General features: G+C 42.4%; 3 protein-coding genes and 1 pseudogene across 11 annotated transcripts; 1 reads left to right on the forward strand and 3 right to left on the reverse strand.

The window, feature by feature from the left end:
* Positions 1-18,583: 18,583 nt before the first annotated feature.
* On the reverse strand, positions 18,584-33,003 carry LOC141582471 (uncharacterized). The gene is made up of 3 exons (XM_074390504.1): positions 32,698-33,003; positions 25,740-26,500; positions 18,584-25,316 (listed from the first exon to the last, which is right to left on the reverse strand). The coding sequence occupies exons 1-2, from the start codon at positions 33,001-33,003 to the stop codon at positions 25,967-25,969; spliced, it is 840 nt and encodes a 279-aa protein (XP_074246605.1). The 3' UTR covers positions 18,584-25,316; positions 25,740-25,966.
* ZNF484 (zinc finger protein 484) lies at positions 32,769-61,495 on the forward strand. Of its 9 annotated transcripts, none has more exons than XM_074395510.1 (8): positions 32,769-32,936; positions 36,052-36,096; positions 38,747-38,835; positions 39,964-40,017; positions 40,854-41,022; positions 50,271-50,397; positions 50,686-50,778; positions 55,187-61,495. In XM_074395510.1, exons 6-8 carry the CDS (start codon positions 50,364-50,366, stop codon positions 57,514-57,516), a joined length of 2,457 nt encoding a protein of 818 aa, XP_074251611.1. In that variant the 5' UTR covers positions 32,769-32,936; positions 36,052-36,096; positions 38,747-38,835; positions 39,964-40,017; positions 40,854-41,022; positions 50,271-50,363; the 3' UTR covers positions 57,517-61,495. The 9 variants fall into 9 exon arrangements, with proteins under 9 accessions (XP_074251611.1, XP_074251612.1, XP_074251609.1 ...); XM_074395511.1 differs by having other exon boundaries at positions 39,967-40,017; XM_074395508.1 differs by lacking the exons at positions 38,747-38,835; positions 40,854-41,022 and having other exon boundaries at positions 50,686-50,739.
* A 14,399-nt stretch (positions 61,496-75,894) lies between these two features.
* Positions 75,895-76,669, reverse strand: LOC104653422 (putative monooxygenase p33MONOX pseudogene; annotated as a pseudogene).
* Positions 76,670-93,720: 17,051 nt separating this feature from the next.
* On the reverse strand, positions 93,721-102,399 carry LOC101045127 (NUT family member 2G-like). Its single transcript, XM_039475096.2, has 7 exons — positions 102,384-102,399; positions 99,248-99,944; positions 97,147-97,275; positions 96,082-96,221; positions 95,300-95,589; positions 94,771-94,887; positions 93,721-94,527 (listed from the first exon to the last, which is right to left on the reverse strand). The coding sequence occupies exons 1-7, from the start codon at positions 102,397-102,399 to the stop codon at positions 93,745-93,747; spliced, it is 2,172 nt and encodes a 723-aa protein (XP_039331030.2). The 3' UTR covers positions 93,721-93,744.
* Between the last annotated feature and the right edge of the window lie 10,675 nt (positions 102,400-113,074).

Below are 113,074 nucleotides of genomic sequence, written 5' to 3' on the forward strand. Positions count from 1 at the left end.
CTGCCTCAGTTTCCCATGTAGCTGGGACTACTGGTGCATGCCACTGTGCCTGTCACATTTTTTAAATCGTAAACTGATTCCAAATCATAAATAAATCTGAAGGCAAGGCAGAGGACTTACTATGGTGCTATCTTGACAACATCAAAGTAACTAATGCCCAAAAGTTTCTTCAAAAATCACAACTGCTTCCATCTTAGACCCAATTTTTCTACCAAATAAAGTCTGTTGTACTCTATAATGAAAAATAGAGCTCAGTGATGCTTAAATGATGCTATGTAGTCTAACAGCTTTGATGAGTCAGTTTCCAAGATATACAATTATATTCAAAGAGTACTGTCTAGTCCCGTTGATACTACAATCAAATTCTTCCTTCGCTGCAGACAACACCTTGTACTTGAGCAGAAGCTGAGTCATGTTCCCCACCATACGCCTCTAACAACAGATACGCAAAAGCCTTAGAGCTAAATGTCTGAGTGGTTCTGTTTTCCAATAGATCAGTAGTTCCTGAAATTAGTATTTGCCTTCCAGGGTAAAATATTTTTTCTAAAATGTTCCAAATATTCTTACATCTCTTAAAGTCATTGTCATAAATAGCAATGATGCTTTGATAATCCTGAAAACAAACTACTTCCAAACTGCAACAACAGAAGGAAAATGGTAGGATATACAGAAAATCCTTTGAGAAATCCAGATAGGACTGATAATAGATATAAAACCAGTAGCCTGTGGCTTTTCAAGAAGAGAAGCATGTTTGTTCCCAGTTAAAGCTAGGAATCTCAACAGATATCATTTACTTTCAAGTGACCATAATCGTTGCATTCCTTATAATGTCAAATGAAATATTCTTTGTTTTCTATGTTTACCAACCCCTTTACTATTTGAGCAGAACAATCCATGATACATGGAGAAGGCACAGTCACAAGCAATCCCTCTGCGTATCTCTCACATCTCCCTCCGTGGTGACACACATGGCCATAGCTGTGCAGTGTCCAGCATACCCTGGCTCCATTCTTGGAGTCACTGTGGCTCTTTCTTTGAGACCCAGGATCATCCCTTTCAACCACAGAGAATGAATGCATCCCAGAAAGCCTCAGTTTGGTGGCCGTTCCACCTACAAGGGAAGCAGTACAAATACAAACACATTCCTTTGTGTTTTATTCAAGATTTCATCATCCTGTCAAACTGAAGCCTTATGGAGAATAGCAGAAATTGTGATCATTCAAAAGGTCTTAGGTACAAATATAACTTTGGAAATGTATGTTTAATGAAATGTTAAGTAATGGAAAATTACTTCATTTACTTACTTAGCATACATATTCATATATTTTACTTGATATATGATAATTGTACATATTTATGGGGTACAGTGAAATATTTCAGTAGATATAGTCAAAGTGTAATGATCAAGCCAGGGTAATTAGCATGTCCATCACCTCAAATCTTTATCATTTCTTTGTGTTGGTAACATGCAAAATCCTCTCTCCCAAGAAAAAAAAAATACAGTAAACTGTTGTTTACTGTGGTTACCCTGCAGTGCTCTAGAACACTAGAACTTATTCCACCTATCTAGCGGTACTTTTGAGGAAGATGATACTGACCACGTTTGCGAAACATTATCCTAATACGAATGATAATTATAGGTGGGGTTTTATGCTAACATAGCTCAAAGAACTCCATAAATGAATGCCCACAATTGTAAGTGAGAAAACAAGATTATTCAGTTTGGTCTGTGTGTGTGTCTGTTCCTATTGTCAAGCAGGGAGTTGGTTTTCGTTCTTTTTTTAAGAGGCCCAAACTCATGCTACTGTAAGAATTAACTGCAAGTTAATTACTGCAAGTTGAAGTTATTTGTAAGACTATGGTATGTACATACATACACACAATTCTGAATTCACTGTGTAATATTAGTACTCAAAATCACATATATTCTACGGGAGACAAGCTGTGTGAAAATTCATGAGTTATCTCAGTCTGTAATTGGACAGTACAATTATTTACTTTAAAACAGATTAGAAATGATCGACAGAAAGCTGTTTTTTAAACTAAATAACAGCATAGTAAAAAGAAACGTGGAGTGCAAAGTAATTAAGCAAAATATAGGTTTTCCTTTGGGAAAAAAGTCAAGACACACAAAGCAACTGAAGAGATGTCTTTCATTTCCTAGAGTGATACACATATTTAGTATTTTGGTAGTTAATTTTTGTTCAACACTTATATTGAGGTTTTATTGGCATATAACGAGCACAGATACTTAATGTGCAGGACCGGTAAAATGTTTACATATGTATACAACCATGAAACTGTCATCATAATTAAGGAATATATCCATCCGCAAAGTATTCTTTTATACATATAAAATATATATAGCCAATATACCCCCACAAAGTATTCTCTTGCCTCTTCACAATCCCCTCCCCCATAACCTCCCTGCTTTTCTCAAATCCCACAGATCTGATCTCTCTCATGATTAGTTTCTATTTTCCAGAATGTCATATAAATGGAACCATATAGTATTTACTTTTCTTTGTCTGGCTTCTTTCTTGCAGCACAATTATTTTGCAATTTATTAATGTGTGATGTGTATCAATAGTTAATTCCTTTTTATTGTTCTCATTGTGTGAATATAGCTCAATTTCGGTGTTCATTCATTTGAATATGGCCATTTGAATTATGTCCAGTTTTGATCTCTTGCAAATAAGGTACTGTGAACATTTATGCACAGATGGTCATATGAAAATATCTTTTCATTTCTCTTGGGTAAATACCAAGATAAGAATAGCTATGTCATATGGTAAGTATATGTTTAACATTTAAGAAACTGCCAAATTGTTTTGCAGAATGTTTGTCTTTATGCCAAATTGCTATGGTTAATTTCATTATGGTAAACTAAACTTGAATTCCCGGTACAAGCCAATTTTCTGAAACTTTGTTAAGATTTTTCATGCATCTGTGTTCATGAAGAACTGTATTTTCATTTTCCTAAAATGTCTGTCTGAATGTGGTGTCAGAATAATGCTGGACTTAGAGAATGAGTTCAAAAGTATTCTCTCGTCTTCAATTTTCTGAATGAGTTTATGTTTATTTGTTATTATTTCTCCCTTAAATGTTTGTTAGAAACCTCCAGTGAAGCCATCTGGTCCTGGAGTTTTTTTGTGGGAAGATTTTCAACTATAAATTCAGTCTAATTAATAGACTATTCATGTCATCTATTTCTTCTTGAGTCAGTGTTAGTAGTTTATATCTTTCAAGGAATTTGCCTTTTCTTCTAAGCTGTCAAACGCACTGGCATACAGCTTTTCATTGTAATCTCTTATAATTCCTTTTAATATATGTAAGATACATAGTGAGGTCACCTCTTTCATTATTGATATTGGTAAATTTTGTCTTCCTCCTGCCCCCACTCATTGATGGCAGCAGCTGCTGCCATCACGCGGGCTGCAGCAGGAAGACATTATGGGCCTGCATATTCCATGGAGCCGGTGGGAGTCCCATCCCTTCCGAGTTGAGGTTTGAGTTCCCTGGTGCCACTGCAGAGCCAGGCCTCCTGCTCTATCAAGCAGACTGTAGCCCAGCCCAAACTGCAGCTGTAGATCGGAGATTCCCTGTACTCTTGGAGGGGGCCAGGAGCAGACAGGATCTGCCCTCCCAGGTGCAGCTGCATCCACCCAACCTGCTTGCCGCAGACCTGGGCCTCCCGCTCCATGGAGCAGGCAGGAGACCGGGACAAGCAGGAGCCCCGCCCCTTCTGAGTTGGCTAGGTGGGAGCTCCCTGGGTGCAACTGCGGCGACCCTCCCAGGCGCAGGACTGCACCCACCACCCCCTGCTGGCTCTGGGATGTCTGTTCTCACTGCCTGGCCTCTTTCCTCTTCTGCCACCTGCTTCAATCTCCCAATGGGGTTGGGGCCTAGCCCTGGGGCCTTGAACGGCAGGAGGCGGGAGAGTCCTGGGCAGAAGCGGGTGGGTTCCCAGTAAGGCCCCACCTTCTGGCCAGGGAGGGCCTAAAGGCTGGGAGCCAGGCTGCCAATCCTGTGGACCGAACTGGGATTCTGTCTCCTCTGGGCCGCCCATGGCTGCCCATGGACTAATTGGCTGGGAGTTCCTCCTATTTGAGGTCCATAAAAGCCCTGGACTCTGCCAGAGAGGACAGAGGACAGAGAGACGACAGAAAGACCAGCTGCAGAGGAACTACCCTCTCTGCTGAGAGCTTCAGAGACCTGCAGAGACCACCAGATGACCATCTTGTGGAGAGGAGCCACCCTCTTCAGGGCCTCCCCTCTGCTGAAAGCTGAACACTCCACAGGACGACCTGCCTACAGAGAGGAGCTACTCACTGTGGGTCTCCTCTGAGCTGTTCTATCACTAAATAAAACTCCTCTTCATCCTCTTCACCCTTCACTTGTCTGCATACCTCATTCTTCCCAGATGCAAAACAAGAACTTGGGCAAAGATGCCACTGGCCACAGAAGTTTGTGGCCAAGAAAATAGACATGCCATAGATCCTGTAATATCATGATTGGCTGTCTCCACACCTACATCATACAATTCAATTGTATAATGTTGTACAAACCACTGCAAAGCAACACTTACTGATGAAGTGCTGGCTGGTGAGCCGTAAGCGGACATGCCATCAGTGACGGCAGGTTGTAGCTTATTCACTTGAAGTGATACTTCTTTTACATTCCTCTCTGCCCTCACATGGTGCTAATAATTGTCATAAAAAGGAGTACATGACTGCATCAGGACCTCAAAAGGCCTATTCCCCATCTCAAAGAAAAATGTCACTTTCCTCGCGCTGGAAATTGTAAATATCAGAGTTGCTCACGTTCATTTATAGTGAAGAGAAGTTAGTAGTGAATTTATACAAGCCTAACACTATGAAATGCAAATACTTGTTAAATACTATGGAAGGAGCTAATGGCAGTGATCCAGAAAACATACTCTTTTCAGTTGAGATAGAAGAACAAAATAAATCTCTATTCCTATTGCAGAGAAAAAAATAAGAAAGAGGTTTGCTCAGAACAACATAACTAAACTGTTCGTGGTTTAATATATAAAAATATAGTTATTTAAAGGTGGTTCAAAGTTTCATATCTAATCTTACAGTTCCCAGATATGAATTTTGACAGTAACAAATTAAAAATAAAGCAATATTTCTAGTCAATTCAATCAAATAATTTTGTAATTTAGCAGAAAATAAATTGGAGCAGTTTGGTTTAAAGCCTTGACTACACATCTTATAGTTTCCTTACATTAATTAAGAGAAGCATGCAATTTTCACAGAATATCACATGCATATTATCCGTTTTAATTTTTCGTAAAAATGGGTTAGTTGCCATTACCGAACTTTAGACTTTAGTGAAGAAATCAAACAGATAAAGTAAGTATGAAAGCAACTTGCAAATTAGCTGAAGGGTTTATTGCTAACTGCTGAGTACCCACGCTTTATCCAGAAAGGATGATTTACTATTTCTATAAACTGATATTGAGCTATCCAAAATGGAAATTAAAAATACAATCCCATTACGATAGCAACAAAAAATACAAAATACTTAGGTGTAAATTTAACCAAGGAAAAAGGGCTGTATACTAAAAACTGTAACACACTGATGAAGGAAATGGAAGGAAACATAAACAAATGGAAAGATATCTTATATCCATGAAGTAGAACAATTAATAGTTTGGTTTAAAATTTATTTTTAATTTTTATTAAACATAATAATTGTACATATTTATGGAGTACCAGTGCTATTTTGATACAAGCATAAATGTGTAATGATCAGATCTGAGTTACTGGGATATTCATCACCTCAAACATTGTTTCCTTGTGTTGAGAACATCGTGAAATATAAATTAAATTACTGTTAACTATAGTTCCCCTATTGCGCTACCAAATACTAGATCTTATTCCTTCTATCTAACTGTATTTTTCTATCCATTAATCAACCCCTTTTCATGCCCTCCTCCCACTACCCAGCCCAGTCTTTGGTAACCACCGTTCTATTCACTACCTCCCTTTTAGCCCTCACATATGAGTAAGAATATTAGATATTTTTCTTTCTGTATCTGGCTGACTTCACTTAACATAATGACTTCCAATTTGATCTATGTTGCTGCACATGACGGGATTTCATTCTTTCTTCTGGCTGAATAATATTCCATTGTGTGTGTGTATATATATATATATATATATATATACCACGTTTCCTTTACCCATTCATTCATTGATGGATACTTATGTTGATTCCATATTTTGGCTATTGTGAATAGTGCTGCTACAATAAACACGGGAATGTAGTTACCTATTTGATACATTGAGTTCCTATCTTTTGGCTATATACCAACTAGTGGGATTGCTGGCTCATATGGTAGTTCTAATTTTAGTTTTATTGACATATCTCCATACTGTTTTCCATAGTAGCTGTACTAATTTACATTCCTACCAACAGCGTATGAGCATTTCCCTCTCTCCACATTCTCCCTAGCATTCATTATTTTCTGTTGTTTTGATAGCAGCCACTTTAACTGGAGTGCAAGGGTAACTCACTGTGATTTTGATTTGCACTTCTGTGATCATCAGTCATGTTCAGCATTTTTTTCATATACATGTTAGCCATTTGATTTTCTTTTGAAAAATATGTCTATTCAAATATTTTGCCCATTTGGAAATCATATTATTTTGTTTTTTGCTATTGAGTTGTTTGAGTATCATGGTGTATTCTAATTATTAATCCCTTATCAGATGAATACTTTGCAAATATTTTCTTTCCATTCTGTAGCTTGTCTCTTGATGTTCTTAATTTTCTCCTTTCCTATACGGAAGCTCTTTCACTCGATGTAATTCCATTTGTCAATTTTTGCTTTGGTTTCCTGTGCTTTTGAGGTCTTACTCAGTAAATCTTTGCTCAGACCAATGTCATGAAGTATTTTACTAAAGTTTTCTTCTAGTAGCTTCATAGTTTTGAGGCTTACATTTAAGTCTGTAATCCATTTTGAGTTAATTTTTGTACATGGTGAGAGGTCGGGGTCAAGTTCCACTCTTCTGCATATGGTTACTCAGCTTTCCCAACACCATTTATTAAACATACTGTTCTTTCTCCAATGTATGTTCCTAGGGCCTTCGATGAAAATCAGTTGGCTATAAATATATGGATTTATGGATTTGTATAAATACATACAAAGTAAATATATACATATATATGATTTTTATATGTATGATATTTACTTTCACCACTTTTCAATGGAAGTGGTGAAAGTAAGTATCCTTGTTTTGTTCTAGATCTTAGTGGAAAGATCTTAGTGGAAAGTGGGTATCTTTGTCTTGTCCTATCTTCGAGAAAAGGCTTTCAACATTTCCTTATTCAGTATGATGTTAACTGTGGGCTTATCATATATGAACATTAATGTTTTAAGGTATGTTCCTTCTATACCTAATTTGTTGAGAGGGGTTTTTTTTTTAATTGCAAAGAGATGTTGAATTTTATCAAACACTACTTCTGTGTCTATTGAGATAATCACATGGTTTTATCCTTTATTCTCTTGATGACATGTTGGTTTTATCCTTTATTCTCTTGATGACATGTATCACATTTATTGATATTTGTAGGCTGAAGCATCCTTGAATCCCTGGGGAAAATCTTTCTTCTATCCTGTTGGATTTTGTTTTCTTGGTTCTTTTTATGAATTTTAATCTATGCTCATCAAAAATATTGACCCATAGTTTTCTTTTGTCACGCCCTTGTCTGGTTTTGGTATCAGGGTAATGCTGGCCTTAGAAAAGATTTGGAAGCATTTCTCCCCTTTGATTTTTCACAATAGTTTGAGAATAATTGGCATTAGCTTATCTTTAAAAGTTAGGTAGAATTCATCTATGAAGCCATATGGGTCCTGGACTTTTCTTCATTGGGAGACTTTTACTACTGCTTCAATGACATTATTCATTATTGTTCTGTTCAGGTTTTCTGTTTCTTCATGGTTCAATCTTGGTAGGCTATATGTGTCCAAGAATATACCTATTTTATAAGTTTTCAATTTGTTGATATAAGTTGTTCATAACAGTCTGTAATTATCTTTTGTATTCTGTTGTATCAGCTGTAATGTCTCTTTTTTATCTCTGATTTTATTCTATTCAGATTTTTCTTTTTTCTTAGTCTACCTAAAGACTTGTTGATTTTGTCTATCTTTTCAAAACAATATTTTCATTTGGCTGACCTTTCATATTTTTAGTCTCAACTTTATTTTTGTTCTGATCTTTAGTATTTCTTCTTTCTGTAATTTGGGGTTTGATTTGTTCTTGCTTTTCTAGCTTCATGAGGTGCATCATTAGGTTATTTGAAATCTTTATATCTTTTTATATAGGCATTTATTGCTATAAACTACCCCCTTTAGTACTGCTTTTGCTGTATAATATAGGTTTTGGTATGTTGTTTCCTCATTTTTATTTGTTTTTAAGAGATTTTTAAATTTTTAATTTCTCTGTTTACCCACTGGTTGCTCAGGAGCATGTTGCATCTGTGCATTTTCCAAAATTCCTCGTTATCAATTTCTGGTTTTATTCCATTGTGGTCAAAAAAGATATTTGACATGGTTTTAATTTTTTTAAATGTGTTGAGACTTGTTTTGTGGCCTAACGTATGGTCTATGCTGAAGAATGTTCCATGTGCTCAGGAGAAGAACATATATACATTCTCCAGCTGCTGAATGAAATGTTCTGTAAAAGTCCAGTTTATATGCTCTAGAGTATAGTTTAAGTCCAATGATCTATTGCTGATTTTCAGTTGGGATGATCTATCCAGTACTGAAAGTAAGGTGTTGAAGTCTCCTATTATTATAATGCAGTCTGTCTCTCCCTTTAGATCAAGTATTTACTCTGGTGTTGGGTGGGTATATATTCATAATTGCTATACCCTGTTGCTTAATTGATCCTTTTATCATTATATAGTAACTTTCTTTGTCTCTTTTTAGGATTTCTGATGTAAAGTTTATTTTATCTGATAAAACTACAACTACTACTGCTCTCTTTTGCTTTCCATTTGCATGGAATATCTTCATGTGTCCCTACAGGTGAGGTGAGTCTTTTGTAGGCAGCATATAGCTGGATCTTAAAAAAAAAAAAAAAAAAAAAACACCTCATTTAGTCACTAGGTATCTTTTAACTGGAGAACTTAATCTATTTACATTCTAGGTTATTATTGACACCTATAGAGTTACTTAGAACTTAATAGAACTTTATCTATTTACATTCTAGGTTATTATTGACACCTATGGAGTTATTTAGAAGTGGGTTTCTGAATATCCAAGCATTTGGAGATTGCCTGGGTGTCATTCTATTACTGATTTGTATAATAGTTAGGGTCCAGTGTTTTCAGAGACCAGATATGGTATTTTTTATATACTTTGAAATGTGTTGAGATGGGCTTTATGGCCCAGAATTTGGCCTGTCTTGGTGAATGTTCCATGTGAATGTGAAAAGAATATGTATTCTGCTGTTGTTAGACTAAGTAGACTATAGATGTAAATTACATCCAGTTGTTTGATGATGTTGTTTAGTTCAACTGTATTTTACTGATTTCCTATCTGTTGGATCTGTCCACTTCTGATAGAGGGTGTTGACGTTTACAACTATGATTGTGAATTCTTTTATTTATCCCTGCAGTTCTATCAGTTTTTTGCCTAACGTTTTTTACCACTCTTGTTAGGCACATACACATTAAGAATTGTTATATTTTCTCAGAGAATTCACTTTTTGTCATCATGTAATGCCTATATTAGTCCAGAATTGTTATCTTTCTCTCTGAAGTCTACTCTGCCTGAAAACTAATACAGCTTTATTTTAATTATTGTTGGCATTGTGTATATTTTTCCATTTCCTACTTCAAATCTATATGTCTGCATTTATAGTGAGTTTCTTGTAGATAGTTTATAGTTGGGTCTTTCTTGTGGGGGAGCCACTCAGATGAACTCAGTCTTTAATTGATATATGTAGACCATTGATATTAAAGGGTGGTTACAGATGTAGTTGGATTGATATTTATCATGTCTGTTTTATTCTCTATTTGTTTTTCTGTTTTTTCTTCCTATTTTTGCCTTCCACTCTTTTTCTGCCTTTTGTGGTTTTCACGGTACATTTTATATGATTCCATTTTCTCTCCCATTTAAGATTGTAAATTCTTCCTTTCTTTTTACTTTTAAAAAATCTTTCTCTTGGTTGCCCTAGATTTTGCAATGTACATTTACCATTAATACAAGTCTACTTTCAAGTAATACTATATTGCTTTAGGAGCAGTGCAAGTATTTATAAAAACAAAATATTTCTAACTCCTCCCTCCTACAGTTTATATCATTGCTATCATTCATTTCACTTACTGATAAATTATAATCATCTAATAATTATAGCTATTATTTTGAACAAATTATTATCTGCTATGCCAATTAAAAATAAGAAAATGCAGTTTTTCTTTTACATTTATTCTTTCTTAATGTTCTTCCTTTCTTTATGTAGATCCAAATTTCTTAGTTTTCTCTGAAGAAATTCTTTTAACATTTTTCAACATTTCTTGCAACAAATTGCCTCAATTTTTGTTTTCTACAGAAGTCTCAGCTGGACATGGTGGCTCATGCCTGTAATCCCGGCATTTTGGGTGGCCAAGGCAGTGGACCACTTGAGGTCAAGAGTTCAAGACCAGCCTGGTCAACGTGGTGAAACCGTGTCTCCACTAAAAATATAAAAATTAGCCGGGCATGGTGACATGGTCCTGTAATGCCAGCTACTTGTGAGGCTGAGACAGGAGAGTCACTTGAACCTGGGAGGCAGAGGTTACAGTGAGCCAAGATGGTGCAATTGCACTCTGCAGTCCAGCCTGGGTGACAAAAATGTAAGTCTATTTCTCCTTTACTTTTGAAGACTATTTTGTTTAAGTCATTTATGGTATCTCACTATGATTCTAATCTGCATTCTCATGAATTCGCTATTTTCATTTCCTATTTCATCAGGGACATCTTTCCACGTCAATACTTATAGGTCTACCTCACTGAAGAAATAAAAATAAACTGAAACATAAATTGATGGTACTGTATAGATGTACCAGAATTTTTAAACCTGGCTCTTCTTAATGACTATGTTTTCTTTATTTTTTGTTATTGCAAGCAATGATGAAATCACTATTCTTATCATCACACATGTATTTGCACCAATGTTCCCCACACCCATTTGTTGTTATCCAACTCTGTCCTGGTGCATGCAGAGGTAAATTTTCTTTAAACCTTATGTGGTCAAGTTGATCAATCATTTCCTCGATGTGTTCTGAGCTGTCTTTGTTGTATACACGCCTTCTCATCTTTATTTTTATTTTCAGAGACAGCGGTCCCCTTATGTTGCCCAGGCTGGTCTCAAACTCCTAGCCTCAAGCGATCCTCTCGCTTCAACCTCCCAAGTCGCTAGGATTACAGGCGTGAACCGCCGTGACGGGCTCTGCTGGACGCTTTCAAGATCGTCTCTGTTCCGAAGTTTTAGAATGAAAGTGTTTTCTACGTATCTTTCATGGTTGCGGTTTTTCAGTCCACGCTTCAGCCCGCAGTATTTTCGAAGTCCGCTTGCGCCGCTCCGAAGGCCCCGCCAGGCAGGGCGCCCCGTCGGCAGCCGCGCGGCCCCGTTTTCCGTCCTTGGCTGGCGCCCGACCGGGAGTCGCGTGGGGCGTGTCTGGCCCCTTCCGAAAAACGCGACCCGACGAGGACCGGGACGGGGTCGACCCGCCGCCCCGCGGGGAGCCCTCGCCAGCCCGCGGGGCCCTGATCCGTCCTGCGGCCGTTCGCGCCGGTTGTCTGGCTCCCCCTGGCGGCCGCTGTTACGCACTACGCTTGTCCTCTGGAGCCCTTGCTGGGGCGGAAGCGCCCGCGGTGCAGCGGCCGGAGTTCCGGGACGTCCGCGGCGTTCGCAGGACTGTTCCGTCCGCCGGCGAAGCGTTCGCTCCCCGTCTGCTCGTCGGAGCGTGGCCCGCAGATGACGCTCGGAGGCGGCTCCGGCCGCGCTCCCGGCCCTGCGTGCTCTGTGGGTGGCGCTCCGCGCGGGTCGACCGGCCAGCCCAGAGCCAGCCCTTCCACCACGAGGCCGCTCGGGGCCGCGGCGCGTCGACGTGAAAGGGGGTTTGGAGGCCCCGCGCGTGCGGCCCGACACCGGTGCCTCCATTGGGCCTCATTTTCCCCAGGTTCTGCCTCGGAGGTGGGGCCCTGACCTGCGGCTGTGCCCGGAAGACCGCGGAGGGCGCCGCCAGCCTGGTCCAGGTCCCCGTCCCCGGACTTGCCTTTTCCGAGGCCCGCGCGGGAGGTGACGGCGGACGGGGGGCGGACGGGAGGCCCCGGGGAGGGCGTCTCCGACTCTCCCGTCCCGCTCGGCTTCACGGATTCGGGGCGGGAACCAACTCGCGCGCTCAGAAGAATGTGCCTTTTTCGTGTTACCGCTTTAAACCATTTTTATTTCAAAATGGAAAAACAAAATTTAAAAAGGTTTCGTTTAACTACTTTAAGTTACATCGTTTTTACTGAGGTTTAATTCACATACCTAAAACGCGTCCCTTCCAAAGTGTGCCATTTCGTGATTTGCAGCCTGTTCGAAAAGTTGTGCAACCAGCACCAATCTGTGATGCCAGAGCATTTTCATCACCCCGAAAAGAGGGTCTCTCACCCCTTGCGCAGGCGTTTCCCGTTCTGCCCTCCCTCCAGCCCCAGCGTGGACCGGTCAGCTTGCTTTCTGTCCGTGGATGTTTCAAGTAAGTGGAATTGAACCGCGCGCGGCTGCTGACCTCTGGCTTCTCACGCTTTGGCTCGTCCGCGGTTCGGCGTGCAGCAGCGCTTCACTGCGTGACTCAAGAATTTTACATTCATCGCCATTGTTATAGTTTAAATATAAAATACATATGCTATATAGATATTTATGATATAAAGCCAAGTCGTTTTTAAATGTGCAAAATACAAATAACATAAAAATTTGCTATTATAAGCCAGTAAAGCCTCGGGTACAGTGGCGTTAAGTTCTGCCTTCCTGCCCGGCCCCACCCACCCAGAGCCAACAGCCACCCAGAGGGCACCAGCCCAGTGCTGCTGAGCCTCCTCAGAGTCCGCCGGCCCTCCGCTCCCACCGGGTCCCTACTCAAGCCCCCTCCCCACCCAGGCAAAGGAGGAGCACTCCTGAGGCAGAGAGGCTCCACTGCAGAGAACAGGGCCTCCAGGGGAGGGTGGGTGTGCATGGGACAGGCCAGGACAAGAAGGCAGTGCCTGACATGGCGGTCACCCGAGGGGCCCCAGGACATGCTGGTCTATTGGGTGTGTTCAGATAAGATTCCTGCCCGTCCCCTGTGCAGGAGGTTAGACGGGCACCCAGGCCCTCTTTCTGCAGGGCCTCCAGACTTGCTGAGTGGGCCTCTCTCTCTTTGTGGGAGCTGATCGACCTTTGCAGAACTGGGGGCATATGTAGTCTGTAGGAGGGATCCAGGTACAAGGGATGACTGTCCCCTTGGCTTGACTCTGTCTGATAAAGGGAATGTTCTTCCCTCAGGAAAGCAGGACTACACTGGCCTAAGATGGTGCCTGCAGCCTAGAGCTTGGGTGGCTGTGGCAGCCAAATGAATCCCTGGGGTTCCCGGTATTTAGGAAGAGGCTAAAAACATAAGGAACCTATCCATGGAGTCAGGGTCCTACTTGACACAGACTGGCCTTGGGCCCGTGTGGGACCGTGAGACTGAAGGGCTGGGGTACCACTGTCTGCCTGTGGTGCAGGGGGGACCAGAGATGGGCATGGGCCAGTGGATTTAAGAGTTTGAGGTGGTGAGCAGGGAGGGAGGGGAAGTAGAAGGCGTGTGGAGGGAGCAGTGCTTAGTGCAATGGTGACAAAAGGAGAGGAAGACTTTCCCAGAAGGATCCCATCTGGGTGCTAACCAGGCACAATCCCGCTCAGCTTCTGAGATCAGAAGCAGAGTCGCTTAGGGTAGTATGACTGTTGAAGTTGGTTGCCAAGGCCAGGTACCCCCATAGCTGAGCTGCACTGCCTGGCCAGGCTGGCTCCATGTGCCAGTGCTTCATAGCTCTGAGACCCTGGCCACCCAGGCCATTCACAAGCTGTTCCTGCCAGATCTGCCAGTACTCAGTCAGCCTGGGCCATCAGGCTGCACCTTCTGAGTTCCCGAGAGACGGTGAGTGCTCAGGGTGTGTGCGTATGTCCCCTTCCATGTCTACACCCTCCTCCCTCTCCCGTCTTCCTGTCCTTCCTCTCCCTCCCTCCCTGTCCCTCATCTACTCCCTCCCCTCCTTTCCCTTCTCTTCAGCTCCCCTCCCCTATTACTTCCTCTTCTCACTATCTGCTCCTGTCCCTCCCCTTTCTGCCCCACCTCATCCTGCCATCACTCCATCCTCACTAGGTCCTCAGTGAGGTGTCAAAGCCCAAACTCACTGGGAAGTAGCCAGAAGAAAGCCAAGTCCCCAGTCATCTAATGCTCACCTTGACCTTCTCATCCTTCTCCTTCCTCCTGCATTGCTCCTTCCAGGCATTCTTTAATCACAGCTGTGTTGGAGGCTGCCATTCCAGCCTCAGCACTAACAGGGTTCAACCACAGCTGCAGCTACCCAACTCAGGCAGTTCACCTAGCACTGTGTTGGAGGCTGGGATTCCAGACCCCGCACTAATAGGGTACAGCCACAGCTGCAGCCTCTCGCAGTGACCTGGAGCCTGGCACAGCTACCCAACACAGGAAGTTCACCTGGTACACCCCAGGAGGTGGCCACTGTAAGATTCACTTCGGATTAGGAACTGAGTCTCCAAAGGCACAAATGACTTCCCCAACATCAGGCAGAAGGATTAGAATTTAGGTGTGCCAGCCTCTAAAGCTGTCTTCCAGAGAACAGACCATCAACCAAGTAGACAGGTTATTTCTAGGTAACACAATGAAGTGAAGGTAACTACAAAGAAGGATGAGTGATCATGACAGTGACAGGATATGGCTGGGCTCTCCCTGCCTCCGTTGTCTCCTCTCATCCTCCTGCCCCCAGGCCCAGTCACTCAACATGCTCCTGGACCTTGACATGCTGGGCTTTCATACTGCCCCATCTTGGCTCAGACACCACAGAAGGATCACTACCCTTCCAGTGACAATTGAGTTCTTCATGACCGAAGCACAGTCATGAAATCCATTACTAACCCTGAGACTCTCTGGCAAGAGGTGACAGGTCAGCTAAGTGGAAGAACAGTAGCAAATTATAATGGGAGGCTTCCATCACAGAAGGACGGTGAACACAGACACAAGCTGAGTGACCTCCACACCTGTATTCAATCCCCCAAAATAACGTGAGGAAGAAGACATCTGCAACTCAGTGAAATGACAACTAAATCCTTAAAAAGGGATTTTTCTCCTCCATATCTCATTAGTCAAAATCCTCATGGGTACTTTATCCAGATAGGAATGTAAAATAGTATTTCCTGTACATCTAATTAGCAACAATTCAGGACCATTACAAGAGTCCAGGTGGCGAGGATACAGTGAGACTGGCACTCCTTTGATGCTTCTCTTGAAAAATGTACATGGTGCCATTTTTTGCAGGATCATTTGCCAAGATGTATTAAGAACCTGTAAAATGTTTATAGCCTTTAACCTACAAATCATACCTCTGGGAATTTTTAGGAATACAATAATCGGAGATGCTGACAAAGATTTATGTACAGAATGCTCATTGCAGCATTATTCATAATGGCTGAAAATTGGAAGCAACTTCAATGGCCAATCAAAAGGAAAAAAGTAAAGAAAATCAGGGTGGACTCTACAATAAAAATCATACTGCTTTCCAAATCATGTGTTAGAAACGCCCAAGCCTGTAATCCCAGCACTTTGGGAGGCCGAGGTGGGTGGATCATGAGGTCAAGAGATCGAGACCATCCTGGTCAACATGGTGAAACCCCGTCTCTACTAAAAATACTAAAAATTAGCTGGGCATGGTGGCACTTGCCTGTAATCCCAGCTACTCAGGAGGCTGAGGCAGGAGAATTGCTTGAAGCCAGGAGGCGGAGGTGGCGGTGAGCCGAGATCACGCCATTGCACTCCAGCCTGGGTAAAAAGAGTGAAACTCCGTCTCAAAAAAAGAAAGCATTTCGATGCTTCTGGGGAAATAAGGGAGCTTCCTAATGAGGCATACTAAACTTAATAGATCTCAAAGGCGACTTCTTGTTTTTACACTCAAATGTGACTCTGCCTCAGCTTCTCTCATGAAAAGCACTGAGATGGGAAGAGTCCCCATCTTCTCCCAGTTCCTCAAGTCAAAAATCTAAAATTTGTTCTTGATTCTTCCCTTTCTCTCACAGCCACTGCCATAATCAGTCCTGCGGGGGCTGCTTTCAAATGAATGTCTCTGGGCCATCCCCTTCCCTGTCTACACCCTCCTCCCTTCCCCGCACCCCTTCCTCTCCCTGCTCCTGTCCCTCCCCTTGGGGGAGTGAGTTAATTTCTGAATATTTGGGGATTTTGAAAGGATCTTTCTGTTACTGGTTTTTAATTTTATTCCATTGTGGTCAGAGAACATACTTTGTAGTTGAATATTTTTGAATTTATAGATACTGTTTAATGGACTATAATGTGGTCTACCTTTATAAATGTTCCAGGCACAGCTGAGAAAAATGCGTACTTTGCTTTTATAAGGTGGAGTATTTTATGAATATAAATCAGGTCAAGTCCACCACATTCTTGCTGATTTTCTGCCTATTTATTCTATGAACTGTTGAGAGGGTATTAAAATCTCTGATGGTTCTGCATTTGTCTATTTGTACTTGTCATTTTATTGCTTTTGTTCATGCAGTTTGGAACTTCGTTATTAGGTACAAAAGCACGTAGGTTCGTTATGTCCTCTTCATTAACTAACTACATTATCAGTATCAAATAATCTCTTTAATCCCTGGTAATAACTTTTGCTCTGCAGTCTATTTTGGCATTCAAATAACTACCTCAGTTTTCTTTTGACTAGTCTTGGCATGGTATATCTTTTTCCGTTCTTTTACTTCTAACCTATTCGCATCTTTATATTTAAAGTACATTTCTTGGCCAGGCATGGTGGCTCATGCCTGTAATCCCAGCACCTTGGGAGGCCAAAGCAGGTGGATCACCTGAGGTCAGGAGTTTGAGACCAGACTGGCCAGCATGATGAAACTCTCTCTCTAATAAAAATACAAAAAGTAGCTGGGCATGATGGGAAGAGCCTAATCCTAGCTACTCCTGGGAGAATCATTTAAACCTGGGAGGCAGAGGTTTCAGTGAGCTGAGATTGCGCCATTGCACTCCAGTCTGTGCAACAAGAATGAAACTCTGTCTCCAAAAATAAATAAATAAAGTACATTTCCTGTAAGCAAAATATAACTGACTCTTTAAAAAAAAAAAATCCAATCTGACAGCCTGTCTTCTAAATCAGACAATTTAAATTTAAGGTAATTCCTGAGATGGTTGAGTCTCTTATCCTGCTATTTGCTATTCATCCCATCTGTCCTTTATTCTATTTACCTCTTTTTCTGGCTTCTTTTGGATTTAGCCAGTATATTTTTACGATTCTGTTTGATCTCTCTTGTTAGTTTAATAGCTATAATTTTTTGGTTTGTTATCTTGGTAGTGGCTTTAGGGTTTACAGTGTAGGTCTTTAACTCATCACAGTCTGCCTTCAAATGACAGTAGATCACTCCATATACAGTTTAAGAATCTGAGAAGAGTAAACTTCTCCCCTTTTAATCTTTGAGCTATTATTGTCATACATTTTATTTTTACATATATTATAAACTACAAATTACTTTTTAAACAATTATCTTTTGCAGAAGTTTAAATAATAGTAAATGATGTATCCATATTGTTACTATTTCTGATATAGATACACGACCGTTACTATTTCTGGTGCAGATCATTTCTTTGTATGGATTCAGATTTCCATCTGGTATTATTATGGGATCCTTGGGGTGTTACTTCAACAGCCAGGAACCTCTGTGGCCAGTGACGCCTTTGCCCAAGTTTTGCTCTGGACGGCTGGTCTCATTCCACCCATTTGGCCCTTCAGGCTGCGCTCAGTTCTCACTACCAGCCTGGATCACACATCTGCCAAGGGTGAGCCAGGCACGGAGCAGCAAGGGATGTGTGAGCAAGCGTGGGGTCCAACCACTGCACACAGCCCGGCATGCCAGCTGGGGGGTGTGGGGGGGGAGGGGCAGGCAGCGGGGCAGACAGCTTCAGGCACTGGCATGGGCGCCAGCTCCTTGCAAGGCTAAAGCTAGACCAGACATACCATAAGCAGCTTCCACGGCTGACACCAGGGAACATGGTGGCGCCCAGAACCTTGGAGATGCCAGGAACCCACAGAGCCCTAAAGAGGACGTCACAGCCCTGGCTCAGGGGGTTTCTAGGTCTGGGCTCCCTGAAGAACCACAGCTCTTCTCTCCTCTCGTTGCCTGCAATGTGACAAAACAAGGGGCATGTTTCAGCACTCTTTGCCTTCCAGTTCTTTCAGCGCCACCATTCAGCGGGTGTCCAGTTTTTGTCCTGTGTCCAAGGAGAATGATACATGCAGACAAGTGGAAGGTGAAGAAGATGACGAGGACCTTTATTGAGTGATAGAACAGCTCGAGGAGACCCACAGTGGGCAGCTCCTCCCATAGCCATGGTGTCTTGATGAATATTGAGCTCTCAGCAGAGAGGGTAGCTCCTCTCTGAAGACTGATGGCCCATCCCCCAGGCTTCAGCCCCTCCCCAGCTTGCAGGTGGGGCTTCAGTGGGAATCTGCCCCCTTCCACCCAAGAGCCTGTCTTACTCGAGTCATTGTTCTTCACCGCGCCTAGACTGCTCATGCAAAGGAGCACCCGAAGGCCAGTGCCAGGCTGACCTCAGGGTCTGGCCTCCTTCCCATGCTTGTCAGCCTGCAAAATCCGAAGCGGGTGAAGGAGCTGGCCTGCCAGCACTGCCCCGAGCATGCGCACATGTGGCTGGGATGCGACAGTGCTGAGAAAGAGACAGTGCCCCTGGTTGCGATCAGTGATGGGAGCAGGTGCTGTCAGTGGGGAGAAGCCAGACAGCGGAAGCAGGCACTTCCTAGCCTGCAGGGACCGGCAGGGGGCCTTCCTGGGCCCCCAAGAGTGCAGAAATGCCTGGGTCCACAGCTGCAGTTTGGGTGGCTTGCAGCTGCACCTAGGAGGGCGGGGCTCCTGCCTACTCCTGGCTCCCAAAAGCACAGGGGTGCCCTGGTCGCAGCCACCGCTTGGGTGGCTGCAGTTGCGCCGGGGGAGCTCCTGCCCCACCAACTTTCTGGCTCCGTAAAGCACGCAGCCCCGGCCACGCCTCTCGTCCGCATTTCCCCTTCAGTGGCAGCCGGCAAGGTGCGGTGGCAGGTGATCTCAGCCAACCTCCGCACAAACAAGCCCAGTGCTCCCGGGGCCGGCCCCACTGAGTCCTGCCTGGCTGCACCATCAGCTCTCGGGCTCCTGGGACGCGGCAGGGAGGGAGGTGGAAGCCGCGGTGCAGGTTCCGGGCCTGGGAGGGTCCTGCTCAGCCGTCCGGGGGTGGGGGGCGTGCAGTCAGCCGGCACAGGGATGCGGGGCACAGTGGACCCATCGCCGCCACCACTGCTGCTCCTACCACCACCACTGCAGCTGGCATCGTAACAGTGGCCGCTCCAGATGGCCCACCACTGCCATCAGTATCATTTTCCTTATGACTGAAGGACACCCTTTAACTTTTCTTATAGTGCAGGTCTGCAGGTAATAAAGTCCTTCAGCTTTTTCAAGTCCGAAAACTTCTTTATTTCTTCATCTATTTTTCTCTTTTGGTGACTGTTAAACCAACCTATCGAACTTTCAATTATGATACTTTTCATTTCTACTTGGTACTTTTCCCAATCTATTTGGTCATTTTCATACTCATCTTCTTTAAACTCCTTTGTTTCTTTAAGTATAAAACACACCTTGTATTGTCTTTGGAAACTTGACTGTCTTAAGATTTTTTCAGGCCTGCTTCTTCTGTCCATTGTTTCTGCTGGCTCTTGCCAATTTTATATTTGTGATTTTTTTTTTTTTTTTACTGTGAACTTACATTCCTTGAGACTATCTCAAGGTTCCTCCAAAGACGATCTGTTTTGCATCTGTCAGTCACCTAGAGGTCACCAAAAAGCTGATATTGCTTTAAATTTGAAGCTTGAGACATTTTAGACCACCCAGGTTATGTGAACTAACCAGTTAAAGGGCTGGTTATATATCCACTACATTCTTGCTGATTTTCTGCCTATTAATTATATGAACTATTGAGAGGCATATTAAAATCCCTGATGGCTGCATATTTGTCTATCTCTACTTATCGTTTTATTATGATAAAACGATCATTTGAGGTCAGGAGTTCAAGACCAGCCAGGCCAACATGGTGAAATCCCATCTTTACCAAAAATACATGTGGCTGATTTACAAAATAAAATACATACATATACATATATATATAATCATCTCAGGGAGATGTTTTCTTTGTGGGTACAGAATCTTCCTCACTGCTCCTAGGGAAGCAGGGGTCAAGGACAGCATAAAGGAGGAGGCAGACAGGTTTATTCATAGTTCACCCTTACACTGTCTGTCCTTCCGGATCTCACTTTATCATGTCTCCTCTTAGCCCTCCCGCTTGGGCAGGCCCTCAGCTTTGTCTGCTATTCTGCTGCCCCTTTCCCACCTCAAGCTGGGGGTGGGGGGAGTTTAATTTGACATTTGGCAAATATCTTAAGGGTGAAAAGTGGCATCAGTGTCTTAGCTACTTCTTTGGGTTTTGCTTCCATTTTAAAATTCTTTTGGCTTTTCAGAACTCTTATTCTGTAGCTCATTGACACATTTTTAAAAGATTCTTGACACGTATTCCAGAAGCTTTGGTTGTTTTCAGATGGTCCTTATTAGCTCACTGTTGGAAATAAAATTATTTCAACTTGTTCTTTAGCAATGTACAGGCTCCATAGATCTCCCCCTGATTCAGAGGCAGTAGGGTAAGAACACCACTTAGGAATCAGGCTGGCCTGAGATCAAGTCTCAGATCCACCAGTAGTGTGACTTCGGTAGCTTATTCATACCCAGTGCCTCGGTTTCTTCAGAGGGTTGGTGAGATGGTTTGGCTCTGAGTCCCCAGCCAAATGTCATGTTGAATTGTAATTCCCAGGGTTGGAAGATGAGCTGGTGGAAAATTACTGCATCACAGAGGTGGACTTCCCCCTTTCTGTTCTATTGATAGAGTTCTCATGAGATCTGGTTGTTTAAAACTGTGTATCAACTTCCCCTACCCTCCTCCTGGCCATGTGAGGATACCTTTGCTTCCCCTTCACCTTCCACTATGATTGTAAGTTTCTTGAGGCCTTCCCACCCATGCTTCCTGTACAGCTTGTGGAACCATGAGCCAATTAAACCTTTTTTTCTTTATAAATTACCCAGTCTCAGGTAGTTATTTATAGCAATGTGAGAACAAACTAATACAGAAAATTGGTACCAGAGAAGTGAGGCATTGCTATAAAGATACCTGAAAGTGTGGAAGTGACTTTGGAACTGGGTAACAGACAGAAGTTGGAACAGCTACTGTTTTCCATCCTGGCCATCTAGATTCCTACCAACAGTGCACAAGGCTCCAAACATGAGTTTTGTGGGGACATATTTCAAAACACGGCATTCACCAAAAGCTCAAGCAGCAAAACAAAACAAAAAAAAAATAGATCAACTGGATTTCATTAAAATTAAAAACTTTTGTTTCAAAGTTGATATGGTTTGGCAGTGTCTCCACCCAAGTCTCATCTTGAATTTAACTCCCACAATTCTCATGCGTTGTGGGAGGAACCCAGTGGGAGGTGACTGAATTATGGGGGCTGGTCTTTCTTGTGCTATTCTCATGATAGTGAATGAGTTTCATAAGATCTGACAGTTTTAAAAATGAGAGTTTCCCCACACAAGTTCTGTCTTTGCTTGCTGCCATCCACGTAAGATGTGACTTGCTCCTCCTTGCCTTTCATCTTCCACCATAATTGTGAGGCCTCCCCAGCTACATGGAACCGTAACAATAAACATCCTTCTTTTGTGACTTGCCCAGTCTCAGGTATGTCTTTATCAGCAGCATGAAAACAGACTATACAAAGGTTACATAAGAATATAAGGATAACAACAGAATGGGAGAAAAATTTACAAGTCATATATGTGATAAGGAACAAATGTTCCAGACTATATAAACCACTAATAAGTCAATAAAAAGACAACCCAGTTTAAAAATGGGCAAACGATGAATAGACATTTCTTCAAAAAGATGAAAAATGGCCAATAAGCATATAAAAAGATGCTCAGTAACATTCATTACTAGGGAAATGCAAATCAAAACACAAGGAGATACCACCTCACCCCACTGAGATAACTAAACTCCAAAGACAAACAATAAGAAGTGTCAGCAAGAATGGGAAACTGGACGAGCACCTTCACCCAGTGCTGAGGGAATGTAAAATGTTATGTGTGTTTTGGAAGGCACGTTGGTAGTTTCTCAAAAAGTTAAAACAGAGTTATCACATGATCCAGTAATTCCCCTCAAAGGCACATACTTCGACATGAAGCCACACAAAAACATACACATGAATGTTCACAGCAGCATTATTCATCATAGACAAAGTAGAAACAAGACCACCAAAACCAGCCCTGCCTTGGACCCTGACAAAATTACATGGAAGCCTACAAAGCTGAGCCACATTTCCATGGGAGACACTTTGGCCATTCCAGGTGATGATGAACTATACCAATTGTTAGTGGCTGAGAAGAACCTCAGGAATGTGCCAGCATCTTTTGACTTTTATTTTGGGGGGGCTGCATCTACTATTACAACATGCAATATAGGTAACACTGGCATGGCTGGTTTGATTTGATTATCTCATGCAAATAAGTCATATGATAATGCTGATATTGATGATCAAATGAATTGGGAGACAGACTTAAAGCCTCCTCAGGATGTAATACCAGTGGAAAATGACAGTCTTTAGAAGAACTAGATTTAGTTAACCATCAGCTAATTTCCAGCTAAATCATTCTGCACAAGTCATATAAGGTACGAATAGCAGTAAATCAAGGTGGAGGATGATCTTGGGGACTCCTGAAATACACTGGAAACGACCCAGATATCCTCCAATGGATAAACGAATAGAGAAAGTGTAGTACACATACATATGTACATAAAAATGGAAGATTATTTAGTTATAAACAAGCATGAAGTACTGATACAGGCTACACAATGAATAAACCTCAAAAACATCATGCTAAGTGAAAGAAGCCAGTCACAAAAGGCCAGATATTGGATGACATATTTACATAAAATGTCCAGAATAGGCAAATACAGAGACAGAAAGATTAGTGTTGTCAGGGGTTGAGGGAAGGAGGAAATGATGAGTGATTAAGTGAATTCATCCATGTTAACACCTTAAACTTTGGGCAACTGGCCAGTCACACAAACAGTGTGGTCTCATTCATGGGTTACATGAAAAGACAAAGAGAAAACCCTGGGTAGAAATACCACCATGTATGCTATGAAAATATGAAACCTTAGTAAATAGACCATGTAACTTAATGAGCAGATTCATATTATAAGGATGCCAATTCTTCTCCCATATAATGCATACATGTAATCCAAATGACATTGTTATCTAGACAAGAAAAAATTGATTCTAAAATTTATATGAAATAATAAAGATGTGAGAATTGCAAGGAAAATTTTTAAATGGAAAGTTATTACGGGAGAAAGGAGTGAGGAGACCTTGCTCTATGTGGCATTAATCAAAGACAGCTACCATCAATTCTTTCCCTTCCTCAACACACATTGCTTGTCAAGAGTTGAAGAATAACTCCCCTCCCATTGAATCTGGCTGCCTTGCAATTTGTTTGATCAATAGAATATGATATAAATTCCATTCTGGGAATTCTAGGATTCAATTTTTTAAAAAAATGAAAGAAAGAAACTAAGCTTCTACGTGGGTCTCTTGGAAGTCTTGCTCCTGGGAAGCTCTTCCTTGAACTTAGTCACTATTCTCCAGGCAACAGCCAGCATCAACCGCCAGCCATGTAAGTGAGTTTCAGATGACTGTGGCCCCAGCTAACATTTGACAGCAGCACATGTGAGTGGCCCCATGCAGAACCACCTAGAACCATGGAGAGCAGTGACCCCACAGAACATGAGATGTGACAGTAAGTTAAGTTTAGGGGTTGTTAATTATGCAAAAATAAGTAAACAGAGTACTCCACCAGGTATTAAAGATTATTACAAAGACTCTGTAATTAAAACAATACAGCAGACAAGGGTAGACTACAAGATCAATGAGACAGAATAGTTACACACCCAATGCCCCCTGGTGACCACAGGGATTTGTCATAGATCTCATCACTTAGAAACCCTCCAGCGGTTTCTCTGGTCACCTTCCAGTCACCGTCTACACCTTGGCTCCTTTTAGCACTCCTCCCTAGCTTATCACTACATGAAATTGCTTTATCTCTTTGTATTGTCTGTCACCTGCCACCATAATGTAAATTCCTAGACCTCCACAGCATCCAAAGCTCTAGAACAGTTCTTAGAACACAGCAGTTCTTAACAAATATTTTCAAAAAGAAAAAGAAGATACTTCAATACCTCAGTTTACTAATGAAGTGGAGCTACCATATGGCTGCCTGAACAAATACAGCTTTACATTCACTTTCTTGCTAGTGACTGAAGTATATTAACTTGTGTAATCATACAACTACCCTATGGAGCAGGTGCCTGTATTTTCCCATTTAGCAGATGAGGAAACTGAGGCAAACAAGGGCCAAGTATCCTGGCCAAGGTCACACAGCTTTCGAGTGCCAGAGCCAGGACTAAGCTCTAAACAGGTCTGGCTCCAGAGCCCCTGATCTAACCTCTTAACCTTTCTGCTATACTGAGCTAAACTTTCACCACCTATCATATGGAAAAAGAAATTCAATAGAAAGTTATATGGAAAAAATACAACTCCATGTTAATATTAGAAAATCCATAGTAACACGTAGAATGAGAAAGCCTCCTCAAGCCCAACTATACAGGTAAATCCATTGGAAAAAATAAAACTTAACAAAATTTTGCATGTCAAAATATGCAATACTTGAAAATCAAGGGCTAATATCTTTAAATAATCAAAGGTTTATTAATACTCCATGACAAACAGGAAGTGAGGAAATGAGCAACTGGCACAAATCAATAATAACTGTGAGGACATGGGTGACAGAGTCTCTTCTAATCCTCTATTCTTGGAGATCTGGATGCCTGCCATTCGCCTATGGGAAGAACAGAGGAGGTCATGGAAAACAGATTTAATCTAGAAAGGGCCACAATGAGGTCAAAGGACAGTCTCAGGGTGGTCTTAAGAACTCCGCATCCCCAAAGAACTGGCAAGGACTCTCCAGGTGCTCTAAGCGACTCCTGACCCACTCCCATCACGGACTCGGAACACCGGTCATTTTCTGAAATTTTCATAAGACACTATAGTTATTGGGGAAAACTTCAAATTATTTAAATAATGAGAGGCAAATAACATCACTAAACTCATGAATACTCTGTACTTATAACCTCCACTGGCGATCAGGGCACACAGAATACCTACTACTGATGCCTGACGCTGACCATCCCCCCAAGCCCTCGGCCCACGGACCCCAGCCCCGACCCCACCTCTTCCCAGCATCTGACACAAGGATTCTCACCACACTCCCCAGAGACTTGCCTGCGGAGGGCCCCTCTCTAACCCCACATAGCTCAGGTCCCTGATCCAGAGGCAGCATTACTGACCCTGCCTACTATCTATTTCCAGATTAGATTCACTGATCTCAGAGGCATTGTCTAAAACAACTCGCCCTTACAACCACGCTCACTTCAGGAACCGCCCTGTGACGTCAGAACTCTGAGGCCGCGCGGCCACGACTGCACATGCTCAGTGAGGCCGGTGCCAGCCATACAAACATGGCTCCCTGAAGCCGCTCAGGCCCAACAACAACATGGCAGCCTGCACGTCATCGCTCGTCTCTGGGGGCGGCCATACTGAGGAGACGTCTCCTCCGTGCAGGCAGGCTGTTTTCGGGACCTCAGAGATGCTCTCCAGCTGCAGCGGAAAATGAGCAATGAGTGGATTCGAGTCCAGATTCCGGCAGGAGGGAATTTGGGATCGAGATCTGAAAAAAAGTACTAGACTAGAAAAAGACGGGATTGAGTCGGAGCCGATGGCGGGGACAAAGACCAGGGGTTGGGGAAGGCGCCGGTGGGAGCCGAGGCGCCGCTGGACTTGGCCTGCGCGCGCATCACAGCGGTCTCCGCACGCAGCAGTGGCCACGGCGGCAGGTGCGCAAGCCCGGGGTCGCTCGCCCTGAGTCTCGGTTTCCTCATCTGTACGGTTGGGACAAGAACAGTAACCCTGGCCAGTCAAGGCGGGCCGCGGCTGTCGCGAGGGTCCACGCCTTAGAGCAGGCGCCTATCATGTGCGGGGCCCTAAGATGGTGTCTGACTCAGCTCCTAGGGGGAACTTCACCAGTGACCAAGTCAGTGCCCTTGAGTTAAAGACCACCAGGAGCACACTTGTAATTAAATATAATTACACGCTGCAGCATGGAATGGGGTACTGTGGGTCATCTCAGTGGGAGGAGTTAGAAACTCTTAGAGGATTTGGGCTTTGATTGGTTAATTTCTGGTAGGGTCTCAGAAAGTGAGGACTTTGGATGCTGTCAGAAAGCAAGGGCAATATGATTGATGCTTAAGTATTTGTGGGTGGCATCAAGACCTTGTTCTTTATCTGCACTTAGACCACATTATAAAGTGCCTTTGTTTTTGTTTGCACTTATCACGGTCTCAGCTTAACCTTCTGCAGTTGATAATCTTCTGTGAGATTGTTTATGTCCAACAGGAAACAAAATGGCCTGGCCATGAGCATCAGACCAGCGTGTAATAACATTAAGACCTAACTCTGATGCAAATATTGACAGAATTAAAGTTAGAAATAGTTCTACAGTAATAGAGACTTCAATACTCCATTAAAAATAATGCATAAAAGCTGGACTTTGTGGCTCACGCCTTTCATCTCAACTACCTGGGAGGCTGTGGCAGGCAGACTGCTTGAGGCCAGGAGTTCAAGTCCAGCCAGGCCCACATAGCGAGATTCCCATCTCTAAAAACAAAAATAAAGTAATGGATAGAAAAACCAGATTGGGAGCCTGAGGTGAGTTAAGCACAAGGTCAGGAGATGGAGACCATCCTGGCTGACATCGTGAAACCCCATCTCTACTAAAAATACAAAAATTAGCTCCCGTAGTCCCAGCTATTCAGGAGGCTGAGGCAGGAGAATTCCTTGAGCCCGGGAGGCAGGGGTTGCAGTGAGCCGAGATCAAGTCCCTGCATTCCAGCCTGGGCAACAGAGCAAGACTCCATCAAAAAAAAAAAAAAAAAAAAAAGAGAGAGAGAGAAGAAAAGAAAAACTAAACAGAATATCAGTAAGGAAATAGATGACTTGAACAACACTATAAATAAACTGAACCTAAAGACACATATAGAACACTCCATAAGGGCTGTATATGAAAACCCCACGGCTAACATCATACTCAGTGTGAAAAGGTGGCATGATTTTCCACTAAGATCAGGAAGAAGATAAGAACCATCACTTCTATTCATCATAGTAATGGAAGTTCTAGCTAGGGCATTTCTGTACACTAAGAATGAATAGCCCAAGAATGAAATTAAGAAAATAATTCTACCTATAATAGCATCAAAAATAATTTAATACCTAGAAATAACTTTAACCAAGGAGGTGAAAGACATGTAAACTGAAAACTACAAAACATTGTTGAAAGAAATTAAAGACACACATAAAAAGAAAGATAGCCTGTTTTCATGAATTACAATATTTAATATTGTTAAGATAAAACTGCTACCCAAAGCAATCTGGAGGTTCAGTGCAATCCCTATTTACATTCTAATGATGTTTATTGCAGAAATTGAAATTTTTATCTTTAAATTTATATGGAGTCTTAAGAAAGTCCAAATAGCCTAAACAATCTGGAATAAAAAGAATAAAGTTGGACTCATACTTCCTGATTTCAAAACTTTCTTTAAGGCTATAACAATCAAAACAGTGTGGCATAAAGACAGATCTATATATAATCCCAACACTTTGAGAGGCCGAGGCAGGCAGATTACTTAAGGTTGGGAGTTCAAGATCAGCCTGGCCAATATGGTGAAACCCCATCTCTACTAAAAATACAAAAGTTAGCTGGACATGGTGGCATGCACCTCTAGTCTCAGCTACTTGGGAGGCTGAGGCAGAAGGATCGTTTGAACCCAGGAGGTGGAGGTGAGCCAAGATCACGCCACTGCATTCCAGCCTGGGTGACAGAGTGAGACTCCATCTCAAAAGAAAAGAAGAAAGGAAGACAGACATGAGACAGACATATAGATCAAAAGAATAGAATAGAGAGCCCAGAAATAAAGCCTTGTATGTATATTCAAATGACTTTCAACCAGGGTGCCAAGACTATGTGGAAAGGACATATTTTCAACAAATGATACTGGGAAAGATGGGCAGTGTATCCACATGTAAAGAGTGAGGTTGGGCTCTTATTTATATATATACACACATATATATATACATATATATTATACTATATATACACATATATATACTATGTATAGTATGCATATGTATAGTATACATGTATGCTATATATATGTGTATATATGTATACATGTATATGTATAGTATGTGTATATATGTATAGTATACATATATGTATATTATATATACTATACATATGTGTATATATAGTATAAATAAGAGCCCAACCTCACTCTTTATATATATGTTATATATATATAAACATATATATACTTCGTATATATGTATATATAGTGTATATATACATATATTATATACTTTGTATACATATAGTGTATATATACACATATATAAAGTAATATATGTATATGTATGCATATATATTATATACTTTATATATACATATGGAATATGTATGTATATATATAGTATAAATAAGAGCCCAGCCTCACTCATTGCATGTGGATATATACATAGTACACATACATAAACTAACTCAAACTGGATCAAAGGTCTAAACATAAGACTTAAAACTATAAAGGTCTTAGAAGAAAGTATAAAGGAAAAGTTTCATGATTTGGGTTTCGCAATGATTTCTTGGATCATAGACATCAAAAGCACAGCCAATAAGAGAATAGATTTAATCAAAATAAAAGTGTTTTGTGCATTAAAGGACACTATCAATAGAGTGAAAAGGCAACTCATGGATTACAAGAAAATATTTGCAGATCATATATATATATATACAAGATTAATATCCAGAATATACAAAAAAACTGCCACAACTTGACAACAACAAAAGATACAAACAAGATGATTCAAAACTGGGCAAAAGATTTAAGTAGATATTTCTTCAAAGAAGATACATAAATGCATAAGATGCTCCACATCACTAATCACTAGGAAAATTTAATTCAAAGCCACAATAAGATATCATTTCATGGGCCGGGCGTGGTGGCTTGAGCCTGTAATCCCAGCCCTTTGGGAGGCCAAGGTGGGTGGATCACGAGGTCAAGAGATCTAGACCATCCTGGTCAACACGGTGAAACCCCGCCTCTACTAAAAATACAAAAAATTAGCTGGGCATGGTGGCGCGTGCCTGTAATCCCAGCTACTCAGGAGGCTGAGGCAGGAGAATTGCCTGAACCCAGGAGGCGGAGGTTGCGGTGAGCCAAGGTTGCACCATTGCACTCCAGCCTGGGTAACGAGCGAAACTCCGTCTCAAACAAAAAAAAAAAGGTATCATTTCACATCCATTTTAATGTATATGATCCAAAAAAAAATAAGTAACAAATGGTAATGAGGTTATGGAGAAGTTGGAACATTTATGCATTGCTGGTGGGAATGTAAAATAGTGAGGTTGTTGTGGAAAACAGTTTGGCAGTTCCTCAAAAATTTAAAAATCGAATTACCATATGATCCAGCAATTCCACTTCTAGATAGGTATATACCTCCAAAGAACTGAAAGCAGGGACTCAAACTATTACTAGCACATCAATGTTTCTAGCAGCATTTCACAGTAACTAGAAGGTAGAAACAATCCAAACATCCGTCCATGGCAAATGGACTACCAAAAGCGGATATATAAATACTAGGGAACAGTAGCCAGCCTTAGAAAGGAATAAAGTTCTGATACATGCTACAATATTGATGAATCTTGAAGAAACTGTACTGAGTAAAATAAACCAGATACAGAAAGAGAAATACTGTGATTCTACTTATGTGAAGTACCTAGAGTAGTCAAAATGCAGAGACAAAGTATAATGATGGTTGCCAGGTCTGGGCATAAAAGGATTGGGGAATTATTGCTTAATAGGTAGAGATTCAGTTGGTAACATGAAAAAATTCCGTTGGGAAGATGAAAAACAATGTCTGGGACACAGCTGGTGGTGATGGCTTCACAACAATGTTAATGTGTTAAGACTTAATACCACTGAACCATATACTTTAAAATGGCTAACATGATAAGTTTTGCTACGTATCTTCTACTTCAGTAAGAAAGCCAGAATTATTAATGCCCCAGATAGAGAGATGAAGTAGAGGGTGCCTCCCATGTTAACCAAAATAATTTCTCTTTTAGGCAAAAAGGATAAACATTTTCTTATGAGAGTTTTTTGTTTGTTTGTTTGTTTTTGGTATGTCAAGTCTCTTTAAAGGTTTGGCAAAATGTTGAAGTTCATACGATGGGATAATTTTTTCAGTCAATTTTTTGTTTACATGCATTATTTGCAACTTCTGGCTTTAGGCCGTCAAGAAAAATGTCCAAGGGGCACTAGGACTGTCAGCATTGGGAGCTAATTCTGAATATTGTCTAAAGATGTTGTTTAGGGGGATAGTTTCTTGAATTTAAGTTAGCTTTAGCTAAATAATATCTTAAGGATGTAATATTTGAGTCAAAATTGTGCTTGAGGTATCCTCATACCCATTAAACGGACTACTGAATGGTAGGAATATTTTGATATTGTTTTAAGATGCCTGTTAAATGAACAATTGCTGCTCTCTCAGTTATAATCCACAGTTATTATACTGGAGCCCTGCTGATATGATGGCAAGGCATTGTAAAGGGAAAGCAGTGTATAATCTAAGATTCCATCTCCATTGCAGGTCTTTCTTAAAGAGAACCCAATGTTCTAGTTGTATTTCGAATGGTTACTAACCCTCTCTCCCTGCCTGGTGCACAAAAGAATTTACCTTCTGTTCACAATGACAACCTGGTGGGGATCCTGGAGGTAAATTTCATATAAATGTGAGAGAATCCAGGCTCTTTACATGTGGAAGTGGAACCAGATCTTTTAATGTGCTTATTTCTGTTTACCTAAAAGTAAGAGGTTGGGCTGGGCACTGTGGCTCACACGTGTAATCCCAGCATTTTGGGAGGCCAAGGCAGGAGGATTGCTTGAGGCCAGGAATTCAAGGCCAGCCTGGGCAACAGAGTGAGACCTCCATCAGTACAAAAAAAAACACAAAAATAATTAGCCAGGCATGGTGGTGCATGCTGTAGTCCTAGCAATTAGCTAGTTTCCCAATTAGGGAAACTGAGGTGAGACGATCACTTGATCCTAGGAGATCAAGGTTATAGTGAGCTTTGATTGCACCACTGCACTCTAGTCTTCCAGCCTGAGCCACAGAGCAAGATCCTGTCTCTCCAACAACAACAAAGGAAAGGGACAACAGCTGCCCAAAAGACTCAGCCCCAAGAAACCCTGGATATGAACTCTCTATGGCCTTTATTAAAAGCAAAAAAGGGAGACAAGGAGTGAGCTGATACAAAGTTATTTGTCAGGAATTCTCATTTGTTATAGAAATAACATTGATTAGTGATTGGCTCTACATTGTTAAGTCTAGGGTGTGGGTTATCGTGCCCAGTATGACATTATTAAGTTAATTTATAGCTACTTGTGGCAATAGCAAGCAGTTTTGAGAGATGAATACATAGCTCAAAATGACTGCTGTCTCATTTTAATGTCTCTCTGGGCTTGATAATGTAAAAGGACTGGCATTCATCTGTTACAAGTTATTTTATTTTCTCATTTTCTATCAATATATCCTGTCCAGTGAAATATCTATTCATTCCTTTAGCCCATTTTTTATTGGATTGTTTTGTTGTTGTTGTTGACTTTTGAAAATGTTAAGAATATTCTAGACATGAGCTCCTTGTCAGATATGGTTTATAAGGTGTGGTTTGCAGTTTTCTCCTAGTTTTTACCTTGTCTTTTCATTATGTTAACAGGCTCTCATGCAGAGCAAAAGTTTTAAATTTTGATAAAATCCAATTGCTAAATCATTATAATTGATTCTGCTTTTTGGTGTCACGTCTAAGAATTATTCATCAAGTCCCAGGTCCTGAAGAATTTTTCCTTAAATTTCATATTTTCACATTGAGATCTGTGATCCTTTTTTGAATAAAGACATGAGGTTAGACAGGCTTTGATTGTGTCCTGGCTTAGTATGACGGGAGACACCTCCACTTGCTTCCTTTCCTCTGGACAGCCCTCAGGCCCTCAGTCTCTACATCATCTCAACATGGCCGCCCACAGGCCAGAGTGTCCACATGGGCGCCGCCATACTGGCGCCCAGCCTGAGTAACTGAAAAGGGAGCGTGTTTGGCAAAGCGCCATGTTGACTACTGGCAACCTTCGGCCAAGAAGACTGCTGAGCGTGCGCACACCCAGGCAGCGCTGTAAGAAGTCCTGCTGGGCCTGGGAGGCGTTCAGAAAAAGGAAGTGGGTCCCTTTCAGGTTCTTGCGACTATAGTCACCTCCCAAGCAAATGACCACTGTCCCGAGAAAACGTGGATGAGAGGCAGGTGAGTAGAGGGATGGCAGCATCTGTGGACTGAGCAAGAAGAATCTCCGAGGTCTGTGGCGAGTCATCCGGGCAGTGATGGGGACCGTCAGTGGATGGAATAGTGGGAGTCGGCGCGATCTCTGAGGGTGGATCTGAGGGAGGAGTCGGGGTGGGCTGGGGGTCTCCGGTGGTGGGTCTGCCGGCGGAGTGAGGGCAGACTATGGGGTTGTGGGGGAGGATGACAGGGGACTCAGGAGGGATATGCAGAATGAATGATGTACATCTTAGGTTCCTCTTTTATATTACCGATCTGTTGACAGTTTCTTTTCTGTTTCATTATCATGATATATTTTGCCAAAGATTTAAAGAAGATATTACCATAGAATTGCATGTTTCCATTTCCATTTTGTTCTCTTTCATATCCAGACTAGCAGCTCCTTTATCATTACGGTTATTATATTTATATATCATTCATTCTTTCACCCTGGCTTTAGAAAGAAACGGGCCGGGCGTGGTGGCTCACGCCTGTAATCCCAGCTCTTTGGGTGGCTGAGGCGGCCGAATCACGAGGTCAGGAGTTCGAGAGCAGCCTGGCCAAAACGGTGAAACCCCCGTCTCTACTAAAAATACAAATAGCTGGGCGTGGTGGCAGGCACCTGTAATCCTAGCTACTCGGGAGGCTGAGGCAGGAGAATCGTTTGAACCCAAGAGGTGGTTGCAGTGAGCCCAGATCGCGCCATTGCACGCCAGTCTGGGCGACAGTGCGAGACTACGTCTCAAAAAAAAAAAAAAAAGAAAGAAAGAAAAAAAAAAGAATCAAGCGTCTGAAAGGTTTATCTATTTTTCTATTTTATCTGACATTTTGAAATACTGGCTCTTGGTTCTTTAATACTCCAACTCTTTTAATATTAAGTTTTTTCTCTTTTTCTTTTTAGGTACTTTCTATTTTTCCCCACATTTTGATGTAATTCGCTGTTCTTTCCCTTATTTTCTTAAGTTTTATGCTGCATACAGTTAATGTTGTAAAGTTTCTTTAACTACGTCTTTATGAAACGTATAAATTCATCTTGTTGTTTCCCTTTGATCCTTAGCTATTTGGGAGAGTTTCTTCATTCCCAGTTTCTTCATTCCCAAATTATTAAAATATGTTTTAGCTGTTTTTTTAATTGTATTGTATTATCAGAAAGTGCAAACTATCAAGTCTCAATTTTTAACAATTTATCAAGATTGTCCTTGAAGCCAAGTTACTCAATGAACTTCGTTCAACAGATGTAAGAGGAAAAGTATATTTTGTTGTATGGGACAAAATTCTCTTTAAGTCTTGTTTGTTTGTGTTCTTCAAATCTTTATCTTTCCTAATTTTGATCTACTTGTTTCATACTCTGGAAGACATAGAATAAAAATCTCTTCTTTAACAGTTCACTTGGCAGTGATATGTGCTTTTTTGCTCATTTTATTTGCGTGTCTGAGGGACGAGCATACATACACCTGTGGTTAATGGACTTTTTAATCCTTTTTCATTTATTAAATGCTATTATTACTATAGGATCCCTTTTTTCGACCAAAAAGAAAAAAGAAAAGCACTTTTTAACATCGAATTCCACGTTGATACTTACACAGCCTCCCGTTTTTACTTTTATTGCATTTGGATGATGTGTCTTTGCCCAGAGCTTTATTTTGTATCCGTATCTGTTTCTATGTTAGATTATCTATTTGTTTACAATAAGATACCTTTTTTTTTCCGAATCCAACTTATAGTCTCTGTTGATAGAATTTTACCTCTATTTATTGTAATAATGATTGTATGCCTTCCATTTGATGTTCACTATTTAGCTCTTGCTATTTTCTGCCTTTTCTTTATATATTTTGATTGGATTGATGAAATTTCTGCTCATTGTTTCCATTCTGCACCCCATTTTTTGTTTTTTCCTGAGATTATTAGAAATGTTTTATCGTAGGATATTATTAATTTTCTCTTTAGTGGCCTCTTTATCACATTGTCACATTGTCCTTTTTTGTAATTATATATATTTTGCAAGAATTATGACTGAACAGTGTTTTCCTATTGAAGATTTCTCGTGAGATTCATTTGACATTTATTTGGACTACTTCTTTTGGTATTTCTCTCAAAGACAGAGATACTCTGCAAGTGCTTCTATTTCTGAAAATGTCTCTCTCGCCCTGGCAGAAGAGTGGTCTTCTAGTTGCTATTTCTGACATCATTTCGCTTTCAGTACTGCAAATGAAGGGTGTCCTTATTTCCTTCATTCTTTCTCTGTGAATAGTCTGGTTTTCCACACTTAGATTAGAAGTGTTTTCTATTTATAAATGTATCCTCTACATTCAATAATTTCCCCAGATTTGTTCATTGATTGAGTTCCTGTTTGCGTGTGTGGAGGAGTTTATGGCCTAGTTTTGTCAGCGGTGGGAGATGTGTTTGTGTGCTAAGGCCCCAGGGCAGGTACAGGTGTGCCTAGGATTGGGACTCTTAGGATATCTGATAGAGATACAGGCATGGAGGCCAGTCATGAGGACATGGGATTGTTTGGTAGGGAGCCAGGGCCTTTAGAGCAGAGGAACTGAAGGTTCTCTGATCAGGAATTGTAGGATAAATGATTCAGGGCTCATCAGCAGCAAGGCATGGGAATCAGTGAATCTGAGATTTCAATAATGGCTTTGGGAGTAGAGTCACTGGGTAGCAATTGACACTTATAGCAGATTAAAGAGTGAGAATAAGGAGTTAGGTACCAGGGTTGGTGTTAACCTTAAGGGCCTGTGAAATCAGATCGTATGATAATGTAATAGAACAGTATGTCCTTTGGATATTTTATAAAATATTTAAGCAATCCACAATTATTGGATATTTAAATGTTTCTAATCTTTTTTTTTTTTTTTTTTTTTTTTGACAACCACCATGTTGGATGATCTCGTCTTTCTTTTTTATTAACCATGTTATGGTAAAACTTTTGCACTTAAATCTTTGTACAGTATGCGATGGGATGATATTTTAATGTTGTAGCTCTAGAGATAAATTTTTGAGTAAGGTGCATGGGCACTAACCGATGTATGCGTCCATGTGTGACACCGGCACACTTCCTTCTCTCATCTGTACCTCTGCCCATCTGTTTTCTCAGATCTCTGCCTCTTTGTCCGAAGAGCCAAAAATGACCAAGTTCCTGGTGAGTTCTTATTTGTTCGTCTATTTATTTTCTTTTACTTTGGGTGGATTTAGGAGACATCTAACAATCCCTATAGTAAGATGACAAGACTAGATAAATAAAAATTAAGATCAGAGAAAATGAAGAAGAGACTGTCAACCCCAGGTCAAGTTTAGAATATATGGTCTTACATGGTTATGAACTTTGTTAAATTGTCTCTGATCTTCCTGAAAGACATAGCAATAATGGAAATTGGATACATGGTTTATATTATTAACAAGTAATTTATCATGGTTCTTGATGTTTGAGAAATTTTTTGAGAGATCTTCAGATGGATAATGACAGAACAGTCTTCAACAGTAACCCTGTTGAAAGTGCACCAACAGGCTAGACTCGGTGACTCACACCTGTAATCCCAGCACTTTGGGAGGCCAAGGTGGATGGATCGTCTGAGGTCAGGAGTTCGAGACCAACCTGGCCAAAATGGTGAAACCCCATCTCCATCAAAAATACAAAATTTAGCCAGGCTTGGCGGGCACCTGTAATCGCAGCTACTCAGAAGGCTGAGGCAGGATAATTGGTTGAACTTGGAAGTTGGAGGTTGCAGTGAGCCGAGATTGTGCTATTGCACTCCAGCCTGGGCGACAAGAGCAAAACTCTGTCTCAAGAAAGAAGGAGACAGAGACAGAGAGAGAGAGAGAGAGAGAGAGAGAGAGAAGGGAGGAAGGGAGGAAGGAAATAAGGGAGGGATGGGAGGGAGGGAAGAGGGAAAGGAGGGAGGGAGGGAGGGAGGGAGGAAGGAAGGAGCACTAACAGTTTTTCTGTTTTTATCTTAGAGAAAAGTGCTTCTGACACTTTACTTGCATTTGAATTCAGATTCTGATTTAGTAGATATGAGATGGAATATGAGAATTTTTATTTGTCACAAATTTCCACAGAATATCAGTGCTCCTTCTCCAAAGACTACTTTCTGAAACAATCTTGTTGAGGTTTTATCGTGAATGGGAGTTGAATTTTGTTAAATGCTTTTTCTGTACCAACTGATGTGATCATGTGATTTTACTTCTTGAGTCTGTTGGTTTGGTAGATTACATTGATTGATTTTTGAATATTGAACCAGCCTTGCGTCTTTGGAATAAATTCCACTTGATTGTGGAATATACTTTTAAATTATTTATATTTGCCAATATTTTGTTAAGGATTTTTGTATCATATTTATGAAGGGTATCACTGTTTCTTTTTCTCTTTTTTTCTTTTCTTTCTTTCTTTCTTTTTTCTTTCTTCTTTTGGTACTATTTCTGGTTTAGGTATCAGGATAACTGTGGCCTCATAAGTTGGAATATGTTCTTTTATATTGATTATTCCACCAGAAATTGTGGATAGTTTGTGTTTTCTTTTTCTGTACTTTGTCCAGTTTTTGTGTCAGGGAAATCATAGCCTCACATAATAAACTGGGAAGTATTCCCTTTTCTTCTGTTTTCTGGGGAAAAAAAACTGTATAGAATTGATGTTAATTATGTTAATTCTTTAAATAGTTGGTAGAATTCTCCAGAGAAACTATCTGAGCCTAGAGATTTCTTTTTTGGAAGTTTTTTTTTTTTTTTTTTTTTTTTTTTTTTTGAGACGGAGTTTCGCTCTTGTTACCCAGGCTGGAGTGCAATGGCGCGATCTCGGCTCACCGCAACCTCCGCCTCCTGGGTTCAGGCAATTCTCCCGCCTCAGCCTCCTGAGTATCTGGGATTACAGGCACGCGCCACCATGCCCAGCTAATTTTTTGTATTTTTAGTAGAGACGGGGTTTCACTATGTTGACCGGGATGGTCTCGATCTCTCGACCTCGTGATCCACCCGCCTCGGCCTCCCAAAGTGCTGGGATTACAGGCTTGAGCCACCGCGCCCGGCCCTCTTTTTTGGAAGTTTTAAGATTAAAAACTCAGTTTCTTTAAGAGTTATAGGGCTATTCACATTGTCTATGTAATATTGAGAGGGTTGTAGTAGTTTGTGTGTTTTCAGGAACTGGTCTCTTTCATCTAAGCTGTCAAATTTATATGTGCAGAGTTGGTGGTGGTTGTGTTAGTCAGCTCAGGCTGCCGTAACAAAGTACCATAGACTGGGTGGACTAAACAACAAAAATTTATTGGGAGGCTGGGACTCAGAGATCAGGGTGCAAGCATGGTCAGGTTCTGATGAGGGCTGTCTTCCTGGCTTGTAGATGGAAATCTTCTCACTGTATGCTCACAGGCCTTTCTCCAGTGACTGCCTGCCTACCTATGGAGAGAGAATATCTCTCTATAAGGCCACCTGTCCTATCAGATTAGGACCCCTACCTCATTTAACCTTAATTACTTCTTAAAAGCCCTATCTCCAAATACAGTTACATTAGGAGTTAGGGCCTAAACATGAATTTTTGGAGGACACACCTCAGTCCATGTGTTCTTTTATATTGATTATTCTGCCAGAGATTGTGTCTAGTTTGTGTTTTCTTAGCAGTAAGATATAGCAGTAAGATCTTTTCTATTTACCAATATTTTTATTCTTTCTATTGTTCTTTCTTCCTGATGTGACAGATTCTTTTATCATTTTTGTTTGGTTACTGCATGTTAATTTTCTATTGCTGCTGTAATAAATTATCACAAATTTAGTTGCTTAAAATAACACTTTTTTTTTTACAGTTGTCTATTTTAGAAAGCCAGCACTGAGCTAAAAGTCTCACTGAGCTGAAATCAAGCTGTCAAGAGGACAGCAGTCCTTTCTACAGGGTGTAAGAAAGAATCTATCTATTTCTATTTTCTATGGCTTTTCTAGCTTCCAGCGGGTGCTAATATTTCACAGTTTGCGGCCCCTTCCTCCAATTTCAAAACCACCATTGTATCTCTCTGACCACTCTTTCGTAATTGCATCTTTCTATGACTCTCTTTTATTGCCTCCTGCTTTAACTTTAAAGAAAATTTGTGATTATATTCAACCCACCCAGATAATCCAAGATAATTAATCTCCCTATTTTAAGACAGCTGATTAGCCACATAGATTTGATCTGAAACCTGAATTCTCTTTTGCCATGTAACCTAACATATTCATAATTTCTGGGAATTAGGATGTGAACATCTTTGGGGAGCCATTGTTCTTAGTATCACACACTGTCATTCACATTGTTTTCCTCCCATAGGTGATGTGTAGTTTCTCTCTGAATGCTTTCAGCATTCTTTCTTTGTCTGTAGTTTTCAGATGTTTGCTATGATTCTTTCTTAGCGTGAATTTCTTTGGGTTTATCCTTTTTGGGATTTGCTCAGCTTCTATCTATAAGTTTATATCTTTTTGGAAGTTTCAGAAATTTTCCTTCATTATTTCTTCAAATTCTTGTTCAGCCCCCATTCCTTTCTCTTCTTTTTCTGGAACTCCACTAAGAAATGTTAGATTTTTTGTTACTGTCCCACATGTCTCTGAGGTTCTGCTCATTTTTTTCTCAGTCTGTTTTCTCTCCATTCTTTAGATTAGATCATTTCTATTTTATTTTCAGGTACTCAGAATACTTTTTCTGTAGTCTCCATTATTTTGAGCCCATCTATTGAGTTTTAATGTTGGTTATTTTTTTTAGTTCTAAAATTTTCATTTAGTTTCTTCACCTCTTCTCTTTTTTTGTTGAAATTTTTTTCAATTGTTTCAAGTGTGTTCATATGCTTGTTAAAACATTTTTATGAGGACTACTTTAAAATCCTTATGAAATGATTCCAATACATGCATCACTTCAGTTTTAGCACCTGTTGATTGGTCATTTCCTTATTCAAGTTGAGGTTTTTCTGGTTCTTGGTTATACAAACGATTTTCTAATGTCTTGTGGAAACCTTGGGCATTATGAGACTCTAGATCTTATTTGCGTCTTTTCTTTTAGCAGGCGTCCTCTGGGCCAGTGGGGAATTGGGGAGCCTTGCTGTATTACTGCCAGGTGGGTGTGAATTTGCAGGTTCCCTGCTTGAACTCTATCGACAGTCATTGGGGAGAGAGACACCTCATTACTGCTAGGTGGGATTGATAGTTCGGGCTCCCCAGTAAGCTTCTGGTGACATCACCTTGTCTGAAAGAAGGAGAGGGTACCTTGTTTCTGTTCTTCATGCTGTCTTCTCCAATATTGTTAGGGTGGATGGGGCCTAATTACCTCTCAGAGGGATGAAGGTCTTGGATTTTCACTTGGCCTCCTCTCACACCATACCTGTGGTGATGGGAAGAGTGTCTCATTACTGCTAGGTAGGAATGGAAGTCCAGCCCTGATGTGGCTCCCACTGGCATGGCAGGAAAACTACCCAGTACCACTGTGCAGAAATAAAAGTCCCAGCTCCCCATTTGGCTTTTCCTCATACTACCCTATTGCAGTGGAGGGGCATCCCCAGACAGCCAGGCAAATGCAGGAGTCTAGGCTACCCACTGAATCTTTGCTGATGAGAGATGAATCAAGCCCACAGTTTTTGTTGTTTTATAATCTGTGGTCTTTGGATGGAGTAGGTTTTGTCTAAAAGTTTTTTTATTTTTCTCTGTTGCCCTTTTCCTGGTTTTTGGCTAAAGACAGCACTTTTTTCCAGGCCTTTTTGTGTACACTTGTGGGTGTTTCTGCATTGTAGGTTTTCAAACATCTGGTCAAGGCCATCTCTATGAGGCCAAAAGATACGGAGAACTCATTACTGTTTAGTTCCCTGGTCCCTGAGGCCCCTAGCCAGGGTGCCTTTTTGTCTTTCCCGTTCAGAGTCTCCATATGTTGGTTTGATGAATAATGTCTTTGGTTTGTAGGTAAACTTCACAGGATGAGTCGAGACAACTGCATCTCCTCTGTCTTTCCAGGAGTGGAATCCAGTTTATTGATTGTTAACAGAGGACTTCATACATTAAACATAGTCTTATATGTTTTGTTCAAGTATAACTAACTGCCTCTTTGTCCTTTGCATTTTAACTTTTAAAAGTAAGTGTTTTATTTTGAATGTCATGAAGGTTTTACTTATATTTACTTAGTCAAATTGTTTTTTGGGGCTTTTTAGAAAAAAAAAAAACAGTTGTCATCTACTCTCTTCACCTTCAAATTTCAGCTTCTGAAAGGTAATCACTTTGAACTCAGTTTAGTACCTTTTGCTGTTTTCTTTCACATGTCTAAATAGCATGTTTGTATTACTATTTCTAGGCTTTCAGTTTTAAGTATTTATCTGCAGACAACACAATGGAAAATAAGGAATTAGCTCTCTTTCAGACACTCAGGCCCTCAATACTCACGTGCACATTTCTCATGTACCCTCCTTCTAATATGGGTATTTTATTTATTTATTTATTTAGTAGTGATAGGATTCCATCATGTTGCCCAGGCTGGTCTAGAACTCCTGGGCTCAAGCGATCCACCCACCTTGGCCTCCCTAAGTGCTGGAATTACAGGCATGAGCCATCACACCTGTCCTAATATGGGTATATCATAATTCAGGGTAAATCAATAAGCTGTATTTTATTATGATGATTATTTTAACAATATTCACAAGTGAGCCATTTACTTTTTATGCAGTGCTTTTTGTTTTACCTGAAATTAATAAGTGTCTGCTTAATTTTTTTTTGTTTCCCATATGTACATGTACAATATATATTATACATATCACTAATTCATCTCTTTTCTTCCCAGGTATATAAATATCTTCTCAATATATAATAAAGTAATATAAACATTAATATAGTGGTTACTATAGGCCAGGCACTATAGGCATTCTTTCTCCATTAAGTAGTTCATTCACAACCCCTGTGAGTTATTTCTATGGTTTGGATATTTATCCTCTCCAAATCTCATGCTGAAATTTGATCCCCAGAATCAGGCATGGTAGCTTGTGTGTAATTCCAGCTACTCAGGAAGCCAAGGTAGGAGGATCACTTGAGGCCAGGAGTTTGAGATCAGCCTAGATAATATAGCAAGACCCTGTCTCTTAAATAAATAAAAAGAAATTTTAAAAATAAAAGAGAAGTTTGAGTCCAGTGTGGAGGTAGGGCAGAATGGGAAGTGTTTGGGTCATGACAGATCCCTCATGAATAGATTAATGCCCTCTCTGAGGAGGTGGTGAGTTCTTAATCTTATGAGGTCCATGAGGGTTGGTTGTTGAGAAGACCCTGCTGTTGGGAACCAACGCAACCCTGTACATGGGTGCCCTGTGTCCCGCTGGTGACCAGGGAGTGAGAAAAGAAGTAAGACAGAGACAAGAATAGAAGTTCACTGCACGGGTCTAGGGGTCCAACACATTCTCACACAGGGTGATCCGCATTGGCAGGGAGCTCTGGACTCCACACTCTTTTTGTTGGGTGCATTATCTTGTTAATCTTGCGGGCTGTGGGGAAAGGGGTTGAGAGGGAAGATAGCCAGGGGAAGAGCATGTGTCTACAGCATTCAATAGCAAATGTGGTTCCTCTAAGAAATACTAAGGACACTGAGTTTTTACCACCCATTGTCTATCCAGGTGCATTAGCAAAGAGGCATAGTGGATAAGGCACCATAAGGTCTGACCACACACAATGCATCAAGGGTTTTTTACCTCCCAAGCATTGTGGACACAGAGCAATCAGAATTACTCCATATTCTGAGAACATAGGCAGAACATGTGGCATTCTGGTGATCTCTGCCCTGCAAGACTTTTCTGTCCTGCAAGCTCCCATCTGCAAAGACCCTCCTGAGTCTTGTGAGCAGAGGTTGCATTCCTTCCCAGAGTTCTTGCACAAACCCTCTTTAAGAGACCCTCATGCAAACTCAGTGTTGGGAAGAGATGTGGGACCAAAGCAGTTTTTCCTGCTCTGCAACCACACCGCAGCGTTCCGTGGTTTAAAGTGCTCTCAGATGGTCTTTACTACACATCTTTTCCTACACCCTGCTACCTCCCATTCGCTCGCTCTTTCTTCCTCTCTTGCCATATGATCTCTGCACACACCGGCTTCTCTTCCCCTTATGCCATGAATGGAAGCAGCTCGAAGGCCCTCCCCAGGTGCAGATGCTGATGCTTGCTTCTTGCACAGCCTGCTGAAGCATGAACCAAATAAACGTCTTTTTTTAATAAATTACCCAGGCTCACGTATTCTTTCATAGCAATGCTAAAAAAGGTAGCTATCTATAATCATTATTCTCATTTCACGGAGGAGGAAATCTGTTAAGAAAGAGGTAATTTGCCCAAGATCACACAGCTCCTTGATGACGACCAGGAATAAGACCCAGGCAGTTGGCTCTAGATTACATGCTATTCATTTCAGCTCCTTAAAGAAACTGCTCTTGGATTTGTCAACTTGCTCGTAGTTATTCTCTATCTGAAACTCAGCTACTGGCATGGGCTGTCCCTTCCATGTGATACTAGGAATTCTCTTCATGTTTCTCAAACGTTAGATTTCTTGAAGCCAGGTAAGACACGGAAATGGATTGTCCTATAGAGTCTCCAGAAAGAATCTTGATTTTAGGCCAGTGGGACCCTTTTTGGACATATGACCTCCAGAACAGTGACAAATTTGTATAAGGCCAAAGAATACAGGTGGCCTGTAGAAGCTGGAAAAATCAAGGAAATTGATATTCCGTTAGAATCTCCAGAAGGAATACAGCCCTATTGACACCCAGATACAAGCCTAAGTATAAATCATTTAGGTGTCTCTAACACTGCCCTTACTTACGATAGAAACTGCAAGCTCGGGAGTCTCCAAGATCACCCTCAGTTTCAATAATTCACGAGAAGGACTTACACAACTCAGGAAAGCCATTATACTCATGCTTACAGTTCATTACAGAAAGAGGACGTGTATTAAAATCAGCCCAGGAAGAAGTACATCAGTGCAGTATCAAGGAAAGTTTCAGGTTATTGAGTTTCTTATTCGTATTATATTTTTAATTTCAAAAAACACTGTTTGATTTTTTTTTCTCCAAGGTGGAGTTTCTCTCTTGTTGCCCAGGCTGGAGTCCAATGGTGCAATCTCAGCTCACCCCAACCTCCGCCTCCTGCCTCATCCTCCCAAGTAGCTGGAATTACAGGCATGCGCCACCACATTGGGCTAATTTTGTATTTTTAGTAGAGACAGGGTTTCTCCATATCGGTCAGGCTGATCTCAAACTCCCAAACTCAGGCGATCTGCCCACCTCAGCCTCCCAAAGTGCGGTGATTATAGATGTGAGCCACTGCGCCCAGCCCCCATCATCTAGGTCTTAAGCCCCATAGGCATTAGCTATTTGTCCTATTGTTTTCCCTCCCCTCACCCCCCACCCCCAACAGGCCCCAGTGTGTCTTTTTCCCCTCCCTGTGTCCATGTGTTCTCATTGTTCAACTCTCACTTATGAGTGAGAACACGCAGTGTTTGGTTTTCTGTTCCTGTGTTAGTTTGCTGAGAATGATGGCTTCCAGTTTCATCCATGTACCTGCAAAGGACATGAACTCATTCCTTTTTATGGCAGTATAGTATTCGATGTTGTATATATACCACATTTTCTTTATCCAGTCTATCATAGATTGGCATTTGGGTTGGCTCCATGTCTTTGCTATTGTAAATAGTACTGCAATAAACATACATATGCATGTGTCTTTATAGTAGAATGATTTATATTCCTTTGGGTATATACCAGTAATGGGATTGCTGGGTCAAATGGTATTTTTGGTTCTAGATCCTTGAGGAATCCCCACACTGTCTTCCATAATGGTTGAATGAATTTACATTCCCATCAACAGTGTAAAAGTGTTCCTATTTCTCCACAACCTCGCCTGCATCTTCTTGGTAGTCTTAAACACAAATCTGATCATCTTTTCTCTATATATAAAATGCTTTAATGGCAGTCCATTATCTATTAGAGGAAGGAAGATAGTTGCATAATCTCATTCCAGTATACCTCTACTGAAATTTCCTCATAAACACCTTTCCTTCACTACATACAGGCCTCCCATTATGCAGACTAATATGTAGTTCCCTGAATTTATCATGTATTTTCCTGCCTTTATACCATTGCTCATGCTGCTCCCTTCTAAAAATCACTTTGCCCTACTCTGCTTGCATCAAACATGTCTTCTCCCAAGACTAAGCTTAAGTTTCATCAACTCTACAGAACTTACTCTTATACTCCATGTGGAATTTTCTTCTTTCCATTTGGGGTCATGCTATACTTTGCACATCTATTATGCTCTTTATAATATCTTAGAAAATTATTGTAAGTTCTTCAATATCTTGAAGCATATTGTGTGAAGTTGTGAAGATGTTCACTACATAAAGTTAGTAAGTATATGGCAGGTAATTCCTCGGAATTACCTAAGTAATTATGCTTAGTAAATATATGGCAGTTAATTCCTTTTTCTTTTTCTTTTTTTTTTTTTTTTCCAGACTTCTTTCTTAACTACCAACGACAGGTAATCCCTCAGAATTCAGTTTCAGAGAACTTAATCAGAGCCTATTTTATTTTCACTGGATACTGAATTCAATATTGACAGCTGTTTCCCTTCAGCACTTGAGAAATATGATGCCACTTCCTTTTGATATCTGTGGTTTTTAATGAGAAATTCACTCTTGCTCAAATTGCCCTTTCCCTACAGGTAATGTATTTCTCTCTGACTGTTTTCAGGTTCTATTCTTGAATCTGGATATTCTAAATCTTATAATGTATCTAGACATGGATTTATTTGAGGTTTTCCTTTTGGAGATTTGGTCAGCTACTTGAATCTGTACATTTATGCCTTTTACCAAATTTGGGAGGTTTTCAGCTATTATTTCTTCATATCTTTTTCCGGTCTCCCATCCTACTTTTTCATTCCTTCTAGGACTGATGAAATGATTGTTGGCTGTTCTGTTATTGTCCCACTGGGTCCCTTAGGCTGTATTCAGCCTAAGAGAATTGATGAAACAATCATTTCATCAATTATTTTTTTCTATTGTTCAGATCGGATTATTTCTATTTATGTATCTTACAGGTAACTGAGGTAACTGATTCTTTTCTTTGGATCTCCATTCTGCTGTTGAAATCATCCAGTGAAGTTTTTAATTTCACATACTGTATTTTTTGGTTCTAAAATTTTCATTTTGTTCTTCCTTATATCTTCTGTTTCTTTGCTGAGAATGTATATATTTCCACTTAATTCAAGACTCTTTATAGCTGCTTGTTGCAACACTTTTAGTTAGCTACTTTAAATCCTTGTCAAATAATTCCAATATCTGATTTATCTGTGTTGCTATCTGTTGATGCTCTTTTCTTATTTGATTTGAGCTTTTCTTGGTTCTTAAGATGATGAATAATTTTGGATTTATTCAGGACATTCTGAATATCATGTTATGAGATTTGGTTTCTCTTTAAATCTTCTTTTCTAGCCATTGTCAACACATTTAGGTTTAGAGTGCATGTCTTAAGTCTATTTTTATGGGCTATAGTTAAAATTCAACTTAGTTTTGAAAGTCTTTGCAGTTCTAATCTGGTCTCTTTCATTTTTATGCTACCCAGAAGCCAATTTGAAAACCTGGAGAGTACTCCACAACCTGAAAGCTTTTTCTTGTTGATTTTGATTGATTTTATACATGGGCTGCTCATAGGTGTGCCCAGGGCATCATGCACATATTTAAAGGACCCTTTTTTATAACTTTCTCCATAATCCACCTCCACTTTCTATTGGAAGGAGAAAGTGGGAACTTCTTTGCTGTCATTCCCTTAATTTGGGGTAGGGTTAGTCAACACAGTCTCCACAATGCCTGCTGGAGACGTAAGAGGGGTGCTACCTCTCTTTGAGCTAATGCAGTTGGGATGGTTGAGAGAGCTCCATTCCACCATCTTAGCAGTCACATCATTTAGTGAAGAAGGCAAAGCATGCCTCTTCTTTTGTAGTTTTCACCTTCAGTGTACTGTGGTGCAGTAAAGGATTAACTTTTCCCAAAGAGAGGTTTGGCTTTTGTATTCATCTCCTGGGAGGTAACCTCTAAATCTTTGGAATGTCCTGCAGGCCTTGCTTGGGCCATGCAAGATAATATATAACAACAATGTGATTTATGGTTGGAGCTTTAGGCCGCACTGAATATTCTATGCCAACATGTGGTTTATAGTGGGGTACCTTTGGCCATGCGGTATCAGCTCTGCAGGGGCAGGAGACTAAGATCTGCCACAGTGGGAGTCATTCATGTCCGGATAGTCAAGTCTCAGTAAAAACTGTGGGCGTCAAAGCTTAAGTGAACTTCCCGACTTGGCAATACTCCATGCATATTATCATCACACATCATTGCTGGGAGAAGTACATGCTGTCCATATGGCTCCACTGGGAGAAAACCACTGGAACTCACACCTGGAACTCTCCTTGACCCTGCACTAAGCACATCTTTCCTTGGCTGATTTTAATCTGTATCCTTTCATTGTAAAACCCCAATGTATAACGCCATAGCCATGAGTGTAATGGCCTTTCTAATTTCTGTGAGTTCTTCCAGTGAATTATGGAACCTGAGGGTGGTCCTTGAGGACCCTTGACTTGTAATTGGTGTCAGAAGTACAGGTGATCCTGGGAAATCCCTCTGCTTGCAGTAGGTGTCAGAAGTGGGGGTGCTCTTGGGCACTTCTGAACTTCGTAGGTATGTATAGTCAAAATGTCCCAGCCTGCAATGCTGCCCTATTTCAAATTATTTGGCTAGAAAGTGTGTGCTTTGGGGAGGCCTTTTTTGGTCTGTGCCCATTGATTTTTCCAGGTTGCAAGCTACTCTAGTGTTCATTTGGCAGTATGTAGGGGCTCCCTCTCTCCCTCTAAGCAATCCTAGGGAACTCACTACTGTGTTGTTTTTTAAGTCTTTAGGTTCTACTTTCTTTTCTCCACCAGTGAGTCTTCTGATACATGTTTTACGTATTTTTCTAGATTTTTAGGTAATTAGCAGGAAGAATGGGGTGGAATGCACTCTTTGTTTTGCTTTGTTGTTAGAACCAGAAGTCTCAATCCTTGCTTTTAACTTGAATATTTAATGCATTTATACTTAATGTAATTACTAATATGCTTAAATTTATATATACTACCTTACTATTAGTTTTTATTTGAACTACCTATTTTTTCATTCCTTTCTTGACTTTTTATATTACATAATTTTTTAACTTTTTTTTGCTTTGTTTACTTGTTATAATTCTTTTCTGTTTATTTCTTACCCTAGATATTAAAACATCCATCTTTAACTTATTTTGTCTCCCTCATAATGCTAGGATACTAAAACACTCTAATTATATTTACTGCCTCCCACTTTTGCATTATTATTCCCATGAAGTTAATTTCTGCATATATTTTAAACCTCCCAGAATAGTACTGTTATTGTTTTGCATAGTCAGTATTTGCAGTTTTGTAAAGAGGTATTTGAAAGTCTTGAATCCTAAGGGTTGATGTCATTCATAGCCATTACTTCTTCAAATATTGCTTCCTCCCTCTCTGCTCCTCTTTAACTCCTCAGACTCTAATAGGTTATGCCTTTTTACTATGTCACACATGTTCCTAATGTCCCTGTTTTTTTTTTTCTTTAAAAATAATCTCTGCTTCAGTTTGGATATTTTCTATTTGTCTTCCATTTCAGTAATTCTGTATTTTGCTGTTAAACCTGTTTAAGGACATCTTAATTTTAGATATTGGATTTTTCAACTTTTGAACTTTGATTTGATTCTTTATTTAAAAAAAACAATTATCTAAAGATATTCATCTTCTCATCTAACTCCAATTCTCTGTGTAACTGTTTCTGTTGAATTTTTCTTTCGCTGATTTTGGATATTTGGTCCTATATTTTTGTATGTATAGGATTTGTTGTTTGTTTCGAACACCAGGTATAAAAAGTCGTAGGCAGGGCTCATACCTGGGAGGCTGAGGTGGGCAGATCACTTGAGCTCAGGAGTTCGAGACCAGTCTGTGCAACATGGCGAAACCCATCTCTGCAAAAGATAGAGAAATTAGCTGGGCATGGTAGCATGTGCCTGTAGTCCCAGCTACTTGGAGGGCTGAGACAGGACGATCACTTGAGTCCAGGTTGAGGCTGCAGTGAGCCGTGTTCATGCCACTGCACTCCAGCCTGGATGACAGAGCAAGACCTTGTCTCAGAAAAAAAAAAAAAAAAAAAGAAAGAAAGAAAGAAAGAAAGAAAAGGTGTAGAGGATCTGGATGGTGTTATCTTTCTCCACAGAGGATTCATCTTTCCTTATGTCCGCAAATGGAGGGAAGGGAGAACACGTACATCCGGTCAGGCACAGTGTTGAATCAAGGCCAGGTTGAAGCTCTGCTAAGACTCAGTTTACTTCTGGATCACCCTGACTACTGAGAATTTTCAGCTGAGAGCCCTTCTGTCCTCCAGAGACCCTCCTCATAGATGCCCAACTGTTTTCTTAAAGATACTAGGCTTTTGCTTTGCTCTTCAAAGGCTATTTGCTTACATTTTTAGTCTTCTGCGCTGTATGCCCTAGAATTCAGCAAATATCCTGAGAAGCAAACGGCCATGTGTTTGAGTTACGTTGGTTTCTCTGTCACCCAGCTGCAGCCTTCTACTGCATTCTCCAGTAGCTAGGACAAAATGTGAGAATCCAGGACAAAAGCTGGATTCTCACCTTTTGTCCACACCCAGAACTGGTAAATGCTCCACTGTCAAAGTGGTTGCACTAATCAGCCTCAGTCTTGAGTATCCTCTCCAGTCTTAGCCCCTACATTTCTTGTTACCTCAACAGCTTTCCAGTACCTTAAAACAGATTGTTTCAGTATTGCAACTGGCATTTACTGTTCATTCTTGAAAGAAGCACTGGACTGCCAAGCTACTGTATCCCATCTGGAAATGGCAGTGCCAAAAAACAACCCTCCCCTTCATACGTCACACAGTTTACCATTTAAAGTGTACCATGTATTGATTCTTAGTATATTCAATCAGTTGTACTACCATCATTATAATTAATTTGAGACATTTTCTTTATCATCCTGATGGGTGTGAGCTAATACCTTATAGTTTTAATTTGTATTTCCCTAGAGATTAATGATGTTGAGCATCTTTTCATGTGCTTATTGACTATTAGAATATCTTCCTTGGAGAAATGTCTTTTTAAGCTTTTTACCCATTTTAAAAATAATGTTGTTTGTTGTTGTAGAGTTGTAGAAGTTCTTTATAGTATACTGTATCACATTAAAAATAAGGGCCTATCTTGTTTCCATTCTGTAATCTCTATCCTTCACATTGAATTGTTTTGTTTTGTTTTGTTTTTTACAGGAATCGGTTTCATTCAAGGATGTAACTGTAGACTTCAGCAGGGATGAGTGGCAACAATTAAACATTGCTCAGAAAAGTCTGTACAGAGATGTGATGCTGGAAAACTATTTCAACTTGATCTCAGTGGGTAAGCACAGCTCTGCTGGATATACAGTAGGCTGCAGCTAATTGAGTATTATTTTTTTCTCAGTAGAATTGCTGAAGTCTGTGTTTTCTGAGGTATGTGGGACTTCTAAAGACTGCAGGACATCTAAAGTGTGTAATGGTTTTGTCCTTATATCGTCCCATGTTCTTAATAATCTCTTTTGGGTAGTGTGAATATTCCTCTGTTCCCAGTGAACTTTTCTGGAAAGCAAATGGAATGCTTCATTGTATGGCCTCTGAAACCAAGTCCTCTATCATCTTCTGTTAACAGGGTGTCAAGTTCCCAAACCAGAAGTCATCTTCAACTTGGAACAAGAAGAGCCACGTATGTTGAATGGTGGGATTTCCAGTCAGAGCTGTCCAGGTTAGACGGGAACCAAGAACATGGTAGACAGTATGACTCAGCTGCATTCGTACTGGGAGAGGCTATGCACAACTTTGCACAACTTTGGTGTGTCATTAATATGACTTTTAGAACTGCTTGGATAGAGCAGTTATTGGACAAGGACCCTTGGATATCTAAATGCTAACCCCACTTAAGACCCCTTCTCATATCAGTGCCTTCTTTGCTTGGCTTTTTAGGAGAGAATGTGCCACAGTTACCTGTTCTTTTGATCATGTCACACCGTACTTTCTAGAGTCCTGCTTTTTTGCTTCTCTATTTCCCTAAAAAAGTTTTATTCTTTCTACCTCCATCTTAGGTCATTTCCTTATGCATTCAAATACTCACAGATCTACCTTCTTAAAAAGTTATTGTGCATATCATCATCAATGTGTTTGTGGCTTCCCTCTTATTTTATTTATTCTTTTCAATCCTCACTCTCCATACTCGTTGTTATCCTCCCAAGAGGCAACTGTTCTAATATATTTAACATGTTATGCCATTTATCCTTGAATTTGTGGGATATTTGTAAAATCTGAGTTGTTGGTATTGTGAATTACGATATCCCATTCAGTTTTTTTCTCAAATTGGTCCATGTTGCAATGTATTTTTCTAATTGCCACATATCATTCTGTAGTGCACATATATACCACATTTTACTTGTCCAGTTTTTCAGCTACTACAAACAGTACTGCAATACATTTTTTCATGAATTATTCTTATCGGAGATGAGACTTTCTTAAGGAAGAGGAGTGGGATTACTTTATCACTGCATGTACTATATAATATGATGAGGTATAAGCACATCATTTTCCAGATTGGCTGCGTCACTCTACAATACCTGTAACTTTGTACAAGGGTATTAGTTTCCCCACATCCCTACCCCTACATACCTGGTATTATCCAAATTTTTAATAATTTAGCTAATCTGATAGGTTTTACTTTCATACTTATTATTTAATTTGTATTTCCCTATAAAATATTTTGAACATCTCATTCTGTATCCTCCATTTTTGATGTTTAACTGCTGACATTTTCTAAACCTCACCCTTCTCTTTTTCTGCCCCACACCTGGATAAACTGAGACAAAAGCCCATGTGTTCCTTTCATTGATGCTGGTGGGAAATTCCAACTACATAAGGGAATAGTCAGCCCAGCCCCACCCCCTGCCGTAAACACCCCAAAACAGTCCTTTCCTTGCTTACCCTAGTCCTATTTGGACTTGATTGGAGCTGTCCCCAGAAAGCCTCATTATGTGAGTAATGAGTCTTTTTATACCCTCTTATTGTGTGTGTCTCATCATCACTCTTGACATCTGAACCAGGTTTGGGGTTGGGTCCATTTCTCCTTTGCAGGTCATTTACAGCTGGGGCAGTGAGCAGAATGTCCAGACAATGACCACCCCCACAGGGGTCTTTCTTCTCTTCCTAGCTGGTTATACTGCCTGCTGGCAAGTATGCACTTCACCTCTGTCCTATACATAACAACCTACATTAGAAGTTATCATGGACATTTAGAGACAGGTGTAAGGGCTTTGGGCTCTCCTTAAAGTTGCCCTGAGCCATGTGTCTCAGCCCGGACCTATCTGTGTCTCAGATTATGTGTCTCAGCTGCAGCATAAGCTCCGAGTGATAATTGGCTCATGGGAACAACTTTTACTCGGTGACTGTCCTTTGTGTGTCTCAGTCAGGCATTGGCCCTGTTGTATACAGCACTCGGGGAAAGACCAATACCTTGTGCCTATCAGGGTCTGGCTGTTTGTGTGAAGGAAGACAAGATACAATGTAGCATGCTAAAAGCAGGTGGCTTGGCTTTCGAAATGTCATCATCCTCTCATGTAGTTTTTTACTTTTCCCTCTAATCTGTCTTCTCAGCTCATTCATTCTGCTCTTCCACTTATTTTTTTCATTTAGAAAACACCACTTAGATGCCTTTTTCTTACCTCCCAGTCATATCACCTACAACCGTGTCTATTTTCTCATGCCTGGATTATTCTAATCCTATTTGTATGTGATAATCCCATTTTTTTTCTTTTTCCGTATTTCATCTCAGATGCTGATAGATTTCATTACTTAAAACATTGTATGCTGTGTTTATCCTGCCATTGCTACATGGAACAAAAATAAAGTTACTACTTAATAGCTAACACGTGACAGATTCTCCTCTCAGTATGTTTTTAAGCTAGAGAAAGAATATGGCCTCATCTTTGCAACTCACATTGGTCCCTGTTTTCTGTAACCATTTCTACCCCATTTTAACATTTTCTTTAATACTCCCTCTTCATTGAACCCTTTGATTATTTTGTGATCTATCTGTCTATTCAAATTATACACATATTTTGGCCAGGCACGGTGGCTCATGCCTGTAATACCAGCAGTTTCGGAGGCCAGGGCAGGTGGATCACCTGAGGTCAAGAGTTTGAGACCAGCGTGGCCAACATGGTGAAACCTCATCTCTACTAAAAATACAAAAAATAGTATTTTTACAAATACATGTATGGGGTCACATGCCGGTAGTCCCACTTACTCATGTGGCTGAGGCAGGAGAATTGCTTAAATACAGGAGGTGGAGGTTGCAGTGAACCAAGCTCACACCACTGCAGTCCAGCCACTCCAGCCTGGGTGACAGAGTGAGGCTCCATCTCAAAAGAAAATAGACCAATTGATATATAGAGTTCATTCAAGCAAACAGAGAAATGAGAGAGTCTATATGACTATAACAAATATTCAGATGAGACTTTGGACTGATAATTTGAAAAAAAAGAAATATAACAAATATATATACATTTTACTGTTTACTGTTTGGCCAATTTAGGATGAGTAAGCTATCATAATTTTACTATAAGCACTAATAAATTGGTATTTAGGGCACAGTGGATCATAGAGAAAACACAAAGCAGGAAGATTGTGAGGATTTACAGATTAAAGATCAGAATCTGGACTCAGAAATACTTCTTTTAAGCCACAGAGTTTGTTCTTCTGACACCTCACTCACCATGCAGTTCTACTACATTTGCACCAAATTGGAATTTCTTCCCCAATTACTAAACATTTGGTTGAGGCAAATTACTAAACTCTTCTATGGCTCAGTTTCCTCATCTGTAAACTAGAAACAATAATAATACCAACAGCAAAGGGTTGCGATAAAGTGCTTTTTGTTTTTGTTTTTAAGAGACAGGGTCTCACCTGGGCCTGGTGGCTCACGCCTGTAATCCCAGCACTTTGAGAGGCCAAGGCAGACAGATTGCTTGAGGTCAGGAGTTCGAGACCAGCCTGGCCAACATGGTGAATCCCTGTTTCTACTAAAAATACAAAAATTAGCCAGGCATGGTGGCATGCACCTGTACTTCCAGCTACTCAGGAAGCTGAGGCACAAGAATCCCTTGAACTCAGGAGGTGGAGGTTGCAGTGAGCTATGATCTCGCCATTACACTCCAGAGCCTGGGCAACAGAGTGAGACCCTGTCTCAAAAAAGGAAAAAAAAAAGGGAGAGAGACAGGGTCTCACTCTTTTGCCCAGGATGGAGTGTAATGGTGCAATCATAGCTTAATGCAGCTTCAAATATCTGGGTTCAAGTGATCCTCCTGCTTCAGCCTCCGAAGTAGCTGGGACTATAGGCACATGCCACTATACCCAGCTAATTTTTTGTTTTATCTGTAAAGATGGGGGTCTCACTATGTTATTCAGGCTGGTCTCAAACTCCTGGACTCAAGCAATCTTCTCATCTCAGCCTCCCAAAGTCCTGGGATTACAGGCATGAGCCAGCAACGACACCTGGCTGGGATAAAATTTAGGTAAATTAATAACTTAAGAACAGCACATCTAAATGGTATTGTTTATCATGTCATAAATATATTAATATTATTACCATATATCATTGTATTTATTATATATAAATAGATTATTATACCCGTTTATTTATGTATATTTAAAATGTTCATGTACATTTGTTATACTTACATAGCCTGTCTCATTTCCCTGTGTTTGCCTTGGATCAACTCTGTATATCAATTAGTCTTATCATTTTGTGTGTGTGTGTGTGTGGAAACAGAGTCTTGCTCTGTCACCCCGGCTAGAGTGCAGTGGCGCAGTTTCAGCTCACTGCAGCCTCTGCCTTCAAGCCATTCTCTTGCCTCAGCCACTCAAGTAGCTAGGATTACAGGCATGCAGCACCACGCCTGGATAATTTTTAGTAGAGACAGTATTTGTAGTGTTTTTGTAGAGACAGAGTTTTGCCATGTTGCCCAGGCTGGTCTCAAACTCCCGGCCTCAACTGATCTGCCCACCTCAGCCTCCCAAAATGCTGGGATTACAGGCATGAGCCACTGCACCTGGCCTTATTTTCTGTTAATTGTTCTCTCTGTCAGTCTTTTCTTTTCTTTCTTTTTTAGATGGGAAAATTGGTTTTGAATCTTTACAACAGAGAATGTCTGAAGAAGTTTCTTTCCAGTCTGAGAGAATTAATCTCTTCACAAGAGATGACCCATATTCCATTTTAGAAAAGTTGTGGAAAGATGATGAACACACAAGAAGAAGTGGAGAAAACCAGAACAAACCTTTAAGTCGTGTTGCCTTCATTCACAAGAAAACGCTAGCTAATGACAGGGTCTGTGACTATAAGGATACTGGGGAAATAGTTCATGTAAACACACACCTGGTTTCCTCAAGAAAAAGACTCCATAACTGTAACTCATTTGGAAAGAATTTGGAGCCTATAATAACCTTGTATAATGGAAATGCAACAGAAAATTCTGATGAGATTATTGGAGATGGTGATATTTTTACTCATCTGAATTCTCATACAGTAGTGACTGCTTGTGAATGTAATCAATGTAGGAAACCTCTCCATCATAAGCAAGCTCTCATTCAACATCAGAAAATTCATACTAGAGATAGCCTCTATTTGTTTTCTGACTGTGTAAATGTTTTATCCCAGAATTCACATGCCTTTGCACATGAGAGTGTTTGTACTGAAGAAAAGCAGCATAAATGCCTTGAATGTGAGGCAGTCTTCACTGAGAAGTCTCAACTTGATGGCCATCAGAGGGTTTATGCAGGAGAGAAACCTTGTGTATGCAGTGAATATGAGAAGGATTTTTCCCTCAAGTCAAATCATCAGAAAACTCCTAATGAGGGGAATTACTATAAATGCGGTGGCTATGGGAGAGCCTTTATCAAGAAGTCAGATCTGTTCAGATGCCAGAGAATTCATTCTGGAGAAAAACACTATGTGTACAGCGAATCTGAGAAAAACTTCTCTCAGAGTTCAAACCTTAATATACATAAAAAAATTCATACTGGAGGGAAACACTTTGAATGTACTGAATGTGGAAAAGCCTTCACAAGGAAATCAACACTAAGTATGCATCAGAAAATCCATACAGGAGAAAAACCCTACGTATGTACTGAATGTGGGAAGGCCTTTATCCGGAAGTCACATTTTATCACACATGAAAGAATTCATACTGGAGAAAAACCCTATGAATGCAGTGACTGTGGGAAATCCTTTATTAAAAAATCACAACTCCATGTGCATCAGCGAATTCACACAGGAGAGAATCCCTTTATATGTTCAGAATGTGGGAAGGTTTTCACTCACAAGACAAATCTCATTATACACCAGAAAATTCATACTGGAGAAAGACCCTATATATGTACTGAATGTGGTAAGGCCTTTACGGACAGGTCAAATCTCATTAAGCACCAAAAAATTCATACTGGAGAGAAACCTTATAAATGCAGTGACTGTGGAAAATCATTCACCTGGAAGTCACGGCTCAGGATACATCAGAAGTGTCATACTGGAGAGAGACATTATGAATGCAGTGAATGTGGGAAAGCATTCATTCAGAAATCAACACTAAGTATGCACCAGAGAATTCATAGAGGAGAAAAACCATATGTTTGCACTGAATGTGGTAAGGCCTTCTTCCACAAATCACATTTTATTACACATGAAAGAATTCATACTGGAGAGAAACCCTATGAATGCAGTATTTGTGGGAAATCCTTCACTAAGAAATCACAGCTCCATGTACATCAGCAAATTCACACAGGAGAGAAACCCTATAGATGTGCTGAATGTGGAAAGGCTTTTACTGACAGATCAAATCTTTTTACACACCAGAAAATTCACACTGGAGAAAAACCTTATAAATGCAGTGACTGTGGGAAAGCCTTCACTCGGAAGTCGGGTCTCCATATACATCAGCAATCCCATACTGGAGAAAGGCATTATGAGTGCAGTGAATGTGGGAAAGCCTTTGCAAGAAAATCAACACTTATCATGCATCAGAGAATTCATACAGGAGAGAAACCCTATATTTGTACTGAATGTGGGAAATCCTTCATCCAGAAGTCACACTTAAATAGACACAGGAGAATTCATACTGGAGAGAAACCCTATAAATGCAGTGACTGTGGGAAGTCTTTCATTAAGAAGTCACAACTCCATGAGCATCATCGAATTCACACAGGAGAGAAACCATATATATGTGCTGAGTGTGGAAAGGCCTTCACCATCAGATCAAATCTTATGAAACACCAGAAAATTCATACTAAACAGAAACCCTGTAAGTGCAGTGACTTGGGGAAAATCTTAAACTGGAAGCCACAACTCAGTATGCCTCAGAAAACTGACACTGGGAAAGTAGAGTGCCCAATGCCACAATTATTGTGTGGGGACTCAGGAGGTAACCAAGGCCAGCTTTCTTCTATCTAGTTAGAATTATGAACATCTGGATTATGTAGCTGATACCCAGTTACACATATGGGGAGATACTATTGAGAGTGTTTAAGCAATGTATAGTGGCCATATTTGGTTACTTAAGAAGTATTGGTGTTGTCAAGCTCCTGCAAATAATACCAAATATACAAGGAGATGACTTGCAGTCTTGTTTCACTTTTTGGGCAAACAGTTTTATAAATTCAGGGATGTTGAGTTTTTCATGTTCTGGGTACTATTCAGTATTGACACAATAAAATTCATGATAAGTAGAGTGATAATTTTACATTGTCTAAGCAGCCTAAGGACACAGATCAAGACAAAAGGAGGGCAATTCAGATCTATACTGAAAATAAATCAGCAATTTTCCTAAAAATTAACACTAAAGACAGAAAGAAAGGACTCTACTTTTTTTCTCTTTACTTTGGGAAGTCACTATTATTTATTGTTATATCTGTTGGTGTGTACCAGGGCAGCAGGTACCAAGGAGGTCTGAAATTGCTCCTGGCCTATTTATCAAAAGCCTACTTTCCCAATGATGTACACAACAGTCCTCTAACTACTTATCACCTTAAAACTGGCCCTAAGCTGCCGGGCATGGTGGCTCACGCCTGTAATCCCAGCACTTTGGGAGGCCAAGACGGGTGGATCACGAGGTCAAAAGATCGAGACCATCCTGGTCAACATGGTGAAACCCCGTCTCTAATAAAAATACAAAAAATTAGCTGGGCATGGTGGCGCGTGCCTGTAATCCCAGCTACTCAGGAGGCTGAGGCAGGAGAATTGCCTGAACCCAGGAGGCGGAGGTTGCAGTGAGCCGAGATCGCGCTATTGCACTCCAGCTTGGGTAATAAGAGTGAAACTCCGTCTCAAAAAAAAAAAAAAGAACTGGCCCTAAGATCATGGAACTTAGCTACAGGGACCCAGCTCTAGATCACAGCACTTTAGATCCTCAGCTTTGACCACAGAAACCTGCACTTCATGGATGTTGTTGTTACCAATTCCTGTTTGAAAAATAGGACAAATTAAGAAAATGGATGTCAAACCCTAAATTTTTTTCCAATTTTGTTAGTACATTCTTTACATGTTCGTTACTTGCTAGATTATCATGAGTTTGTTTCATTAGAAGATAAAATGTAGTTGAACATTTGGAAGCCTTCTCCTTTTATCTCCTTGCAATCTCTACAAACTATTTTAATTAATTTTGTTTTCCAGATTCTCTGTATTTCAATAGACTTTTTTTGTCTTCTATAAGATACTGAAAGAAGTGTGTTGTAATTTTACAAATAATTGTGAATTTGTCTACTTTAGAGCTACTAATTTTTGCTTTATATATTTTGTCTTTGATTTTACATACAATTTAGAATTGTTACAATTTTCCTAGTTAATTGACACGTTATCATTATTAGATGTTTCTTTTTATCGCTAGTAATTTTTTGCCTTAAATGTACAATGTCAGATACTAATATAATATGCGTACTGATTAAAAGCTAATGTAAATTAGTACTAACAACATTTCTGGACATTAATTATAACATTAATTCCATTTATTTAGCCCTCATATGGTATTGATGTTGTATATTTGGATTCTGTATATGGTGAACATAGCCAATCATTATTTGAGTCAATATCCATTTAAATTAATCCACATATTTATCACCTTCATTACTTTTTTATTCCTTCCTGTCCTTTAAGTTTTCCTTTAATTTTTTTTTTTTTTCTTACTGAAGAACACGCTTTAGTATTTCTTTTACTGTGAGTCTGCTGGTGACAAATTGTTGTTTGCTGGCAATGTTTTATTTTGCCTTCATTTTTGAAGGATACTTTTATTGAATATAGAATTCTAAGTTGAAAGTTATTTTCTATTAGTATTTTGATGATATTTTCCTTTGGTCTGTCTTTTATTGTTTTATTGAGAAGTAAGCTTTATACAATTACCTTTGTAAGAAATCTGCTTTTCTTTCTTCTTTGAAATTTATCTATTTGTCTTTTTAACAGTTGCACACTGATATGGCTAGGTGTAATTTTTCTGTGTTTATCCTTCTTGGAGTTTATACTGATTTTTAAATTTGTGGCTTAGTGATTTTTGGGGTGTGTGTGTTGTGTGCTTGCATATGTGTGCAAACACATGCATTTTGGGAAATTCCTAGCTATTATCTATTTATGCATCTGCCTCATTTTCTCTGTTTCTTTTAGGGATAGCCTTAATATCTAGCTCTCCTGTTGGCCTGTTTCTAATGGTTCGTATTTTTCTCTGGTTTTGCTGATGTCCTATCTCCTTATATCGTGATTTTTTATATCACTTGCCAGACAATATATATTAAAATTGTAGAGGTAATAAGATGGTCTGGATTATACCTTCTTCCACAGAAGATTTACCATAGCTTCTAACAGGTGATTAGGCTAGGTAACTAGTAATTCCTGATTGCCTTTATCTAGTCATGTATTGAGGTTATTTGAAACTCGGCTTGAGTCTCTGGAAGACTTCTCTTATTTTATTATATGTATAAAATGTGAACATATAAACCTTATTTCTAGGATAATTTTAGGCCTTAGGACTTTGGGAGGTATGTCAGGCCCCTCCTCTTTGGAAAGACTTGAATTCTATTATTTGTCCTTCAGTCACTTGAATTTGTCAAAAATTCTCTCTAGCCTCTCCTGCCCAGTATTTGCCTTCAGAATTAGCAAATACCTCTTAGTTATAAACAATCCCAAATTTCAGACATTATGTCTTGTCTCTATTTTATTCCTGCAGTTTCTCACTGCTGTGGTAACTTTCTTCAAAAAATTAAATGTGTTTAATATTTTCATCCACCTTTTTTAGTTCTCAAAGGAAGTACTAGTCTATACCACCTATTCTGCCACCATAGCTGTTTCTATTGAAGAAGTATCAAGACCAAAAATATATTTTCTAAATTACCAAAATTACTGACTTGTAAATGAAAATGCTTAGATTTGCAGCATTACTTTATTCTAGTCTTTTGTTGAAAAGTCTTAAGGCATTCGCTCATTTGTTAAAACCTTTACCAACTTTGATACATAATAGAAAATTACCTCTGGTGGTTTCAAATTTTCTTTTGGTAGCTGCCAAATTTTAACAAATGTAAGGGATTGACTAAAAGCTTCTCCAATGTCTTTTTTAATACTATGATTTTTCCTTTGTATAATTAATAGAAAAATCGGGTTAATGAAGACTGGTATAGAGTCCCAAGTTTTGAAAAATTATCTTAGTAGGATTACTGAGCTAGTGATTCTCAACCTTTATTCTCAAGCACATATTTAGAAAATATATTGTTACACTCCCAAGAAAAAGAAAAAAACTATAAAAGAGCTACTTGATCTTTTGTCAACACAGGATTAATCTCTAGAAGAAAGAAAGACTTTCTTGCATCTCAAGGGGCACTTGTGAATTGATTGAGGAATAAATTATGGAAAACTATGAGTGAATTGGGAGAGCTAAATGTTAAGTAGAACTCAAAGGTTAGTATAGATCAGAGGAATGTGGAATATAGACTTTACTAGGGAAAACACTGTACATTAGCCATATCTCCTCTTTTTTCTTCTTCTTCTTTTTTTTTTGAGATAGAGTCTTGATCTGTCACCCAGGCTGGAGTGCACTGGTGCAGTCTTGGCTCACTGCAAGCTCCACCTCCCTGGGTTCAAGCAATTCTCATGCCTCAGCCTCCCAAGTAGCTGGGATTACAGTCATGGACCACCATGCCCAGTGAATTTTTGTACATTTAGGGAAGACGGGATTTTACTATGTTGGCCAGGCTGGTCTTGAACTCCTGGCTTAAGTGATCCATCTACCTGGTCCTCCCAAAGTGCTGGGATTACAGGCGTGAACCACCATACCAAGCCAACGTTTCTTTTTATGCCAGCACTCTATTATAGTTCATCTGTATTTACAGCAAACTATTTTAAGACAGTTTTACAGTTTAAATGTTTTAATAAAAATGTATTTTGTTCTATTTTATTAATTTTAATGTTTTTTTAAAATTTAGTGACAGGGTCTCACTCTGTCACCCAGGGTGGAATGCAGTGGTATGGTCATAGCTCACTGTAGACTTCAACTCCTAGGCTCAAGCAACCCTCCTTCCTTACCCTTCCAAGTAGCTCAGACCACAAGCATGTGCCACTACAAGTGGCTTTTTTTTTTTTTTTTTTTTTTTTTTGGAGAGATGAGGCCTTGCTTTGTTGCCCAGGCTGGTCTCAAACTCCTGGCTTCAAGCAGTCCTCCCACCTTGGCCTCCCGAAGTGCTAATATTACAAATGTGAGCCACTGAACCTAGCCAAAAATGCATTTTAAATCAATTTTTTAAAAATGAATCATACTGCAAATTCAGAAAATATAAGAAAACATATACTCAAGCATTTAAATTATGCATCAGATAATTCATAGGGGAGAGTAATTTTCTGTTTGTACTGAATGTGGGTAGGGTTTTCTTTAAAAGTCATACTTCATTATATATCAGAAAATTTATGCTGGAGAGAAACTTTATGAATATGATGACTAAGGAATCTTCCACTGAAAAGTTAATGACCTGAACATAGTAAATTCACACGAGAAAAAACAATAATTCAAATCCTATTATACATTAAAAACAGTTCGGAGAACAAAGCCTATAAGAACAGTGACTGAAGACACTTCACCTGGAATTTATCAGAACGTTTCCACCAGAAGGAGACAGCAAAAGAGCAAATGTGAGAGTAGCTTCACACAGAAATCAGTTCTCAGTATTCTTCAGCATTTACACATGCGTAAAAGTGTATTTATTGAAAGTGAAAAAGTCTTTTTCACAGAACTCAGAACCAATTTTAAGTTACTCATACTACAGAGAAGCCCTGTGACTACTGCACATTATATATTGTATATGGAAAAATCTTTGTCCATGAGTCACACCTTACTGTATACCAGACAAGTAATTGAGAAGAATACGTCTTCTAAGAATACATCATTTTATTAAATGCCATAAAATTCAAGTAGAAAAGAAAATCTGTTTGATACATTGGAAAAAGTCTTCCTATAGAAGCAGATTTCATAATAAATATAATTAATTTTGTTCACTGATTTAACTTCAAGCCCATGTCTCAAACCAGTGGAGAAAAACAGACCATCTAACACACTTGCCTGTCCTTTTATTAAAATAAATATTTACATACACACACACATGCATACATATATAACTTGGCGTAAGTGTGACTTTATTTATTGACTTTAGAGACAGGATTTCAATCTGTTGCCCAGGCACCCAGGTGGGAGTCCAGTAGCACAATCCTGGCTCACTGCAGCCTCGACCCCCTGGGCTCAAGTGATCCTCCTGCATTAGCCTGTTGAGTAGCTGGGACTACGGGCACACACCACAATACCTACTAATTTTTTTAGTTTTTGTAGAGATGGAGTCTTGCTACGTTTCCCAGGTTGGTCTCAAACTCCTGGCCTCAAGCAGTTCTTGTGCCTCAGCCTCCAAAAGTGCTGAGATTACAGGCATGAGTTACCACCCCTGGCCTCACTGTAACTTTTACATTTTATGTCTTCTCGATTTTTGTACTTCCATTCAAAGCAACTCCAGCCACTCCAACAGTCTGTCAACAGATAATCAAAGCTAATCCACTTTACATTTTTCTATATATTCACAATCACATACAGTCACAATAATATGTCATCTGTAACATATATTAGTGTTTGTGTTTTCATTGTCATACATAAGAGGGATTATGTACTCATTTGTGCACCTTTTACACTTAATGATTTTTAACTAGCTGAAGAGAGTCCATGGTGTGGACGTACTACAATTTTTTGACCATATTGCCACTGGTTATTCACATTTTTGTCATTAAGAGAAATGATCTTTTATAACTATCCTTGAGAAATTATTGGACAAGTACAATCATGCCCTTACCTATCGGAGATTACTTTTTTCTGTAGCATATGCTTCTAGGAGTGGGATTGATCAAATGGTATGTGTTATTTTAACAGATGTTGCCAGATTCTTTTGTCCTAAGACTAGCTTTTTATATTTTCAATATTAGTGTACAAATGTATATCTTTCTCCCTACTAAAAGTAGCTGTTACTCTTCCCCGCCTCCCTGATTACTGAGTCTCTATTGCCCAGGCTGGAGTGCAGAGGCACCATGTTGGCTCACTGCAACCTCCACGTCCCGGGTTCAAGCAATTCTCGTGCCTCAACCTCCCGAGTGGCTGGGATTACAGGTTTCCATCACCACATCCGGCTAATTTTTGTATTTTTAGTAAAGATGGGGATTCACCATATTGGTCAGGCTGGTCTCAAACTCCTGACATCAAATGATCTACCAGCCTCAGCCTCCCGAAGTGCTGGGATTGCAGGCATGAGCCACCATGCCCAGCCGCTGTTACTCTTTAACCTTGAGAAGTTTTACAAGTTCCAAATGACAACTAATTATAATTTGTATATTAATATGCCTCTAAATGTGTCTTGGCCATTTGAATTTGCTATTGTGTAAATTGCCTTTATAAACTATTTATATGTTTTTCTTTTTTGATTGTTTAGCTTATTAATTTTTAACAGCTTTTTATGTTACAGGGAGTAAAACCTTTTTTAAAAAACATCTACTCCTTGTCTCGACTTTGTGTATATTATTCCATTCACATAATTTTATTTTCTACATGTTTAAACTTCTCTATTCTTTTATACTTTCTGAATTTTTAATCTTAAGACTTAAGCTTCACATATAATATTTTAAGTGTTCTTCTGTGTAGTTTGTATATCTTTTGGGAAAATGATTCATTGCTTTTCTTGCACATGGATAGCCACAGTGGCAGACACTGTTGCTTTTCTGAACCAGCATGCAATCCCCAAACTCTATCACTGCTTACTTTACGGTTTTTTTTAATTTAACTTTTATTTTAAGTTCAGTGGTACATATGCAGGTTTGTTACACAGATGTCATGGGAGTTTGTTGTACAGATTATTTCATCACCCAGAACCCATCAGTTATTTTTCCTGATCCTCTCCTTCTTCCCACTTTTCACCCTCCAATAGGCCCTGGTGTGTATATGTCCATGTGTTCTCATCATTTAACTCCCACTTATAAGTGAGAACATGTGGTGTTTGGTTAAAAGTGAGAATATGTGATGTTTGGTTTTCTGTTCCTATATTAATTTGCTAAGGATAATGGCCTTCAGTTCCATCCATATCCCTGCAAAGGACATGATCTCATTTTTTATGGCTGCATAGTATTCCATGATGTATATGTACCACATTTTCTTTATTCAGTCTTCTATTGATGAGCATTTAGGTTGATTCCATGTCTTTGCTATTGTGAGTAGTGCTGCAACATCATCATCATCTTCTGAAACTGGTAGTGGCCAAATGACCTGCTTCAGCCCAAGAGAAGCAAAACCCTGGTAATGTATCGGGAATACCTTTATTTCCTAAGAAAAGAGACAGACTTAGGTATTACTGTCAATTCCATCCCTTTTCCTGCCTTGTATATTATGCCTCCAGCAGTGGTGATCTTCTTTCAACCATTGGGGAAAGGCCAAAAGATTCACTGACACTGGTCCTGATGTTACTGAGTCAAAAGTAGCAGCAACTTAACTACAGACTTTAGCTATGTGGTAAAAATAAACATGTTTTGGCATAAACCATTCTATTTTATTGTTCTTTTGTTGTGCCCAAAACCATATGTAAACTTACCCAGGCAATGAAATTTATAAAATAATCTATCCTTTTCCTATTAAAATGAATATGAAAATATTTTAAAACCTTAGTAAACTAAATACCTCACATAAACCCAAATAAGGCAAAGAGATAAGAGACAGCAAAATTATACAAGATTTGTAATGAGTAAAAGGAGACATGGATATTGAATCAATTCATAGGATCAGAAGAGAATACTACCTACAGTAAGTAAATGGATGATTTCCTAGTAAGACACAATTGATCAAAATTAAAGTCATGAAAAACTGAAAAAAATCAATAATCATAAGTTATAAATATCATTTACAGAGCTATCATTTAAAATTTAGCAGAACTATAGGAAAAGATTTTTTTAGGTAGTATGCATAAATAATGAACTATGAAAGACAGAAATCATAATTTGGAAGTTTCAAAATTAAAAACTCTTGTCCTTTAAAGCACTTAAGAAAGTAAGAAGACTCAGAATGGAAAGAGATAGTTACAACAGATTTCTGACAAAAGATTTGTTTCTGAAAATGTAAAGAAATTTATAACCCAATTGTAAAAGGACAACTCAATAAAAATGACAATAGACTTCAACAGAGATATTCATAAAATAAGATATGAAATGGTCAATAGGGACAAGAAAGGATTTCAACGTAAGCCACCAGGGAAATACAAATCAAAACCACAATGAGACACCTCTACACACTCATTAAAATTACTAAAATTAAAATGATTGACAGGACCAAGTGTTGACAGATGTTGAACAACTGGAACTTAAGTGTGGCAGGTAGGGATGTAAAATGGCACAAAGACTTTGGAAAATACTTTGGCAAATTCTTAAAAAGTTAAACACATAGCTACCATGCAACCCAGCCATTCCACTCCAGTATTTAACCTAAGTGAAATGAAAACTTATGTCCAAACAAAGAATTGTACATGAATGTTGACAACAGCTTTATTCACAATAGCCTGGAAACAACCTACATGTTTATCATCAAGTGAATAGATATAATGTGATATATCCATAATTAGAAAACTATTCAGCAATAAAAAGGAATAGACTAATGATACATGTAATAATATGAATTCAGTCATTTTGAGTAAAAGATGCCAGACATGAAAGAAGAGTATTACATACTACATGGTTGCATTTATATAAAATTCTACACATGCAAAGTAATAGCGAAGTAACAAAATTTGGATTAGCAGTTGCCTGAGGATAGGGCCAGAGACAGGGATGGGCAGCAAAGGGGCACGAGGAATCTTTCAGAGTTGATAAAAATGTCCTGTATTTTTATTATTTTGGTGGTTTCATGGGTGGACACACTGTCAAAATGAACACTAAATAGGTACAATTATGATATGTAAATAATATCTTGCCAAAGTTGATTTTTTAAAATACAGAACGTGGACAGATCCATATCTGAATACAGTTCATGTTTAAAGATCAGATCATTTTATTAATTGAAATCATTTCAAATTATAGAAAAATATATGCCACTATTTTATTTCTTGTAATTGCTTCATTGCAGCTTTAAAATATGTCATCACTTTCAGACCATCATAGTAAGTACAGGGAAAAAAAAAAAGAAATTATTGACTCAGGTCATTTATAACCACAGACGCAAAAATTCTAAATAACATTGTGGTGAATAGAATATGGAAGTATATTTGAAAATTAGTAATGATTTTAATTCTAAAATTCCAAACAGATTATCAAATTGAAATAATTTACTACCATAAATTAAAAGAGAAGGTAATATATTTATATAAGTAATTACTGAAAGGTAGTTTATTAATTCATCATTCTTAAAAAGGCATGGTAGAAAACTACTTAAATTATTTAACTAACTGCAATAGCAAATTTTTTTGAATTTGTTTTCTTAATTAATGAATGATGTTTGTACATGTTTATGGGGTACATGTGACATTTTGTTACATACATAGAATCTGTAATGATAAAGTCAGGGTATTCAGGGAGTCCATCACCTTGAGTATTTATCATTTATATGTGTTGAGATCATATTAATACATATTCTGTTCTAGCAATTTTGAAATATAGAATACATTGTTAAGTAGTCACTCTACTCTGCCATTGAACATTAGAATTTATTCTTTCTAACTATAAGTTTGCACTCATTAAACAGCCTCACTCCATACCTCCCCCAACCCACATGCCCTTCCCAGGCTCTAGTATCTATAATTCACTGTCTAACTCCATGAGCTTTTTTTTGGCTCCTACATATGAGTGAGAATATGTGATATTTTTCTTTCTGTATCTGGCTTATTTTACTTAACATAATGACCTCTAGTTCCATCCATGTTGCTGCAAATGGCATGATTTCATTCTTTCTTATGGCCAAATAGTATTTAATTGTAAACATATACATTTTCTTTATCCATTTGTCCATTGATGGACACTTAGATTGATTCCCTATCTTTGCTACTGTGAATAGTGCTGCAACAAACATGAGGATGCAGGTATCCTTTTGATATGCTGGTTTCTTTTCCTTTGAATAAAACCTCATTAGTGAAATTGTAGGATCAAATGGTAATTCAATTTTTAGTTTGCTTTAGAAATCATACCGTTTTCCATAGAGGCTGTATTAATTTACACTCCCACCAACAATGTAAAGAGTTCCTTTTTCTCCACATCCTTGCTGCATTTGCTATTTTTTGTCTTTTTAATAATAGCCATTCTGATTGGGGTAAGATGATACCTCCTTGTGGTTTTGATTTGTATTTCCCTGATGATTAGTGGTGCTGAGCATTTTAAAATATACCTGCTGGCCATTTGCATGTCTTCTTTTCAGAATTATCTATCCATGTCCATTGCCCACTTGTTTTTTTTTTTTCTTTTTTGACATGGAGTCTTGCTCTGTCGCCCATGCTGGAGTGAAGTGGTATGATCTTGGTGCAACCTCCACCTCCCAGGTTCAAGCGATTCTCCTGGCTCAGCCTCCCAAGTAGCTGAAATTACAGGTGCTTACCACCACATCCAGCTAATTTTCGTATTTTTAGTAGAGACAAGATTTTGCCATGATGTCCAGGCTGGTCTCAAACTCCTGACCTCAGGTGATCCACTTGCCTCAGCCTCCTGAAATTACAGGCATGAGCCACCACAACCAGCCCACTGCCCACTTTTTAATGAGATTATTTGGAGGCAGGGGTTGTTTGTTTATTCTTTTACTGTTGAGCTGTTTCCATTCATTGTATATTCTGGATATTAGTCTCTTGTCAGATAAATAATTTGCAAATATTTTCTCCAATTCAACTGGTTCTCTTTACTCTGTTGATTGGTTCCTTTGCTGTGCAGAAGTTTTTAGTTTCTTATAATCACATTTGTCTATTTTTGTTTTTCCTGTACTTTGAGGTCTTTTTTTGCCATTAAGTATTTGCCTAGGCCAATGTCCTGAAGTTTTTCACCTACGTTTTTTCTAGTATTTTATAGTTTCAGTTCTTACACCCCCCATAAGTCTTTAATCCATTTTGATTTGATTTTTGTGTATGGTGAGGATAGGGTCTAGTTTCATTCTTCTGCATATAGTTATTCAGTTTTTGCAGCACCATTTGTTAAAGATACTCTCCTTTCCGCCATGTACATTCTTGGGGCCTTTTTGGAAAATCAGTTGGCTGTGACTATGAGGATTTATTTCTGGCTTCTCTATTCTATTCCATTGATCTTTGTGTCTACTTTTGTATTAACACCATGCTATTTTCGTTACTACAGCATTGTAATATGTTTTGAAGTTAAGTAGTGTGTTGCCTCCAGCTTTGTTCTTTTTGCACAAAATTGCTTTGGCTGTTTGGGCTCTTTCTTGGTTCCATACAAATTTTAGTAATTTTCCTATTTTGGTGAAAAAAAGACATTAGTATTTTTTACAGAAATTGCATTGAATCTGTAGATTGCTTTGGGCAATACAGTCATTTTAATAGTATTAATTCTTCCAATCCATGAGCATGGGATATCTATTTGTTTGTGTCCTCTTCAATTTATTTCATCAGTGTCTTGTAGTTTTCCTTGAGAATCTTTAACCTCATTGGTTAAACTAATTCCTAGATATTTTATTTTTTGCAGCTATTTTAAATGGGATGGCCTTTTTGATTTATTTCTCATATATCTCATTATTGGTGTATAGAAAAGCTACTGGGTTTTGTATGTTAATTTTGTATCCTGCAACTTTACTAAATTTGCTGATGTGACATAAGAGACTTTTGGTGGCATCTTCAGATTTTTCTAAATATAGGATCATATCATCTGCAAACAAAAAGACAATTTGACTTCCTCATTTCTGTTCAGTGGCAGCAGCTGTAAGCAGGTGGCTCGGGGACACATGTGTCAGCCTAGGTGGTGGCTGCAGGTGGAATAGCCAGCAGGGCACTTGTAAATGTGTGGTGGTCCTGCTGCTTGCAGTTATCAGGATTGCTGCCAGTGGCTCGAACTTCAGCTCTGCTGGCAGTAGCCAGCAATAGTAGTGGCTGTAGATATGGGATGTCAATAGATCTCTAAAGATGTGAAAATGCAGGGATTGTTGGGCTCCAGAGCAGGATGCGGTCTGATGATGTCTGGCCTCTCACAACAGCTGCTTAGAACTCAGGAGATGTACGCAATGTAGCATGGGCTCTCTCTCTGGAGCAATGCCATCACACAGTCTCCAGGCAGCTGCCTGTGTAAGTCTTAGGGCCCACAAGGGTCAAGGGGTTCTCCTGTGGCCAGAATTTCAGGATAAATTCAGGATTTTGTGGTAGAAGTGTAGTCCAATGCAGGTCTCCCTTTCCCCACAGTGTGGAGCCTCTTTGAGGTTCCCAGCCAACCCTAGCCAAGCAGGCTGCCTCTCTTTCCTCTCATTCCTTGCCTTAGGTGTTTCCTGTTACTTCTCTGTTGAATTCCAGTGTACTCTTTTAGATTATCTATTTGAAGTGTTATTATTCACTATTTTGGTTCTGCTTTTGGAGGAGGCAAGTGCTAGATGCCTCTAATCAGCCATCTTGAAGCTTTTCTCATAAGAGCACATATTTTACATGGAAATAATGAAGTGAATTAAGATCCCTAATTAGGAATCAGGTACAGTAAGTCATGCCTGTACTCCCAATGCTCTGGGAGGCCAAAGTGGGAGGATTGCTTGAGGCCAGGAGTTGAAGACCAGCCTGGGCAACATAGGGAGACTCTGCCATCACAAAATTTTTTTTTAAGAATTAGGCAGGTGTGGTGGCACACACCTGTAGTCCCAGCTGCTCAGAAGGCTGAGACGAAAGGATTGCTTGAGCGCAGAAGTTCGAGGTTGTGGTGAGCTGTGATCACACCACTGCATTCTAGCCTGAGTGACAGAGTGAGACGCTGTTTTGTTGTTGTTGTTGTTTGTTGTTTTTTTTTCAATCAGTAATTAGAGTATCTCACTAGAACTGTAACTAGCACAATATTGGAAAATATGGTATATAAAGTACTATGAGAAATACAAGTATTAATATAAACATTGAGAATAAATAAAAGTAGACTGCAGTAACAGGTTTTAAAATAGGCATTAAATTTTGTGAAAAGTTTGGTACATCTTTTTATTGATAATATATATGATTGCTTAAAATATTTAAAGCATTACAAAGAAATATACAGTAAATGCTATCTTTCTATCACCACTATCTGACAGTTCCCACATTCTTCTGCCAATTATTACCTTTCAAAATATAAGCAGAAAATAGGCATGGGAAATTGTATAGATATATATTTATACACTTACATCTTTGTTTTTTCACCTAGCATACCTTGGTGACTAGTCTATATTAGTACACATAAATCTGTGTCACTTAGTGTTATTTGTAGATATACCATATGAATTAATAAAGGATGTGCCCTCATTTACCCAAGCTCTTACTGATCGCCATTTATTTTTAGCTAGTATTCTTACATGTCAAAGTATACAGTATTTAAAACCGGGATTTTTGCATTGTGAAATTTTAATTTTACACATCAAAGACATTAAAGCACTATTATTTTTCTGGCAGATGAATAACTGAAAAGGCTAATTATACATATATTTAACTATATTTTAATGTGGGTGTGGTAGAGTCTTGTATGTGCGTGCTTTAGAAGCCATTTTTGGTTTATGGTGAATTGCCTGCTAGTTTTCTTTTCCTACTGTTTTACTGTTCTATCTTTTCTTTGTTGATCTCATCTATTTAGGAAATAATCCCTTTGTCATGTGCCTTACACATATTTCTTAAGAATCTGTCATTTATCTGTTGATATTGTTTGTAATATATTTAACTGTGCATTTTTCTTTTAAATTTGTATCTTGACATAACTTCAGTCTTAAATTTACAAGAACATTACAAAATTTCCACACATCCTTCACACAGATTCCCCAAATGTTAACATTTTACTACATCTGCTTCAACTCCCTGACCATTGCATTTACACACATTCACCCACACATCACTTTTCTGAGCTTTTGAGGGTGAGTTGCAAACATTATTCTCCTTGACACCAGAGTCTTCCTTTTGTATTTTCTAATAACGAAGACATTCTCCTATATAACCACAGTAAAATTATGAAAGCAGGGATTAACAATGACTTAGTGTTATTACCTAATCAAAAGACCCTAGTCCAATTTTGTCACTTATTCAAATAATACCCTCTATTACTAACAAAATAATTCTAGATAATGTATTACATTCAGTTAAGGTCATGAAAAAACACGTAAAATATGGGAAACTATCAGTCAAGAGAATCTTAAGGAGACAGGATAACTAAATATAATATAATATTCTGGATGGGATCCCGGGACACAAGAAAAGGGTATTACATTTTAAAAGTAAAGGAATATGAATAAAGTATGACCTTTAATCAGTAACAATGTATTAATATTGGTTCATTAATTGTGACAAACACACCATACTAGTGTGAGACATACATAGGGGAAATGAGATGTGTGGCACATAGGAATACTCTGTACTATTTTTAGAATATATTGATAAGTCTAAAACTATTCTAAAATAATGCTCATTTTGAAAATTTCCTGGGGAGATGGGCTGTGGGTCTGGAGAGGTCAAAATGGCTAGAATTCAGAGCACAGTAAGAGACAAGAGAAAGGGGCACACATGCATTACACAGGACTAAAAATGGTTCCTGTTCTGGCCAGTGAAGGTAGACAGTTTCATAATTTGTGCAGCATTAAGGAAAACACTCAGACAGATTGTGCCTCAGGAGTGGGGGAAATTTAGCCTATGCCAAATGCTGTTCTGTTCTTGCCTGACAAACTTTAGAAGAAAGACCCTAATGGATCAAAATGTTTTCAAGTAACTGAACTATATTCCAGAACAAATCTCAAAAATATTAATGAGGCCAGACATGGTGGTTCATGCCCAAGATCCCAGAACTTTTGGAGGCTGAGGCAGGAGGATTGTTTGAGGCCAGGACTTTGAGAACAGGCTGGGCAACAGAGCAAGATTCCATCTCTTAAAAAAAATTTTTTTTAATTAGCTGGGCATGGTGGCATGCACTTGTGGTCCTAGCTTCTTGGTAGACTGAGGCAGGAGGATCACTTGAGCCCAGGAGTTTGAGGATGCAGTCGGCTATGATCATGCCACTGCACTCCAGCCAGGGCAACAGAGTGAGATCCTGTCTCAAAATATATATACAATAAAGGAAGCACAAACATATTCAGCATACAATGTCTGGCTTCCAATTGTAAGTTATTACAAAAGAAGAAATAAGCAATCTGAATATTTATATACCTACTAAAGAAATTGAATCAGTAACCAATAACCTTCCAAAACAGAAAGCAGTAGGCCCTGCTATGGACATGTGGAACTAGAAATTTAAAACACAATAGCATTTACATTAGCATTAAAAATGAAATACTTGGGTATAAATATAGCAATATGTGGACACAATCTATATGAGGAAAACCATAAAACCTTGATGAAATATATCAGAGAATAAATGAATAAATGGAAAGATATTCCATGTTTGTAAACAGGAAGAATAAATATTGTTGCCATGTCTGTTCTTCCCAACTTGATCTATATACTCAATTCAATCCCAGTCAAAATCCCAGCAAGTTATTTTGTGGATATCAACAACCATTTCTTTATACAGAGAGGCAAAAGACCCATAATAGCCTACACAATATTGAAGGAGAAGAACAAAATCAGAAGAGTGACATTACTCGACTTCAAGACTTACCATAAAGCTATAGTATATCCAAGTTGTATATACTACTCACCTGTTAGTCACTTAGTAGCCATCTCAGCCAGGAGAATTTAAAACACCACACACACACACATATATATGTGGTGTTTTTAAGTGTATATGTATACTTTTAGATGTGTATATATATATATATATATATATATATATATATATATATATATATATACATCTACTGCAGGTCTTGAACCATCTTGTGCAAATAAAGGGAGACTACTGTATCATTTTTTCATCTTTTTACTTCCAATATATGTGTGTTCTTAGATACAAGTTATACTTTTGTGGACAGCAGACAGTTGGACCTTATTTCTTCATCCATCCTGGCAATCGGTATCTTTCGATTGTGGAGTTTATTTCACTACATTTAAAGTACTGATAGGGAAGGACTTGCTTTTGCTGCTTGATTTTCATTTTCTGTATGCCTTATGGCTTTTTTGTCTCTCATCTGCTCCATTACTGCCTTCCTTTGTGTTTAGATTTGTATTCCCATCTAATTTCCTTTTGTGTATATTCTATAGATATTTTCTTTATTTGCACAAGATGGTTCAAGACCTGCAGTAGATGTAGATATATATATATATATATATATATATATATATATATATATATACATCTAAAAAATATATATATACACACACATCTAAAAATGTATACATATACATTTTTATTGTCAAAATGAGAGATCATAATAGAAGACACATGAATTGTTCTCATAATTTAGACCCCAGGACCTCTCTATGGAAAGGTCAGCTTCTTAAGCAGACAAGATACTAGCCAAAACAAAACATGGATATTTCAGACAGTGTTCAAGAATATGACTAAACCTGTATACAGTGAGGAGAAATAAAAAGGCAGTTTCCCTATTTCCTTTCCTCAGTAAGGCTATGTGTTGCATAAAGGATGAGGCTCATTTTGGTGAAAAATGCTTTCATACAGAAATTTTTAATTCTTTTACTTCCCCCCCCGCAGATGTTCCAGACCCTGATCTGAACAAGGAAATCAAAATAAGGTAACACCACAGGCTTTACATGAACTTCAAGACTATAACTGTACTTAATATCTTCGTTACTTAAAAAAAACTTTAATATCCATTTACCTATACTAAGTCAGCAGGCTGAATTTTCTCTCTTAGGAAGTTTTTAACCAAATTGAAATTAACCTGACTTTAAAGTGCGAGAAAGGCTCTGCTAGACCAGTGTTTGTTCTGTGACATAGAAAGAGGAGCATGCCTCCCCCAGCACTGGCCTAACAGGCCCCACGTGAAGAACTGGCTGCAGGACAATGATCCATTAGATCTGCTAAAATGCAGGCGGACTCAAGGTTCAGCCTAGAAAGAGTGATCCCTTCCAAATCTGGCTTTTATCTTTACCCAGGTCTCAAACAGATGTTGGGTCCCCTGACTGACAAGGCTGGAGCATGGCACCAGCCATCGACAGGACCAGAGCCATCTCAGTGAGTCAGTGAGTACCTCTACACCATGATTTGTCAACGCTCACATAGACAGTGGTAAAGGAATCAAGAAGCCTGGGTTTTGGAACAGCGCAAACATTCTTTACCTAGTATGCAGTAATCAAAGTTCTTACCTAGGGTACAGTGTGAAAAGACAGGTAATGAGATCCCCATACACCACGGCTGAGAATACTTAGTCTAACTTTAAAGCAGTACAAAGTGGCTTCTTCTTCTTTTTTTTTTTTTTTTTTTTTTTTTTGGGACAGAGTTTCGCTCTCGTTACCCAGGCTGGAGTGCAATGGCGCGATCTCGGCTCACCGCAACCTCCGCCTCCTGGGTTCAGGCAATTCTCCTACCTCAGCCTCCTGAGTAGCTGGGATTACAGGCACGTGCCACCATGCCCAGCTATTTTTTTTTTTTGTATTTTTAGTAGAGATGGGGTTTCACCATGTTGACCAGGATGGTCTCGATCTCTCGGCCTCGTGATCCACCTGCCTCGGCCTCCCAAAGTGCTGGGATTACAGGCTTGAGCCACCGCGCCCAGCCGCCAAAAGTGGCTTCTTCTACACAGCAAGGGCAAGCTTTGTACTAACGTTTCTCAAAAACGAACTAGGTCTCCAGCTCTAGCCTCAATTTAACAGATTTTTAATTTTATTTATCTATTTATTTTTAGTCTGGTTTTGTTGCCCAGGCTGGAGTACAGTGGTTCAATCTAGGCTCCCTGCAACCTCCGCCCTCCAGTTTTGAGCAATTCTCCTGTCTCAGCCTCCTGAGTAGCTGGGACTATAGGTGCTGGCCACCATGCCCATCTAATTTTTGTATTTTTAGTGGAGATGGGGTTTCACCATATTGGTCAGGATGGTTTCGAATTGCTGACCTCAGGTGATCCACCCACCTTGGCCTCCCAAAGTGTTGGGATTACAGGCATGAGCCACTGCACCCAGCCAATTAACAATTTTTTAAAAAATACCTTTCCTACGTCAGAGCCAAGGCAAAAGGAGAGTGGGTACAAGAAGCCCTCTTTACCAGAATCCCTAGAAAGAAAGAACTCTAGAAGCCAGTGGGTGTGAGCACATTCAAGTCACGGGGTTTGAGATTATGGGTCCATGGTGGCTGTTTCTTCCCTTCCATCACTGGGATGTCCATCTTTGGCAGCTTCAAGGCTGCTGGATCTTCAGCTATTTGGTTGGCCTGGGCACAGATCAGTTCCATGAGGGGCTTCTGGGCTCCTCAGTAGGTCTGGATGCAAAACTTCTGGAATCACACTTCTAAAGGGATCTCAGTCCAAAGAGGCTCCACTTATCTGACAAGTTTCTGTCCTTATCCCCACTTCCAGAATCCATGGTGCTAGGATTTGGGCCGGGCAAGGCTGTGGAAGAACCAGAAGTGAACCAGCCTCTGGGCCTCCGCTTAGGGAAAGAGTGAGGAGTGGTGCTTGGGGTAGACTGGGTTGAGGCAGGCTGCCTCTCTTCTTTTGTTGCCTCTCCACCCTGTAGTTTTAGTTTGCCACTCAAAGATACTTGGTCTCCTCGGTGATGAGGCCCTTGTGGGGTATGTAGCCAGCATCTCTCAGCCCTGCCTGTCGCCTAAAATGCTGAATTCCTTCTGGGGTCTGTTTTGTGATCAGAGAATTCATGATGACATGGGTAACTTTAGTATTCACCACTGGGACCTTGTCCACACTGTCACTGGCCGATGACAGGGTCATGGCAGGGGAAAGTAGACTGGCCTCTCCTTCCTCCACCTTGCCAAAGTGCTGATACTCGCGCTCTGGAATCACTGGCTTCCAGGTTATGCAGCCCACGTCTAATGGCTGAGGAGTCATGGGTGCAGGGTCCTCGAGGGCATCATTACAGCTGAATGCCTAGTGGTATATCCCAATGGGCAGGGATATCTTGCCAGAGGCCCACTAGCCTTAAGAGTATAGCGAAATGAGGTGATGATTAAGCTGACACAGATGTTAATAAGGAACATGGTCTAGCTGCTGCAAATTGGCAAAGCTTCCCAGGAAGAGTCCATCTAGAGGTTCTGTTATCCTGCTGCCACAGGGTTGCCTGCAGCTCAGAGTCCAGCACTAAAGAGGTTCCAAGGGCCCATGTCTCCCGAGAGGCTGTAGTGCAGTCTGGACCCGAGCCATGGTGACAGCAGCGGCAGCAACAAAGGTCTTCAGGACATACCAGGCAACACTGCCCCTCCCTCAGTTTTTAGAGACAATTTTGTCATAGGTAGGATTCTTAAGTGGCAGGATATTTTTTCCTATTTAAATATATCATCTGACTTTCCAAGTTTTCTGCTGAGAATTTCACTGATAATCCTATTGTGAATCCCTTATACATTACAAGCCACTTTACTCTTACTGCTTTCAAGAGTCTCTCTCTGTCATTTCCTTTTGACAGTTTGATTATAATGTGCTTCTGTGTGGGTTTCTTTTGTTTTATCCTACTTGGAGTTCTTTGAGTTTCTTTAACTTATAGATCCATGCCTTTCCTAAAATTTGGGAAGAATTTTTGTAATTATTTTTTCAAATAATCTCTCTCTCTTCTCCCTCTGGAACTCCCAAAAAGGGGACCACATGATCCACCTGAAGGTGTCCCATAGTCCTTTAAACTCTGTTCACTTTTAAAATTCTTTCTCCTTAGATAATAACTTCAAATGTCATTACTTCAAGTTCACTGATTCTTTCCTCTGCCTGTTGTAATCTACTGCTGAATTCTTTGGGTAAATTTTCAGTTCAGTTACTGTATTTTTCAGCTCCAAAATCTTTTTGGTTCCTTTTTACAATTTCTTTTTGTTGATATTCTCATTTCATTCACATATCATTTTCTTGATTTCCTTTAGTTCTTTGTGTTTTCCTTTAGCTCTCTGAGCTTAAGACAGTTTTTTTTAAATGTTTTGTCTATTTTTTATACCACTATACCTGAAGCCTGTGTTTGTTCAGAGATTACTTCTGCCATTTTATTTTCTTCCTGTAAGTGGGCCATATTTTCTTTGTATGCCTTATGATTTTTTGGTGAAAACTGGGCATTTGAAAAAATGTCCACCTGTTCTAGTTTTGCAGACTGGCTCTGTGCCAGTGAAGACCTTTACTAACTAGCAGGGCCTATTCTGAGTGTTATGATCAGCTCAGAATAAGGTTGACAGCTGCCTCAGGTTTCTTCTGAGCATTCATCATGCGTGCATGTATGTGTGTGTGTTGCCCTACATATGTGGCTACTTTTAAATGTCTTAATTTCCTACAGTGTCACCCCAATTTCAATTCAGGGCTTTAGGTGTTCTATTATAATCCTTCACATGTAATCTCTTCCCAAGGCAGCTCTGGGTCTGTAATCCCACTGTAGCCTGAGACCTGAGAAGACATGACAATTTTCTCCACCTGAATTCCAAGTCAAACAAAACAGAGACCAGTCCCTCAGGTAGCCCCAGACAGGTTAAAATGTTGCAAATAAAGTATCTTATGCTCCCTCCATTTTGATGGAACAAACTGGGTAGTGGCTGCTCCTTCCTTCAGACTATGATGTATCATGCAACAGAAGAGAGGTTCTGGGCCAGGAGTAAGTGAAAAACACAAGATTTTCTACCATTTTAAATGTGTCTTTCAAAAAAATGGACATTGTGCTTGATTGCTGTCCATTTTAATTATATTTGAGAGGTCCTATAAAGTTATTTTAATGTGTATCTGGTTTTGTTTTGTTTTTGATGTTTCCATGGAGCAAAGAGAGTCTAAAATTTTCTAGCCTGACATCTTGCTAATATCACTCCACCATCTTACTAGTATCACTCCACCACAGCCCCATTTATCCCAGTGCTGGCTGATGGTTTCAAACCATTGTGAACACAAGCTTCAGGGCTCTATCATGATTTGCCAGCAGGAATCAAAATAAGATGTGTCAAAATTAGATTCGTGAACAATATTACAGTCAATGTACATACACCTGTAACTATGTCCACGTGAAAGGACCTATATTCATGTAATTAAAAACTGTATAAAACATTATTAGGTTTTTATTTTGCAGAAGCATGGGTCAGCAATTCTGAAACTACTCCCTGTGAATTCTATGACTGATGAAATAATAAATATAATGTAGATAATGGGAGCCAGGAATCTGTCAAGCGAAAAAAGCTACAAATATAGGAAAGTGAGAGCAAATGACAGAATGAAACCAAGGGTGTAAGACTGAAATTAGAGGTTTCACTGGGAACTTGTGGGTTTTAATATACATAGATAACTATAGAAATGGATATAGATGCGTTTGCAGGTATATGTAAGTGCATTTATGAATATACACATGTATGCATATGTCTGCGTATGCATACATCTATTTTCTAGCTCTCTCCATTGAAAAGACCTAAAATCAATGATACTCCCAGGATCAACAATTAAACCTTGGTTTATTAATACAATTCTCCATTAGAGAAAAGACTCCTTAGAGAAACAGCTAATTGCATGGCTGGAACAGGGAAAACATAAAGTTAGCCTGGAACTTCTTAACATGTCAAAAAGTGAGGAAGTTTTCAAAGAATGATGGGACATGACAAAAGGACAAGAAACAACTTTAAGGGACCCCTACAGGCCAATGGCTGGAACAAGTTTATCATCCTCCCCATTCCCCCAAAAAAGATGGTTAAAGGATTATAACGTATTAAATAAAGAGCCTATGAATTCACAGTGATATAAGAAAGGAAATGAAGAAATATGAGGTGGAGGAGGGAAAGCTTCTCATTTCAGTGTAATTCCAACTAATAAATGAAGAAGGAATGAGGGAATTATTCTCCAATGATGGAATCAGAAAAATCACCATTGAACAACCATCATAATAATAGATTCAAGCAAGAAACAACATGGATACTAAAACTAATGTGTAAAAATTTAAAGAGTAACAGAACATTTATGTCATCTCAAAGTATATTCCTATAAGGAACTTATTAGTTACAAAGGGTAAGATAGTAATTACAGAGTGGAGAAATCTGAGAGGCACTAACCTTGATCAAGCAGTCAAAGTTGACAGAGCCAGAATGGGACAATGGACAAGGGCAGTCTCCTGATAGCGTACAGTGACAAGAATTCTGCATCTCTTTTGTGGTATTCCTAAGGCATAAATAATATACACTTAATCATGATGAAACATCAGTCATATCCAAATATTAGTCAAATCCTAATAGTCAGTGTTAAGAAATACAAATAAATGATCTGGAAGAACACTAGGAATCTGTGGCTTCTTCTTTAAAGGTAGATTTGTCAGTGTGTTTATATTGTTTCAGCCACATTCAGCCGGACTGCAGGGGTTCTGGTGCAGAGTAGGCAGAGGTTTTTATTTAATGAGGATTGTATTTAACCAAAGTCAGAGAACAGCAACAAAGTTACAGGTGTAAAGTCAGTATAAAGATATGTGTGTATTATGTATACACACACATAGATATATGTATATATACACATAGACACACACAAATTGGTAATTAAAGTGTGTATACAAGTGAGTGAGTATAAAGACCAACTATGGAGTTTAAGAAGGAAGGAGAGGAAGGCCCAGCTAAGGGGCTAGGGAATGGAGGTAGGATCAGTGCATTGGAGATGCAGGGGAGAAGTAGAAAGACTTTTAAAATCTGGGTAGGACTGAATGAAACTAAAAAACAATAGATCTAAATATGCACATCAAAAGTTAGGCCTATAACTTCCAACAGTGGTTAAAGCCAGTAAGATTATGAATGATGAGTGATGCCTATTTTCTTTTCCTTTAAATGTACTTTCTAATTTTTCAATTAGCATATATTCCTCTAGGAACTTAAAGAAACAAACGCTTATTAAAGAAAAGTTTTCAATAGAAATAAATACGAGGCCATCTGCAAGTGACCTGAAAAGACTATCATCTTTGGGATTCATGGGTATAAGATGCTTACAGTCAGGGTCATTCTCCAGGGCTTTGTTTATCCAGTTAACGAAAGCCACTTTTTCGTCCTCTGAATACGAATGCTGTGTGCCCTCACTGGAAATAGACGAAGTTCCTCCAATAGCAGTAATCCCTTCCTTCTTGTTAATTATCTTTCCGAATGCTCTGCTGATATCTTTGCTTTTTAATTCTTGCATTAGTGACACAAACTCTTCAAAACTGATTTTGCCATCTTTGTTGCTGTCAGCAACGGACAGAATTTTCTCCACAATCTCTCGCACCTTGTAGCCAGGCAGAGGAAAGGCTTGCTTCCTTAAACAGGTCTTGAAGTTCATAGTCACGGACACACCCACTATTATCAATATCTATTTTATTAAATGCTTCTTGCAGTTCTTCAAGTTCCTCCCGAGAAATGGTAGTGGTGTTGTTTTCCATCTTTGGACAGAAAAGACGATCTTCAGGTCTTTGCATCTGCCGCGGCCGCCGTTCTGCTCTCGAGAGCGCAGCTTCCACTGAAGATCCAAGCCAGGAAGGAGGTATTTTCAGAGTTTTGTGCTAGATGATAGCAGACCCTCATTCGGGAATAGTTACCTCTTCCGGCAAACTCTCACTGAACAAGGCAGAGAGCAGGACACGGGGAGCCAGCAGGCCGGCTGGGGATGCTGCCTCAAATTCCCTGACGTCTCTGGGCCAACGTTGGCCCACGCAGAATCCAGAACGCGCAGTTTCCTCAAGGCTAGGGCCCCGGGCTGAGGCACACTGCATCGCCAGGATGAAGGCCGCCGTGAACGCCGACGCCGCTCCGCCCGGGGATGGAAAGCACTCTTGGCAGAGCCAGAATTCTCAGCGACCCGGCGGCAGGTCTACCGCTTTCTCGGCTCCCGAAGGGGCCGTGGCGTTCCTTGCCGGTCCCAGCCTCAAACTGCCCGCCTCTGGAGAATGCACTGGCCCCTCGGAGACCCGGGGGTTGGAATTCCTTTAAGGGGTTGGGCCCAGACCCCCTCGACCCTTTCCGCGGTCCGCCCCGGGCAACCAGAACTACATCTCCCGGAATCCCGCGCGCCTGAAGCTGCTTCCGCCCCGACCGGACTTTCCTGCCGCGGATTGGCTGTGGCTGCGCCGGCTCCGACGAACGCTCCCGGTTCCCGAAGTGGTGCCCGGCCCGTTGGTTTGCAAACCGGAGCTTGTCGTGCAGGTTTGGCCTAAAGAGGGTGACGGGGACTAGACGTGTCCCGGAGTGGATGTGTGCGTGCGTTGTGGCGATGTGGTGTTGCGTGACTCCGTGTGAGAAAGTGGGACAGGAAAGGGGCCGGGAGCCGTGCAGTGGGACTGGGGGCGCGCGTTCTGTCGCCTGCTGCGGGCCCGATTACGTCGAGGCTCGGGGCCTGCCCGCCTGCCCGCGGGGTAAGGGACGACGCGAGCCTGGTCTGGAGCAGACGCTGAGGACGGGTGAAGAGGTTGTCTGTCGCTTGTGGGTTGGGACTTGCAGATGTGACTTGCAGGTGTCATGACCACTCACCTGCATGGTGAAGAGGGCTAGTCCTTTGGTTCTGTGCTGCTGAGGATTGATGTTGGGACCTTATCCCTCTGGAATACACATTGGGATCTGTATGTCTTCTGTTTTAAACGTTCTAAGTGTCTGTAACACCTTTAGAACATGTTCAGGTGTTCCCAGAGTTGTTTTTTTGTTTGTTTGTTTTTTTTTTTTAATATTGCTGATTTGCTATGCTTGCATTTTTATTACATTTTAAATACTTCTTAAGTATATACTGCAGAAAACTGTACGTATTCAACTCGATGAATTTTTACAAAGCGAATACACCTAGGTGATGAGCACTGAGACTGAGATGGAGGAAGTCATTGCCAGCATTCCAGTTTTCTTGCACCCCTGCCCAGTCACTTTCCTGCCAAGAGTGACCGCTATTCTAGCATCATGGACTTCCCTTTATTTTGAATTTATCCAAATAGAATCACACCATGTGTACTTTTTTCTGTCTGGCTTCTTTTCTTTAGGTTTTATGTTTGTGACATTCATATTATCGCTTGTTGTTATATGTTATAGTTCCTCCATTCTTTCTGCTGTGTAGTATTCAGTTGTGCGACTATAACAATTCGACTGTAATACACATTGGCGCAGGTTTCAGTTTTCATTAATGCTACTTCTATGAACATTTCGGTAGGTGCCTTTTGGGATGGATAAATGTGCATTTCTCTTGGATTTATACATCGGTGTGAAGTTCCTGGGCCTAGGGAGTAAATATACTGCTCTTGGTACATGTTGCTAAACAGTTTTTCAAAGTAGTTGCACTGATGCATTCCCACCATCAGTGTATGAGTTCCAGTTCCCTCACATCCCCACTAATCCCCCCTACTTGGTACTTACCATGTGTTCATTTTAGCTCTTCTGGTGGATGTACATTTTCCTGATGTCTAATAAAGTTGAGTACATTTTCTGATGTTTATTGGTCACTTAGGTATTCTCTTTTGTGAAGTGTCTGCTCAAATTTTGCCAATTTTTTCTGTTGGGTACATTTTTGTGGTTGATTTCAGAAGATTTACAAATATATGTCCTAGAGATGACTCCTTTGTTGGATATGTTTATTGTAATAAATATCTCTTTCCAGTCTGTGGGTTGCCTTAGTGGTAACTTTTGATGAACAGAAGCTCTTAATTTTAATATAGTCAATTTTACTAATTTTGTTTTATAGTTAGTGCTTTTTGTGGCCTGTTTAAAAAAATCTTCTCTGATTCCAAGGCCATCAATATATACTTTATGGTTTTTTCTAAAATTGTTGTTGTTGTTGTTGATGATGTAGAATCTTACTCTGTCACCCAAACTAGAGTGCAGTGGTGCAATGACAGATCACTGCAGTCTTGAACTCCCAGGATCAAGTGATGCTCTCACCTCAGCCTTCCAAGAAGTTCAGACTATAGGCACGCCCCACCACACCTGGCTATTTTTTTTCACCCCTGTAGAGATGAGGTTTCCCTATATCACTCTGGCTGGTCTCCAGCTTCTGGGCTCAAGCAATCCTCCCACCTTGGCTTCCCAAAGTTTGGGAATTCGAGGCATGAGCCATGCCCAGCTAAAAGTTGTAGTATTTTGCCTTTCACCTTCATGACTGCAACTATCTGGAACTGATGTTTAGATCTTGATTTTTTTTTTCCATATGCATAGCCAATTGACCCAGCACTATTTATTGAAAAGATATCCTTTCTCCACTGGACTAAAATTTTACCTTTGTCATTTGTCAAGTGATTATGTATGTATGAATCTATTTCTTTAGTCTCTATTTGATATGAATTGATCTAGCTGATCTGTTAATCAATTTTTCTGTCCTTATGCCAAAATTATCATACCTCAGTAACAGTAACTTTATAATAGATGTCTATGCTTGGTAATGTGAATTCTTTAACTTTGTTCTCCTTCTTCGAGATTACCTTGACTATTGGTCCTTTGCACTTCTATATGAATTTTAGAACCATTTTGACAATTTCCTTTAAAAATTACTAGATTTTTCAAAAATTAAGATTGTGTTGAATTTATAATGTTTTGGAGAGAATAGCCATCTTCTAATTTATGAATATGGTGTATCTATAACTTCATTTTTTTTTCAGTAATATTATGCCATTTTAAATCTAGAGGTCTTAAACATCTTTTGGTTGATTTATTCCTGTTATCTCTTTGTATTTTATTGAAAGTAGCATCATTTAAAAGTTTTCATTTTCTGTTTGGTTGTTCTTGATTTATAGAAATCAAACTGACTTTTTTTAAGTTGGCCTGTATCCAGCAACCCTGATTTTAAAAAATCACTCAATTCTGGTAGTCTATCTGTAGATTCTTTCTACTTTTTTTATATGCATGTTATCTGTGAATTATTTCAAATTATGCAGATTTGTTCATGAGAGAGATTGGTCTGTAATTTTCCATTCTTCCTTGTGGAGATTTTATATCAAGGTTATGCTGACTTTACAAAAAACAGTGTTTAAAATTGGTGTCATTTCTTCCTTAAGTGTTTGGGGGACATCATTGGTGACGTCATCTGGGCCTTCATTTTCCTTGTCGGACTTTTTATTTTATTTTACCTTCACTATGGTGCTGATATGGGAATTTTTAATGTCAGATTTCTTTAAATACACAATAGACTATATATATTTTCTACCCATTATGTCAGCTTTGGTGAGTTGTGTTTATCGAGAAACTTGAACATTTTACCTAATTTTTACATTTGTTTTATTAAAGTTCATAATATTCTCTTATTTTCTTTTTCATATTTGTAGGATATATAGGCACACCTTTCTAATTCCTGCTGTATTCTATGTGTTTCTTTGTTGCTGTTACTGGTTGGCCTTACTGGTGGTTTCTCAGTGTTATTTAATATGTAAGAGGAGCAGCTTTTGCTTTTATTGATTTTTCTCTCGTGTCCTTGCTTTCTGTTTCACGAATATCTTCCTTTATCTTTTTTTTTTTTTTTTACTAGGTTTGATTTGCTGTTCTGGAGTCTTGAGATGGGAGCTTGAACACTTAATTTTCAGCCTTTCTTTTCTATAGGAAAGCTATAAATTTTCTTTAGTCTGCTTTTCTTTTTTTTTTTTTTTTTTTTTTTTTTTTTTGAGATGGAGTTTCACTCTTGTTACCCAGGCTGGAGTGCAATGGCACGATCTCGGCTCACCGCAACCTCCGCCTCCTGGGTTCAGGCAATTCTTCTGCCTCAGCCTCCTGAGTAGCTGGGACTACAGGCACGCACCACCATGCCCAGCTAATTTTTGTATTTTAGTAGAGACAGGGTTTCACTATGTTGACCAAGATGGTCTCGATCTCTTGACCTCGTGATCCACCCGCCTCGGCCTCCCAAAGTGCTGGGATTACAGGCGTGAGCCACCGCGCCCGGCTTAGTCTGCTTTTCTTTAAGGGTTTAGGTTTTTCTTTGTATACTGCTTTCAGCACACCCACAAGTTTGAATGTCACACATCATCATTTTTCAATAATGATGTATTCTAATTTCTATTTTGATTTCTTCTTTGCTGCTTGGATATTTTCTTTTTTTCCCGTTTATTAATATTATTATTATTATTATTATTATTTATACTTTAGGCTCTGGGGTACATGTGCAGATCATGCAGGATTGCTGCATAGCAAGGTGGTTTGCTGCCTCTATCCCCCCATCACCTATTTCTGGCATTTCTCCCCATGTTATTCCTCCCCAACCTCCCTACCACCTGCTGTTCCTCCCCTGCCCACCCCAACAGACCCCAGTGTGTGATACTCCCCTCCCTATGTCCATGTGTTCTCACTGCTTAACACCTGCCTATGAGTGAGAACATGCTGTATTTGATTTTCTGTTCTTGTGTCAGTTTGCTGAGAACGATGGTTTCCAGATTCATCCACGTCCCTACAAAGAATACGAACTCATCATTTTTTATGGCTGCATAATATTCCATGGTGTATATATGCCACGTTTTCCCTGTCTAGTCTATCATCAGTGGGCATTTGGGTTGGCTCCAGGTCTTTGCTATTGTAAACTGTGCTGCAGTGAACATACGTGTGCATGTGTCTTTATAATTGAATGATTTATAATCCTTTGGGTATATACCCAGTAATGAGATTGCTGGGTCAAATGGAGTTTCTATTTCTAGGTCCTTGAGGAATCGCCACACTGTCTTCCACAATGGTTGAACTAATTTACACTCTCACCAACAGTGTAAAAGTGTTCCTATTTCTCCACATCCTCTCCAGCATCTGTTGTCTCCAGATTTTTTTTTTTTGAGACGGAGTTTCGCTCTTGTTACCCAGGCTGGAGTGCAATGGCACGATCTCGGCTCACCGCAACCTCCGCCTCCTGGGTTCAAGCAATTCTCCTGCCCCAGCCTCCTGAGTAGCTGGGATTACAGGCACGCACCACCATGCCCAGCTAATTTTTTGTATTTTTAGTAGAGACGGGGTTTCACCATGCCGACCAGGATGGTCTCGATCTCTCGACCTTGTGATCCACCCGCCTCGGCCCCCCAAAGTGCTGGGATTACAGGCTTGAGCCACCGCGCCCGGCCTCCAGATTTTTTAATGATCGCCATTCTAACTGGCTTGAGATGGTATCTCAATATGGTTTTGATTTGCATTTCTCTAATGACCAGTGATGATGAGCATTTTTTCATGTGTTTGTTGGCCTCATATATGTCTTCTTTTAAAAAGTATCTGTTCATATCCTTCACCCACTTTTGAATGGGTTTGTTTTTTTTTCTTGTAAATCTGTTTCAGTTCTTTGTAGATTCTGGATATTACCCTTTGTCAGATGGGTAGATTGCAAAATTTTTTTCCCATTCTGTTGGTTGCCAGTTCACTCTAATGATTGGTTTTTTGCGTACAGAAGCTCTGGAGTTTAATTAGATCCTGTTTGTCTATTTTGGCTTTTGTTGCCAATGCTTTTGGTGTTTTAGTCATGAAGTCATTGCCTAGATGCGCGGATATTTTCTATGTATACTGTTCAATTTCCAGGCAGCTAAGGAAATTGCATTTCTGGTGGCTTTTTGCTAATGACTTTTAGCTTAGTTCCATATGATCTGTAATATATTCTGAATGATTTTCTTATTGAAAGTTTTAAGCCTTTCTTTGTAGCCCAGGAGATGGCCAATTTAGGTAAATACTTCAATTGCACTTGAAAAGATTGTGAATCCTGTCATTTGATTTTAGTGTTCTACATATATCTGTTTAACCTTTAGTCTTTACTGATTTTTTTTTTACTTATATTTGCTATGAAGTTGTGCCAAATTTCTGTCTTCGCATTTTGTCTATTTTTTCTTTCACTTTTGCCAATTTTTATATTATATATATTGAAGTTACATGATTGAATACATGCAGATTTGTGGTGTTCCTGTTGAGTTGACATTCATATTATTATAAAATATTCCTATTTAAGGCAACAGTAATTAGTAGATATGAGTCTATTTTGTCTGATATTACTGTAGTTAAACCTGCTGGGTTTGGGTTGGTATTTACATACTGTGGCTTTTTCTATCCTTTGATTTTCAATCTTTCTCTATCCTTATATTTAAAGAGTGTCTTCTGTAAACAGCATATAGTTGAGTTTTGTTTTTAGGGATAGTCTGGCAATTTTAGCCTTTTGTTATATTATCCACTTTACATTAAATAAAATTATTTACAGTGTTAGGGTTAGGTCTATTCTATTATTATGTGTTTTCTGTTTAGTGTGTCTGTGTTCCCCTTTTATTTGCCCAGTTTTCAGCCAAGAATGCAGATAGAGCACATTCCCTCAAGGGAAACAAGAAAGGCTTCATTTACAAAATCATTGCTTAATAAGGCTCAGATGAATTGCCATACAGGTATGCACATAAGAAAGCTCTGATCTCTTCCACTGAGTTTTTTAATTTGACATGATAGGATACCCAGATAATAACTTTTGTCTGCGAAGATCTTGAGAAATCTGGGAAATTTTAAATGTCTAAAATATGAAGTATAATAATGGTTAATTCAGTTATGACCATAAGGCATACCACTTATCTTGCATATACCAAGCAATAAAAAACTTAATATTTATCTTGACAAAAAAATGCTTGTGATCTCATATTCTGACTTAAGGATGAAACTGAGTCCCCATGAAATTATTATGCCATGTGCAAATTGTACTTTAAAGGTAGAAATATAATTTAAGACAAGATGGATAGAGGCCACGGGTTTGTGGTTTCTTTCCTTGAAACTGTGTTTTTTGCTGTTTCTTCTGCTAGGGAAACCTCATTTCACCATATTTGTTCACTCCCAGCCCTCCCATCTGGAAAGGCTTGTTTTGACAGTGATAGCGAGGGAGAGGTCCTTGCTCTGGTCCCCCCAACACTCCTGCCTCTAGCCTCAGCCTACGTCTATCCCTTTCTTTTTTTTTTTTTTTTTTTTCTCTTTTATTATGTTTTTTTAAGACAAGTTTTCACCATGTTGGTCAGGCTGGTCTTGAACTCCCGACCTCAGGTGATCCGCCCACCTTGGCCTCAAAAGTGCTCAGATTACAGGCGTGAGCCACCACGCCCAGCCCGTCTATCCCTTTCTATAAGGCCTTTTTCCATCTCTCTCTCTCCGTCATGAAAACTTGTCTTTTATTTCACTTGGTAATGTGTATGTTGGCTTTTTTCAGGGGTTGATGGCATTCAAGGATGTGGCCATGGACTTCTTTCGGGAGGAATGGGACTTCCTGGATGCTACTCAGAGGGACTTGTACAGATGTCTGATACTGGAGAACTACAGCAATCTGGCCTCAGTCAGTAAGGATACTTACTTGCAGATAATTCAGTATCCACCCTTCAGAAGTTCTGCCTTCATCCTTGTGGATTTGTGGGTTGTCTGAATTTCTGCTTCCTACTACTGAAGGAAGTCTGTACTTGGTGGTTGTGGAAAAGGCATCTGTGTTGCACACATTCTTTAGAAGACTTGCATCCTTCCCTCTTGTTATTCTCATGATCGTCTTTTCTTTTTGAGGCAGGGTCTCACTCTGTCACCCAGACTGGAGTGCAGCAGCATGATCTCAGCTCACTCACCATAGACTCCACCTCCTGGGCTCAAGTGATCCTCCCACCTCAGCCTCCCAAGTATCTGGGACCACGTGCTAATTTTTATATTTTTTGTGGAGACAGGGTTTCACCATGTTGCCCAGGCTGTTCTCAAATTCCTGGGCTCAAGCGACCTTACCACCTTGCCCTCCCAAAACCCTGGAATTTCTTACAGGCATGAGCCACTTTGCGCAGCCAGTCTCTCTTCTTTGATTACCAAAAGCTGGCTTTGAATTCTGCCACCCTCCAGCTTGATCCTGTTTCATTTCTTCTTTTGCATGTAGGACTTTCCATTTTAAAGCCAGATATGATCTTCTTATTGGAACAGGAAAACCAGCCTTGGCTGGTGAACAGGGGCATGACAGCAGGACCTTGCCCAGGTGAGTGGGAGCTTAGGAGCAGAAGGGAGGCTCAGCAGCCAGCTGGCCTTGCAGCAGCAGCGTCTTGAATATTTTTGCTGGGAAGTGCTGCTGCCAGGATGAGGCCTGAAGAGGGAGAGAAGGAAGGCCTGAGAGCCTGGGAGAAAAGTAATTTCTCTGTCTCCCCTCCTAGTGAGGTAGGTAGGAATCCTCCTTCCCCATGCTCATCCTTGTTACTTAAGTCTAATTCTTTCCCTGCTTATCCTTGTCATTTAGACCTGTGTAAATATTGTCGCTTATAAAACATATTTTGGAAAAACATGAATACTTAATATTCAGTAAATTATTCCCTTTTTAAAAATTTTTTTCTTTATTCAGTAATTGATGCTTTATTCATTTACTCTTTATCAAAAATGCGTTGATGTTTAATTTTTATTTTTATTTTGTGAGACGGAGTTCCACTCTTGTTGCCCAGGCTGTGTTGCAGTGCAACGGCACAGTCTCAGCTCACTGCAACCTCTGCCTCCCAGGTTCAAGTGATTCTCCGGCTTCAGCCTCCAAAATAGCTGACACTACAGATGTGCACCACCACTAATCTTCGTGTTTTTAGTAGAGACAGGATTTCACCGTGTTGACCAGGATGATTGTGAACTCTTGACCTCAGGTGATCTACCCACCTCAGCCTCCCAAAGTGCTGGGATTACAGGCGTGAGCCACCGCACCCGGCCAATGTTTAATTTATTTAAGACTCACATCAGTGTTACATAAATTTAGGGGAAATAAAGTGAATAAACTATTAAGAAATGTTCCATGTAATTAGAAAGCTAGAATAGATTCATAAGCGGTTCCCATAAAGTAGACTATACCACAGAAGATGGTCCAGTAGGCTGCTTAGATGAAAGTTAAGACTCAAGATACGAATGTGGAAGCAATTAGGAAAGGGATTTCTTTCTGCACTGAGGTGGAAGGAGCATTAGCAGGGAGACTGGGGGGTGCACTACGAGGTTGACCTCAGGGAAGAGAGAGCCTGGCCAGCAAGAAGCAGCACCCTTGATAGGTAGTCATTGGTGAGTTTTCTCTTTTGAGCAGAAATCAGATGGAAATGCCATTCATTGAAGAATGCTTTTTTTCTTTGAAATTTGACAAAGATGATCCATTTCATGTTTTTCGTAAAAAAAAGGAGTTTCTAAGTTCCAGAAATAACATTCATGTTTTAATAACATTGTTCTAAACATTGAATTTATAGTTTTTATCTTCTTTCATAGAGCACTACCGTATCTTTTTTATTTTCATGTAGATTCAAGTATGTATTTTCATAGCCCCTTAAGATTGCTTTGTAATTTCTTGTTAATAAAGTTTTACTATGGATATGCACACATCTTATTTGCGTGGATCTTTGCATATTATTTTACAATCTTAGGTGGGGTTCGCTGAGAAATGGGGGGAGAAATGAATGGAGATTTGCATCCAGGAAGTTTAGTGGGTGCTGCTGCTAGTGTCCAACCTGTAGAGGAGTGAGAAAGGACAGTTTGAACTGCCCTGAATTACAGCAGAGGCTCTGGCTGATTGTGCAAGGAGTTCCAGAGCTGGGATAGCTCTTTAATGCCTCAAAATAAGGGAGGGGAGTCAGGCCTTTGTACCTTACCCTGGGCAGCCATTGGAGGCAGCTGCTCTTGGGAGGGGTGTAACCTCAAGTGAGGTAGCTCCTTATGTCAAGGACAAGGCCTGGATGCAAACTCAGCTATGAGTTGTTGGCTGTCAACACCCAAGACAGCTGGGGAATGCCTGGCTTGGCCCAAAAAAGATTTGCTTTAAGATACTGGACTCCTGGGTCCAAGGGTTAAAAAGCTCTTTAAACCTTTGTTCTTAACAATGTATAAGGTAAGTGCCTTCTGCACAAGTCAGACCAGTAGTTTGTCAGTTCACTGAAGTCATTTGAAGCCAGGTGTGGTGGCAGGCAACTATAGTCCCAACTATTTGGGAAGCTGAGGTGGGATGATTGCTGGAGCCCAGGAGTTTGAGGCCAACCTGGGCAACATAGTAAGACTTCATCCCTAAAAGACAGGCAGATAGGTAGGCAAACAGACAGACAGTCGCTTGAAGTGAAGAATCATAAAAAATGTTAGCTATAAAATAAAAAATGTTAGCTATTTAGTTAGAATCATAAATAACGTTAGTAGGGAGGGGGCAGAGGGGCATCTGTCCAGCTGACTGGTGTGTTCTGTGGGCAGATGGGGCCAGAGAGGACCCGAACATGGCTCCCTTTGTCGTTCGGCAGAGGGGCCAGACTGCCGGGTACCAGACAGCTGTGCATCCCCAGCCTCTGCTGCTGGGCCATCCCCCAGGAGCCTGACCACAGCTCTGCATGCAGTGAGTGCTGGGACCAGTGCTCTGGCAGTCACCGTGGTCCTGAGCCAACAAGGGCCCTGGGGAGGAATTGGAACACAGCCACTGAAGAAGGTGTTGGCCACGAGGGAACCAGGGCGGGTGCCGGGTCCTGTCTATGCTGGGATCTGAGATTCTGAGAGGTGGGTTAGGGGTAAGGGGGTAGAGGTCGGCCACATGGGGTGAGGGGAGTTCAGCAGAGATGGGGAGGACAGGACAATGTGGGAAAGAGCAGAGCATCCTCCCCAGCCTCAGTCCCTCTCCTGATGCAGTCCTCATCTCACTCTTAGACTCTGGAAGTCTCCCTTCAGCGAACACCAGGCCCCCGACTCCCAGGGCACTTCCCAGACAGCCAGTGCCACATCCCAGGCAGCCCCTGCTCTGCCCTTGAGGTCTGTGCCTGGCAGAAGGGTGGCTGACCTTTGGCCCCTCTCGGCCCGGGTCCCAGCTCTGCCTGGCCCTGGGACCAGCAGACACACCCACCCTGCGCCTGGCAGGCTGGCCATGCTTGTGCCCGTCGGTGATGGTGGGTTGGGTGGGAACTGTTTCAGATACCAATGTAAGTCTGTCTGCATCAATTCCACACAAGGGTTCAGTCATCGGCCAGGCGCAGTGGCTAAAGCCTGTAATCCCAGCACTTTGGGAGGCTGAGGCAGGTGGATCACGAGGTCAAGAGATCGAGACCATCCTTGTCAATGTGGTGAAACCCCGTCTCTACTAAAAATACAAAACATTAGCTCGGCATGGTGGCGCGTGCCTGTAATCCCAGCTACTCAGGAGGTTGAGGCAGGAGAATTGCCTGAACCCAGGAGGCGGACGTTGCGGTGAGCCGAGATCGCGCCATTGCACTCCAGCCTGGGTAACGAGCGAAACTCCATCTCGGAAAAAAAAAAAAAAGTTCAGTCATCATATGGGAAGGGAATCATAGCTGTGGGGGTCTCCATGCAGGACCCTGAGGGCCCCTGAGGCCAGTCCCTGTGGACATAGCAAGGAGCATCTGCATCCACCACTTGGACAAGACTCTTTTCTGCCCAGAAACCAGCAGAGGGACTTCCCCTGCTCCTCACCCACCGTCGTATCCCAAGCACACCCGTGTGGATGGACGCCTCAACATCTCCCCTCAGCCTGGGGCCTGAGCTCTTCCTGATGAGGGTTAAGCAGGAGCTCCCGCCTCTCCCTGTGTCCCTGTTGCAGGCAGCTGCCTTCTCCTCAGCTCCCACGGGGCAGAACAAGAGCCAGCCAGCTCTCTCCATCCCAGGATTTTCCAGGGATGCTGATAACTAAAGCAGGCGGGGCCTTGTGAGTGGGTGGTGGGAGGGATCAGGGGCTCCCCAGCATCCGTCAGTCCCTGGAGCATCTGAAGGGGCTAGCCCCCGTGGGTCCCCAGTGCCTGGTATCCCCGGTCCCTCTGCCCTCCTTCACAGACCCCCTCCACTGAGCAGCAAAGCACTGAGGACAGGCAGCAGCCGGGAGAGCATTTCCAACACAACTATATTCAGATTTACACACGACACCCCCAAGGCATTGCTTCCACCCCCTCCCCCCAGGCCCTCCCTTCCTGTTCAGCCACCATCTCCCTCCCCTCCCTCCCCCACTCTCCAAAGCTAAGACCCAGCAACCTCAGCACTGGGGGAGAAGCTTTTGTCTGCTTTGGGGCATCGGATATCAGAGCCCCACCATTGGGGATTGGCACCAGAGAGCCTGCCCTGTCCCCCTACTGGCTACATGCCCGCTTCTTCTTCTTCCTGGAGACCAAGGGGGTCACCCTTTCTTTTTTGGGACCGTGAGGGGCCACCCAGCCCCCAAGCCAGGGATTGCGCCCCAGAGACTCTGAGCCCAGGCCCTAGGTGGGGCGTCTGTTCAGCAGGGGATGGGCCTCCGAAGAGAACTCGATTCTTGGACTTGGTGGCAGGAGTGGGTGATAGGCTGAGGCCTCCTCTCTGAGCAGAGGGAGACTGAGGAGCTCCCTGGGGTCCCTGTCCTTCTGGGCTGAGAAGGCCCGAGGCAGGGACAGGGCTCTGGGGCAGCCTCCAGGGCAGCAGCCTGTGCTGGGAACCCAAGAGGAAGGCCAGGCTGGGGAGCTCCTCCTCCTCCTCACCTGACCCCTGAGCCAGCCCACGTGACTCCCTGACAGGACACCCTCCAGGGAGACCCAGGGTGTCCTTGTTCCCCAGACCAGGGCAGGTGGGTCTGTGATCCTGGGGAGGAGAGTATGGCTGGGCAGCCCTAAGGCTGTGGGAATCCAAACTCTCCAAAAGCATAACAGGCTTTTTGGACCTGGTCATGCCAGTGCGTGCTCTGCCTCGTCCCTGAGGGTCCTGGGCAGCAGTCTGGGGTGGGCAGGTTTCCATGCTGACCCCTTGCTGGAGGCCAGGGACATCTCTCTCTGTTCCTTGGCCTACTGCAGACTCAGAAGAGATTGAGTCCAACTGGGCGGTGACATGACCAGGGGCTGCCCTCGCACACCGTTCCTCCTTCAAGGATAGGCGGCGCTTCTCTGCTACCTGCGGGAGGAAAGGGGGCACTTACTGGCGCTGCCCCAAGTGTGAACAGGGCCCAGGGTGGTGGAGACCAGGGCACTTGGGCGGCAGGCAGGGAAGCCTGAGGCAGCTGGGCTTCCCTGCACCTCCCCACCTCCGCAAGAAGCTGAGCATCCCGGCAGGGTCGGGTAGACAGTCAGGTGGGGCTTGTGTGTTGGGTCCCTCCTGCCCCCGGGGTACCTGGGTTCCCCTCCCTCCCTGCTCTACCTGGGCAAGGGTGAGTCCTTCCTCCTGCTCCAGCTCCTGGCTTAGGGCCAAGAAATCCATCTGTGGATCTGGGGAAAGCAATTCTTCCAGGAATCGGGGGTGAATGACGGCCTCCACCTGGAAACAGAAGGAAGACGGCGTGAGGTTCCTGGGAAGGGTGTCCTTGGTTCATGGAGCCAAGGACACCTGGAGGAGATGCAGAAAGCAGCGAGCGCCCCGTCCCCACCCTTCTGGAGCTGTCTCATACCATGGCGACCACCAGCTCCACACACAGACCACAGACCTGGTAGCATCCACACATGCAGACAGAGACACACAAACCACACACAGACAGACCCACATACGACACAGGAAAATACACAGACACAAGTAACATACACACGCCACACTCACACCCACACAGGCACACAAAAACACACAGTAAAAAATCACAGGCACAAACACACAGCAGAGCTTAATTCCAAGGAACTGCAAGTGACCCTCCTCCCCCCCGGAATCCTGCAGACCCCAGCACTTCAGGCCAGCCCACCTTGGTGACGAAGTCTTTCTGGGAACACAGATTGTCAATGTAGCTCAGGACGCCTGGGTCTAGAAGCATCCCGTCCTCTTCCTGCTCCACTTCGCCCTCTTCCCTTTGTCCCGGGAGCTCCCCTGTGGCCCCAGCGGGAGGCCCCAGCAGCTCCTCCATGATGTCCACATACTCCTGCACCACTTCAGGGGGGATCTCCTCGGGGGCCTTGGTCTCCGCTGGCCGCTGGGGCCTGGGTGGTGACAGGCAGGCAGGCGGGGCCTTGGGGCCGGCCTTGCTGGGAAGGTACACTGAGGCAGGGAGGGAGGAGGATGGGCGTGGTGAGGGCTGCTCCTCCTGCCTGCACCACACAGGGGAGGGCAGGGCTCGGGGACGTGAAGTGGGTCCCAGCGGGGTCAGGACCTCCTGAACCACAGCGCCCCCGAGGAGACGCCGCAGGAGGGGCACATCTGACAGTATCGTTTTTGAGGATGTTTGGAGCCATCGATATGCCAGGTACTCTACCCGCTCATCCCTGTTCCTGGGCAGATTATATGTTGAGTTTTGGACAGGCGAGGGGAGAGTAGCTAAAAAACTGACCAGGTCAATACCCTCCTTTCTGACCACGGGCCGCCCACAAAGTGAGTGTTGACCTGGTCAGTACCCAACATATGCCCTTGGGAGCTGTCCTGTTGGAGGAGCACATTCCTCTCTTGAAGGGAGGCATGGGGTATGGGGACAGTGGCCTCCCTTGGCCCCTGTGGCCTTCGCCGTGACTCCTGTGGGAACGTGGGAAGCCGTACCTGGCTGCTTGACCACGTCAGAGGCCGATGGTCCTTGAGGTTCAAGCCTCGGTGGGGCTGGAGGAGGCAGGCACTGGGGCCCCTTCATCCACTGCGACTTCTGAATCTGCATCTCCTCCTCGGCCTCAAACTCCAGGAACCTGGGGTGAAGAAGGTGCAGGCTGTGGTGAGAGGGTCCAGGCCCCCTGCCCTCAGGACCAGGCAGCAGCCGACGGCAGCGATGGGAAGGAGTGCCTGGGGTGGGCTGTCCCAGCCCTCCCTGGGGCCTATCCCCCAGTCCCAGAGGGAGCTGCTCCCAGAGTTCTGGGCTCTCCCTCCCTCACCCGGCCCCCACAGAGCCCATGGCATCAACAGGGCTTCCTGACTCACGTCAGGCCCACGAGGCCCAGGAGGGCACCAGGGGGACCCCTCCTCCAGGCTCAGCTGGCCAGGTGTGGGCTTTATGGCAGAAGGTGTCAGGAATGTTGCCCAGATACCGGAGTCCTGAGGTTGGGACTGTGGGTCCCTGAAGGACAACCCAGAAGGATGAGGCCTGGGAGACCCCTGGTCGGGAGGAAGCAAAAGCTAAGCCCAGAAGACAGGGCCCCTTTCCCCAGAGGCTACTGTCTGTCTGTCTTAATGGAGGGGCCTGCCCAGAAGCAAAGGCAGGCAGGCCAGAGATGGGTCTCATGGTGTCCTGGACGCAGGTGTCTCATGACCCAATGCAGGTTTCTCCAATCCTGGCCAGGCCAGGATGGGCGAAAACTGACTTCCGGCCACTGCTGTCGGGAGAGTGCACCCCACTCTGTCTATAGTCACCAGCGCCCCTTCCCCCCATACCCACAGCTGGAGGTGACCACCTTTGGACTGCGATGCTTGCACTGCAGAGCTTCCCACGGGGGCAGGATAGAGACCCCAGAGCACTCTAGGAGGGAGGAGCAGCTTCCTGAGGGAGCCAGGGGCCAGGAGGGCCTGTTTGTCCACACCCTCCTCATGTTCCATGCCTAGAAGCCACCGTGGCCACCACGCCTCTGTCACCCTCTCTCATCCTGCCATGCGGACTCTGCCCCTGCACCCCAGACTCACTTTCCCGCCATCTCGTAGTAGATCATCCGGTCAAAGTTGCTCGTGAGCCGCCATTCCCGCACGGCCCACAACAGTCCCTCCTCCAGGGTCATGCTGGGCTTCCGCCGGGCCAGGGATCTGAGAACTGGGCTGTAAGATGGTGCAGTCAGTCCCAGTCCATAAGCCCACCCTCCATCCCAAGCCCATGGTCCCAACACCCAGCCCCTGTCCTCCCCACACTTCTACTGCCATCTGTCCCTGTCCTGTTCTTCCCGACATGGGCAGGGCATGCCCGCAAGATCAAACATCAACAGAAGCCAACGGGTGGCCTCTCCAACTACCCCTGGAGTCCTCAGTGTAACAGTGTTGACAAGTGAACTCAGTACTGTGGGTGGAACGTGTGTGTCCCCAGCATTCCTGCGCTGACGCCCTCAGCCCCGGTGTGTCCGTTCTTGAAGTCAATTAGGGTTAGAGCAGGTCATGAGGGCGGGTTCCTGTCATGGCATCAGAACCCTGATAAGGGCAGGAGGAGACACCAGGGCTCTCCCTCTCAGCCACAGGACACAGCCAGAGGCAGCCCTCTCCAGCCAGGGCACCAGTCTGCAGCTGCCTTGATCTGGGACTTCCAGCCTCTGGAACTGGGAGACACGACTGAGTCCTGATAAAGCACCAAGGCTATAGGATTTGTTATGGAGGAGCCCGAGCTGACTCAGACAGCACGCACACAGAATGATCGGGGGTGAGGGTTAACGTGCAGGTTCCAGGGCCCCAGGACTGAGCATTTAACCAGCTTCCTGGGGACTCTGGAGCAAGGCAGCCCCTGGGGACAAAGCCTTAGGGTCCTGGAGAGGAGCAGAAACCAGAACCAAAGCAGAGCAGCATCCAAGCCCACTGCATGTGGAGCCCGTGAGCCTGGGGCGGCTCCACTACGAGAATCAGGGTCCCCAGTGCACCGGGACTCGGCTCCAAGGGACAAGGTAACCAGTCCCAGGATGCAGGGGCTGCAAGATTTTCGGGACAGAATTGAAAACTGAGCAAGGAAACGTAATTTGGATTATAAAATTCTTGCTTTAATAAAAATTCCTTAAATAGTGAAAAAAAAAAAAGATTTTCGGGACAAAGATGGGGCCTCCTTACACCTACACCCTGGGCAGGGGACTTGCCTAGGGGAGTGGCCAGTGTGTTGTCTGGTGGATGTGCTCAAGCTCCCGTGGAATACGGGTTTGCTCATCAGCGGGAGACACAGGGTCACAGAGGCACCACAGGATGGAGAGAGGCAGGACTGGGACCGAAATCACAAACTCTCCCAGATGCTGGCATTGCTGCCTCAGGCACCACAGTCCACGGCCCTGGGCTGCTGGGCTCGTGGTGCACTCAGAGCCATCACTGGAGCCCATGGCTTTGGGGAGCGCTGTCCTACATGGCCTACTCCTGATAATGATAGCAATAGGGACAGTAATCATAACTGCTGTCATGTAATGTGTCACAGCATGTGCCGGGCACTGTGCTGCGTGTGTCATAAGTGAGCTCAAGTCACCTCTTCACCATCCTCTGAAGGAAGCATCATCGTCCCTTTTTCTAGGAGGGATCGAGGGCGAAGCTGCAAATACCTGCCCAGCGTGGACCCTAGTGCGGGGCCCAAGACCATCCCCTGTGCAGGCTCCACCACCGCTGTGCCAGCGGGACCTCAGCAGAACAGTGGGCGTCTGCCAGGTTCCTGCAGCTCCCACCCCAAGCCCCATGTGCTGTGCCCCTGGCCTTCGCCACCCAGGTCAAGGGGAGGCACTGGGGCGAACTCAAAGTCCTAAACCCAACCCGTGGCTCATGTCGGACCGGGAACCCTCTCTGACCTGGGTCTTCTTTAAACATTGTCATGAAAATGATTGAAAGGAAGGATTGGCTGGACTCACAGCACAGTGAGGGGCAGGTGACATGAGGCCCCGAGAGTCTGTCCTGAGCAGCAGCCAGATTAATGTTGCTAAAAATGTGCCCTTCCATAGCTCAGCCCATCGCCTTCAACAGCGCTCTGCAAGCTCCCCTGAACAGCGTGACCTCCCGTCCATCCAGCAGCCCCTTTACGGGTGAGCTGCAGGACGAGCTCCGGTGCCCCGAGGACACTCACATGAAGAAGCAGGAAAGCGCTTCCGTGTCCGGACTCTGGGGAAGGTGCCTCCGGGCCAGGGGCTTGTAGTGCTGCCAGAGTCTGAAGTTCTCATACACGCTCTTGGGGTTGCAGGAGTCGTCTGGGAGGGTCTTGGCCTGGGAGGGAGCCAGGCTGCCCTCTCCATGAGCCCCTTGTGGCCATGGCCAAGCATTCCCTGGGGCCACGATGGGGGCCTGCTGGGGAGCTGGTGGTGGTGCTGCAGGAGGAAGGCTCTGGGACCAGCCTCCCTCGCAGGCCTGGGTGCCCCGAAAGATGTGGGCAGCCATATCGGGCAGCACAGGGGCTGCTGCCAGGAGTCGGGGAGGTGGACATGCGACCCCCTCACAGACGGCACCTGGAGTCTGCCAGACAAGGGGGGCCTGAGGTAGGACCAAGGTCTGTGCCTGAGGGGCCTTCACAGACCCCACTTCTGTCCTCATCTGGACAAGGACGTTGGAGGCTCCAGCCGAATTCAGGCCTTGGCCATCCTGTCCTGCCGCCAGAGGGGTCCTGGGGAAGGCAGACAGCACCGGAGGGCCGCCTGGAGGAACCGCTGCAGTCACGAGGGGTGGCCCGTGTGCTGGGCCGGGAGCAGGTGTGGCGAAGGACAGAGCCGTGAACACTGGCATGGAGGCGCCAGGGTTCTCTGTCACACCCAGTCCCAGCACTGGGTATGCTGTGAAGACAAAGGAAAGAGGTGAATAAGCTGGAGTCTCCAGGTCTGCAGTAGTCACTGGGAATCAGAGGGGTGTCCCAACAGCTGAGGGCATGTGACAGGGAAACTGCAGCTTGTAAGTGTCCCTGCGTGTGCATTGGATGCTCTGTTCCTCCATGGGAGGGTTGCCTCACTAGAGAGCCTGGCCCCGGCTCCTCAAGACTCCCTGACCCCTGTCTGCAAGAAGCAACAGGCAAGCCTTCGCTGCCTCTCAGGGTCTCCCTCGGGCATCCCTGGCAGACCCTGCCAGCCTTACAGGCATCTCCCAAGCCATGGGTCAGGGATGAATCTCTCGCCGGCTCGGTGGCCCTCAGCATGCTCAGTAGCAGGTGAGGGGCCTCCCCCAGGGCAGTGCTCTGTACTCAGAAGGCCTACAGGAAGCCAGAGGGTTCCTAATATTATGGTCCCATCTCCTCTTCAGTCTTTCTTTTCCTGAAGCTCTTGTACACCCCTTTCTTTCCTAGCTCAGCACAACGAAAGAAAACCACTGAATAGACCGGGCGTGGTAGTTCATGCCTGTAATCCCAGCACTTTGGGAGGCCTAGGCGGGCAGGTAACCTGAGGTCAGGAGTTCAAGACCAGCGTGGTCAACATGGTGAAACCATGTCTCTACTAAAATGCATAAGCTGTGCGTGGTGGCGCACACCTGTAATCCCAGCTACTCAGGAGGCTGAGGCAGGAGAATTGTTTGAACCCAGGAGGCGGAGACTGCAGTGAGCCAAGACTGAAACACTGCATTCTAGCCCGGGTGACAGAGCAAGGCTCTGTCTCAAAAGAAAGAACGAGAGAAAGAGAAAGAAAGAAAGGAAAGAAAGAGAAAAGAAAGAAAGAAAAAGAAAGGACGGAAGAAGGAAGGAACGAAGAAAGACAGGAAGGAAGGAAGGAAACCTCTGGGTGGAAATCTCTCCCAAGCCGGCGCCCTGCGAACCCTGAAGATAACCCATAAGCATCAGTCCCAGTGTGCAAGTGATTGTACCAGCACCAAGCACAGCAAGTGCTACACAGGGGTCAGAGTCAGGCGACACTTTCCCCAGTGCTCGGTGGTCCTGGCTGCCACTCAGGAAGCTGTTCCCAGGGAGCAGGTCTGAGAAGCAGTGGTGGCGTTTCCGGAGATACTGTCATTGCGCAGCCAGCAAGAGCGGCACACGATTAGAGCACAGCCAGCAAGCGGTGAGCAGTGGGGCTGTCAGGGGAGGTGTCCGGGGATTTTCACAGCTGCTGGTCATGTTACAGTAGGTCGCGAGACAATGAGCCCATCTCTGGTCCTTTTTCTTTGAGCTCCCAATAAATGAATATAGTGACCAACCAAGAACCAGAGTTCTTGGGCCACAAGCCAGGTGAGGCAAAGTTATCTGGAGCTCATTCCTGTTCACTAGAACCTCATGCAGTCTCCAGTCAAGGGGAATAGGGATACAGCACATGTACCTCATCAGTCAGGACACACATCCTAACTTGAATAATAACAGTAAGAGGACCATCTTCCTTTTTGTGCGATACTCTCTTTCCTCCTGAAAAGGAAACCGTCTTTCCAGACCCTTCCACTGAGAATCCGCAAGAGTCCACACCTGTCCCCTGTTCACAAGGTAGTAGACATGAAATAGAAGCAAATCCGTCATCTCCACAGTAACACAAAGTGCAGAGGACAGGCCATGAGCTAGCAGACAAGAGGAAGTGGGTCTGAAGACCTGAGTTTCCACAAAAGGACGAACAATTCAGAACAACCTGGGAAGCCCAGACCGTGTTGCCTGAACTTCCCCAACTGCCGCCACCCCTGTTAAATCAGAGCCAACAGCCACCTGAACTGACGGAGAAGCCACCTCTGGGGAGGGAGCTGAGAGGCTGCGGCAGTTACAGTAGCCCCAGCCTCACCCACCCAGAGGCTGTCACTGCATGCTCTGTCACAGCCAACCCACCCAACAGGTTTCTGGCTGAGACCCCTTCTCCCCACTCCTCCCTAAGATCTAGAAAAGTCCAGTCCAAATCCCTCTGAACACTATGGAAGAACACCTTCCAGGTGCCTGAAGACACAACACAGGGCTCAGGCTTACCTGTCATCCTCCCTGGACCACCAGCACAACACCATCCCAACACTACCTACAAACACACGGTGACGTGACCTGTCCCCCTCTAGAAAGAATCAATACATCCACTCCATCCTTTTCCCTACACGGTGTATTCCCCCAGGCATCTTGATCTGCCTCTAAGGAGCCATCCTCCCTAACCACAGATTCAGGGTGCCATGGCCCTCCCCAGGTGTAATGTCTTTGGGGACATCCAGTGCTCCCTCCCTCCTCAACATCAGCCCTATCAACTGTCCCCTGGGGCTGTGTCAAATTTGAATTCCCAAGGATTTGAAACATGGCAGAGACTTGGATAATGCCCCTTTCCCTATAAATTCACCTCCATTTGAAGTCATCTTCTCAGGTTCGGTGCTGATCACCACTGTCTGACAGTTTCCGCATGAGAAAAGTCAAGGGCAGGACCCAGAGAGTGAACTGCCTCAACAGATTCTCCTGAGTTCAGGTGGATCAGGGAAAATTTGAAAGTAAATATGTTTAGAACATAGGACCCCAGACATTCTGCAGAGGGGGAGGGGCAGTGCAGCAGGTACTGGTAGGGGTGGGGGACATTCTGTGAAGAGCTCCAGCCAATAGGCAAGAACTGAGGTTCCCTTCCAGCTGGACGGGCAGCAACACAGACTGTGTGCACCTCTTTCGGCAACTTTTAAATTGTCCTTCTGACTCACAGCACAAAGCTTCAACCTGATGTCCCCTTTACTTCCATTCTTTATCAACAGACCTACTTTTGTGCCCCTCAACCCATGCTCCTTCCCACTTGGGCTCTTTCCCACTCTAGATGAATCTCAACAGGGGCTGCACTTCCTAAACACAATTTAGGACACTTCCCAGGAAGCCCTGTGTTTGTCAGACGATCCACGTCTGGATCCTCTGCCTGGTTCACATGATCTAGGCTGTTAGGTGTCTGTGTGGCCATCATTGTTATGGAAGCCGTCCTTGTGTCCCAGGTTGTGTATGTTGCTGGAATCTGTCCACGCCAGCAGGCCAGCCTTACTTCCCATCTCCTTTGCTGGAAAGCCTCAGTCCGGGAAAGACTGGCTATGTGGCCAGAAAGCCTTTCATTTTGTTTCCCAGCGTATTGTGCTGGTATTAAATGTTTATTTTTTTATCTTTCAAATGATTTTAATTTAACCAAGCAATACTTTTGCATGGCTCCAAATTCAAATTGTGCACAGTGGAATAGGCAGTGACCCGTCTTCCTCCCACCTTTTTACCTGACCACAACATTTTCTTTCCCGGAGCAAACGGGAGCTCTGATTCTTTTTCATTTTTCCAGAGATAAATTATGCAAACAAAAGCATAATGAAGCTATTTCTGCTGTTTACAAATGCGTTCAGGTTTTTTTGGGTAAAAGTTAATAATATGTTCCAGTATTCTGATATTTGCAGTGACTCTATTTGTCTCAGTAGAAATGTGGTTCCTCTCTTTATTTCTGTAGGTAAATTGCCAGAATGAGACATTGTACTGTTTTTTTGTTTTGTTTTATTTCGTTTTGTTTTTTGAGACGAAGTCTCACTTTGTTGCCCAGGCTGGAGTGCAGTGGCACTATCTTGGCTCACTGCAATCTCCGCCTCCCAGGTTCAGGCAATTCTCCTGCCTCAGCCTCCTGAGTAGCTGGGATTACAGGCATGTGCCACCTCGCCCAGCTAATTTTTCCATTTTTAGTAGAGATGGGGTTTCACCATGTTAGTTAGGCGGGTCTCAAACTCCTGACCTCATGATCTGTCCACCTTAGCCTCCCAAACTGCTGGGATTACAGGCGTGAGCCACCGAGCCCAGCTGTACCGTTTTCTAAAATTAAAAATGCACGAAAGAATAGTGGCAGGATTTAGCAAGTTTGAATAAGGAATGCCAAGTGGAATTTGAATTCAAGATAAACAGTAAATTAGTTTTATTGTAATTGTGATCCTTATGATATTTAGAGTATACTTTTACAAAAAATCTGTTTGCCCTTTATCTGTGTTATTCACCACTCACTGGGATGTTGAAGTTTATCTGGTAACTCTTCCCAAAAAACTGTAACATATTAAGTGATTATTGTTAAGTCTCCACTGTGAGAGTGAGAACTTGCAGTAAGGAGACTCAAGTGTGAATCTTGGCTGCACCGCTAAACACAACCATTGCAGAGAAAATAGCAGGCTGATTTGATGCAGTGAAGTCTGGAGTAGCCATTATACCTTTCTCAGCTTCCAGGTTTAGTGGCAGTAGGCCCAGATGTAAGGGACAGGAGGACAGAACACCGTCTTTTTCTTTCCTAACATAAAACGGCCTACAATTCCTAGAGCTCTGGTTTCTCCAGGAGTTAGGAATCCACTACCCATGTCCATTCTGAGACACGCCAAGATGCCCTCCACTAATGTCCCATCCCCATTCCCATGCATCCCCGCACATGTCAGAATCCTGGCTGGCCTCTCTCAGCTGAATGCTGGCCTCGTCTTCACCATACAGCCTTGCTCTTTGGAATTCAGTGTCATCGCATGTGGTTCTCAGCACGGGAATTATTGTAGCCTGTCTTTAGAAAAAACTTGCTTCATTCTCATTTTCACACCGAGAATCACTGACCGTTTATCAGCATCCAAATGAAGTTGCACTCGTGTTCTGTGCTGTGAACAGGAGGAGTGTTAGGAAACTGGTCAGAGGAGATGAGGAGTGAGTACTCAGAGCACAGCAACAAAATCTCCTGAGACTCACACGTCACTCCGTGCTGGGCCGCAGTAATTTTGCACTGATGGGAGGGGGTTGGGGAAGGGAAGAGGCTTTCAGACAGACGAGTGCACACTGTGATCATTTCCTGAAACGCTCCCTGTTGGTACTTGGGAAGCATTTGCGCCTTCTGAAGGCAATTAGACTCAAGAAGGCAGAGTTGCAGGAAAACATAACTGGGGCCACTTGCAGGGAAGGCCGTGGATTGCAAGTCTCAAGCCCAGGGTTCCCCGCTCCTTGCCCCAGTTGTGTGAGAAACTCCTTTTCTAACCCTGTCCAATATCCCTCATGGGCTCTCAGTTTTGTCCCAACTTGAAACTTGAATGGTCCTTGAGCATTTCTATGAAATGCCTCCACAGTGGCCACTAGGAGGGGCGTGACCTCCACACAGTGCCTGTCTGGGTGCTCCCAGGCCTTTTGTCCTCTGAGACAGAGCTGCCTTCTTACCTGCAGCCCTCTTCCGCTGTGAGATCCATCAGGCTGTGACCTATGGGAGTTGGGATGAGAGATGGGACGCGAGGTCAGAACACATTCACTGAGTCAGCAACATGCACGGTGCTGGGTGTACTGGAGATGCCAAGCACAGTGGGCCAGTGGCACAAACAGAGAAGGTGATGACTCTGGAATACACCATGTGACCACCATCTAGCTGCATATGGACTTGGTCACTTTCCTCCACTCATAACAAATAGTCATCCTCACTAGCAATGAAAGAAAGTGAGCACCCTCATTCCACTGGATGTATATATAGACTAGCAGAGCCCTTTGAGTTGGCAACTTAGCCCTGCGCACCAAAAGACCTGTGGTCTTTAATGTGACAAGTCTAGTACTAGGAATCACTTATAAAGAGTCACAAATGCAAAGACTTAACAGGGATGTTCTCAGCTGCACCTTTTTTTTGACAGTTAAAACTGATTTTAAAAACCTAAAGGCATAGCAATAGGACTTGTGAGACACATTCAGCTGTATCAGTTGAATATGGGGTGGCTCCTAAAGTTGAGGTTTTTCAAAGACGGTTTGGCATTCTTCCTACAAACATATTTGAGAGCCTCCTGCATGACGCTGGGAAAAGCTCACCATATAATGCTAAGTCAGAAAGAATGCAAAGTCTGTATACAGCAAATACACACACACACACACACACACACACACACACACGCGCGCACACACACAGACTTGGAGCTTACATACAGGTCTTCATGCAAGATAGGTAGAAACTACAGTTGGCTGGGCGCGGTGGCTCAAGCCTGTAATCCCAGCACTTTGGGAGACCGAGGCAGGTGGATCACGAGGTCAAGAGATCGAGACCTCCTGGTCAACATGGTGAAACCCCGTCTCTACTAAAAAATACAAAAAATTAGCTGGGCATGGTGGCGCGTGCCTGTAATCCCAGCTACTCAGGAGGCTGAGGCAGGGGAATTGCCTGAACCCAGGAAGCGGAGGTTGCACCGAGCCGAGGTTGCACCATTGCACTCCAGCCTGGGTAACAAGAGCGAAACTCTGTCTCAAAAAAAAGAAAGAAACTAATTTTCCAGGCATTAGTAGCTAGGTGGAAATTAGGTGGGTAACCCTCCTAACAAACTTCCCCAGGCTTTATCAGGGCTGCCTTTGTGGACTGAAGCTACTATGCCACCCATGCCTGGCCCATCACTCCAGTGAGCCTCAGTTTCTTTATCTGTCACATGAGGAGGTTGGATTATATTATTATTGCTAAAACTTCTAAAAATATGCAAGGTAGGCCCTATCTCAGTCAGTTTCACCATTATCAGACCATCCTGTTGTGGCTCAGTTCAGAAAGCCTAGTGGGGTTAACAAAAGACCATGAGATCAGCAGAGGAGAAGGGAGAGCCTTACTTTCCATAAAAAACATTCACAGACTGAGAAGGCACAGCCTTCAGTACAAATGAAAGTGTCCTCTTCAAAGAACAAAGGGAGGATCTGGCTTAAATAAGAACACTTCGAGCCCATAGTCTTAGTCCGTTTATGCTGATGAAGGATTAAAACTTCTTCAGTTCTGATTGGACAAATAATCCACCCCTGATGGGGAGCGTTTAAAGCCCGAAATCAAAAGTATTTGTCAGCTGTTCAATTTGGGCGTGGGATGGGGGACAGAGTGGGGTAGGTTGCGAGTAGGTTCCAGAGTCTGGCTATGGTTTATACTGGCTCTGGTTACTAAAACTTGTCTGGCTCAGAGCTGTAAAGCAGGATGTTTGTCAAGAGCTGCTTGTTGAGAAACCAAGGTGTACTCTTTCTCATCCTGCTGTGGCCACAGGGTTCTGCTTTTTAATGTAGAGCTCTGGCTGGGCACACTGGCTCATGCCTGTGATGTCAGCACTTTAGAAGGCCGAGGTGGGCAGATCACTTGAGGTCAGGAGTTTGAGACCAGCCTGGTCAACATGATAAAACCCATCTCCACTGAAAATAAAAAAAATTAGCTGGGTGTGGTGGCACGCACCTGTAATCCCAGCTACTCGGGAGGCTGATGCGGGACAATTGCTTGAATCTGGGAGATGGAGGTTGCAGTGAGCTCAGATTGTGCCCCTCCATTCCACTCTGGGGGACTGAGTGAGATCCTGTCTCAAAAAGAAAGAAAGAAAATTGGAGCTCCTCTAATAGGCACAGGGAGTCCATCTTGTCTGGACAGCTTGGATCTTATTTTACAGTTTTATGGCACAGGATGCGAAGCCGATAAGCATTTGAATTGGAAACTCAAGAAAGACATTCTTTTCTTCCTGTCACTAGCAACCTCCAAAAGGGCGACTGAGATGGGGAGACTCGCAGAATGGGTGTCTTGTTTGTTTAGGGGTGCATGGCAACATGGCAGATTCTGAAAAAGATGATGACAGCTCCCAGGGACCTTTGAAAAGATATCCCTGAGACAGGCTGTCGGCCTGGGGCCTGGGCACCCTCCCAGGCTGTGTCCCCAGGGAACCGGCAGCTGCCTTCGGTTCTACATACCCCAGTTTTCTGGTCTTGAGTGGGACTCGGTCCAGGCCCTGCTCTAGGACACTAAGGCGGTCCCCCCGCAGCCACTTGGAGGGGAGGCTGAGGCTCTGCTCCCTCCCACTCACAGCGACAGGCGCTGGGCAATTTCTGGGGACAAAGTTGCAAAAAGTCATAGGGATTGAAGGAGCTGTGTGAAGCCTTTTAGGCCACACCAGAGCGCTAAACCGAGCGCATTTAATTGGCCTTGTAATTTCTGATGGATTCTGGAATTCAGCACTTTGGAACACGCTCCCCCTGCAGGGCTGGCTGGCAGCCTTGGGATGGTGCCTGGACGAGAGCTGGTACAGATGCCTGGACCCGGGCCATGACCCCAGCCCGCCTGGATATCCTGAAAGGCCTGCTCTCTCCACAGCCTGGCAGAGGGCAAGGGTCCCACCAGCTTTATCTCTGCCCGCCCAGCTCCTTGGATGCATGGATTCTGCATAGGTGGGGGCTATGGCAGGAGTGAGTGCCCTTCCGGCCAGTCCCCGCCACTTCTCAAACCTGACAGCCTCTCGGGGGACAAGAGGGAGACAGGATTTAGAGAGGAGATTCGAGATTCTTCTGCAGTGGCAAGGGGAGGATGATGGGGATTTTAAAAAATTCATATTATGGACATTAAATACTTTATAAACTTTTCTTTAGAATATCAGTATATAGCTTGGACAATATTATTTCATCTGAATTTATGTAGAGAAATACAACTCAGCCATCTGCTTGTAAACATTTAAAAGGTGCCAAATTAGAAAATAGGGCATTAATAATTAATTTTTCATTTTATTTGGTTTTTCTGTTTGTTTGTTTTGTTTTTTGTTTTGAGCCTCACTTTGTTGCCCAGGCCGGAGTACAAGTCTGGAACTTGCCCAAGCTGGTCTGGAACTCCTGGATTCACACAATCCTCCTTCTGAGGCCCCCCAAAGTGCTGAGGTTATCGATGTGTGTGGGTAATCACCCATATGAGCACTGAGGAAAGACAGCTAAGCAGAATCCTGGCACAGTTAGGGCTTGAAGAATATCTCGGTTTATAGTATTACTACTCAGCTATTTCCTTTCATATAATCCTTTATATAATCACATATTATTTTACAGAATCAGGGCTTGTAGTATCCCTGTATATAATTCTCTCTATATAATCATATCATAGTTGATAGCATGAGTGCCTAAAGAATATTTCCCTACATATATGTATATATAACTATATCTTAGTTCATAATCAGAGGAATGCCTAGAGTGGACACAGTACAGAGCATGAATTAAGGAATAAGCAGCTTATAATTGGAGGAATGCCTAGAGCAGACACAGTGCAGAGCATGATTTAAGGGAAAAACAGTCATACCACGACAAGAATCCATGGCCCAGGTGGTAGCGTTCAGTATCGTAAAGATACCCGCTGTATGGCAGGCTTGGGGCAAGAGCCACTCCTCCTGACAAAAGAGTTGTAGGGCCTTGCTCCAGTTCTTGTCGAAGGCTGCCCTCTGACCGGCAATCCACCTTGGTGACTGGGAACTTTATCAGCTCTTGCTACTGTGCTGCTTGAAAAGCATCTTCCCAGAGAACTCATTGGAAGCTCCCAGAAGGTGGCAGCACCCCTGACAGCTCTGTCACTACTGTGTGACTTAAAGCATCCCCCCATAAATCTTAGAAGTAGTTTGCTCAGAGATAGAAGTATTGCACACTACACCCTCTTCACTGCGCACAGCCCTCCTTCAAGCCTCGGTGACCTAATGGGGATGTATCCCTTACTGCACACAGCCCTTGCCTTCAGGGGAACGGGCCTCTTGCTGCGCACTATCCACCTCCCGGCCTAGGTGACCTAATGGGAGTGGACCCCATGTTTTATTGCTCACGACCCTATCACTATCCTTAAAGATGATTTCACTCACTGCCCTGCCCCCTAACCTACGCACAACAGATACTCACGCTTCTGGACATTCAGGGCCTCACCTGACACTGCTCATAGGTGGCATGGCCCCTCGAGCCCAGCTGCGTTTTCCTTGTACTTCTGTGTCCTGTCTCTTTATTTCTTGGATCACGCACCTCAGCCCAGCATAAGGCATACCCCACGACCCTGTGGGCCTTCTGCCCTACAGGTGTGAGCCACAGTGCCCAGCCTTGTAGTGTCTTTATTGACCTCTACTCTCATAGACTTTTGTCTATGCCGTGGAGATACTGCAGGGAATAGAGGAAAGGATGTATGCTCTGAGAGTTTACAAGACTACGATAACGTGACAGAGGGCTAGAGAAGGCATGGAACACGCTCCCACCCTTGCCAGCCTCCTGGAACCCAGGCGAGCGGGCACCACCTGGAGCGGCTCCCAGCAGGGCTGCGTGTGCTCAGTTTGTTTCTGACCCTGTCTCTGTGCTTTCCTTATTTGTTCCCCTCCTCTGGTCTTAATGCCGACCATCCAGGCAGGTGCTGGTCACTTCGGTTCTGACCCACAGCCGGGACTCCACACTTCCTCACATGGAGCCTGTATCAATTGTGGCTCTCAGTCAGAGATCTGGCCCAGTGCCTCATCACATCCAACACAGAAGAGATGCCTCTGTCTCAATGAGGCCACCATCTTATCAGAATTCACGTTAGGTGTCTCAGTCCATTTTCTGTTGATTGAAACTAGGTAATTTATAAAGAAAGAATTTTTTTTTTTTAAGATGGAGTTTCACTCTGTCACCCAGGCTGCAGTGCAGTGGCACAATCTTGGCTTACCACAACCTCTGCCTCCTGGGTTCAAGCAATTCTCATGCCTCAGACTCCCCAGCAGCTGGAACTACAGGCACGTGCCACTGCGCCCAGCTAATTTTTGTGTTTTTAGAAGAGATGGGGTTTCACCATGTTGGCCAGGCTGGTCTCAAACTCCTGACCTCAGGTGATCCACTCACCTCAGCCTACCAAAGTGCTGTGATTACAGGTGTCAGCCAATGTGCTCAGCCTTTAATTTTCTTTCTTTCTTTTTTTTTTTTTTTGAGACAGTTTCACTCTTGTTACCCAGGGTGGGGTGCAATGGCATGATCTCGGCTCACCTCAACCTCCGCCTTCTGGGTTCAGGCAATTCTCCTGCCTCAACCTCCTGAGTGGCTGGGATTACAGGCACGCACCACCATGCCCAGCTAATGTTTTGTATTTTTAGTAGAGACAAGGTTTCACCATGTTGAGCAGGATGGTCTCAATCTCTTGACCTTGTGATCCACCCGCCTCGGCCTCCCAAAGTGCTGGGATTACAGGCTTGAGCCACTGCGCCCGGCCCAGCCTTTAATTTTTTTAATTTTTATTTATTTATTTATTTTAGAGTTGGAGCATTGCTATGTTGCCCTTGTGGAACTTCTGGGCTCAAGGCATCCTCCTGCCTTGGCCTCCCAAACTGTTGGGATTACAGGTGTGAGCTCCAGTCCTGTGTGTTCTCCACAGCGCCCAGTGTGACCATTACTAGAGGCAAAATTTAAATCAGGGATTGGGGATGGAGAGGGAGGTGGGGCAGCACATTTGACTTTTAAGGGATTTTCTGCAAATTTTGGAGGAGTGGGTGTGCTACTGACATCTACTGGGTGGAGGCCAGGGATGCTGTCAAACATCCTACAAAGCATGGAACAGACCCCACACAAAAGGATTATTCCACCCCAAAAGTCAACAGTGCTTAGGTGGAGAAACCCAGGGCTCTAACCAGTGAGATGAAATGTTCCAACCAGCAGATTTCTTGGCACCTACCTTCTTCCCATCCCTCCTCGTTTCTGAGATTACCCCCACTGTAAGACATTAAACAGGCTGGACACAGTGGCTCACACCTGTCATGCTAGCACTTTGGGAGGCTGAGGCCGACGGACTGCTTGAGGGCAGGAGTTTGCAACCAGCCTGGCCAACATGGCAAAACCCCATCTTTATTAAACATATTTAAAAAAATATTAGCTCAGTTGGGCATGGTGGCTCACGCCTGTAATCCCAGCACTTTGGGAGGCAGAGGATGGCGGATAACCTGAGGTCGGGAGTTCGAGACCAGCCTGACCAACATGGAGAAACCCCGAGTCTACCAAAAATACAAAATTAGCTGGTCGTGGTGTCTCATGCCTGTAATCCCAGCTACTCGGCAGGCTGAGGCAGAAGAATCGCTTGATCCCGGGAGGCGGAGGTTGCGGTGAGCCGAGATCGCACCACTGCACTCCAGCCTGGGCAACTCCGTCTCAAAAACCAAAATATTAGCTGGACGTGGCAGTACACATCTGTAATCCCATCTACTCCAGAGGGTGCGGCACTGAGAATTACTTGATCCTGTGAGGTGAGGTTGCAGTGAGCCGAGATTTTGCCACTGCACTCCAGCCTGGGCAACACCGTGACGGTCACACACACACACACACACACAAACGCACACACACACACATTAAATACACAAATCAAAGTGAATAATTTCTCAACACTTGTGAACCTGTCAGTACAGCGATGCACTTTTATATCCCGGTATTGAAATTAGCCCTCTAGTTGGCCTGTGAACGTCCCATGCCTGCCAAGTGTGTCATCTGAGACAAGCACTTCAATTTGTTTGAGCAGGCACATATCAATCTTATTTGGAAGAAAAGGTGCCAGTAAAAGCCCAAAGAGTATCGCTACCTAATAATTGTGCTGCACTTTGGAGTGTTCAAGGTGCTTTCCAATAACATGTTCTGAAATTTGATCTGAAGACGCTTTGGGAGGCGGTTTATTAGGAAGCGGCTGTCCTGCCGCACTCGAGGAACCGGGTCAGTGACCTGCTCCAGGACACGGGGCTGGCGGGGACTGGAGAGCGGCCGGCTGGACTCAGCCTCCAAGTCCCGCACTCGATTCTGCAGGAATAAAAACTGCTCTTCATGCGACCTCTCTCCCTTCTCCTGTAAACAAGCAACAAAATGCTGAAAAGGCATCCTAACTGAAACGGAAGTCAAATGAATTCGCCTGCGATCACGGGAATTTTTGGCTCTTAACCTTGCGAGTGGAGCCGGGTGAGTTCCATTTGTGGCGGGGGGCTGGACACAGGTTTCCGGGCTTCCAGAGCCACGTCCCGTCCCCACACAGCCTAGGCCAGCCCAGGTGTTGGTAGGTGAGGCTCCGGGGCTCCAGCTGCCCTGAGCTACCCGGGCAGGGCTTTGCGCGGGGAGGCGGCAAGCGGGGTGAGCGGGCGACGCCGCCGGCCTCTGCGCAGTGCAGTGGTGAAGACGCCTCTTCCAGGGAGCCACAGGAAGCAGATCCGTCCTTTCCAAGGGCTCGCGGCCCGCGGCCCTGAACCGGCGCGCTGGAGGAGCGCCGCGGCGTTCCCGAGGTTCAGGGCTCCCAAGGCTCGCAGCCCAGCCCCGTGATCCGGC

This window comes from Saimiri boliviensis, chromosome 2 (assembly GCF_048565385.1).
Source record: "Saimiri boliviensis isolate mSaiBol1 chromosome 2, mSaiBol1.pri, whole genome shotgun sequence".
Classification (NCBI taxonomy): Eukaryota; Metazoa; Chordata; class Mammalia; order Primates; family Cebidae; genus Saimiri; species Saimiri boliviensis.

Bases quoted from the DNA above. Each gene is read 5' to 3' on its own strand.
- LOC141582471 (XM_074390504.1), bottom strand. From the start codon at position 33,003: ATGACTCGCCACAGACCTCGGAGATTCTTCTTGCTCAGTCCACAGATG. The intron at 26,501-32,697 runs GTATGGCGGCGC...CGCACATGATAG, and splicing joins GTTACTCAGGCTGGGCGCCA to GCGCCTGCTCTAAGGCGTGG.
- ZNF484 (XM_074395506.1), top strand. The intron at 40,018-50,270 runs GTGGGTGTGAAT...TGTTTTTTACAG, and splicing joins CCTTGCTGTATTACTGCCAG to GAATCGGTTTCATTCAAGGA. The intron at 50,398-50,685 runs GTAAGCACAGCT...TTCTGTTAACAG, and splicing joins TTTCAACTTGATCTCAGTGG to GGTGTCAAGTTCCCAAACCA.
- LOC101045127 (XM_039475096.2), bottom strand. The intron at 94,888-95,299 runs GTGGGCTGGCCT...TTCTGTTTCCAG, and splicing joins AGAAAGACTTCGTCACCAAG to GTGGAGGCCGTCATTCACCC. The intron at 94,528-94,770 runs GTAGAGCAGGGA...TTCCTCCCGCAG, and splicing joins AAGGACTCACCCTTGCCCAG to GTAGCAGAGAAGCGCCGCCT.